This window comes from Medicago sativa, chromosome 3 (assembly GCF_051527215.1).
Source record: "Medicago sativa cultivar Bolivia chromosome 3, Bolivia_mono, whole genome shotgun sequence".
Lineage (NCBI taxonomy): Eukaryota > Viridiplantae > Streptophyta > Magnoliopsida > Fabales > Fabaceae > Medicago > Medicago sativa.
In genome coordinates, this window is record NC_140751.1 from 36,284,401 (window position 1) to 36,428,579 (window position 144,179).

The window sequence follows — 144,179 nt, forward strand, 5'->3', positions numbered from 1 at the left end:
GGATTGATCGCATAATCCAATATACGAGGCAACCCTCGGAATGAATTGTCGATTATATCCCCCCTAAATCCTAAGTTCACTCAGCCCGGATGTAGGGCTTTAATATTCTCACCTCCACACGTTTGCAAGAATTTAAACATTTATTCACATAAGAAAGCAAATAAAAGAATCAAGTAAACACAAAAGCGCAAGCGTGAATATAAAGACTAGGTGTAACTCTCGAATCTCCCCAGTGAAGTCGCCAGCTGTTTTATCTTGGTTTTTCGGGTGTCAAACATTGATTAAGTTTGAACCTTTTTAACCTTTGATATCTCATTTTTTCTTGGGAAGGGAAAAATAAGGAAAAAAAACCCTTGAGAATCGAGGTCCGGGAGTTGTTTTCGTTATGGGAAGGTGTTAGGCACCCATAACGATTATAGTATCCTATAGGAACCGTCTTTACTTCCTACACACGCGCTTTATTTTAAAATGCTATTTGAAAATGTTATTTACACCTAAAGGTTTGCTAGGTTAAGAATTGGAGGGAGAAGAATGTGTTTGAATTTTTGTTTTATTGGACTTGGAGAAGTTTTGACTTCTTGCCTACATACCCTTTTAAGGGATCAAACTCCATGTAGTTCTCTTCCAAAAAATGTTTTTGTTTTTGTTGGTTGATTTTAATTTTGAAAATGGGATTTTTGAAGAATAAGAGAGAGAGGCCTCAAGGGCATAGGATTTTGGAAAATGTGAGGTGTGATTAGTTATTTTGCAAAAGGTCTAAGTATTTAGCAATTGTTTTATCATTTATTAAGAAAATAAAAGGGAAAATTCAATGGGATTTTGATCCCAAGGTTTCTTTGGAAAATTATTTGAGTGAAGTTGTTTATATTTTTTGGGAAAGAGAATTTTTCTAAGTATCGTGGCTCCTAAGCATACATCTAAAGCATACATTCCCTAAACATACATCTAAAGCATCCACGTGATGTGTGTGCATGTGTCGGTGCTTGTGCCGGTGTACATCATTAGAGTCCATTGTCCTTTACATAGGCCCTAGTTTACATACTACTCCTAGCAAGAAATTAAAAGCATAAAGGAAATTACAAAATCCCTAAGTCTTTACATGCTAAGTCTTGGCAAAATTTAAAGTGCAAGAGATAAAAGCTAAGAATATAAGATGGAGGATGAGATGCTTATGGAATGAATGAAACATGGAGTAGAAGATTAGTAGCACAAGGTGTAATATGGTGAAAAATATAAGCAAGTAAACATCACAAAAAAGACTTCAAAATACACCAAAAACAAAGGTAAAATATACCTAAAATTTAGTCACAAAAGCAAAGCCAATACATGACTCCTAATCCTCCCATTTCAACAAACTTTCAAAGGTTTCAAATCAATTTTAACAATGAGGATTAGAGGAAAGTATCAATCTAAACAATTATGATACATTTTGGACCTATTTTTCACTTTAATTCCACATAGAACTATTTACATAACTTGTAAAAGAAGTAAGTCACAAATCAGCTCACAAAACAGTAAAACAACCACAAATTCAGAGGCATACATATCATAAAATCACACATCAAGTAGCACTATCATATATCAAAGTATTAGAATCAAGAACATAGCAAAACTTCACAAAATTTAACAAAACAAGTGAAAATATTAATGAGAAACATCACATATATTTTTTAACAGTTTTTACCATGCAAAAACATCACAAGAAACAAGTCTCAAGTATCAATATCAATCACAAGAACCTTCACACAATTTTTGGGAGTTTTAACAAGATTTTAACAAAATTAAAAGCACTAAACTAAACAAGAGATCAACATTTTCACATATATTTTCCTAACCAGTATTAACATGTAAAAATCACCAAGAACCAACAAAAATATCAAGAAAACCATTAGGAAATTTTCTAGGAGTTTTATCATGCATTTTGAGGCAAACAGGGGTGTAAACAACAACATACAGTGTCAAAATAGCAAAAGTATAGAGCAAAACGAAATTTAACAGCAAGATTAGTGTGAAGAAGATTTCCTTCTTAGACTTGGCTGGGTTTTGATGATAACAAATTCACATCACAAAAGAAGAAGAACTATATGGAGGCTCAAGTTGAAGAATGAAGATAATGGGACTTAAGCTTCATAGTTATATTTTTGTAAGTATGGTTCTTATCTTTGACACTATCATTCTTAACATTTAACAGACTTAGAATGCTCAGAAAATAATTACAAATACTTTTTCTAAGTCTCCATATGAAGCAATGCTAAAACTCATGAAAATAAATCACACACTCACAATCATTTTTATTTTAATGAGATTGTGCCTTAAAAGTTTTTTTGCATGAAAATGTGCATGAAAATGTTTTTGATTAGGAAAATTATAATGATGCTGATTTAGCCCTTAATAGCATTCTTGAAATAAAGCCTCACGCTAGTTCTTTTGAAAATGCATAATTGGATTTGGCTTTGTCTAAATTGATTTTACTCACAATGGCTTTGTTTCAACGGTCCTTTTTTTTTCAAATGTCAATTTTGCTTTGGTGGCCGTTGGAATTAAATCAGCATGATATTGTCAACGTTGCATTGCATTCATGAAAGAAAAATGTTGCCAATTTCATATTTGTGACAACGGTTACTTTTTGTTAACGCACACTGTAACACCCTATTTCTAATAAGCGGTAAAACGCGCGAATATACAACCATATTCTAGAAATAGATGCTACGTCTCCAAATAAACCACAATTGATACATGCATAATGATCATGTCACATCACATAGCAGCGGAACATATACATATAATTAATAGACATATCTGGATCTCCAATAAAATACATATGTATTCTCCAAACTCCAAATAACAAAATAGCTCAACAATTTCAAAACATAAAGTCAAATAACAACATGCAAAGACTATCCTAGATCAGAGCCCTAATCTAGACACTTGCATGAAAAAGAGGAACTCCACTCCTCGGCATCAACAAGCAACACTAAGCATCCTGCACTCCATCTACCCGTCCATACAGAAAGGTAGGTGGTAAACCACTGAGGGTTAGCATTACATCATCATAATCCATATAAGATTAATAAGAACTTTGGAAATGAAAGATATAATCAAGGATAAAGAATGACAATTCCTACATAGTTCCACAATATTCACAACATGTAATAATCCAAGATCATTCAATATCATCATATCAAGTTCATATCCACAAGTGTATCTTACACATATCACAACCTCACCTTGTCAATCAACAATTAACAATTCAATCCGCAAGTACAATTAGCAATAATCAACCATCAAACACATCTTAATGCAATTCAATCCACCAACAGTTTATGCAATGTCTCTAGACTCATCTAGATGCATGTGGTACCAAAACACCTCAAGGTCGTCACCTTTGATGCAACAAAAACATCGTAATCACCTCCATTGGATATATAATCCACCACCATCAGTCATGTATGCATGAACATATGACTCAACTACAAATGCATATGTTCACACAAACAATAATCATCTCACCATCACCAATACTTGTATATATGCAATCATTAACAATTCACCATTACATATCATATATACAATCACCAACCACATCCAAAAATCACACAACATATAGTTGTCACATAATTACAACACCAATCATCTCCCTATAACATATAACAACTTTCCATAAAGGATTCACAGTCAATTGATTCTCAAAAGTCATCTTTAGTCAAGTTCGTCTCTCAAAATCACAACATTAAATTAATTGAACATTTGAGTCAAAACCAAGTAAACAAGCTCAATTGCCTATGCCTTGTATTCTCACAATTCACATATGTGTGCAGTAGAGGGTACATAAGCATTTCATCGGCCAAATGCGACGAATTCACGAAAAGCCCAAGGTTCGTCTCATTTTATCACTTTTCACAAAATTTTCCATTTTCAAAGCAAAACAAGTTCAAACTTGATGGAACCAATCACAACCATTTTTAGAAATCATATAAACAATATACAACTTTAATCCCACCTCAAATTCCGGAGAAAAACGAGTTTTCGGAAAAATCAACGTTTGAACCGTTTTTATAAAAGTTAGACGATTTTCACGAATTCAAGTCCAAACCAAATCAAATCATGTTCCAGTAGGATTAAAGGCATAAACAGAGGTTAATTAAGTCCAAAGAAACATTTTAGAAGTATCGGATTGGTCCCCAAGTGCTCGAAAACAAAAATCAAAATTTGCTGAACTGAGGCTAGGACGCGAAAGCGTCCTCTGCACGCTTAAGCGTCCTAGTTCCAGAACTCCTGGAACAGCACGCTTTTGGGACGCTTCTGGGACGCTGATGGGATGCTTAAGCGTCCTAAGCACGCGAAAGCGTCCTACATCAGATTCCCAGAACTCAGTTACGGGTTCTAACCCAAATTCATCCCAAAATCCCATTTTCAATCCCCCAAATCACCAAAACAAGTTCCAGAAAGTGTTTATAGGTCAAAATAGGTTCAATACACTTAAACACATACAAGTTTTGGAATTAAATCATCAACATAACCAAATTCACCAATTTCTCAATTCATTCTCAACTTTCAACAGCAATATCAAATCTCATCATTAATTCACCAATCTTGATACCCAAAGTACCAATTCAACAACAACATGTTCCAAATCAATAACAACAACTAATGAACACAAATTCATGCATAATTCAACATCACAACATCAATTCTCATCAAACTTGCTCAAGAACACAAAACACCAACAACTATGCATTTGAACATGTTAATTCACATACTAACATGCAATTATCACATAAATCATGTTCTCAAACATAACAACAACAATTATGCACGAATTTGACAACAATTAGGTTCAATTAATCAATTCAACAAAAATGGGTAAAGAGAAAAAAAAGATGAATTATGGTTGAAACCTAACCCCCTTACCTCTAGCACCAAGAATCTCTAACCCAAGCTTCAAATGAGCTCCTAGATGATGAGTCCCCTCTTCAAGCTCTAACCCTTGTTCTTCCCTCTAGCCTCTTTCTCTTCTCTTCTCAAATGAAATGAAAATGTTTGTAAAACCTAGTTTTACCAACAACTAGAGTTTATATACTAGCTCTACTCAATTGGGCTTATTTCTTAAACCTTAATGGGTATAACCCATTTCTATTCTAACACTCAAAATGTCACTACTCACTTACCGGTAAAATATAACACTAACGGTCACTTAACGGTAAATAAAATAATTACTACACCCTCTAGCAATTAGTAAAATAAAATCCTCACTAAGCACTAAAAATAACTTTCTGAAAAATTACAAAATTGCCACTGCCCTCAAAATGACCAAAATGCCCCTAAGCCCAAAATGACTAAAATACCCTTCTAACACCGAACTATACGAATCCCAACCAAAAATACACACAGAGACAATTAATCACATAAGAGCACATAGAACACACATAAATAAATAATAAAATAAATCTAGCGAAAAACGGGCTGTTACACACACAGCACATCATTTTCTTTCACTAAAATACGGTACCTTTTCAAATATGTTTTGGTAACCCTTTTTTGATAAATAGCATTGTTTCATAAACATCTTTTTGGTCTCTATAAATTCAATTGAGAATCAAAGCAATTGATACACAACAACTTTCATTATCTTAATTGACATTTTCAATATCACTTGCTTTCAAACTTTCATTCAAGTTGTTTGGAAAACTTTGCTTACACTTTAACATTTATTAAAAAGTTTTCTGAGCACTAAGTCCATTTGTTAGAGTGATATTGATAAAGATATACAGCCATACATTTTTTATTCTTCAATTACTTTGTTGTAAAGTTTCTTGCCATTGTTGGTGAGAATTATTGTTTAAGATAGTGGGGTGCTATCTTGTGATTGTTGTAAAAGGTTCTTTGATTCGGGGAGATTCAAAGTCCACCAAAAGTGTTTGGTGTTTGTGTTGTAATCAAGAGAGATGGTTTCTTTCTTGTGTTTATGTTAGAAAGATTGTTAGGGGGTCTTGGGGTGAGATTGCTTGTAACAAAGATTCTAACATAGTGAATTCCTTCGCGGGGTGTGAAGGGAGTGGACTGACCCTAAGGTTTAGAGGGGAACCACTATAAATTCTCTTGTGTCTTTTCTTCTTCCCTCGCTCTTTTGTTTTTCCGCATTTATACCTTCATCATTATTTATCGGAAAAATTATCAAGAACGCTAAACTCTGAAAAATTAACCAATATTCCTAGAAATCTAATTCACCCCCCTCTTAGGTTACAATCTGAACTTACAATTGGCATCAGAGCAAGAGTAAAAATAACTTGCTTCTTTGATCCAGAAAATGGCTTCCGCTAAACCATTTCTAGCAGAAGGTCCTAATTCAAATCGACCACCATGTTTCACCGGAGATCATTATGATTTCTGGAAAATTAGGATGACAACGTATCTAGAAGCCCAAGGTGAAGAAATTTGGGATGCTGTCCAAAATGGTCCATATGTTCCCACTACAACTGTGAATGGTGTGACTAGTATCAAACCACAAACATCATGGGATGATGGTGACCGGAAAAAAATGTTATTTGACAAAAAGGCAAAGAACATTCTTCAATCCTCTCTTGGGATGGATGAGTTTTTCAGAATTTCTAACTGCAAAACGGCCAAAGAAATCTGGGACACTTTGGAAACAACACATGAAGGAACGGTAGAAGTAAAACATTCCAGATTGAATACCCTCTCACAAGAGTACGAGATGTTTAGAATGCAACCAGGAGAAAAGATTCTAGACATGCAGAAGAGATTTTCACATCTTATCAATCATCTTGCAGCCCTTGGAAAAACCTTGTCCAACAATGAAATAAACTTGAAGATTCTCAGGTCACTAACAAGGGAATGGCAACCAAAAGTAACAGCCATATCTGAAAAGAAAAGTCTTTCAAACATGTCGTTGGCAGCACTTTTCGGAAAATTACAAGAGCATGAAATTGAACTTGCAAGACTAGAACAACATGAAGAAGGAGTAAAGAAACATAGGAATATTTCATTGAAGGCAGAATCCAGCGTTCTCCAACAAGATGATAGCACCGATGATGATGAAAACATCATTGTTCTTGTGAAGAAATTAGGAAAATTCCTCCAAAAGGATAAAAACTTTAAATTTGGAAATAAAAGAAAATTTCATAAGAAGAATGATGTTTCTACATCAAGTCAAAGTTTCACATGCTTTGAATGTGATAAAGAGGGACATGTGAAGGCAGACTGTCCAACCGTTGCAAAGAAGAATAGCCTTAAGGGAAAGAAAGAATTCAAGCCAAGAAGGGCCTACATTGCATGGGATGACAATGATATAAGTTCATCTTCAGAATCAGAGGATGACGAATATGCAAATTTAACATTAATGGCGTCACACCACTCTGATGATGAACAAGAGGTAAGTGATTCTGAATTAAATTTTAAACCTTCTTATGAAGAATTACAAAATGCATTTGATGAATTGTTTGAAGAATTCATTAATCTTTCTAAAACTTGTGCAAAGCAAAAGAAACAAAATGTATCTCTAGAAAGAAAAGCTTTTGATGCACAAGAAGAATTAGAAAGGGTTAAAAGTTCTTCATGTAATAAATGTAAAGAAAATGAAACAAAAATTGTTGAACTAAATCAAGTGATAAAAAAATTTGAAAAAGGTCACAATGGTTTGGAAGATGTGCTTAGTAAACAAAGATATTCCAACAACAAATCCGGGCTTGGTTTTTCTAAATTTGATAAACCAAACACCAATAAAACGGTTTTTGTTAAAGCAAGCACAAATCCCAACAACATAGAAACTAAGAAAATGCATGTTGTTAATTCTTTCAAGAATGTGAATCAAAGAATTAATTCTAAAAGAAGAAATTATTCTAACAATTCTTTTAAGAAAAATAATTCAAATGTTAAGAATAATTTCTCTAAAGGAAATAATTTTGGATCACATTATGTTCATAATTTCACATGTTTTTATTGTAACATAAAAGGTCATACTCCAAATACTTGATACATAAGAAACTTTGGTGTTCCTTATGGTGAATTTATTTGGGTAAAGAAAGGTACTAACCCACAAGGACCCAAAGAAAAATGGGTACCTATAAAGTTCTATTAATTGTTTGGCAGGTACTTGAAGACCATATGCTAAAATTTTCATATTTAGATTGGTTTCTTCAAGATACAAGATCACATGATATAGTTCGATTTATGATTATTTATTTATGATCATGGTGAAAGGTACATATTTTTATTGTATTATTCTATAATATGGTTATGATATCTGCTGTATATTCATGAGTATCGATTATTGTAAAGTGCTTTGTTTCCAATGAATTGGTTGCATAGTCATTATCATGCGCACTAAAAAAATATGTTTTAATGCATGTATTGGTGAAAGTTTTATTCTGACTATCATGAATTTTGTTTGGTTTATGATATATGAATTATTCCTTATAAGTGGTGCAAGATCTGCATTCATTGATCTAGGACATAATTAATTTTAAAATGTGGATATTATATGAATAGAAGCATTATCTTCATCGTATAATAGATGTCTTTTTTGGTAGAAATTTATTTATTAGACAATGCTACTATTTACTAACTGCTGTGCATGATGGAAATCATATACATATATATGAATAATTTTAACCTGAAACTTATTTGTAGAAATGAATAAAAATATATGATTTGATTTAAAACTAATCATTTTCCAGTTGAATTTCTGTATGTTTTGGTAAAAAAGTGCATGTTATTTTGTGTGAGAAATTTTTGTATTTAAAATTATGATCTCATATCATATGTGCAAAATAATGTGAATGACCAAATTCTCATTGTGAAGAAGATCAATTATTTTTACATAAAATTTATTATTTCCCTATATTTCGACCCTTTGGATTTTACCCTTTTTCTTCTTTTTGATGATGTCAAAAGGGGGAGAAAGTGTATGTTTGTGTTTTGTGTTTAAATTGTTTCAGGTTATCCAATTGCAAAACAAAGGGGAAGATTTACAAGATAGGGGGAGTTTCATTGTGCAAACATTATCAAAAGGATATGGTTTGTCATCATCAAAAAGGCGGAGATTGTGAAGAAGATTTCCTTCTTAGACTTGGCTGGGTTTTGATGATAACAAATTCACATCACAAAAGAAGAAGAACTATATGGAGGCTCAAGTTGAAGAATGAAGATAATGGGACTTAAGCTTCATAGTTATATTTTTGTAAGTATGGTTCTTATCTTTGACACTATCATTCTTAACATTTAACAGACTTAGAATGCTCAGAAAATAATTACAAATACTTTTTCTAAGTCTCCATATGAAGCAATGCTAAAACTCATGAAAATAAATCACACACTCACAATCATTTTTATTTTAATGAGATTGTGCCTTAAAAGTTTTTTTGCATGAAAATGTGCATGAAAATGTTTTTGATTAGGAAAATTATAATGATGCTGATTTAGCCCTTAATAGCATTCTTGAAATAAAGCCTCACGCTAGTTCTTTTGAAAATGCATAATTGGATTTGGCTTTGTCGAAATTGATTTTACTCACAATGGCTTTGTTTCAACGGTCCTTTTTTTTTTCAAATGTCAATTTTGCTTTGGTGGCCGTTGGAATTAAATCAGCATGATATTGTCAACGTTGCATTGCATTCATGAAAGAAAAATGTTGCCAATTTCATATTTGTGACAACGGTTACTTTTTGTTAACGCACACAGCACATCATTTTCTTTCACTAAAATACGGTACCTTTTCAAATATGTTTTGGTAACCCTTTTTTAATAAATAGCATTGTTTCATAAACATCTTTTTAGTCTCTATAAATTCAATTGAGAATCAAAGCAATTGATACACAACAACTTTCATTATCTCAATTGACATTTTCAATATCACTTGCTTTCAAACTTTCATTCAAGTTGTTTGGAAAACTTTGCTTACACTTTAACATTTATTAAAAAGTTTTCTGAGCACTAAGTCCATTTGTTAGAGTGATATTGATAAAGATATACAGCCATACATTTTTTATTCTTCAATTACTTTGTTGTAAAGTTTCTTGCCATTGTTGGTGAGAATTATTGTTTAAGATAGTGGGGTGCTATCTTGTGATTGTTGTAAAAGGTTCTTTGATTCGGGGAGATTCAAAGTCCACCAAAAGTGTTTGGTGTTTGTGTTGTAATCAAGAGAGAGGGTTTCTTTCTTGTGTTTATGTTAGAAAGATTGTTAGGGGGTCTTGGGGTGAGATTGCTTGTAACAAAGATTCTAACATAGTGAATTCCTTCGCGGGGTGTGAAGGGAGTGGACTGACCCTAAGGTTTAGAGGGGAACCACTATAAATTCTCTTGTGTCTTTTCTTCTTCCCTCGCTCTTTTGTTTTTCCGCATTTATACCTTCATCATTATTTATCGGAAAAATTATCAAGAACGCTAAACTCTGAAAAATTAACCAATATTCCTAGAAATCTAATTCACCCCCCTCTTAGGTTACAATCTGAACTTACAATTGGCATCAGAGCAAGAGTAAAGATAACTTGCTTCTTTGATCCAGAAAATGGCTTCCGCTAAACCATTTCTAGCAGAAGGTCCTAATTCAAATCGACCACCATGTTTCACCGGAGATCATTATGATTTCTGGAAAATTAGGATGACAACGTATCTAGAAGCCCAAGGTGAAGAAATTTGGGATGCTGTCCAAAATGGTCCTTATGTTCCCACTACAACTGTGAATGGTGTGACTAGTATCAAACCACAAACATCATGGGATGATGGTGACCGGAAAAAAATGTTATTTGACAAAAAGGCAAAGAACATTCTTCAATCCTCTCTTGGGATGGATGAGTTTTTCAGAATTTCTAACTGCAAAACGGCCAAAGAAATATGGGACACTTTGGAAACAACACATGAAGGAACGGAAGAAGTAAAACGTTCCAGATTGAATACCCTCTCACAAGAGTACGAGATGTTTAGAATGCAACCAGGAGAAAAGATTCTAGACATGCAGAAGAGATTTTCACATCTTATCAATCATCTTGCAGCCCTTGGAAAAACCTTGTCCAACAATGAAATAAACTTGAAGATTCTCAGGTCACTAACAAGGGAATGGCAACCAAAAGTAACAGCCATATCTGAAAAGAAAAGTCTTTCAAACATGTCGTTGGCAGCACTTTTCGGAAAATTACATGTAACACCCATACCAGACGTATCTAGAAAGTCTGGCACGTGCGTTAATATTAGTACTGGATACATTAAAATATACAACAATTAAAACTTCGAATGAATAATATTTACATCAAGTTCCGTTCGTATAAATAATAATACAATACAACTCATCCATACGTAAAAATACATCCTTGAAGTCCATAACATCCTGCAGCTTCACGAACGAACCCTTGAAGTAGTATCCATCCGGCTCCGAACATGCATAAACATCCTGCTTATCTGAAACAAATAAGGATTGGGATGAGACATAATGTCTCAGTGAGTTCCCCTAAATCCTAGGCTATAGGCAACCTCGAGGGGAAACCTACGGTCACCACGTGTCTACATTACAACCTGACGGTTGATTATACGTGTGTGGGGACTTGCATACTTAGACGGTAATGCATACTAGAGCCGTCATAGTTTTATCTTAACTTGTTATAGGCTTCACTTCCTATACGTGTCATGGCGGTTGAGGGGGAGTCTAGGACCGCATTGCCAAGAATACGCTCTACGTATCGAGGCCCTAACATAACATAATCATGGCACGATTCTAAACCGGATGGTCAGGGGAACCTAAGATCGTCATCGGTATCATGATCTTTACTTAATCTATACATAACTTGCTCTTGTCTTAGCATCTGATGCTCTTAACTTGATCACATATGTAATCATTCTTGCATAAACATAACATAATCATATCGTACATAAACGTATCTAAGTTCATTCATTAAGTTAGCGTTGAACAAACAATTATTATCTGAGTTCATTTTACAGAAAGTCCCGGGTGGAGTAACCCCGAGTACAATCCCATACATGACCGATGTACGTACATCGGACTCCCTCGGTGTCGTGCGGGTCCCTTGCGGCTTAAACCGTTCCCCTTAGGTCGAGAACCTCCCGTATCCCCCTGGCGTGGATAACAAGAGACACGAGCACCTACGTCTTGTTTACTCAGTGACATGCGGGTCCCTTACGGCTTAAATCGTTCTCATTATGAGAACCCCTTGTATCCCCCTGATGTGGATAGCAAGAGACATGTCACCTACACATATTAATCATGGTCTTGTCGTGCATATAAGTTAAACATAATCATACATACATGTTTACCTCGGAACCTTGATCGATCCGATTATCGGTAACCTATACTTATTCATACTTAACATGGTGGAGCGAAATAACTTATCAATCCACAACTTATGTACTAGCTAAGTTATTCTAGCTCATGTGCGAAGAGATTACACTTCGCGTCTTAACCTACATAAGGTTCGTGCTTAACTTCTAGTTCTCGACAAGCTATGTCGAGGCTCTACGTTCATTCCCTTTCTTAGTTCATCACTACCCGGACATATTGCATATCATAACATCTCATGTGCTATTCGTCATTGAAATTCTTGATGTTGTTCATGCATTTATTTACCAATATCCTTAGGTGTATTGTGCAATGATAACTTGACTTTGAGGGGTTTTTAAAGTTATAAGAGACTGCAGGGAAAAGCTTGGTCAAAACCACTACATTTCATGAATTTTCTTGTAAAAAGTGCTGTGCTGTCAAATCTCGCTTGAGCGAGATTCATCTCGCTTGAGCGAGATTGCAAGCGAGATTTCTTGCTTGAGCGAGATTCCAAGCGAGATTTTAATTTAGTTCTGCCAAAATCTCGCTTGAGCGAGATTCATCTCGCTTAAGCGAGGTTCTTCAGTACCAGACCTGCAGAATTCGTAATTTTGACCTCTAAACCTCAAAATTGAGTTTCCAATGCACACAAGACACCCAGAATACATAGAAAACAGCTTAGAACATTTACATGACAACAACAACATAATTTCAATGATTAATGGCAAAAGGGGTACTAAAACCCTAACTTACATACTAATACAAATCATGTTTTCTCACAAGAATTGCACAACCCAAAGGTAGGAGAAACTATCTAAGAACTCACCTAACAAGATTCTTGAAGCATCATCATGTCCCAAGCTCAAACAATCCAAAACTCTAGCCCTTGATTCACTTGCTTCCTTTATTCAACCCATCTCAAACTTGCTGTTTTCATGCAATCCAAAGCATCATGATCTTGCTAGCTTATCTCTAATCCAACCCAAGCTTCCTTCAACCAAAACCCTAATCTCATGATTTCTTCCCTTATGAGGATAGAGTGGAAGAACAAGCTCAAATAGAGCTTCTATTTGTTCCTTGATCTTGTAAGTACCATAACATAAGCTTGATCATGAAGAGGAAGAAGTTTTGGAATGGATTGGTGAAGAAAAGAGAGGAAGAGAGCGTGAGAATGGAGAGAGGAGGGAGAGAAAATTGTTTTCCCAAACTTAGAGAGATAAAAGGATAGAAATTGTGAGATATTTTGGTGCCTTTCCAAATACATATCCTTTTCCCGCGCAATTACCAAATTGCCCTTGCCTCAAACATGCTACATCCGTCTCTGATACTTAACTCGTATTAAGCTGACATAGCATAATAAATATTTCCATTAACTTACTTTCCATGAACCTAAGTCCTCTGATACATTTAACAGATAAAGTTCCTTAAGCTGATGAGCGGGATGTTACATTCTACCCCCCTTAAAGAAATTTCGTCCTCGAAATTTTAGAGATCGACTACCAATCATCATGACAGAAACTTACCATCTTTGGTCTGAGCCATACATACTCTATTCAGACTTACTCATAGAGTTCGTCGTATTATGTCCTCATCTTGTTTCTTAACCCATATGCAACTGAACATAACCTTCTTGATTTTAATATTACCCAAACTTAGAGTTTTCTTATCATATCATGATTCAGAACTTACCTTGCTACACACAGACTTATTGTCTCGGACTCGTATCTTACCCACTTAACATAAACCATTCATATAGGTATCTTTTTATAAACATGAACACTCAGGATTTGCCTTTTAACTGGGATCATACGGAAACCAGGTTTGCCCTGCAGTGCTTACTTGTAACTTTAAAACATATTTCATACATACATCTTATCATGAATACATAATCTTACTATACCTTGAGGCACATGGTTCTTACTTGTATTACTCATGTAAATGATTCCATGAATCTCTTATCTCTTTTCAGAGCCTTAGGAAATCTTCTGATTTCATCACAATTCCATTGCATCTTATCACACCCGAATTAATGGGTAACTCATATAGCTTGACATGAAAAAGTGAAATCAACTCACCACTTCATCTGACAATCCATTAACCAATATTATGGTTCACATACTCGTGAAACTTACTAGTAATTCCACTTGCACTTACATCGTACACTCTTAACACAATTCCGTGTATCCCACATGATATTGGCTTCATACGAACATTGTCGTTTCATAACATGTACATACTTTCAAGTGCCATCTCTTGCTAAATGATAACGATACGTGTTCTAGAATCTTTCTTGAAGAAATTTCCTTAAGCTCTGGTATTCAGGTTCTTGGAACGAATATATATATACATGACTAAAATATTTTATCATTCCCAAAACTGAATTTGTAATAGCACCACAGAACCATCGGACGAGTTTCTATATTTGAAAAAGATTTAACAACTCGCCCTAAACTTGTCCACGACAAGTTGGTCCTGAAGTTGGTACGTCTTAAGTGAGTTCACTTACGACGTATCTCATCAGTTTCGAAAATGTATAATTCCACGAGTTTAAAATAAGCATCGTTCCCAAGTTCCATAATACCAATCTTAACTTTTAAAAGTTCTAAAATCATGACTTAACATGTCTTAACAAGTATCGTTTTCACTCAACAAGTATTGCATACGAGAGTATGATTCTCATTGCACAACTCGAGAGTTGCATCTCCTTTCATGATAACATACTTAACTTCGAAGATAAATTCTTCCCTTATTCAACCGTTATACATACTTGCCATACCGCTTACATATCCGTAAACAATCCTTGAACCTCTTAACATAAACTTATTCCTCTTCTTCGGAACACTAACTTGATTCTCCACATTAACTCATTCGGTTATCGCTTGAGCGTTACTACCTTTTCCGAAACCGGTCACCATTCTTGATGCCTTGATTCTTTACTTGAGTCACGAAATGTAACCTTCTGAACCTTACATACTTCCCATTATCATCTTTCGCGCATCCTGACCAATTCATACAAGGCAATTCTTGTCATTTTCATCTTACTTAAGTGATGGCACATACTTAAAACTTTTACCTTGGCCAATGCTATCTATATAAACATTCATACTTACTTATCGCATCAAGAACTCCTCACTTATCTTATGATGCTTCTGCTAAACTTGCATTACCAACCGAACATTCTTCACTAAAATTCATACATACTAAAATTTCCATGTTTCATAATTAACGATTAGCTTCCATGGCGCTACTCTGATTCCCACCGGTTGGTTTAAACCATTACTCTAATCCGTTAGAGAGACTGAGACTTCATATTCCTAATTACCACTTGAATACTAACATCTTGAACTGTTCTCAAGATCTTCCATGTTGTAACCAACATCACAACCTTACACTTGTCTTGTGAATCCAAAACTCATGATGGTTTATCTTATTCTTATAATACTTGACTCGGGGGTAACCTTACTTTCTTGCTGGTTGCACTTACCATACATATCATATCTGAACTTATTTTCGGGCAAACTCAATTTCCATTAACAACCCATCTAGCACTTGAACATAACTTTCTTGAACATTTAATCTTTGTACCTTCGCATTCTCGCGGACTATATTTTGCTTAATCATACCAATGCTTGCTCATTAATTTTTTTTTTTTTTAAAGAAAACTTCGTAAACTAGCGCACAAGTCATTGACGTTGATAATTTTCTACTTTATAAATATATTGAGTTTTGACCCCGATCGTTGCTCTAAATTCATAGAACGAGTTGATAGCACATACGTGTCATCAATTCTAGATTATAATAAGTCCAGCTCGCTCTACGAGTATCATAGCAAACCGGTTCCTAGAAAATCTCGTGAATTTTCAAAATATCAACTTCAACGACCCATACGCGTAAATATTTCTAAATTATTTACTTTATGTTTCAACATCATATCGAGCCTAGCAAGTATATTAAGCAAAACATAGGTTCGAGCGATACGTCATAATTCCACATAATTGATGAATCTTGTGATTTTCTCATAACTCTGCACCGCTTTAATTCTTACATCATACCTCATGCATAAACATTGGTGACTTTCCTTCTAAATGCAGGAACTTCTATACTCTTGATCTTGGCTTGTTCTTGACACATCAACACATTAACTTCCAAAAATACCTTAAACCGTATCGTTTTCGTTGATGGTTGTCCACGTCCTTTTCCTTAGAAATTATAGGAGGTGATATGCATTCATTACTTGATGTCTTAAAAGATTTTCGTCACGTGAAATTTATTGTGAAGACATCTCCCCAATAGTCATTGCAAACCATAGGATCGAACTAGTAGGTTTCACAAAAAACGGAAAAATTTCGTCCCAGGCTTACTATTGGTGAGCTTCTCCAACAGTATTTTTCAGAAAACATTTGTTGCATAAAACTCTTATTCTCAAGTACAAAATGCACATCATTCATTCCTATCGTCGTAAAATATTCTATAACATATGCATGGCAGCATCAACCTTTTTCGATACAATTCTTGGCACGTCGGAAATCAATGTCTTACCCGACATTGTCGGAACGTCCCTTCTTAACATGCCTTACATTCCCAGAGGATTCACACTTGTACCTGATTAGTTCACCGGCCACCTTTTGGCACGATAAAACTTCTTCATCACATACTTCGTTCCTCCTGGGTCCTATTCAGCTCTCAGGCATCCATTCCAATCATCGAATGTTAAATTGAGTTGATCAGGCTCAACTAACATCAACAACTAGAACATTTACCTGGAACCCAATGGTCCCACTTCCTTTGTTGTAATTTAATGACCCAAGGCACAGTCTGAATCGACCTGCTCTGATACCAATTGTAACACCCATACCAGACGTATCTAGAAAGTCTGGCACGTGCGTTAATATTAGTACTGGATACATTAAAATATACAACAATTAAAACTTCGAATGAATAATATTTACATCAAGTTCCGTTCGTATAAATAATAATACAATACAACTCATCCATACGTAAAAATACATCCTTGAAGTCCATAACATCCTGCAGCTTCACGAACGAACCCTTGAAGTAGTATCCATCCGGCTCCGAACATGCATAAACATCCTGCTTATCTGAAACAAATAAGGATTGGGATGAGACATAATGTCTCAGTGAGTTCCCCTAAATCCTAGGCTATAGGCAACCTCGAGGGGAAACCTACGGTCACCACGTGTCTACATTACAACCTGACGGTTGATTATACGTGTGTGGGGACTTGCATACTTAGACGGTAATGCATACTAGAGCCGTCATAGTTTTATCTTAACTTGTTATAGGCTTCACTTCCTATACGTGTCATGGCGGTTGAAGGGGAGTCTAGGACCGCATTGCCAAGAATACGCTCTACGTATCGAGGCCCTAACATAACATAATCATGGCACGATTCTAAACCGGATGGTCAGGGGAACCTAAGATCGTCATCGGTATCATGATCTTTACTTAATCTATACATAACTTGCTCTTGTCTTAGCATCTGATGCTCTTAACTTGATCACATATGTAATCATTCTTGCATAAACATAACATAATCATATCGTACATAAACGTATCTAAGTTCATTCATTAAGTTAGCGTTGAACAAACAATTATTATCTGAGTTCATTTTACAGAAAGTCCCGGGTGGAGTAACCCCGAGTACAATCCCATACATGACCGATGTACGTACATCGGACTCCCTCGGTGTCGTGCGGGTCCCTTGCGGCTTAAACCGTTCCCCTTAGGTCGAGAACCTCCCGTATCCCCCTGGCGTGGATAACAAGAGACACGAGCACCTACGTCTTGTTTACTCAGTGACATGCGGGTCCCTTACGGCTTAAATCGTTCTCATTATGAGAACCCCTTGTATCCCCCTGATGTGGATAGCAAGAGACATGTCACCTACACATATTAATCATGGTCTTGTCGTGCATATAAGTTAAACATAATCATACATACATGTTTACCTCGGAACCTTGATCGATCCGATTATCGGTAACCTATACTTATTCATACTTAACATGGTGGAGCGAAATAACTTATCAATGCACAACTTATGTACTAGCTAAGTTATTCTAGCTCATGTGCGAAGAGATTACACTTCGCGTCTTAACCTACATAAGGTTCGTGCTTAACTTCTAGTTCTCGACAAGCTATGTCGAGGCTCTACGTTCATTCCCTTTCTTAGTTCATCACTACCCGGACATATTGCATATCATAACATCTCATGTGCTATTCGTCATTGAAATTCTTGATGTTGTTCATGCATTTATTTACCAATATCCTTAGGTGTATTGTGCAATGATAACTTGACTTTGAGGGGTTTTTAAAGTTATAAGAGACTGCAGGGAAAAGCTTGGTCAAAACCACTACATTTCATGAATTTTCTTGTAAAAAGTGCTGTGCTGTCAAATCTCGCTTGAGCGAGATTCATCTCGCTTGAGCGAGATTGCAAGCGAGATTTCTTGCTTGAGCGAGATTCCAAGCGAGATTTTAATTTAGTTCTGCCAAAATCTCGCTTGAGCGAGATTCATCTCGCTTAAGCGAGGTTCTTCAGTACCAGACCTGCAGAATTCGTAATTTTGACCTCTAAACCTCAAAATTGAGTTTCCAATGCACACAAGACACCCAGAATACATAGAAAACAGCTTAGAACATTTACATGACAACAACAACATAATTTCAATGATTAATGGCAAAAGGGGTACTAAAACCCTAACTTACATACTAATACAAATCATGTTTTCTCACAAGAATTGCACAACCCAAAGGTAGGAGAAACTATCTAAGAACTCACCTAACAAGATTCTTGAAGCATCATCATGTCCCAAGCTCAAACAATCCAAAACTCTAGCCCTTGATTCACTTGCTTCCTTTATTCAACCCATCTCAAACTTGCTGTTTTCATGCAATCCAAAGCATCATGATCTTGCTAGCTTATCTCTAATCCAACCCAAGCCTCCTTCAACCAAAACCCTAATCTCATGATTTCTTCCCTTATGAGGATAGAGTGGAAGAACAAGCTCAAATAGAGCTTCTATTTGTTCCTTGATCTTGTAAGTACCATAACATAAGCTTGATCATGAAGAGGAAGAAGTTTTGGAATGGATTGGTGAAGAAAAGAGAGGAAGAGAGCGTGAGAATGGAGAGAGGAGGGAGAGAAAATTGTTTTCCCAAACTTAGAGAGATAAAAGGATAGAAATTGTGAGATATTTTGGTGCCTTTCCAAATACATATCCTTTTCCCGCGCAATTACCAAATTGCCCTTGCCTCAAACATGCTACATCCGTCTCTGATACTTAACTCGTATTAAGCTGACATAGCATAATAAATATTTCCATTAACTTACTTTCCATGAACCTAAGTCCTCTGATACATTTAACAGATAAAGTTCCTTAAGCTGATGAGCGGGATGTTACATTACAAGAGCATGAAATTGAACTTGCAAGACTAGAACAACATGAAGAAGGAGTAAAGAAACATAAGAATATTTCATACATGCATAATCATGCATTCTAAGTGCTCATACATTTGATGATATTGTTATACCATACATACATGTTGCATTTTCTATCTCAACTCTCAATTCAATTAAATACCTATGTGTCTTTCAATCTCAATTTTCAATACAATGTCTCTGTTAAATGCCTCTGTTAATGTCTCTGTTAAAGTCTCTGTTTATGTCTATGTGAAAATTCCTGTGAAATTTCTGTGAGCCAACGTTACTTGGCCATGTTTCTACCTGCAAATTTGATGTCTATGTTAAAATCTCTGTGAAAGTTCCTTCTGGGCCAACGATAATGGTCATGTCTATCTTCAAGTCAAGTCAATGTCGATCTACTCTCAATTTGTATCTTGCTAAATCAAGTTTCCCATGTATCTTGCTATATGTTTTATTATTGGTCAAGTGGCTAGTTCGATCCAAAGAACAGCTTGTACCTGCTGATATGCCTGTGCTTCCGGTCAAACGACAAGTTCTATCCAAAGAACAGTTTGTACCCTGCTTATGTTTTGTTATCGGTCAAACAGCAAGTTCGATCCAAAGAACAGTTTGCACCTGCCTGTATGTTGTGTTATTGATCAAGTAGCAAGTTCGATCCAAAGAACAACTTGTATCTGCCTATATGTCTATGTTTCCGGTTAAGTGACAAGTTCGATCCAAAGAACAGCTTGTACCTGTCTTGTACTTCCATCCCCAGTCAAGTAGCAAGTTCGATCCGAAGAACAGCTTGTACCCACCTTTTGTTTGTATTACTTGGTCAAGTGGCTAGTTCGCTCCAAAGAACAGCTTGTACCTACCTGTTGTCCCTTGGTTTGTCTACCCTGTTAATGTCTACCTAGATCCCCAGTGATATGACGTGCTCTGTAGACTCCAGTTGTTTGTCTTGCATTCATAATCAAAATGTTGCATGGCATTCATGTTTTGCAAACGTGTGAGTGTATTTTTATGTCCAAAAACAGTGCAAATGTTAATATTTAAGTATCTTCGTCCCGTCAAATCAAAGACTTTGTCTCTTGACCCTTCGGACAAAGAAACTTAAATAGGGGCAGCTGTCATACCCTAATTTTGGACCTAAAAATACTTGTCCAAAATGTTTTTTCATCTCTGATATGGTCTTTGACCTTTAAAAGATTGCCAATTTGCTATTGTTTTACACTGATATTTGACCCTGCTTTATCTGCCAATTTTGCTTTGAAGATCTTTTCAATTGTGATTTTGTCTATGTTTTATTGCATTTCAAGCCATCCAAAAGGTTTTTCCTGCATATCAAGTCATTTGAAATTGTCTCTGATCAATTGCATATTTCTCTGCATTTTATTTCAATGTTATTTGCAAAAATTCATGAAAAAGGGTATTTTAGTCATTTCCTGCATTCAAACTCATTTTAATCCCTGTAAATGGTCTCTGAGTCTTTTCAATGTGTTTGTATAGATCTTTGTTTTAATTCCATGATAAAATCCATTTCAAAAATTGCATTTGAGTCATTCTGAGTCAATTTAGTCCCTAGGGGCATTTTGGTCATTTCACATAAAAATTTTGACAGCGAGAGGTTACTTTAAAGTACCTCATTTGGTAGTTGGTTCATTTTAGTCCTTTTGTTGATTTTATTTTTAGTTTCACTTTACGTTATTTTCAATTTACCAATTTTAACCAATTTTATTTTAAATTTCAATACAGTCCTTTAAAGTTGTTAAAATTGCATTTTAGTCCCTCAAAGCTTTTTAACTCTGTTTTTAGTTCTGTTGCAAATTGCAGTTTGGTCCTTGTTTTTAAAATAATTGCAGGTCAGTCCCTTAATTTCCAGAAATTGCAAAAAAGGTCCTCAAGCCAAAATCAGTCCAAGTCCGAGCCAATTAGTCCAGGGACACATGTCACAAGCTCATTGGGTCTCAAGTACACATGGCAGCCTATATAAGGCCACATCACTGATTGCACAGTACCAATTCCATTCACAACACGCCAACTCAACAAACAGCTTTCTCATTTCGCTCTCTTCTCCAAAAGATCAAAATCCTAACCGTTTTCAGAAATCATCAAGAACAATGAAGAACATTTCCAAACCCTAGAATTTCCAGAAACCAAAATCAAACCAAATTAAGTTGAATTCTTCATGATTCTCAAAGATTCAAACTTGAATCTTCATCATCGAACCAAATCATTGCAATTCCAGCACAAATTTGTCACCAAAGCGACGAATTCGTACGATCACAGTTGAGAGAGTGAGAAGAGGAAAGATCGAAGCAAAGTTTTGAACCGGTGAAGAAGAAAAAGAAGAATTACCGATTTATTTTCGGTTCAAACCCTTACCAGAAGAATCTGAAGATTTATTGAGGATCTTTTAGTTCGAATCTCCGATTAAAACCAGGTAATCACAAAGAACCTTCTCATTTTCATCGCAAAAGCTCAACGAAGGTTCGTAAGAACAAATAAACGGTGAATCGAAGTGGATAAACGAGTCTCAGAACTTGTTCCTTCAAAAGACTTTGAAAAAGATTAAAAAATGTTAAAACCGAATCTTAAAATGTAGATCTACAACGTTTCACCGTTTATTTTGCAAATCACAGTTCATATTCGTAATCAGGGTGAAAAATAGAGTAGTTTAGGGTTTAGGTTCATGTAGATCGGAGTTCAAGACTCGCCTGAATCTGGAATTCATGGCGGCGTTGATGAAGATTCCGATGAATCTTCATCTTCTCCGGCCGTTTCATTCCAGAAACCAGCAGGGAAGATGAACGAAGAAGAAGAGAGAAGGGAGAGTCTCTCTCTCTAAGTTTAAACTTAGAGAGAGAATGGAAAGAAAGAAATGAAGTGAACCGGTGTCACTCCTGCTTTATAAGCATTTTTGAACCGGTCGGTTCACCCAAACCATACCGGTTCACTTGGTTCATCTCCTTCCTTTCAATCTTGACCGTTCATTTTGCCTGATGGTGACGTGTATGCTTGTGATCTATTGTTTCCATGTACCTGCTGTGCCTTATCATGTGTTCTATGTTTTCAACCACTGGATCTAGGGTTTTGGAGGGATTGGATCAATCCAACGCCTCTGAGGCGTTTGGATGATCCATGTCCAGCATTAACTTTGGGCTTGGGCCTGTGTTTGCTATGGATTTTGTTTTTGCTTATATTTTTGCTATTTTGACACTGGTTCTTGATAATTAAACCACTGTTTGCCTAAAAACTTTGATAAAAATTCCTAAAAAATTTTGTTCAATGTTTTCTTGTTATTTTCAATAAATTTTGATGTGTTTTACATGTTAATCTTGATAAAAAATACATGAAAATAATTTGTTCTTTGTTAATTCAATTCTTTTTCATTTTTTGTTAAAAATTTTGTTAAAAATTTCTAAAAATTTTGTGAACTTTCTTGCAATTATCTTTGACACTTGTAACTTGTTTCTTATGATATTTTGGCATATTGAAAATTGATAAAAGTATATGTGGAATTTTCTTGTGATTTTGTGTTACTTTTTGTTAATTTTTTGTGAAATCTTGCATGTTCTTGACCTTAAATCTTGATACATGATGTTGAAATTTAATGTGTGGATTTGGTGATGAATACGCCTCTGAAATTGTGGTTTTGTTACTGTTTGTGATGTAATTTGTTAATACCTTGTTTTACAAGTTATGTGAGCTTTTGTTTGTGAATAATAAGTGCAAAATATGCTTAAGAATGCACCATAGTTTCTTGGCTTGATACTTTCTTCTAATTCCCATGTTAAGACTGAAATAAAACCTTTGAGAAATTGTCATGATGTGAGGATTAGAGGTCATGTATTTGCCTTATTGTTGTGATGAGTTCTTAGGTATATTTTACCACTTTTTTTAGTCTTGCTACTTCTTTTGTGGTTAATTTTGGTTATTTTGCTATGCAATTTTTACTTGCTTATATTTCATTCCTTATGCCTTATTCTACTAACAATCTCATCTATTTTGTTTCATACATTCCATAAGCATTTCATCCTCCATCTTATATTCTTAGCCTTTATTTCTTGCACTTTAAATTTTGCCAAGACTATGTAAAGACCTAGGGATTTTGTAATGTTCTTTATGCTTTTAATTTCTTGCAAGAAGTAGTATGTAAACTAGGACCCGATGTAAAGGACAATGGACTCTAAAGATGTACACCGACACTCACCGATGCATGCACACACATCACATATATTATGCTTTAGATGTATGTTTAGGGAATGTATGCTTTAGATGTATGCTTAGGAATCATGATACTTAGAAGAATTCTCTTTTCCAAAAATGTGAACAACTTCACTCAAATAATTTTCCAAAGAAACCTTGGGATCAAAATCCCATTGAATTTTCCCTTTTTATTTTCTTAATAAATGATAAAACCATTGCTAAATACTTTGACTAAAATTTTGTAAATAAATTGACCAACCTCACTCTTTTCCAATCTTATGCCCTTGAGGCCTCTCTCTCATTCTTCAACTTCCATTTTTTAACTTAAAATCAACCAACAAAATTAAAAACACCCTTTTTGGAAGAGAACTACATGGATTTTGATCCCTTAAAAGGGTATGTAGGCAAGAAGTCAAAACTTCTCCAATTCCAATAAAACAAAAATTCAAACACATTCTTCTTCCTCCAATTCTTAACCTAGCAAACCCTTAGGTGTAAATAACATTTTCAAATAGCATTTAAAAATAAAGCGCATGTGTAGAAAGTAAAGACGGTTCCTATAGGATACTATAGTCGTTATGGGTGCCTAACACCTTCCCATAACAAAAATAACTCCCGAACCTCGATTCTCAAGGGTTTTTCTTGTTTTTCCCTTCCCAAGAAAAAATGAGATATCAAAGGTTAAAAAGGTTCAAACTTAATCAATGTTTGACACCCGAAAAACCAAGATAAAACAAAAGTAAGATTCAAATGCTCGTACAAGAAAGCAAGTCTCATCGCGCACCATGACCACGTGTCTATGTTAGCCAAATCCCAAATCGCAAGCATCCACAACAGACTAATAGTTTTGCTGTTCTTGCCGGCGAAAAGGGTGCAGCCAAGCAAGAGCAACAAGAACGCCTTGACACAGGCGGGCCTAATACGACGCAACTCATGATCCTCCTCCTCTGATAAATCCTCCACCCCCAGCAAATGGTTACACCTATTCAATAGGTGCTCATAACGCTCTTTGAGGGCCGTGTAAGTGACAGAGGCACCAAAATCACTAACCTGCCCAACCGCTTCCTCCACCGGAAACAATAGGTGAGTCACCAGCAGGTCTACAACATGGTCATGATCTAACTCATCCTCCTGAATGAGCCGTCCAGCGACGGGGATGCCTAGAAACAAGCAACATCATCCAGTGTGATGGTCATCTCCCCAACAGGCAGATGGAAGCTGCTGGTCATCTGATGCCATCTCTCAGCCATAGCACACACTAACCCATGGGAGATGTTGTCGTACCCAGTCAGAAGGAGGGGTCTTAGACCGGATCTATCCACCGGTTCCCAAAACCACGGGTTATCTTCTACCAGCAACGGAAGGGACAAGGCTGAAAGCTTAAGTTTCCTCCCGTGCGAGATGTCAGTCATCTTACGATTCGTTTGCAACTGAAATAAAAAAAAAGTTAAATATATAAAATAAACATGAAATAAACAAAAAATATTCTATGTAAAAAATAAATCAATTATACTTAAATACGAAAAATAAGCATGACATATTCTACGTAGTTATACTTAAATTAAATAAAGATAACATATTATACGTAAACTAAACTTGACATATTATAATAATAAAATATCCTTAAATTAAATAAAGCAAATTATACTTACTCTTTTATCGTTCCAAAGCCTGCATGCCACGTGTTTACCGAAGTCCGGTAAAAGTGAAAACTCGTAAGGCCCACTTGGAAAGCCCCATCCTCGTTCTCCATAACAGGCTCTGCATGCTGCTGCTCAGGATGCTGCTCAAACTGCTGCTGCTGAGGAGGCTCGAAATGCTGCTACTGAGGAGCCTCAACATACTGATGCTGAGGAGGCTGCTCAGGCTAATACCCCTTGTGAAACTGAGCATCATACCCCTGGTGATACTCATACCCCTCCTGATACTGATACTGATAACCCGGCTGAAATTTAGGATGCTCCTGATAATGCTGCTCCTCATACGCCTACTCCTGATAATGCTGCTCAGGCTGGGACTGTGTCGGGTCCATTATCTGGGATGGACCCGTCTGTGACGTCGATCCCCCCGCATCATCAATGGTACCAAGTCTCGTGCCCCCCACTCTCCCTCGACCTCGACCACGACCTTCCGGAGGCTGTAGTGCTTGCTTCTCCCTACGTGCACTACCAGTAGGGGCAGGCCTCCCTAACCTAAGCCTGTCAGGCCTCTCCTGCTCAGACATATCTGCACAAAAATCAAAAAATATTTAACACATTTGCACATAATTTCGACAGCAACACACGTGTCATCTTTAACAACACAACAACAACACTATAATGTCGACAGTGTCATTTGAATCCATAAACTACCACATTGCAGTCAAATTAACTATAATCAACATTAACAAACATAATTCTAACTAATTACATCATTAACAATCAAAAAAAAAAGCATCATTGAGGCATTTTACCAAACACGTAGTGTGCAATTTTCAAACAACTATGTAATCTAGCAATTTCTAAACCCTAAACTACCACATTGTACCCTAAACAACATCTAAACAACAATTCCTAAGTTAATTCGTCGCTAACAATCATAATATATAACATGCAAGCAAAATTTTTAAAAACCTAAAAATGTAAATTTTCTACCAAAATTCTAAAATTTCAACCAAAATAATGCAAAGAAGTAAGATAATCATCACTTACTTGATATTGTGGACGAATTTGGCTTTGAATGGCACAAGATTGATGAAATTCGACTTTGGGGGTGAAATTTTCGTGTTTTGGGAAGTTTAAAAATGAGGAACTGTGTTGCTGTGTTTTGCTCTTAACTGACTTAACCCACGCAGCGTGACTTAACTCGCGCTATGTGACTTAAGTCACGTTCAAGTTATAACTGGCGTGAGTTAACTTGCGTGGGGGTATATCCATCATTTACTTTGGGAATGAGCAACTCCATTTGGGTAAAGAGCAGGATTCGACAACCTCCGTGTATGTTCCTTTTTTATAATGACAAAGCTCAACTAAAGATAAGGACAAACAAGTTTATCACGCTAGTTTTAAGTAGGTATCTTTAGTACTTCTAAGAGCATCTTCAATGGGAGAACTTATCTTGGTAGCTTGAGTTACTTTTTGTGGGCCCAAATTGCCACATTGCATCTAAGCAATCTCTAGGCAATCTCAATCAATTTTAATTCAATTATTTTATTAATAGGTAAAAATCGTAAATATTAAAAATAAGGAAATTAAATAAATGATCATACATAAAAAATTACAATAAATTTATTGTAAATTAATTTTTTATAACAAGCAAAAACGATGAGCAATACATATAAACGAGAAATACATAACGACGAGAAATACATAAAGACAAGAAATATATAATGAGATTAAATACATAACAATGAGAAATATATAAATTAATTTGAGTTGTTCTCGTGTCTGAAACGTTCCCAATTATGCTCCACCAAATCGGCTTGAAGTTGACGATGAATTTGTTTTTCTTGAATATGTGCTCTCCGTTGCATGTATGTTCCTAAAAAGTGAGGATGAGGGCCATTAGATACTTCAGCTGATGGAATGCCATTATCGACATGATCGTAATCAAAGTTACCATCATACGTGTCACGTTCATCTTCGACAATCATGTTATGCATTATGATGCATGCATACATAATATGTTTCATTGTATTCATGTGCCAAGAACATGATGGACCGCGTACAATTGCGAATCGAGATTGAAGCACTCCAAATGCTCGTTCCACATCTTTTCTTACCGATTCTTGTCGTTTGGCAAATAATTGTCTCTTTTCTCCTTGGGGCATTGGGATGGTTTTGACAAATGTAGCCCATTCGGGATAAATGCCATCAGCTAGATAATACCCCATATTATAAGTAGTAGTATTCACGGTGTACTGTACATTGGGTGCCTCTCCTTCTAAAATGTTGAAAAACACATTGGATGTGTTTAAAACATTAATGTCATTGTTTGTGCCCGGCGTACCAAAAAAAGCATGTCAAATCCATAAATCATAGGATGCAACCGCCTCAAGCATAATTGTTGGTTTCCCATGATCTCCTCGACAAAATTTTCCTTTCCAAGCCACGGGACAATTTTTCCATTCCCAATGCTTACAATCAATGGAACCTAACATACTTGGAAATCCACATGCCTCCCTATTTTTAGAAGGCGTTCAGTGTCTTCATTGTTAGGCCTTCTCAGGTACTGAGTCCCAAATATTGTGTGCACTCCCGTTACAAACCTCTCTAAACACTCCATTGCAGTACTTTCACCAATTCGAACATAGTCGTCCAAATTATCAGCAGGAACTCCATATGCCAACAAACAAAGAGCGGCAGTGCACTTCTGCAACGGCGAAAGGCTTACTCTATGAACTACATCAATCCTTGTTTGGAAGTAATCGTCATGATTTCCAAGGGCTTCAACAATTCGAAGAAACACATGCCTTCGCATTCTAAACCTTCTGCGAAATTGATCGTCTGTGTATACCAGATTTGCAGAGAAGTAGTCGTTGAATAATCGAGTATGTCCTTCTTCACGACTCTGATTTATCACCCTTCTTTTTTGTTTGCGCGTAGTGTTATTTTCAACTTGTTGCCCTTTACGTATTAATCGTATCACTTCTTCTGCAGGGTTGTCCTCAAAGCATTCATCTATCATTTGGTTCCATATTGTATCAGAGTCGGTGTTTGGATCCATTATGTGGATGATATATGAAAATAAGAGAATTGTTGAAGATGAGAGAATTGGAAATGAGAGAAGATTGAAACAGAAGATTATAGAATGAGAGAAGATTGAACAAATGAGAGAATTGGAAATGTTCTCTTAAATTAGTTATATATAGTTTTATTTTCATAACGGCTAGTTTTGTAACGGCTAGTTTTTATAACGGTTAATTTTTTAACGGCTAGTTTTTTACAGGCTAGTTTATAACAACTAGTTTTTTACCGGCTAGTTTATAACGGCTAGTTTTTTAACGGTTAGTTTTTTACCGACTAGTTTTTTTAAAAGGCTAGTTTTTAAATGACTAATTTATTAACTGCTAATAAAAATTCAAAACTAAACTTGAATGAACACAGTAAACATGAATCAACGTGAAACAAAAAAGCATATAATGTATAATGCGTGTCGTTAATTATTGGATGAGTGAGTGGTGTTAATACATCATCGTTTTCGACTGTCACACTTACAATTCTAGTTTGTTTAGTGAGAGAAACTCCAACTTCTCTCTAAACTTTCTTTCTCTTTCGTTCATCGAGGACGGGTGGTTTTAGGTCATTTTTTGACCTGGAATCACCCCTCTACATCTTTTTCTCCTTTCCTTTCAATCTAAATAAGTGATTTTCACATATATCAATTTTTTCCTTTTGTGTTTTTTGTGATTTCGTCGTCTAAGTGCGGCGTTGTGTGTTCGTTGTCTTGTGCGGCGTTTGATTTCTCGTCTTGTCGCGGTGTTCGTTTAATTCCTATTGAAAGATCTACATCAATCAATTACAAATTCAACCAATGATTTGGACTTCAACGTTGCAGATCCGGAAGCATGGGTATTTCGGTGATTTAGGTTTTATCATATTGTTTGTAGGCATTTTGCCGTTGTATGCTATTAACATGGGTGCTGTGAGTTTGTTCGCAGATTCACCCTTTACGTTTTTAGCGATGTTTGTATCTGATGTACTCTATCGATTTGAATGAATGAATATCCTTTTGTTTTTGTCAAAAAAAAAAAAAAACGTGAAAGAATAAGCATAGTAGTTGTATCCTTCAACGTGAAACAATAAGCATACTTAAGTGAACATTTAACTTAAATGAAATTCAATTAAATTCAAGATTACAACAATAAGCATTAAACTTAAATGAAAATAAATAAAATTACAATATTAGTTAATTCATTCCTAACTTCTGCCTAATCCGACTGCAACAAAATTCATGATCTTGAAGTTGTCTTTCATTCATAGTAGTTGTATCCTTGATGAGGATTTCATACCACTTTGTCTCATTCTCACTCTCCCTTGCTTTGGCCTCTCTTTCTCTTGCTTCAGCCTCCTTTTCCCTTGCTTCAGCCATCCTTAACATGATAACATTTCTATCTGCTGCAACTTTTTCCATGACAGATAAATCAACATTAGTAGAAGACATTGCTGCTTTTCCTTTGCTCTTCCTTTTTGCTACTTTTTGTCCCATTGGACGGACCACAGGTGATGGTTGTTCATAGTCTGAACATTCAATAGGTGTTCCTGGATTTGATCATGTTGTGTACCCCCCACTACTAGAAACCTTTGTTCTTTTTGAAAAGTTTTCAATTGCATCTCCCTGCCATTTGGGTTCATCTTTCAATAACATCCAAGCATGCACATGAAGAAAATTTTTTTTTAGTGTCTTGTGCGTAAATCCTATGTGCCTCAGCCAAGACATCATTCTCAGAGCGTCCACTTTTGTTTTGATTAAGGGCGGACTTGTAGCAGCCAACAAACTTCTTAATACGACCATTCAAACGATGATATCGAGCTTTTATTTGACCTGTTTCCTTTTTGGTAGTTGATCGCGGTAGATGTTGTAGTTGTCTCTGACTCTATTCCAAAAACCATCTGATTTTTGGTCGACTCCAACAATTGAGTCCTTCGAAATGTTGAGCCATGATTGAAATAGAAGTGTGTCTTCTTCTTGCGAAAAACTCGCACGAGTTTTAGTTTTTTTCTTGGTAGAACTTTGTCCTTCATCAAACTTAATATTTTCCAAACCAATTTGAGTAGAGAATTGCGACATGTCGTTACTGGAATCCACACCACCGCTAGAACCCATTGGAGGCCTACACCACATATTGGAATTTGTTGGTTGAGGTGGATAAAAATAATATTGGGGATTTTGAGAAGTGTCACTGATATGTTGTGGTGGTTGGTTTTGCAAAAGATTCATGTAAGATTGATAACTATATTGAGAGTGAGAGGGATCCATTGCAAAATGAGATGAGCTAAAACACTATTTGGTATTTTTATAGAAGTAAAAAATGATGCAGTTGGACACACATCCAACTCTTTTTACAGCAGTGGAAAAATTCAACTCAAATTATATTACCGTTGGACTCAATGCAGTTCTCTTCACAGCAGTTGAAAAAATTCAACTCAAATTTTACCGTTGGACCCTATTTCATTTAATAATGAATCTGAATTCCATTGTTATAGGTAATCTGTTTTATTCCCTCCTGATATGTGACTTTCTGTTGAGATATCAGCTACTCCCTCCATTCCTTTTTAAGTGTTGTTTTAGGGTGAATTTTTTCGTTCCTATTTAACCGTCGTTTCGGTATTTTTAAGAGTATGATTTGTCAATTATACCATTTGTTAATTATTCTTATATTTTTCAATGAAACTAATTAGTGCTATATATTTGGAAAACTAATGTTTGTTTTTTTAAACAAAGTTTGTTTGTTTTGTTTTAAAACAAAATTTGTTTATTGTCATCTTCAAATTAAAACAAAATTTTGTTACATATGATAATAGTTCCATAAAGAGTTAAAATTCTATAAATAACATGAGTGGTACTTGTTAAAAATTTCAAGAGATATGCACAATATTTAGAAAATTGGAAATTGTTTGTTATGAGAGCAAGATAAAGCGCACAAAAAAATCAAAATTTGTTGGAGAAAGAGAGTAGTAACTAACAATTGTTTGTTACATATTAAATTTATTGGAAAGATAAAGTGTGTGCAAAAAAATAGGAAATTATTAGTGGATTAAAATGACGGTATAACAGGAAAAAAGTGTGCAAAAATACACTTCGCTATTTTTGTGTTAAAATTCTAAAACGACACTTAAAAAGGAACGGATGGATTATAGCAATTCACTTTTTGCTTTGCTTAAATAAGCAACTGACAGCAAAAATTAAGCAATCAAGCTGCCAAGTGTATTTGCTCCAATGCTGAAACCCTTAAGAGATGGAACCTATCCAATAAGCAACCAGCACTGGAGTTGCTCTATGTAACACCCCGTTTTTTAAGCACAAAAAATTGTGTCTGTTTTTTTTTTTTTAAGGAAGGACAAAAGAATGATGTTAAACCTTTTTAAACACAAGTTATAGACTTTTATTCACAAAATAAACTAAAGGTTACTTTTTAAAATGAACGTCAGAGTTATATAGAGCTTTGTAATACAACTGAATAATTTACAAGACATAAGTACATCCCTACGCAGAGGGAGAATTTCCTTTCAAAAGTTTTGCCTAAAATTAAAGGAACTACTAAACTGATCTTAATCTAAGATAAAGAAATTGAGTATTCATTACCCATGGTAGTATTAATTACAACAGTACTATTATGATGTGGAAAATTAGAGCATGTACAACTCTATAAAAAGTCTAAGCTGATTCTTAACTCTAATCACTTGGTTTGAGACCTACGATGACCTCAAGCTTGACTTCCCAAACTGCTACTCCTTCAAAGTCTTTGTCACTCCCGCTTAACGACTCCCTATTTGGATGTGGGGCAAAGCCCGATCCACGAATTAATGTAGAGGGTCACGATCTAAAAACAACATAATTACAGAAATACAACATGCATTGCATGTAGGCATGGTAAATGACTTTAAAATAGACATTCAACATATAAACTATAACAATGCACATTTAGCCTAAAAATGAAGACTCTACATGAGTGTGAAGCCTATCACAGGACATCACATGCAAATGATTCCGGAAATTATCACCGCTCCGCAGAGGGTCGTGGCAACGCCACTAAGGATCCAAAACGCACCCCGTGCCACCTCTCCGGTGTGCACCTCGTGACTCCTCTCTGGTGGCCACGTAACTATGAAATTCATGAGCATGCGATTCCCCTTATATGCTAGTGCAACAACTTACATATCTCAAAAGCATATGTAATATCAATAAAATGATTGTTCATACATATATTATTAATCATCATGTATAATAGCATAAATTCATCAAGCATTTCAATTATTTTGAAAGCAAGTACATCAACACATCATAGTCAAATTGATAGCATATCATCCCCAATAGGGAAAACATACTTAAAATGTTTATTCACAAACAACATAAATATAAGCACATAAACCAACCACGCATTTAAGTAATTATAGTGTTTCGAGAGAGTGCCCTTACCTGAGCAATGCATTCCCTTTTATTTCTTTTAGTCATAAAATTCCCTCCAAGAATCCAATACCCTCTCCCATTAAATACTTTTATGTCTCTTCTTACTCACTTCTCCAAACTTTCACTCAAACTCTCACAATCTCAATTTTTCTCAAAGTTCATGACACCAACACTCAAGGAAAGGGAAAAGAACACGGAGCAAATAGAGAGATGATCAGATATGAGAGAGGGAGCAATAAATTACTACTCAGACTTGAGAGAGAGCAAGAAAATACGACTTAACAATTTTCTACCCAAGAAGACCACGATGTTGAAGATCGAGAATAAGGCCAGGATTTATTACATTTATTTTTTTCTTAAGGTACAAGTTAAAATTTTTAGAAGTTATCCTTTTGTTAAATAAATTAACATTTCAAAATAACGTCTAATTAATAAAAGTTTCCTATCTTTAACATGTCATGAACTATACAAATTCTTAACGTATTTGTTGTTAAACTCCTAGGAAAATTCAATGGAGTCTACTTTATTTTTTTACATCATTTCCCGAATTTTGTTAAGTACGTTAACACTTTACGCGCGGTCCAAATTTATTAACAACGTCAAAAACATTATTTTTTTAAAAGCAGTTGAGATCATAAATCAACCTTTTTTTCTTCCTTAAAGTGCTAAAGACATAATACCCCAATATCGTTTTCTACAACTTTGTTATGAGAAAAGCTCATAACATCCAAATTTAAGTTTTTATTCTAAAAATAATAGTGTCTTTAATTTATAACTTTTAACACGTATTGTCAAAACATAACTATCATTATTCGGTATGCATATTTCATAGAATCTCTTTATTTCAATTCAAATCCTTATAACTAACCATGAGCTCTCAAACAATTTATATATGATAACAAAACACGTGTATGTGTCCTAACCATTGTTGTCTTCAAAATTTGCAATAAATCAAAACTTATACTCCAAATAATACAATTGTAGTCTCCAAATCAAAAGTCTCTTTGACACCTAATAATTTATTTATACTTATCTAGAATAGATCAAAAGGTTATTCATGTTTGTAACTATAATTTTGCCTTGGTGATAAAGACTAGTCTAAAAGCTCTACAAAAATGAACTAAGACTCTTCTTCTAAGAGGACAATAAGATTGTACATATACTAGCTCTGTTATATTAAATCGAGCCACCCATCTTAAACAGCAACATACTTTTTTTTTTATTTCTTTAAAATTACCAAAAATAGTAAAAAAAATTAATTATATTACGTAATATATTTTCACACAAAAAAAATAAGTTTCTTTTCCAAAGTTCATAACAAAACTCATGAATTACTATATTAATTTAGCATTTTTGTTTTACACAACATATGTTAAACTTTGTTTGTGATGGGTTTGGAGAAAAATCTAAGACCAATATATCCGTATAGTTAATGGTATTTTCTTATGACCCTTGATGAAGGAAAGATTTTGCCAATTTCCTTCCATTAGCGTGTTGGATTTTGGTAGATTACTCCACTCCACAATTGGCCACCGATTGCTTATATCAATTGCTCAGCTAGGTTCCAATTGATTCATTCCACTCACATATTTTTTAAGGTGGGCTGCTAGTTTTATCTCACGCTACCGGTTCTGCTACTTTCTTTTGCTAGCGATCTCAGCTGCCATGTTTGACTGGCAGGCTGAGATGGCCATCCTTGCAGCTGCACCAAAAGTTGCTAGGGTTGCCACACCAACGCCACTGCCCACACAACAAGTGGTCTCGTTTGCGCAGGCTTTGACAGGATCATCTAGGGTTGCATCCAATGACAATTTACCGCAACCAACAATACAGGGGAGAAACACTTAGTGTAACACCCATACTAGACGTATCAAGAAAGTCTAGCATGTGCATTAGTTTAGTACTGGATACATTAAAATTTTACAACAATAACACTTCAAAGGAATATAATATACAACAAAGGCGTTCGTACAATAATATTACAACTCAGCTTTTCTAAAGAATAATAAATGCATCCCTTAAAATCCACATCATCCAGCAGCGGGTACGAACGAACACTTGTCGCATCATCCATTCGGCCACTAGCTTGCTAATCCATCCTGATATCTGAAACAAATAAGGATTGGGATGAGACATAATGTCTCAGTGAGTTCCACCTAACCCTAGGCTATAGGCAACCTCGAGGGAAACCTACGGTCACCACGTGTCTACAATACAACCTGACGGTTGATTATACGTGTGTGGGGACTTGTTTTCTTAGACGGCGGTGCTTGCTAGGGCCGTCTTAAAATTCTGAACTTGTTATAGGCTTCTCTGCTATACTTGTCATGGCGGCGAAGGGGGAACTAAAACCGCATTGCCAAGAGTACACTCTAAGCATCAAGGCTCTCTTATATCTCTATCATGACACGATTCTAAACTGGACGATTAGGGGTAACCTAAGATCGTCGTCGGCATATCTTTCTCTACTTGCTTCTACTTGCTTAATATGTTGTATCTACAACATATCATCTCTTATCACAAAAGTGATTTCTTGCTAAAATACTACTTCTTGACGATCTACGCCAAGTCTCTACTTATTCTTGACGATCTACGTCAAGACTCTATGACATAACATATAAATGTATGAACAACATGCATAGTTAGCTTCATTGATTATGTTAGCGTGTAACAAACAATTATCTTGAATTCATTTTTATGGATTAGTCCCGAGTGGAGTAACCCCGGAAGATAATCCCTTAATACCGGTGAAATGCTTAGCTAGAGCGCACCGGACTCCCTTAGTGAACGTTCGGGTCCCTTACGGCTTACCCCATTCCCCCTTGGAGAACCTTTTGTACCCAACCTTGGAAGGAATACAAAAGACACGCCACCTTAACTTAGTGAAATGCGGCTCCCTTGCGGCTTAACCATTCCCCTTGGGGAACCCCTTGAATCCAACCTTGGAAGGATTACAAGAGACATAACACTCTTTCTTTCTTATAAGTCTTAGTCTTATGCATGTATGAAGATTAAATCTATACATACTATCTCTTATACCTCGAATCCTTAACGATCCCACTAGAGGTAAACTTATATGCTTGCTTTACTTAACTTGTGAATGAATATGGAATCGATTCATGTCTTGCCATACTCGTATGGAACTTGCTTCTATGCAAAGATAATTCTCACATTACCTCGTGTCTTATCAAGCATATTACTAATGCATAGCATTCTATTCTTTCAACTATTCTAGTTCTCGATGACTATACCGAGGCTCTAGTTCTTCCCTTTGCTTAAAGTTTGTCTTTCTACCCGAATCAAACATCATACTCTCGCTTACCATGCTTTACCATACTTGCCAAATACTTGTTTCATTTATAAGAAAGTCTCCTTTTAAAATTTAACAATTAGGATCTTGGTTTGAGGGGTTTATATCTCTTAAAAAGACTGCACAAGAAAAACCGCTCGCGAAACGCCGAAACGACCTGAGGCGAACAAAACAATGGGTTTCCCCACTGTGTTGCTCGCCTAGGCGAGTAGATTTACTGGGGAGGCGAGCTCTTACTCGTCATGGCGAGTTGGGGGCGAGCAGAACCCCCTGTTCGGCCCTCTATCTCGCCTCGCGAGCCATTTGCTCGCCGTGGCGAGCTGTGACAGTCCTGCAACCTCAAAACTAATATTTTTGACTTAAAAACCTCAAACCAAGCATCTCCAAGTGCTATGCCTTAGGATCATTAGAAACCTGTAAAAACAGTCTTGGAACAAGTGTGCACAAGTATAGCAAGCATGGTAAGAAATGGGGCAACTAACTTATACTTTAAAAACCCTAAAATACATATTAACTTTGCAAGATAAATACACAATCCCAAAGGGTAAGAAACTAACTAAGGAACTCACCTAATCAATTCTTGAAGCATCACCAAGTTCCTAGCTCAAACATGCCAAAACCCTAGCTCATGGTCTCTTACTTCCTTTGCCCAAACCACTCAAACTTGTTGTTCTTTCTTGCAATCTAAGTACCATGATCCTTGTTTGTTCTTCTATATTCCAACCCAAAGCTTCTTTCATCAAAACTCTAATTCTCCATGAACTTCTCTTGAGGAGTAAAAGTAATGAAAACAATCCATTTAATACCTTCTTATCACTTCTTTGATCAAGATGACACCATGACATGTTCTTGCTCAAGCTTCTAACATCATCTTCACTCAAACCATCCAAACCCTAGTTTCTTGAATCCATTCTTGAGAGGAGAGAAAGTGATATCAAACAAAACCCAAACTTCTTTAAGCTTAATAGATCATGAAGGAACAAAGTCTAGAAGCTTACCTTGGAGGGAAGAAGATTTTGCAAGATTTGGTGGAGAGGAGAGGAAGGGCGATGGGAGAAGAAGAAAAAGAGAGAAGGAAGACTTGGTCAACTTTTGGAAAGAGAAAGGGAAAATATTATGAGATATTTGTGACCACAACCCAAATAAATATCCTCCCACGCACAATTACCAAATTGCCCTTGTCTTAAACGTGTTAAAACCAACACTGATACTTAATCCGTAATAAGTTGACATCTCAAAAATATTTCCCATTACGCTTATTTTTCTTAAACCTTAACCCTGTGGCACGATCGATTGGTAATATACCGATACCGACAAGCGGGATGTTACACTTGGCGTTAAAATCACCCAGGAAATTTATGACAGAGGAACGAATTTTTGTAAGACAAATTTGAGAGGACGACTTGTGTTGAGCAAGGGAGACAAGACATATGCTACAAAGGAAATTGAATCGCGATTACAGAAGCTATGGAAGACTGTAGGTGCTTGGCGCATGATGTCTTTAGGAAGAGGGTTTTATGAATTTTTCTTTGCTTCCGAATTGGATATGTGTACTGTCTGGGCAGCTGGCACTGTAAATTTGAAGCCGGGCGTCCTTCACCTTTTTGAGTGGTCCAAGGACTTCAATATGCACACCCAACGTAATTCACATGCTCAGGTATGGATCCGTTTGCTAGAATTACCTCAGGAGTACTGGATGGAACAGACTCTTAGAGAGATTGCAGGTGCTGTGGGGACACCTCTTTTAACAGACAACGCGACTACGAAGCGTTTGTTTGGTCACTATGCACGCATTCTAGTTGATATGGATTTTTCACGTAAGTTATTTCATGAAATTGTTGTGGAAAGGGAAGGGGCCTCCTTAACGGTTGCGGTGGCCTATGAATGGTTGCCTGATTTTTGTTCACATTGCCAGAATATAGGTCATGATGTCACGGCATGCAGAAGACTGTACCCCAGACAGGTAATTTCTGCTCCTATGGAACGTATTGATAAGGGAAAGAAACAAGTTCCGGTACCGAAGGCTACTTGGGTACCAACAACTTCTAATCCATCAGGAATTGGTTCTTCACTAGCTTTTGGTGGCACTACAACTCCAGAACAGGTTACGGCTGAAAAGGGATTTGAAACCGAACCGTCAGCTGCTCATGGGACAAAAGAGACAGAGCCAGCTCAGGTTGCTCTTCAGCTTGACACAACGCTTCAGAACCAAGGGAACGAAATTGCTGATAACACAGATGCAACACAAGTTGAAACACATGAAGATGAAATCCCAATACCTGTGAACCAAGGGGAAGCAATTCCGATCCAAGAGGAAACACATGATGCGCAGAAGGAAGTAGTTACTATCAGATCAGAGGTTGTGCCGGCAGTTTTACCGACTCCTATGGTAATTCCCACTTCTCATATTCCTGTACTTCAAAAGAAAAATTTTAGTATGCCTCTTGAGAATGTTTCCGATGAGCTAATTGATAATAATCTGGAAGGAAATTATATGCCTGTTTTATCTCCCATAAAAAATACACATCTTGATATCAGTAGCATTGTGGCCCCGGATAATGCTAAGATTGATCCGGTGCTACAGAAAGAATTAAACTTTATGCAGACTTGGTTGGCAAAGGTAGCAGAGACCGAAACACCATTTATAGAGGTTGTTTCCAAGTCACGGAAAAAAAAAGAACTTACAGACTTTACAGAGAACTTCACTCAGAACCCGCTCTCGTCCACCATTTAAATGAATTGTTGTTTCATGAAACGGTGTGGTTCTGGAGGTTTCATGACACGATGTGGTTCACTTCGTTGCCCTCATCTTTGGGGGAGGATTTTGCTAGGACAGGAATGTGATGCCGAGCTTTTGATTTCCTTAATTAATTCTGTTCCTAGTTTTCTGCTTTTATTTCTTTTTCTTTCGAGGGTATTGGCTTAGTCCCCCCTCTTTGTAAATTTTTTTTTTCCTTTTTTAATAATATTTACGTATGGGAAAGGTGGTAGAGGATGGGGGAATCTGTTGGGTTCCAACTAAGTAGGGATGCTTCAGATTCTCCCAGATACCCAATCTTTCTCTTGGCCTTATCAAAAAAAAAAAAAAAAGATGAAGGAAAATAAATATCGTAGCAACTATAGGTATATCCTTAACTTATTTCTTAAAACTCATAAACTTTGAAAACTAAATACTTGGTTTATGGAATCTTATTTTTATTCCCAACAATTATTTTAATTTATTTTTCCTTCCTTGATTAAAACAACTCATGCGTGAATTTAGACGAAAGAAATGGTTAAAGACTTCTCTCAATGTTTTACTTCCAAAAAGTAAAATGAAATTAAAATCCTTTTTCAATTCCTAGTTCAACTCTTTCTTTGAAGATCATGGAACATGACCATAAATAAACAAGGAAATAAAGGAAAGAAATTGGAAGAGAGGTCCTTACAAATCCTTAAGGTGGCAGCCAAGGGAGGAGAAAGAGTAAATCCGTCAAACAAACTTTTTTATATCTCTCTAAATCTATTTTTCTTCAACACTTTTCCAGTCCAAGTTCTCTTAGATTTGTATTCCTTAGGATGCCATGTAACAGATTTTGGAAGACAAATTTATCTTTAAGAGATCAAAGCTTCGGCTAATGGGAGAAGATAATTTTTTTATTTTTATTTTATTTTAAAGTGAACGAAAATTTTCTTAGTGTTCTTATGAGAAAATTTTCGATGGGAAAAATATTTTTATTGCATAAATCTATCATAAATAATTTTATGAGTCTATACAAAAAATTTCGTACAAAACGGAGTTTGTTTTAAAAATTAAGCGCAATCAAATTTCCGTTTTGTTTGAGGAAACTGAAAATTAAATTCTCGAGAAATTTTCCGAAAAATTTATCATGAGTCGCTATCGCGACAAAAACCACAAAATATTCGAGTAGCGATAAAAATTCATCGTCGAAGGTATTATTTATTTTTTCTTATACAACAATTAAAATAAATATGGAAACATATTATTATATTTTTAATATTTATTTATTTTTTTAAAATTACGGGTCTTACAATACTACCCCCCTAAAAAGAGTTTCGTCCTCGAAACTTGGAGATACGAATACTTCTATTAGTCCTAAACGACAACAAAAACGCTAAGTACAACTCAAAATTTCTCTTCGAGTTATTTCTCTCACCACCACATTCTCCAAAATACATATGCATAATACCCAAAATTTGACTTTACGGGTCTATTTTTAGCAATTTTACGCTTTAACTAAACAACATTCACTTCATTTGGGAAATATTTCCACTAATTACTAGACCCCTCGGCGCCTAGATCCAAACATTATAGTTTTTAACTCTATCCTTAAATTAACACGAAGATATGTTTATGTAAGTCCACATAAAGTGATGATCGCATACCCTTATAACTTAAGGTATTGACATCTATACACACTATAATCGTAGATAAGAAAACATGTTCTATTCAACATGATGACTTAATGAAATGACATCCAATCAATTTCGAGAATAATCTCGATAGATTGTAGGGGTAAACAAATTATATTTACTAGAAATTCCATCTCTTAAACAATTACTCTACATGGTAAGCGTGAATTATTTTAGACTGTAGAGCCTTAGTCTTTTTAGATAATACTTGGTCAAAAGGAAGTTGGTTACTAACATCTCGAGACAATCTAAGAAATTCATAGATATGTGTGAACAACTTTCCCTACACAATTGTTCCATCTATGGAACATTCTTTACCTTTCTGACCCACTAAGTTCCTATAAGACCCAAAACCTAGTGATACCTTAACACATACGTGGTACAAGTACTTGTTTGAGTGAAGAAATGATTGACTAAATCAAGCAAAACTTGCTTCACAAAAGGGAAAAAGTTCAGAGTACAACAAGACTCCAAACAAATTTCTCCCACTAAACTCGACTATTGATCAGCTTAACACAAACGACTCAAAGACCTAAAGAAAAGTCATCCAAAGCTCTGATACCACCATGTAACGCCCCGTTTTTTAAGCACCAAAAATTGTGTCTTTTTTTTTTTTAAAGAAAGGACAAAAGAATAATGTTAAACCTTTTTAAACACAAGTTATAGACTTTTATTCACAAAATAAACTAAAGGTTACTTTTTAAAATGAACGTCAGAGTTATATAGAGCTTTGTAAGACAACTGAATAATTTACAAGACACAAGTACATCCCTACGCAGAGGGAGAATTTCCTTTCAAAAGTTTTGCCTAAAATTAAAGGAACTACTAAACTGATCTTAATCTAAGATAAAGAAATTGAGTATTCATTACCCATGGTAGTATTATTTACAACGGTACTATTATCATGTAGAAAATTAGAGCATGTACAACTCTATAAAAATTCTAAGCTGATTCTTAACTCTAAAATGTAATGACTTGGTTTGAGACCTACGATGACCTCAAGCTTGACTTCCCAAACTGCTACTCCTCCAAAGTCTTTGTCACTCCCGCTTAACGACTCCCTATTTGGATGTGGGGCAAAGCCCGATCCACGAATTAATGTAGAGGGTCACGATCTAAAAACAACATAATTACAGAAATACAACATGCATTGCATGTAGGCATGGTAAATGACTTTAAAATAGACATTCAGCATATAAACTATAACAATGCACATTTAGCCTAAAAATGCAGACTCTACATGAGTGTGAAGCCTATCACAGGACATCACATGCAAATGATTCCGGAAATAATCACCGCTCCGCAGAGGGTTGTGGCAACGCCACTAAGGAGATGAGTATCTACTCATGTATCAGACTCAATGATCCACTACGGGATAAGGTGGTTTCAAAACGCACCCCGTGCCACCTTTCCGGTGTGCACCTCGTGACTTCTCTCTGGTGGCCACATAACTATGAAATGCATGAGCATGCGATTCCCCTTATATGCTAATGCAACAACTTACATATCTCAAAAGCATATGTAATATCAATAAAATGCTTGTTCAGACATATATTATTAATCATCATGTGTAATAGCATAAATTCATCAAGCATTTCAATTATTTTGAAAGCAAGTACATCAACATATCTGTAACACCCATACTAAACATATCTAGAAAGTTTAGCACGTGCGTTATTTTTAGTATTGGATACATTAAAATTACAACATAAAAACTTCGAATGAATATTATGCATCAATACACGTTCGTATAAAACGATACATCACCTTTTGTCTAAAATAATAACAAATGCATCCTTGAAATCCACATCCATTCCTGAACGTGTACGAACGAGCACTTGATGAGATATCCATTCGGCAACTAACTTGACGTCCGACTTGCTAATCTGAAACAAAATAGGATTGGGATGAGACATAATGTCTCAGTGAGTTCCACCTAATCCTAGGCTATAGGCAACCACGGGGGAAAACCTACGGTCACCACGTGTCTATTTTACAACCTGGCGGTTGATTATACGTGTGTGGGGACTTGCATACTTAGACGGTTGTGCATACTAGGGCCGTCATAATTCATCTTACTTGTATAGGCTTACTATCATACGTGTCATGGCGGTCAAGGGAACCTAAGACCACTATGCCAAGATACGGTAAACGCATCGAGGTTTTCATGTAACATGTTCATGACACCATCCTAAGTCGGACGATTAGGGAAACCTAAGAACGTCATCGGCATCACATTCTTTACTTGATCTATTCCATATCTTATACTTGTCTAATAGCATCTCGTGCTATTGCCCCTAAACATAATCAAACTTAAATTCATTCTTGCAACATAACATATATAAAGTCAGGGTCATACTTGGTTAGCGTTGAACAAACATTATTATCTTGGTTTATTTTACGGTTAGTCCTGGGTGGAGTAACCCCGAGAACAATCCCATACATGACCGATGTACGTACATCGGACTCCCTCGGTGTCGTGCAGGTCCCTTGCGGCTTAAACCGTTCCCTTTAGGTCGAGAACCTCTCGTATCCCCCTGATGTGGATAACAAGAGACACGAGCACCTACGTCTTACTTACTCAGTGACATGCCGGTCCCTTACGGCTTGAATCGTTCTCATCATGAGAACCCCTTGAATCCATACCTTCATGGATTGCAAGAGACATGTCACCTACATATTCATTTTTTAATCATAATCTTAAACATATCATGAAAGGATAAACCTATTCATGCTTACTTACTTGATCATGCACTTTCTTAATCTTAGTGGAGAGATATAATTATCAAACCACGACTTATCATACTTGCATGAGCTTCTTAATCATATGCGAAGAGTTTAACTTCGCGTCTTATTAAGCATATGACTAATGCATAGCATCTTATTTCCTTCTAACTATTCTAGTTCTCGATAACTATACCGAGGCTCTAGTTTCTTCCCTTTTCTTAAAGATTAACTTACTACCCGATCATGAACGAATACTCCTCTTGTATGTCATGTTCTCCAATACAAATAAATACTTGTTTTGCTTTCGATAAGACATTTTAAGACTTATGCCTTGAAGTCTTGTTTTGAGGGGTTTATATTTATAAAAGCATACATGAGTGAAAGCCGAACCGACACACGACAACTAGGCAAGACGAGCAAACCACATGCTACCATGCAGTCACTCGCCGTTGCAAGTTGGATAGCTCGCCGTTGCGAGTTGCCTTACTCGCCATGGCGAGTTGGGGGCAAGCCAGCACCCCTCCTTGCTGCTCCTGCTCGCAGTGGCGAGCTCTTTGCTCGCAGTTGCGAGTACTGACAGTCCAGCACCTGCATAATTGATGTTTTTGACCCAAAATCCTCAACACAAGCTTCCCAAGGCATATCATAACTCTATGGAACATAAAGGACTTGCAAAACAGGCTTAGAACAAGTATTTACATGTATTGTGGACATGACATAAAAAGGGGTAATAAATTCTATGTATAAACCCTAAACATATATGTTTTCATGCAAGCATAAACACACAATCCCAAAGGGTGGGAAACTAACTAAGGAACTCACATAATATGTTGCACTTGATCCCCAAAGCTCTCAAGCATCTTCATCACTTTATGCCTCAAAACCCTAGCTCTTGATCCATTAGCTTCCTTTGATCAAGCCAACTTAATCTTGTTGTTTCCTTACAATTCCAAACATCATGATCTCTAGTTGATTACCTTAATTCCAACCCAAAGCTTTCTAACCAAAAACCTAATCTTGAACATCTTCTAAAGAGGAGAGGAAATGAAAACAAGCTTAATCCAAGCTATACAATCTCTTAAAGGGTGATGGAGGAACCAACCTTGATAAAGAATCCATGAGGAAAGAGATTTGATAAGTTAGTGAGGTGAGGGGAGAAGAGAGGGCCGATGGAGAGGAAGGGAAGGAGAAGAAAATCCTTCCAAAGACTAGGAGAGAGAAAGAACATGAGAAATGAGATATTTTTGGGGTTATTTCAAATAAATATCCCTTTCATGGAAATTACCAAATTGCCCTTGCCTTAAGCGTGTTATATTCATCTCTGATACTTACTCCGTAATAAGTTGATATTACGTAATAAATATTCTCCATTGACTTTCTTTCAAAATAAGTTCTCTAGGACGATCAACTGAAACAGTTCAGACACTGACAGGCGGGATGTTACATTCTACCCCCCTTAAAAAAATTTCGTCCTCGAAATTTAGAAACCATCTATCCATCTCTGAGATTAAACTCGTCTTCCTCAGTTTTTAGTTAACAAAATCCGTTTATACTCACTCCAACGAGTTCAAAGCATACTTCCTTCATCAAAACGTGTAATTCATCCTCTTTCTTAATCCGCATAACGAACATAACCTCTTTAATGTTAGTACCTTGTTTCAAATCACAGAACTATCTTAGAACATCATGATTAATTCTTACCTTTCTTCTTATGGATTAATTGTTTTGAGTCCACATCTTAACTACTTAGCCTAACCATCAAATAAGTAACTTATAATTAGCTGAAACACTCATAATTTGCCTTGTAGTGCTTCCGTGCATCTAACTCATGTTATCTTGCATGCATCTTATCTTGCATACATAATCTTTCTTATCGCTCTTGGCGACTTATTCTTCTTACTTACCTTGGTGGTTCCACACATTTCTTTCAAACTCTTCAGAACTTTTCTATCTTTCCACAATTTTCTCACACCCGAAACCAAGGGTAGCTCGTCTATCTTGACATGGAGAAGTGAAATCAATTACTCCGCTTCTCTTGACAATTAATAACCAAATCTATGGTTTGCTCACTTAAAAAAAATTTCCTACCAAATCCATTTGCTCTTGCAATTGAATACTCTTAGCAAAAATCCGTGCATCCCATATGATATTAATATCACACGAACATTGTTAACTCCTCTAAATACTTTATCTCCATAAAACTGGCATACTTCCGAATACCGCTTCTTGTTAGTCAATAACGATACCCATCTAGTACTTTAGTTCAAGAAATTTCTAAACTCTGATACTTAGGTTCTTGGAACGAACTTTTACTTGAAATAAGAAAATCTCGTTTTGAAACCAAGTTTGCAATGGTACCTCAGAATCACAGGACGAGTCTTTAAATTTATCAAAAAGGTTTTACAACTCGCCACAAACTTGTCTATATCAAGTTGGTCCTGAAGTCGGTACGTCTTAAGTGAACTTGCTCACTTATGGCGTGCCTCATTGGTTTCATCAATGTTTAATATTATACTTTTAAAACAATTTCGTTCCCGAGTTCCTTAATACCAACCTTAACTTTAAGAAAATTACTATCATATCTTGTCACTATTCTAGCAAGTATCGTTATCATTTAACAAGTTTGGTATAGGAGGGTATGTACTTCATCATGTAATTCTCATGAACCTTATTCCATTATTATAACATATGCTCTTCAACATATTCAACAATATCAATTAGACAACCCGACTACTTCCTCTGTGGCAACTCTAGTCTTCTTTGTCTTACTTAAGTGAAGGTACATTTCTTATTCTTTTACCTTAATCATCACTGACCACATAAGCATTAATACTTGTTACCTCGAGAATTCCTTGTTCGGCTCATAGTACTTCTTATTAAAACTTATATTATTTTTTCCAAAAATTCTTCGTAAGGATTCTTACAATCAAAGTTCCATGTTCCATGGTCACCATTCACAACTTTACCAATTAATTTCCGCGCCGCTACTCTGATTCCCACTGGTTGGCTTTGACTAGTTCTCTAACCCGTTGAGACAAGTGATCTTCACACTCCTTCTATCATTTGAATAATATCTTCGTGAACTCTTCTCAAGATGACCCTTTTTCTTTTGACATACACACGCCTCAATCATCTTATTCTCGGGTAATCTGAATTCATAGTATACATCTTTGATATTACATACTTACTATTTCCATAATTCATCCTTCCGACTTCCCAGGGTAGACTCATCTTACACCCTTACGTTTCTTCCTTATGCACTTAACATTACAACTTGACATTCTCTCACGCTATGTTTTGCTCAATCTTACCATTGCTTGCTCGTTAGTTTTTCTTTTTAAAGAAAATTTCATAAACTAGCACACGAGCCATTGACGTTGATGATTTCCCATTGGTTGTATATAAAAACTATACTGAACCTAGGCCCCAGTCGTTACTCTAAATTCACAGAACGGATTGACAACACAACCGTGCTATCAAATCTTAGTTCTAGTGAATTTAGTCTACTCCACATGAGTCGTAACAACCGGTACCTACAAAATTTCTCTTTGAATTTCCAAAAGTATCAACTTCAATCACCTATATGCATATGTCTTTCTAAAATCTTGTAAACTTATAATTCAACATCCTAACGAGCTTTAGCAAGTCAATTAAGCAAAACATAGATTCGAGGAATACATCATAATTCCACAAAACCAAGAACCTTGTGATTTCTTATAGCTCCGCACCATTTTAATTTGTACTTCATGTCTCCAATTCCGTGACATCCATTCTAAATACCAGAACCTCTAAACTCTTGATATGTACTCCTTCTCGACCCTTGACACATTAACTTCCAAAGTTACCTTGAATCGAATCAATTCCGTTGATAGTTGCTCATGCCTTCTTCCTTTGAAAATCTTAGGGTGTGATATGCATTCGTCACTTGTTGTCATAAAGTTTTTCATTACTTAAAATATTATTGCGAAAATAACTCTCCAATAGTTACTGCAAACCTTTGAGACGAACTGACCGTTTTTGGAAAAACAGAAACCTCGCCCCAGGTTCGCTATTGGTGAGCTTCTTCAGTTCAACCTTCTTTTAAAAAACTACTTTACATAAAATCCTTATTTCTCAAGTAACCCAATGCATATCATTCATTCCCATCATCGTAAAATGTTCTTTAATATGTGCACAGCAACCATCAACCTATATCGATACAATTCTCGGCACGTCGGAAATTAACGCCTTAGCTTTGACAATCATAAACTTTCGCTTAAATCCTTATCTTCATCTACTACGAGTAACTTTCCTAGTTACGTCGCCGCTTATTGCACTTTCCGTATACTAGAACCTTGTCCACCCTAATCTTACAAATCCATCAGCTCATTTACATAACGCTATCCCTGCGAGCTTACTAATTCCGTCAACAACGTCGACTTCTTCCTAACTGGTAGCCTTATGCTTACGTTCAAGAATACAACTCCTTCCTGTACAATAAATCTGTTCAACAACAGCCCTTACTGAAACTTCAGATCATACATAGACATTTCCAAACTCTTACTTACGGGTATGCGAAGTATCTTCCATATCTTACCCAACACTTTCGGAACGTTCCTTCTTAACTTTACCTTACATTCCCAGAGGATCTATACTTCCACAACCTAGTTCACCGTCCACTTTCTCGCACGACACTCTTACTAATACTCATCCCGAGTTCTTACCTTTCGGTGCAACTTCATCTCTTACTTCATTCCTCCTGGGTCCTATTCAGCTCTCAGGCGTCCATCCTAATCGTCGAATGTTAAATTGAGTTGATCAGGCTCAACTAACAATGACAACTAGAACTTTTACCCGGAACCCAATGGTCCCACCTCCTTTGTTGTAACTTAATGACCCAAGGCACGGTCTGAATTGCCTGCTCTGATACCAAATGTAACACCCATACTAAACGTATCTAGAAAGTTTAGCACGTGCGTTATTTTTAGTATTGGATACATTAAAATTACAACATAAAAACTTCGAATGAATATTATACATCAATACACATTCGTATAAAACGATACATCACCTTTTGTCTAAAATAATAACAAATGAATCCTTGAAATCCACATCCATTCCTGAACGTGTACGAACGAGCACTTGATGAGATATCCATCCGGCAACTAACTTGACGTCCGACCTGCTAATCTGAAACAAAATAGGATTGGGATGAGACATAATGTCTCAGTGAGTTCCACCTAATCCTAGGCTATAGGCAACCACGGGGGAAAACCTACGGTCACCACATGTCTATTTTACAACCTGGCGGTTGATTATACGTGTGTGGGGACTTGCATACTTAGACGGTTGTGCATACTAGGGCCGTCATAATTCATCTTACTTGTTATAGGCTTACTATCATACGTGTCATGGCGGTCAAGGGAACCTAAGACCACTATGCCAAGATACGGTAAACGCATTGAGGTTTTCATGTAACATGTTCATGACACCATCCTAAGCCGGACGATTAGGGAAACCTAAGAACGTCATCGGCATCACATTCTTTACTTGATCTATTCCATATCTTATACTTGTCTAATAGCATCTCGTGCTATTGCCCCTAAACATAATCTTACTTAAATTCATTCTTGCAACATAACATATATAAAGTCAGGGTCATACTTGGTTAGCGTTGAACAAACATTATTATCTTGGTTCATTTTACGGTTAGTCCCGGGTGGAGTAACCCCGAGAACAATCCCATACATGACCGATGTACGTACATCAGACTCCCTCGGTGTCGTGCGGGTCCCTTGCGGCTTAAACCGTTCCCCTTAGGTCGAGAACCTCTCGTATCCCCCTGATGTGGATAATAAGAGACACGAGCACCTACGTCTTACTTACTCAGTGACATGCGGGTCCCTTACGGCTTGAATCGTTCTCATCATGAGAACCCCTTGAATCCATACCTTCATGGATTGCAAGAGACATGTCACCTACATATTCATTTTTTAATCATAATCTTAAACATATCATGAAAGGATAAACCTATTCATGCTTACTTACTTGATCATGCACTTTCTTAATCTTAGTGGAGAGATATAATTATCAAACCACGACTTATCATACTTGCATGAGCTTCTTAATCATATGCGAAGAGTTTAACTTCACGTCTTATTAAGCATATGACTAATGCATATCATCTTATTTCCTTCTAACTATTCTAGTTCTCGATAACTATACCGAGGCTCTAGTTTCTTCCCTTTTCTTAAAGATTAACTTACTACCCGATCATGAACGAATACTCCTCTCGTATGTCATGTTCTCCAATACAAATAAATACTTGTTTTGCTTTCGATAAGACATTTTAAAACTTATGCCTTGAAGTCTTGTTTTGAGGGGTTTATATTTATAAAAGCATACATGAGTGAAAGCCGAACCGACACACGACAACTAGGCAGGACGAGCAAACCACATGCTGCCATGCAGTCACTCGCCGTTGCGAGTTGCCTTACTCGCCATGGCGAGTTGGGGGCGAGCCAGCACCCCTCCCTGCTGCTCCTGCTAGCAGTGGCGAGCTCTTTGCTTGCAGTTGCGAGTACTGACAGTCCAGCACCTGCATAATTGATGTTTTTGACCCAAAATCCTCAACACAAGCTTCCCAAGGCATATCATAACTCTATGGAACATAAAGGACTTGCAAAACAGGCTTAGAACAAGTATTTACATGTATTGTGGACATGACATAAAAAGGGGTAATAAATTCTATGTATAAACCCTAAACATATATGTTTTCATGCAAGCATAAACACACAATCCCAAAGGGTGGGAAACTAACTAAGGAACTCACATAATATGTTGCACCTGATCCCCAAAGCTCTCAAGCATCTTCATCACTTTATGCCTCAAAACCCTAGCTCTTGATCCATTAGCTTCCTTTGATCAAGCCAACTTAATCTTGTTGTTTCCTTACAATTCCAAACATCATGATCTCTAGTTGATTACCTTAATTCCAACCCAAAGCTTTCTAACCAAAACCCTAATCTTGAACATCTTCTAAAGAGGAGAGGAAATGAAAACAAGCTTAATCCAAGCTATACAATCTCTTAAAGGGTGATGGAGGAACCAACCTTGATAAAGAATCCATGAGGAAAGAGATTTGATAAGTTAGTGAGGTGAGGGGAGAAGAGAGGGTCGATGGAGAGGAGGGAAGGAAAAGAAAATCCTTCCAAAGACTAGGAGAGAGAAAGAACATGAAAAATGAGATATTTTTGGGGTTATTTCAAATATATATCCCTTTCATGGAAATTACTAAATTGCCCTTGCCTTAAGCGTGTTATATTCATCTCTAATACTTACTCCGTAATAAGTTGATACTACGTAATAAATATTCTCCATTGACTTTCTTTCAAAATAAGTTCTCTGGGACGATCGACTGAAACAGTTCAGACACTGACAGGCGGGATGTTACAATATCATAGTCAAATTGATAGCATATCATCCCCAATTGGGCAAACATACTTACTTAAAATGTTTATTCACAAACAACATAAATATAAGAACATAAACCAACCACACATTTAAGTAATTATAGTGTTTCGAGAGAGTGCCCTTACCTGAGCAATGCATTCCCTTTTATTTCTTTTAGTCATGAAAGTCCATCCAAGAATCCAATACCCTCTCCCATTAAATACTTTTATGTCTCTTCTTACTCACTTCTCCAAAATTTCACTCGAACTCTCACAATCTCAATTTTTCTCAAAGTTCATGACACCAACACTCAAGGAAAGGGAAAAGAACATGGAGCAAATAGAGAGATGATCAGATATGAGAGAGGGAGCAATAAATTACTACTCAGACTTGAGAGAGAGCAAGAAAATACGACTTAACAATTTTCTACCCAAGAAGACCACGATGTTGAAGATCGAGAATAAGGCCAGGATTTATTACATTTATTTTTTTCTTAAGGTACAAGTTAAAATTTTTAGAAGTTATCCTTTTCTAGAATAAATTATCATTTCAAAATAACGTCTAATTAATAAAAGTTTCCTATCTTTAACATGTCATGAACTATACTAATTCTTAACGTATTTGTTGTTAAACTCCTAGGAAAATTCGATGGAGTCTAATTTATTTTTTTACATCATTTCCCGAATTTTGTTAAGTACGTTAACACTTTACGCGCGGTCCAAATTTATTAACAACGTCAAAAACATTATTTTTATAAAAGCAGTTGAGATCAGGAATCAACCTTTTTTTTTCTTCTTAAAGTGCTAAAGACATAATACCTCAATATCGTTTTCTACAACTTTGTTATGAGAAAAGCTCATAACATCCAAATTTAAGTTTTTATTCTAAAAATAATAGTGTCTTTAATTTCTAACTTTTAACACGTATAGTCAAAACATAACTATCATTATTCGGCATGCATATTTCATAGAATCTCTTTATTTCAATTCAAATCCTTATAACTAACCATGAGCTTTCAAACAATTTATATATGATAACAAAACACGTGTATGTGTCCTAACCATTGTTGTCTTCAAAATTTGCAATAAATCAAAACTTATACTCCATATAATACAATTGTAATCTCCAAATCAAAAGTCTCTTTGACACATAATAATTTATTTATACTTATCTAGAATAGATCAAAAGGTTATTCATGTTTGTAACTATAATTTTGCCTTGGTGATAAAGACTAGTCTAAAAGCTCTACAAAAATCAACTAAGACTCTTCTTCTAAGAGGACAATAAGATTGTACATATACAATCTCTGTTATATTAAATCGAGCCACCCATCTTAAACAGCAACATACTTTTTTTTTATTTCTTTAAAATTACCAAAAATAGTAAAAAAAATTAATTATATTACGTAATATATTTTCACACAAAAAAATAAGTTTCTTTTCCAAAGTTCATAACAAAACTCATGAATTACTATATTAATTTAGCATTTTTGTTTTACACAACATATGTTAAACTTTGTTTGTGATGGGTTTGGAGAAAAATCTAAGACCAATATATCCGTATAGTTAATGGTAATTTCTTATGACTCTTGATGAAGGAAAATAAATATCGTAGCAACTATAGGTATATCCTAACTTATTTCTTAAAACTCATAAACTTTGAAAACTAAATACTTGGTTTATGGAATCTTATTTTTATTCCCAACAATTATTTTAATTTATTTTTCCTTCCTTGATTAAAACAACTCATGCGTGAATTTAGACGAAAGAAATGGTTAAGGACTTCTCTTAATGTTTTACTTCCAAAAAGTAAAATGAAATTAAAATCCTTTTTCAATTCTTAGTTCAACTCTTTCTTTGAAGATCATGGAACATGACCATAAATAAACAAGGAAATAAAGGAAAGAAATTGGAAGAGAGGTCCTTACAAATCCTTAAGGTGGCAGCCAAGGGAGGAGAAAGAGTAAATCCATCAAACAAACTTTTCTATATCTCTCTAAATCTATTTTTCTTCAACACTTTTCCAGTCCAAGTTCTCTTAGATTTGTATTCCTTAGGATGCCATGTAACAGATTTTGGAAGACAAATTTATCTTTAAGAGATCAAAGCTTCGGCTAATGGGAGAAGATAATTTTTTTATTTTTATTTTATTTTAAAGTGAACGAAAATTTTCTTAGTGTTCTTATGAGAAAATTTTCGATGGGAAAAATATTTTTATTGCATAAATCTATCATAAATAATTTTATGAGTCTATACAAAAAATTTCGTACAAAACGGAGTTTGTTTTAAAAATTAAGAGCGATCAAATTTCCGTTTTGTTTGAGGAAACTGAAAATTAAATTCTCGAGAAATTTTCCGAAAAATTTATCATGAGTCGCTATCGCGACAAAAATCACAAAATATTCGAGTAGCGATAAAAATTCATCGTCGAAGGTATTATTTATTTTTACTTAAACAACAATTAAAATAAATATGGAAATATATTATTATATTATTAATATTTATTTATTTTTTTAAAATTACGGGTCGTACACTCTAAGGCTCTTCTACAATCTACTAGTATCAATAGTATCAATATAGTGTGTGTATATATATATATATATATATATATATATACACACACACACACACACACACACATACATATATGTGTATATATATACACACACACACACACACACACACACATACATATATGTATATGTATGTATATATATATATATATATATATATATATATATATATATATATATATATATATATATATATATATATATATATATATCAATAGTATATATATAAAGTAAGATTTTTTATGTCACGTGTCACTTCCACGTTTATTCGCAATATTTTTATTATTTTTCTATTTTTTAAAACCTATATTTAATTTGGCATAAATATCTCAACAAACTTTTGATCTTATCTATTAAATATTTTACTTAACCTTTTTATTGAATTCCTAATATTTTATATAACAGAAATATCTCTACAAATTAAATACGACATCCTTCAACTATAAATAATCAATCAATCAATCAATAGTATATATATAAACTAAGGTTTTTGATGCCACGTGTCACTTCCACATTTATTCGCAATATTTTTATTATTTTTCTATTTTTTAAAACCAATATTTAATTTGGCATAAATATCTCAACAAACTTTTGATCTTATCAATTATACGCAGAGGAGGGGAGAAACTCACGTGCACACTATCGGAAAATATGCAAATGAACTTATTGACTTTATGTCTGAAAATCCAGATGCACCCGTTATGTTAATATTGCAATTGGCTAAGTTTAAATTATAGGAAGTTTTTTTCGCTCTCCTAGGGTTCCATGGCTTAGGGTTTCTAGCGCCACCCTTTCTTGGGTTGTTGCCGCACCTTTTGGGCTGGATCATCCTTGTGAGAAGTTGTTTCTTGATCTGATCCATGATCTAGATGCTTCTATTTCTGCATATATATTATTCTCAAGCACAGACTGTTATTCCATCAAACCCTAATCTTGCAAATCTGTCTACAAGTCTAAACCGAGTCTCCCTGTGTTGCCTTGCTTTCCCGTTTGTGTTTCCCACTTGTTCTCTGGTGTTAACCGATCACATGGATCCCACAAACCTCAACCTTGATGGTCTTACTCTGTCCGACGAAGGTCTCATCCTTAACCTAGAGAACGGAACCGAAACCGCAGCTGTCTTAGAACATTGTTTGATTGGTCGTGTGCTAGCTGATCATGAAATCCAACTCGCCTATTTCAGCGAGCGTATGTCTCGCGCTTGGAAGCCAGGCAAGAGGGTTACGATCTCCAAATCTGTGGCTGATCGCTACCTTTTCCAATTTCACCATAAGGTGGATGCTACTCGTGTCCTTGAGGAAGGTCCATGGCTTTATGTTAACTTTCATATCGTTATGGATCGTATCTCCCCCGGTGCTGTCCCAAACCTTGTTCCGCTGAATCACATCGAGTTTTGGGTCCAAGTTCATGGTTTACCCTTTGGGTTCATTCAACCAAAAGTAGGTCAAGGTATAGGGAGTTTTTTAGGCACTCTTAAGGCTTACGATGTCCGTAACACAATCCACAGTTCCTATATGCGTCTCAAGGTGGCCATAGATGTCACTGCTCCTTTGAAAAAAGACTGGCGCGTCCGTGCTAGCAATGGGGCTTTTGTTACTGTTGATTTTAAATATGAAAAACTTGGTGTGTTTTGTCACAGGTGTGGAGTTCTTGGTCACACAGACAAGGTTTGTCCTGACTTGTTCGAGCTAGATTCGGATGATGGAGTTCGTAACTGGGGACCGTATCTCAAACCGGTGTCTCAAAGGGTTGGAACTGCTGCCACCAACCGTTGGTTACAAGATCCCATTCCTGCTGCCATGCCAACACATGCTCACGGTGTTGCTGCTGTTCCTGCTGGCCGTGACTCAACTGCTGAAGGTACAGGCACTGTGACGAGCTTTCAGAACCGTATTGCTGCATTTCAGTCACAACACTCTGCTATGCGACATGATGTTCTTGCTGCCCAGAATGCGATGTTAGCAAAAAAAGGTAACGGTGTCAATTCTGCCTGCAAAGTACACTTGCTGCCCTCTTCTTCTTCAGGCACTGCAGCTTCGAATATACTCCAGGACCGTCCAGTGGTACTTGGTTTACGTGCTGCCCCATTTTCTAGTGCATCTGCTGATGATGCAAATGAGGAGAATGGCTCGGAATTGAAGAAAAGAAAACGTATGCTGGCCCTTCAGAATGGAGAATCATTTGCTGCTGATGGGGAATTGGGAAACTTTGTAATAGGACCAAATGTTAGTAATGGGGGGGATGTTGAAATGAATGTAATTTCTAATCCGCTTTTTGCTGAAAATGTTGATGTAACGGCAGGCCATGCTGATGAGGCCTGCCTAGGTAAATGAGTCTAGTGGCGTGGAATTGTCGGGGTGTAGGTAGCCCGAGTGCAATTCCCGACCTTAAGTACCTAGTTCGGCACTTCAATCCGAACATCCTTTTCTTAAGTGAGACTCTAGCTCACCGTAATAAAATTGAAGAACTACGTTATTTGCTTGGTTACGATTCTTGTGTTCATGTAGACCGCACCGGCAGAGGCGGGGGTCTTGCTTTATTTTGGCGCAACTCTTTTAATTGTCAACTTATTGATTTTTCAAATAATCATATAACTGTTGAAATCATTGAAACTATTCTTGGTCCTTGGAGAGCTACTGGGTATTATGGTTATCCGAATGGTGGCCGTCGAATTGCTGCTTGGAATTTTCTTCGTCAACTTTCTAATAGTTTTGCAGGTCCTTGGTGCATTTTTGGGGACTTTAACGATATTTTAGATGCAAGTGAGAAGCGAGGGCCCACCACCAGGCCTCCCTGGCTCATCAACGGCTTTCGTCATGCAGTACTTGACTTCGGTTTGTCAGATGTACCTTTCGAAGGGTATCCGTTCACATGGTTCAAGAGTCTTGGCACACCACGTGCGGTGGAAGAAAGGTTAGATCGCGCTCTAGCAAATAACACATGGTTTAATATGTTTCCAAATGCTTCTGTAGAAACTCTTGTTGCTCCCGCATCTGATCATTATCCTATTTTGTTGCAATGCTCTCCTAAGCTTTGGCCTACTCACTATAAAAGACATTTTCGTTATGAAAATGCTTGGCACTTGGAACCGGGTTTTACGGATTTCGTGTTTGATTCTTGGCAGGTACATTCTAATAACACTCTTATTCCAAAGTTGTCGTCCTGTGTGGAGGACATGACTATCTGGAAAAAAACTCATTGTCATAAGTTAAAGCATGACATCGAGGATTGTCGTAGACATATGCAAGAAATACGGCTGCAAGGTTCTGGTGAAGAACAAGGTCGCATGTTTGAACTTCGGAAACGTATGCAACGGTTATTGTCCCAAGACGATGCATATTGGCGTCAGCGCGCAAAAACTCATTGGTATAAGGATGGCGATAGAAATACGAAGTTTTTTCATGCATCGGCAACGGCAAGGAAAAAGGTAAATCGTATAATCTCTCTAGATGATGATGCAGGTAACAAAGTTACTAGTGAACAAGGTTTGCAAGATGTATCACAACAATACTTTATGAATATCTTTCAACAACAGGATAGTGACTTCTCTTCTATCATTGATATTATTAATCCGACTATCTCTGTTAATGACAATGATATGCTTACGGCACCTTTCACTAAGGCCGAGTTTCGAGCTGCTATTTTCTCTATGCACCTGGACAAATGTTCAGGTCCAGACGGTTACAATCCGGGTTTTTACCAGCATTTTTGGAATTTATGTAGTGATGACATTTTTAAGGAGTGTTGTGGTTGGTTAGACACAGGACAATTTCCTCCTGATTTAAATATCACAAACATTGCCCTTATTCCAAAAGGCTCTTCGCAGGTTAGCATGAAAGATTGGCGGCCAATAGCACTTTGTAATGTGCTATATAAAATTATTTCTAAAGTTTTAGCGAACAGGATGAAACATGTTTTGCCGCAGTGCATATCCGACAACCAGTCCGCTTTTGTTCCCAGCCGCTCCATTCTCGACAATGCTATGGTGGCCATCGAGGTAATTCATTTCATGAAAGCTAAGACACGTGGGACGGATAGGTATGTTGCTCTTAAACTTGATATTAGTAAAGCCTACGACCGTATGGATTGGAATTATTTAATGGCTGTTTTACAAAAAATGGGCTTCCATCATCGTTGGATTCACTGGATGCGCATGTGTGTTGAGTCTGTAGATTATTCTGTGCTTGTTAATGGTGAACAGGTTGGCCCCATTATTCCAGGGCAGGGACTCCGTCAAGGGGATCCTCTTTCTCCCTATTTATTTATTATTTGTGCCGAGGGTTTATCTTCATTAATTAGAGATGCAGAATTAAGAGGTGTTCTCACGGGAACAAAGGTTTGTCGACAAGCACCTTCTGTTTCCCATCTTTTGTTTGCGGATGATTGTTTTCTTTTTTTCAAAGCTCACGAGGAACAAGCAATTGTTATGAAGAATATTTTATCCACTTATGAGTTAGCTTCGGGTCAAGCGATTAGTTTGCCAAAATCAGAGATCTATTGTAGTCGTAATGTGCCTGATGATCTTAAAACAACTATTACTAATATTCTCGGCGTACAAGTTGTTTTGGGTACAGGTAAATATCTGGGTCTACCTTCTATGATAGGTCGAGATCGCAAGGCTACATTTGCGTACATCAAGGACCGTGTTTGGCAGAAAATCAATTCCTGGAGTGGTAAGTGCCTTTCTAAGGCAGGTCGTGAGGTAATGATAAAATCTGTTTTGCAGGCTATTCCCACTTATATGATGAGCATTTTTCAGCTGCCCAACACTTTGATTGATTCCATAGAAAAGATGATGAACTCCTTCTGGTGGGGACATGGTAAAACAACTCAACGAGGAATACATTGGATGAACTGGAAGAAGTTGTCGGCACCAAAAGTACATGGAGGTATGGGTTTCAAGGACCTCTCTGCTTTTAATCTAGCTATGTTAGGGAAGCAGGGATGGAAATTTATCACAGAACCGGATGCTCTAGTTTCTAGAATTTTCAAAGCCCGGTATTTCCCATCTGGTTCCTACCTCACGGCTAATGTGGGACACAATCCGAGCTATGTCTGGCGCAGCATCATGCGTGCTAGATTCATAGTACGTGGGGGAGCGCGCTGGAGTATAGGCTCGTGTGCTACTATTCCTATTCTCAACGAACCTTGGTTGCCTAATGGAGAGTGTATTAGAAGTGATATTCCAGGTGCTCATTTTGTTCATAATTTTACTATTAATAGTCTTATGAATTTATATGACAAAAGCTGGAATGAACAGGTGGTTAGACAGGTTTTTAGTGCGGACATTTCACATAAAATACTTCACACGCCACTAATTTCTCAGGTTGATGATGATAAACTAATTTGGAAAGCGGAACGACATGGACGATATTCTGTTCATAGCGCATACAGGTTGTGTGTTACGGAATTAATTGATTCCTCTTATTTATGGCGTCCGGGGTACTGGTCTGGTATTTGGAACCTTAAGGTTCCACCAAAGGTTAAGAATTTACTTTGGCGCATGTGTCGTGGCTGTTTACCGACCCGGGTCCGTCTGCTAGATAAAGGTGTTGTTTGTCCTACTAACTGTGCTAGTTGTGACTCTAATCAAGAGGACCTTTTGCATGTTTTTTTCGATTGCTCTTTTGCTATTCAGGTGTGGAACAGGACCGTCCTTTGGGGTTCGATACAACACGCCCTCTCTAATACCGCTTCCGTGACGGATGCTATTTTCTCTCTATTAGAGAGCTTGTCTGCTGAGTTATCTCAACGCCTGTCTACAGTTATTTGGAGTCTTTGGAAACACCGTAACCTTAGAGTTTGGGACAATGTCACAGAAACAAGTGTCGTAGTTGTCGAGCGTGCTAGGAACATGGTCACAGATTGGCAATTAGCAAACAATCCGGCTGTCCTTGCATCTGATACGCCTCCTCAACATGCACCGGATGCGAATTTGGGGATACCCATTTCACACTCACGTGACAATATCTCATGGCAGCCCCCTAGGTCCGGTAGATTTAAATGTAATATTGACGCAGCGTTTTCTTCTCATCATAATCGTACAGGTGTTGGTGTCTGTATTCGAGACTCGACAGGTACTTTTGTTCTGGCTAAAACGTTTATATATCCGTATACTGTTTCAGTGGATGTGGGTGAAGCCTTAGGGCTACACGCTGCGTTGCAATGGCTGAGTGACATGCAATTTGATAATGTGGATTTTGCAACAGATTCTAAATTAACAGTTGATGCTTTCCTTTCTACTAGAAACGATCTGTCTGAGTTTGGGTGCATCATTTCTTCCTGTCGCTCTTTGTTTCGCAATTTATTTTCTAACTCTAGGGTGGAGTTTGTTAGGCGACAAGCCAACGCGGTGGCTCATACTCTTGCACGAGAGGCCACGTGTTCAGCTAGTCCCGCCGTTTATTATGAAATACCCAATTGTATTGAGACTATTATTATCAATGAAATGCTATAAGCAAGTTTCCTTAAAAAAAAAAAATAGAGGTATTTTTCTTAAGAAATTCTTATGTGTTTCAAATTAAAGTTTACTTTTAGAAAAAAAAATGGGAGTATCAAACACACCCTATAATAATTCGAAACTAATAATTAACGATGCTGTTCCTGAAGTTCAATAACTCTAAATCAGGTATTCACAAATTACTAATGAAACAAAAATCTCTAATTAGGAGATCCAATTATATATTATTTCATGTAACACAACAATTGTATAATTTTTCCTTCAAAATAAAAATGTATAATTTTATTAATTTAATAACGAATATGGATTTATGTGAGTCCGAAAACTTAAAAAAAGTTAATTTTAATCTATATGTGTTAATATTTTTACTAAATCCCGTTAATTTTATCTGTATGTGCATCTATAAATTTACGAGTATTTATAATATAGTTTATTTTATTATATTCGTGTGCATTTATTAAGATATTCGTCACATACCAATCCGTGATAAATTTTATTTGCGGATATCATACATAATTTTTTTTAATTGTAACGCCTAATTTGAAAGTGTCTAGAATATTCAAAAGAGTGTTATATCTGATATTGGATACATTAATATTTACAATACTGAACCAACATTATGTCGAGTATTTAGATACAAAACATCGAAGCCTTATGTTACATAATACTTTTAAACTTCCAAAAGAAACTTATATACAATAAGTCAACGTAACATGTCTTATAATTATACATATGCGTCCTTAAGTCCAACTTCAAGAAAGTTTCCACGAACACACGGTCGATCCAAAGCTTTTTCCTTACCTTTGCCACGAGAAACCTGTGAACCTGAACAAATAATGAGTGGGATGAGACATAATATGTAACGCCCAATTTGAAAGTGTCTAGAATATTCAAATGTGGGCTAAAACTGATATTGGATACATTAATTATACAATACAGAAAACGACTTTAAGTCGAAAGTTTAGATACAACAACATCCCAAAGTCATTATATTACATTATTACACCAAAGTTTGCCAGACGAAATACAAAGTTCATAAGAACACATCTCATAATATAACATATGCATCTCTAATCCACATCAAGATGACTTCATGAAACACGATCAATCCAAGACTTTTTCTTTACCTTTTCCTCGAGAACCCTGTGAACCTGAACAAATAAGGAGTTGGATGAGACATAATGCCTCAGTGAGTTCTTTCTAGCCCTAGGCTAGTGATAGCCTCGGGGATACCTATGGTCATCATGTGTCTACAATACAACCTGGCGGTTGATTATACGTGTGTGGTCATGTTCCCTTGACGGTCGTGCAAGCTAGACCCGTCTTAGGTTCTTCCTAACTTGTTATAAGCCTGCTAACATCCTACGTGCCATGGAGGTCAAGGGTTCCTAGAACCGCTTTGCTAAGATACGTTAAACGCATCAAAGCCTAAACATGAAACAATCATGGCACGAACCTATACCGGACGAATAGGGTAACCTAAGGTCGTCTTCGGCATAATATTCTTTCCTTGTTCTATTCCAATACTTGTTCATATCTAGCATCATAACATAAGCATAATCATGCATGGATATATTCATTAGTCATTATGTTAGCGTGGATCATCAATTATTATCTTGGTTTATTTTATGGAGAGCCTCGGGTGGAGTAACCCCGAGAACTATCCCATACATGACCGATGAAACCTAATTAGGGCACATCGGACTCCCTCAGTGTCGTGCGGGTCCCTTGCGGTTTGAACTGTTCCCCTCGGAGAACTTCTCGTATCCCCCTGGCGTGGATAACAAGAAACACGAACACCTACATCTTGTAATAGTCTTGTTCTTATACATACATGAAAGGTTAAACTATTCGAGATAATTCCTTATCTCGGGATCCCTGCTCGATCCCTTGTTGGTGAACTACATACTAGTTCATTCTGGTTCATGAGCGTAGAAAATATTCCTAGCATCTTAACTTACATAAATATTCATGATCATCATTCTAATTCTCGACAACTATGTCGAGGCTCTAGTTTCATTCCCCCTCTTAATACATCACTAACCGGATATATTGCATAGCCTATCATAACATCTCATGTGCCATTCGTCGTTGAAATTCATGATGTTGTTAATGCATTTCTTTACCAATATCCTTAGGTGAAATGTGCAATGATAACTTGCCTTTGAGGAGTTTCTAAAGTTATAAGAGACTGCAGAGAAAAGCTTGGTCGAAACCACTACATTTCATGAATTTTCTTGTAAAAAGTGTTGTGCTGTGAAATATCGCTTGAGCGAGATTCATCATGCTTGAGCGAGATTCCAAGCGAGATTTCTCGCTTGAGCGAGATTCCAAGCGAGATTTTAACTCGGTTCTGCCTTAATCTTGCTTAAGCGAGATTCTTCTCGCTTAAGCAAGGTTCTTCAGTACCAGACCTGCAGAATTCGTAATTTTGACCTCTAAACCTCAAAATTAAGTTTCCATTAACCACTTAGAATACATAGAAAACAGCTTAGAACAAATACATAACAACAAAGAACAAAATTTCAATGACTAATGATAAAAGGGGTACTCAAACCCTATCTTACACACTAATACAAATCATGTTTTCTCACAAGAATTGCACAACCCCAAGGTAGGAGAAACTATCTAAGAACTCACCTTAAGAGAGCCTGAAGTTGTTTCCAAGCTTCCATACAATCAAAACCCTAACAAGAAAACTAGTTGGAGAAGTTGCTTCAAGTTTCTATGTTTCTTCCACCAAAACTTCCTACCTTTACTTAATTGCTTGCTTGAAGGAGAAAGATCAAAGTGAGGATGGATTCAACAAGGGATGGGGATTGATTTTCTAGAGATGGAAGAGAGCAATAATATGTTGTAAAACCTAGAGAGAGAAAGTCTTAGTCTCAATGAATATTTTGGGGTCTAAATCCCTAAAATACTCCTCTTGAACAAATACCCAAACTGCCCTTAACTTAAACGTACGCAAACTATCGTTAACAGGTATTATCTCATAACTTAAGTAAGCGAGATATTACATAATGCCTCAGTGAGTTCTATCTAGCCCTAGGCCAGTGATAACCTCGGGGAAAAACCTATGGTTATCACGTGACTAAAATACAACCTGCTGGTTGATTATACGTGTGTGGTTTTGCTTGTCTAGACGGTAGTGCATACTAGATCCGTCATAACTTTCTTCTTAACTTGTTATAGGTTTAACTTCCTATACGTGCCATGGCAATTAAGGGAAAACTAAACCGCTACGCCAAGACTCGCTCTACGCATCAAGGCCTAAACAATACATGATCACGATATGAATCTAAGCCGAACGATTAGGGAAAACCTAAGGTCGTTGTCGGCATAACTTATTGTTCTTGCATTGCTTCTGAACTTGTACATAATAAACATCACATTACATACATAAGCATATTATAAGTGTTCAAGCATTAAGTTAGAGGTTAGCGTTGAACAATCAAGAATATCTGAATTCATTTTATGGATTAGTCTCGGGTGGAGTAACTCTGGAAGTTAATCCCTTACTACCGGTAAAATGCCTAGCAAGGGCGTACCGGACTCCCTTAGTGACGTGCGGGTCCCTTACGGCTTACCCCATTCCCCTTAGAGAACCTTATATATCCATCCTTGGAAGGAATACAAAAGACACGACACCTTTACTTTCTTAATGGTCTTGACCATAAATGATTCTTATCTTAGCTTTCTTGCTTAAACCTCTTGTGATAATGATATAAAATCGTCACATCTTAGCATAAACAATTCTATGTAAAACTATCTAGCTTCTCGACTAACTATGTCGAGTCTCTATGTTCATTCCCATTCTTAATATATAATTCGCTACCCGATTATGAATCTATAACTTCTCTCGTATGCCTTGCCATTTTATACCAAATAAATACTTGCTTCTCATTTAAGAAATCATTTTAAAACCTAAGCCTTGGAGTCTTGATTTGAGGGGTTATTGTTAAAAGATCATTTAAAGAAATCCGCTCGCGAAACGCCCGAACCACCCATGACGAGCAAAACAATGAGGTTCCCCCACTGTCTGCTCGCCATGGGGAGTAAAGTTGTGTGGGAGAGTTGGGGGCGAGTAAACTCCCAGTTCTTGAGGTCTAGCTCACCTCGCGAGCTCTCTCCTCGTTGTGGCAAGTTATGACAGTCCAGGACTGTCAAAAATGGTGTTTTTCACTCAAAAACCTCAAATCCAAGCTTGCGGAGCTTATCCCGTTCTCATGACACTTACGTCTTACATACTCGTTTACCATGAATCCTTATGCGATCCTATGTGTGGTAAGCTACACATACATCATAGTCTTAATAATACATACATAAAGGTTAAACCTATTCATACTTGCTCGTTTACCACTGGTCTGTGATCTACCCGTTTAGCGATAAACTACCTACATGGTCATACTCATTCATAATGAAGGGATTAACTTATCTATTCACGGCTTAACATGCTTGCATGGTCATTCTATTTCATATGCGAAGAGAATATACTAAACACTTCGCGTCTTACATATATAGGACACATGCATAGCACTGTAGTTCTCGACAAGCTATGTCAAGGCTCTAAATTCTTTCCCTTTCTTAGTTCATCACTACCCGAATAACTCGGCTTAAACACTCTTGTGCCATCCTTGCCATACATGCTAAGATTGCCATGATTTTCAATTCAAAGATCATTTAATGTTATGTGCATTGTCTAGATGTTGTTTTGGGGTTATAAAGTTGTAAAGCGGTGAAAGAAAAGCTTCGAAATGCACCACCGGCCCACAAATGGGCCAACAAGCCAAAAGCATGTTGGCTGGACCAAAGAGTTTCGCCATTGGCGACTATCTTCTGGGAAAGGTACTGAAAATTTCGCTATTAGCAAAAAAAATTCGCTAATAGCGAGTTTCTTCGGGTCTGTGGTGCAGATTTTGCAATTTTGACCCAAAACTCGTCCAATTCAATCCTGCAATGCACCATAAACATCCAGCAACTTATAGAGACATTAATAAACATATTTCATGGAAATTTTAACATATAATCAACAAGAATTGCTTTGGGGTACTAAAGTCCTCTTCATAATTAAACTAACACAAATCATGTTTTCTTGCTAAAATTGCACAACCCAAATGAAGGTTAATCTATCTAAGAACTCACCTAACATGTTTCTTGCAATTCTTCAAGCTTCAAGCTCAAAACCCAGCTTCTTGAGTCTCTTAAACCACATGCTCCAATGATTTTACCATTCCAATCTTGTTGTTTCTTGCAATTAAGACACCATAATCCATGCTTGGCTACCCCTTGTTGATCTTGAAAGAGTTTGATGGATTGGGAGAAGGAAGGGTGGCGCCATACTTAGAGAGAAGGAGGAGAGAAATTATTTCTCTCAAACCTAGAGAGAGAAAGGAGAAGAAATTATGAAGATTTGGCCCCCAAAATCACTTATATACTCCCTTGTGCGAAAGTACTTAAATGCCCTTCGTCTCAAACGTGTTTATACCAACTCTAATACATAAACCATACTTAACTGATATTCGTTGATAAATATTCTCCGTCATACTTACATTCCATGAACATTGTCCATCTGACACGTTTGACTGATAATGTCCCAATTCCGACGAGCGGGATGTTACAATAAAATTGTTTGCATGGAAATTAGGGTAACCGAGTTCGCATGGAAATTAGAGTATTCTGTTTGTAAACGTATTAAATAAGTGTACAACAACTTGTCAAAAAAAAAGTCTATAGAAACAATAGATATATACAAACGATGACACAACAAGATAGGGATGAAAAGCTCATCAGTGAGGAGAAATATTAGGGATTTCCGCATTTTAGAGGGAATTTGTTAGGTTAAATTGGTGCGCTGCATTTTAGATGGAATTTGTTAGGTTAAATTGCTGCTAACCTAATGCAGCATTTTAGAGGTAAATTATTAGGTTAAGTTGTTGCAGACCTAATAAAATTAATATATATATATATATATATATATATATATATATATATATATATATATCAACCAACCACTTTCTAATGCTACTTTTTAATATAATATGTTTTCATCTTTTTGTTATTTTTATATTTTGATTTTTGAAGACAACTTTTCATACAACTTAAAAATTTCTAATGATATTTATACACACACTTACAATACCTTCATTCAATTTTCATTCATAAATAACCAAATCTTAAATTTCATCATTCTTTTTTTTTCTCTCCAGAAATTATGGCTACAAAATCTGACCTCATTGATAGCTTAACCTTCAATAATAAATATAAAGCATGGAGATTCAAGATTAAGATCATTAAAATGTTAAGAATGCCCAACTTCAAAGATTGAGACTAAATTGATTTAACTGATATGGCTAGTATTATGAAAGGCACATACTTTGAATCACAACGGTCCTATCGTGGATGTCAATCAAAGAATTGTTTCGCTGGGGTTAGAGAGAAAGATGATTTATATCACTGTTGGAGATGTGAGGATGACTATGCGTCATTTGTCTTTAGGTACTTAGGACTTCCTTTTTTTTATCTTTTTATCTTTTTGGAAAAGCAGACTTCTTTCAACTTATGCTAATTTTAATTATAGAGTTCAACTTTCACATATATAGATTTAAGAATTCATCTCACTTTGAACACGGGATGTAGTAGCCTGTTATAATTTATAATCATATATAAAAATAAAAAATTGATTTCGTAAAAAAGACAATACTAAAACGATTTTAAGATAACCGACATTTGTTGTATTGGTCAAGTGGTTATTGTTAGCAGACAATTTAGAACATTCAGTTTGCAATGACCCCTACAATAATGAGAAATGATCATAAGTAATTTTTGTTCAAAAGCACCCTACATTAAAATAAACAACAAAAAATCAAGAAACATAATTGATGTTAAAAATATAATTAATTATTGACAAAAAAAATTCGTCACTTTAATCTGATCTGTTCCAATTTGTAAATCCCAATAGCGTTGCTTATCAATGAATCATCAAAACACAGTTTTGATGTTGTGCACCATTTCTACTTCATATTGTTGAAGAAATATTTTTTCACCCGAACTTTGATAAAAAATTTGTGTTCTCTGAAAGAGTATATTTGTCGAAGATATAACTCATCAATTTCACCATGATTGTAATAGTAAATTTTAGTAATGAATTAACAATAACATTATAAATCAATAAATGAAATTTAAAATAAAAGTATAAATTTAATATTTTACCCTTGCAACATAAGACTTTTGAAGGTCAGTACGTCAAAATCTCATAATCGTCCTCTTTAAAACTAGAGCTTACCCGGCCCTCGTCGGGCTGGCCCATGTCGGGCCCGGGCTTTTTCGGGCCGGGCTAAAATGGCCCAGATGATAAACAGGCCCCAAAATTAATGTCCAAGCCCGGCCCTTTTCGGGCAACGGGCTTATCGGCGATCGGCTTACTTTTTTTAGTTAAAACAATAACATTTTTTTTAAAAAAAAAATTCGAGTACTTTATAATGTTGCTTCATAACTTTTAGTGGACTATATACTCTTCTAAACTTTCAAAATGATTATTATTTGTTGTAAAATAATGCAGCTTGTGCTAAAAATATCAAGGACTAATGCTTTTCTAATAACCTTGTTGCAACCGGGGACTAAATTCTAATGTGCTTTATGAATGAAATTGAAAGAGCAGTAAACAAACCAAACAAAATGAAGATGAATTAATACTACAAAACTAATTGTAATAAATTTTAATAAATATTATATTAAGGCGGGCTACCCGGAGCCCGGTCGGGCTAGCCCGCCATGGGCTCGGGCTCATACGGGCTCGGGCTAAAAAGGCCCGGTTTTAAATGGGCCTAGTTTTTTATGTTCAAGCCCGGCATTTTTCGGGCTTTTACGGCCCGACCCGGCAGTCCCGGCCCGTTTTGACAGCTCTATTTAAAACTCATGATCTCCTTAATTTTATGTACATTATGGTCATTTTGCAAAATTTAATTTAATTGTTTTTAGTTTTGTTTTAAATTAATTATGGATAATGATCATCACAATTGTAACAAATAATTTAACTGTTTTTATTTTTAAAAAAATTAATTATGGATAATGATCATCGGAACTGTAAAAAAAAAATCACGGATAACTATGAAATTAACTATGAAAATTAGTTGCCACACTATAAAAAAAACTCAATAAAAAAACCAAAGTCTACTAACAATATATAACAATATGTGTAAGTTGAAGTACGTAAAAATCTCATAATCGTCCTCTTTAAAACTCATGATCTCCTTAATTTTATATACATTATGGTCTTTTCGCAAAATTTAATTTAATTATTTTTATTTTTGTTTTAAATTAATCATGGATAATGAATCATAACTGTAACAAACTACCAAATCAACATCTCCCATCAACCGACTTCCTTTTTCTCCCTTGCCAATCCAAACCTTCTCTTTTGTGATGTAGATCCAACACAGGTGGTGGTGTTTCCGGCCTTCACGACGGCATCACCGTCACGTTTTCTATAAAGGATGGGTTTTGATGAGAAGTGGATAACTTGGATGATGATGTGTGTAAGTTCAGTAACTTACTCTGTTTTAATGAATTTTGATAGAGTAGGTCCTATTATTCCTGGACGGGGTCTTCGTCAAGGCGATCCTCTGTCACCCTACTTGTTTATTTTGGTGGCGGAGGGTTTATCGGCTCTTATCCATCAGGCAGTAGGAAGAGGAGATATGCATGGTATTAAAGTATGTTGCGGTGCACCGGTGGTTTCACACCTTCTTTTTACAGATCACAACTTCCTTTTTTTTAGGGCAACTGTTAACGAGGTTAATCAGCTGATGAAAATTCTACGGACTTACGCGGATGCCTCCGGTCAAGAAATTAATTTAGCTAAGTCTGAGGTGTTCTTTAGCCGCAATATGAGTCGGGCTGCTCAAGAGGATATGTCTCGTATCCTTGGTGTCCAGTTAGTTTTAGGAACTAGAAAGTATTTGGGTCTCCCTTCGATGATTGGTAGGAGTAAAATGGCTACTTTCTCTTTCATCAAAGACCGTATTTGGAAGAAGATTAATTCTTGGAAAGGTCGTGCGCTATCCAAGGCTGGTAAGGAAATTATGATCAAATCTGTTTTACAATCTATTCCCTCCTACATTATGAGTATCTATGTGCTTCCTAAGGTGATGGTTAATGATATAGAGAAGATGTTGAATTCCTTTTGGTGGGGGGAGGTGGAGGAACTGGCGGTATGGCGTGGGATAGACTTACTTGCCCGAAGACAGTATGGAGTATGGGTTTCCGTAATTTTGGGGCATTCAATTTGGCTATGGTTGCGAAGCAAGGTTGGAACTTTCTTACGAATCCAACATCGCTGGTTTCTTAAATATTCAAAGCAAGGTATTTTCCTAGAACATCTTTTCTTGATGCTAAACTTGGCTATAATCCTAGTTTTGCTTGGAGGAGCATTTGGATGTCGCGTCAGGTTCTGTTACGTGGTTGTAGGTGGAGGATAGGTGATGGGACTCAAATCTGCGTAATGCAGGACCCTTGGCTTCAAAATGAACATGGAGGTTGGCTAGCATCTCCGCAAAACCAAGGCGTGTATGATTTATTCTTGGCTGATTTGATGATTGAAGGGGGTAAGGAGTGGGATGTTGACAAGGTTTTTGATTTGCTGTCTGTTGAAAGTGCAAACTCTGTTTTGAAGACTCCATTGTTCCCCTCGGTCGAAGATGATCAAGTGATTTGGAAGGAGGAGCAGAATGGGGTTTACTTCGTTAAGACGGGGTATCGAATTGCTGCGCGTGATGTTGTTCCGACATCTCAATACCAAGTTCAAGGAGACTGGAACAAATTGTGGAAAGTGCGTTCCCCTCCCAAGACTCGTAACCTATTATGGAGGATTTGTCGGGGTTGTATCCCTACGCTTGTAAAGTTGGTCCAACGTCAGGTGCCATGTACATATCTCTGTCCCTGGTGTGGTCTGGAAGCTGAAACGGATTGGCATGCTTTTATTGGGTGTACAATTGCTAAGGAAAGTTGGTCGTTTGCGGGACTTTCAGAGTTGCTGTTGTCTAGGCAACATCATTTTAATACTTTGCATGAGTTAGTATTTGATATTTGCAGCCGTGAGAGTGCAGATGCAGCAGGCCGGGTTGCAGTTCTGTTATGGCAGATTTGGTCAGCCAGAAATGATGTTGTGTGGAATGATACTCGTGAGACTTCAATTACAATTGGTGGATTGGCAGTGATTGGTTGGCAGCAATGGAATCAGGTGCAAACTATGCGGGAGTCGAGCCATCCTACAACTGTGCCTTTGCAATCTAACAACAGTTGGGAGCCGCCAGATTACGGATGGCTGAAATGTAACGTTGACACGGCAGTACACCAGACTGGAGGTGCTTATTCCATAGGGTGTTGTTTCAGGAATTCTGAGGGGCGGTTTGTTCATGCTCAATCAGTGTGGAAGGTTGCGAAATTGACAGTTCTCGAAGGGGAAGCTTGGGCTTTGCAGCATGCTATTCAGGTAACCATTGACAAAGATTGGCATAGAGTAATTTTTGAATCAGATTCAAAAACATTTGTGGATTGTATCTCTTCCCCAACATGTGGCAGATCCGAGTTTCATGCCTTAGATTATCTTATCAAGTCTATTTTAGTTTTACATCCTAACATTGAGGTAAAGTTTGTTAGGCAACAAGCGAACATGGCTGCTCACACTCTTGCTAGGGCGGCCTGTTCTTGGGCTAGTCACCGTATCTTTGAGATTTGTCCTCCTTGTATTGACTCTATTTTAAGTAATGATATGAATTAAGTTTGCTTTGGTCAAAAAAAAAAGGTTTAGTAATTACTTAATTTTAATAGTTCTTTACTCTCTGCAAAAAAATATGCACTCGGTATTAGTCTCTGCTCAATTCAAATTTGTTTAATTTATGTTTAAAGTCTAAAGTTTTTAAACAATTTTTTGTAGACGTGTTAAGAACATTACTAAAAGTTCATCCGGAAAAAAATTATCGCAAAATATGATTTTCACGTCCAAATTTTATTACTTTTATCTTTAACTTTTGTCTTTTTAAAAAAATTCGTATTTAATTCGTTTCATATTAAAAAATTCTAAATTTTAGTATATGAACATTTCATAGTGTTCTAAACTTGTCTGAAATAAATCGTTCAAAAATTTAAGAATTTAAGGATAATTAAACAAACTTTGTTTTAGCAGGGACTAAAATTTGAAGTAATTTTTTTTTTTTGTGGGGACTAAAAAAGATATTAAAATTAAGTAAGGACTAAACTTAGAAGTTCCCAATTTTATAGGGGTCAAAAACATATTTAACCCTAAAAACTATAACAAAACTTGTAGGCTCTGTTCGTTACGGATTAGAATAAAATATATTTTGACATTCAATAATTTAGAGATTCTTTTTAGAGATTTTATAAATAAATCAGATATTGTATTTTTGCTAAAAAAAAATATTAGGATAAAATTGTATTTTTGCTAGTTATTAACTTTCATATACGGTGCAATATTCTATTAACCTGGATGTTGTAAATAAGTTTGTAAATTCATGTATTTTGGTTTTACTGATTTTGTTTGTGCAACCGTTCAATTCACAGGAAAAAGAGACATTGATAATTTGAATTCGACCGAGAGATAAGTAAAATCTGACCAATGATTGAGCTCGGTTTTAATGATTTTGAATTTGTGTAGTTAGATGTATTCGATGGAATGATGTTTTTATAGTTTTTTTTTTTTTTGACAAGGTTTTTGTTTTAGTTAAAAAGGTAAAAATAATGTCATTATTCACAAGCATTGTCTTTTCAGTTATAAGACACGAGCCTTGCCTTTTTGGTTATAAGACGAAAACACGCCGAAAAGAGATTATATATAAAGCAATTTTAATTGTACAGGAAGTGAATATTTATTTTTGATGAAAGGGAATGAAACAATTTTAATTTCATGAGGGAGCTATAGTGTCAGTTAGTGTATGGACCCCTCTTTAAATTGTTAAATATAGCTATTTCACTTTTCCTAACAATTAACGTAGGGAGCTATCTTGCCAGCTAGTATATGCACCTTTCTATAAATTGTTGCATGTAACAATGAACTAATGCAACACTAAGCTAAGTTCATAACAAATAATTAATTTTAGCTTATTCTTTCTTTTGATCAAACAATGACTTATGTTAAGCTTGCTACTTTGGCTGTCTTCATGCTCACCATATTCTGTATGTATAAATTTTTAACATTGTGTTCATCTTTCTCACCGATATATTTATATGTTAGGAACTCGAAAATTACTCTTAATCAATGAAAAATTATTATACTACATGCTCAATTTAATGCCAAACTTTCCTAAATATATACGTTAATTATATGCATAGATGTGTTGGCTACAACTTTAACTTCCTTTGCCATTTGCAGTAATCTTTCAAACGAAGAACGTTGATTCGAAACCAGGGGAATGTCCATCCGAAGGTAGGAGATGTTCAGCGTCGAATCCATGCGGCGACATCAAAGACTCTGTTTGTATCTTTCGGTGGTATGGTGGAGATATATGCAGGTCATACTTGGATTAGGATTTCCTGCTGTTACAGCAGGATGCTGTAACAGATCAGGGCCATTAGATTTAGATCAACGGCTCAGATTATTTTACTGTGTTAAGCTGATGTCTAATCTAAACCGTCCATTCTGATATCAACGGCTGTGATTTATTACAGCACCAAACTGTGTGCTTGTTTACAGCACCAAATCCTGGTCCGTCATACTTTTGAAAAAGAATACTTGAGGACGGCTTTGGAAATTGCCACTTAAGAATGATATGTCTCCAAAAAAAAAAAAACAAAAAAAAAACCAGCATGTTATCATGCATCTACTTTAAATAAAGCAACCTTTGTTTCAAATTGATCAATTGTATTTCTTCGATATCCGTCTAGATTACTCGTTCTTTTAATTTTGCATGTTATGATATGTTTGCTGTTTTAATTCTTTCAATGTTTAAATTTTATTTTTATATGGAACGAAACATAAAAACCATTTGTTTAACAAATCATGATAGAGGTCGGCCGTATAAGGGTAAATACTATTGATATAAAATTTTAAGAGAAAAAGAAGAACGAACAATTAGTGTCAACTCATATTCCCTTTGTCTTAACATATAAGCAAAAATAAGACAATATAAGATGATGGATTTGATACAAATTTTTAACTAAATATATTAACTTTTGTTGATCAATTTTTGCTTATATTTTAAGACGGAGAGAGTAGTTTACAAAATCTTTTGGAATATAATATAAATTCTAAAAAACCCTTTTCAAAACAATATATATGGGGATGTATCAAATAAGAGGACTTTTAAAATGAGAGGATGAGAGGAGACAATATTGACCTTTGGATCAAAATAATAAATCAAGATTAAACTTTGCAATTAAAAGATCACGTGATCCCTTCTCAGTTCTCACACACTTCTCTCTCCTCCTCAAAGACCTTCACCGTCATCGTCTCTCTCTCGTATGAATCAGCGTTCAGATTCAGGTTTAAGAAAATTGCTTTTCTGACATAGAATACTTGCTATTGACACAAGTAAATGACGTTTTTACCCTCAGCGGCAGTTAACAACCGTTAGCCCAAACTTCGGTAGTTAACAACCGCTGACTACCAGCGGTAGTTAACTACCGCTGAAAATTGCTTTTCTGCATATTCCCACTTATTCTGCTACACTTCCAATTTTTTAATACCCTTTCTTCTTCTTCCTTTTCGTAAATTTTTTTATTCTGCTCAAGAGTGTTTTTCTGTGTGTTGTTTTGGATTTATCAATTCATGTTGGGTTTTCATAATTCTGAATAGACAAAATCTAACTTTTCTTCATTCATCTTCTTCTTCTTCATACCAAAAAAATAATCCAAATTTAACAGAAACACATAGAAAAAACTCAGTTCAACAACAAGTCCAACAATCATGAGTATTCATAAATTGCAAAAACTCTCCATAAATTGCAACAAAAAAAGATACCAAAGCGATTACGATAGAAAACGATTACGATTGCGATAAAGTTTATTGCTTTTGAAGTCTAAAAACGATTGCGATTAATGATTAAAAGGTCAGAAAAGCGATTACGATAGCAAAGGTCAGAAACGCGATTGCTACAACACAAACGCGTTAAGCGATTCTCACTTCTGCGATGCTTTCTTCTTCCAAGTGCAAACGATTTGGATTCTGTGATAACTTGTGTTTGCGATTTCTAATTGAATAACAGACTTGCGATTGCCTTTCTTGTAGCAATCCGCGATTCTGTTTTATAGCTTCTGCGGTTCTGTTTTTTCTGGCACTGATAAAGTTTTGTTAGGGCTTTGTCCTTTCTGATTGTCTTCTCTCCTATCACTGGCAATCTGTGGCAGTTCAACTTCCTTGTCTGTTCCGATTTCCTTTGTTGTGAGAATTGTGGTTTTCTTCTTCGTGTGAGAAGCTAGGGTTTTACGTGACATCGAGGAGAAGTGTGATGATTCCCACCATGATCCTAACTTGTGTCTTGTGGGTAGATTCTTGACGGACAGGCCGATACGCATTGACAATATGAGGATTCGTATGTCTGAAATATGGAGGCCGGTGAAGGGTGTTGCTATCAAAGAGGCGCAACCGGGTTTGTTTTTGTTTCAGTTTGGACACAAAATGGATATGGACGAGGTCATTAAGAAAAGTCCTTGGAATTATGAGAACCATATGCTATTGCTGGAAAAGTTAAGGATTGGTGTTCCACTGAGCGATATCCAATTGTTTCATACTAATTTATGGGTTCGTGTTTACAACCTCCCGATTGGAATGATGAAAGAAGTTGTGGGACATGGCCTAGCTAATTATGTTGGCGAATTTCTTGAGTATGATATCAATAACAAGACAAGCTTTTGGCGGGAGTATATGCGATTGAAGGTTAGGTTTGATGTAAGGAAACCACTGAAGATTGAGAAGAGGATTAATGTGAATGGGGGAGAATGGTGCACTTTCCAATTCAAATACGAAAAGTTGGGTACCTTCTGCTTTGTTTGTGGTGTTATTGGGCACTTAGAGAACAAATGTGAGGTGCGGTTTGCGAGAACAATAGATGATGGTCATAGAGGATGGTCCAATGCTCTCAAAGCTGAACAAAGGCGGCCAGGGTTGAAAGGTGATTCGAGGTGGCTAAGGAGTGATGGCCCTAGTAGGGATGATGTGGATGGGAACAGAAGTGACACTCATCAGGAGGAGCCTATGCAACTACAGGGGTCTGGTGGGGCACCTACGGGCCCATCCTCATCTAACCAGATTGTAACCGCAGTAATCCAACAACAACAGGCTACAATTGCTCAATCAAAGACACTTACAACCAATCATGCAACTGTTTCGATGCAGCATTCAATGCCAATGCTTGAATTTAAGGCCAATAACGCACAAAGTCGGCAAGTCAAGATAACAGGTCCTAAGCTAGGACTGATTCATAGCTCTATTCCCAATAATGTGCCAGTCGTAGCAGATAGATTAAAGCATGTGAATGAGGAGGATGGTTCTACGAATATTGATGCGATGGATGTTCAGTTGGAGAAAAAAAGAAGGCGTGAGGAGAAGCAGCCTAAACCTATATCTAATAATCATGATGACCAGCATTTTTTATCGGCACGTCCTGGCAGCCAGGACTGCCGGGACCAATGATTATACTAAGTTGGAACTGTCGGGGATTGGGCAGCCTGAGAGCAGTTCCAAATCTTTGAACCCTATCCCGGGGGCACAAACCAGATATTTTATTTCTCTCTGAGACACTGTCGTCTAGCCGTACCATGGAACGTGTTAGAGTTATGCTTGGTTACGACTCTTGTTTATCGATAGATGTGGAGGGTCGAAGTGGAGGTCTGGCTGTGTTATGGAAGAATGATAGTAAGTGTAAAGTTTTAAATTATTCCAGGAATTTCATTAATTTAATCGTGGAGGATGAAAATGTAGGGGAATGGAGACTTACTTGTTACTATGGGTATCCTGAACGCGCTCGTCGGCGGGAGGCCTGGGAGTTACTTAGAACATTACGGGATATGTCGTCCCTACCTTGGTGTATTATAGGTGATTTCAATGACCTTCTCTCTCAAGCTGACAAACAAGGGACCCATCCACACCCTAATTGGCTCTGTAGTGGTTTTAGGGAAGCTGTTAACAATTGCGACTTGTCTGATATTAAGCTTGATGGTCACCCTTTTACTTGGATCAAGAGTCGAGGGACCACTAGAGTTATTGAAGAAAGGCTTGATAGAGCTATGGGGAATTCAGTGTGGCTTCATCTTTATCCTTGAGTTACGTTGTCCAACTTGGTATCCTCTCACTCTGACCATAATCCTTTGTTACTTGATTGTGCGCCTACTATTCGAGAAAATCAGAGCTTCTCCTTCAAATTTGAAAATAGCTGGCTTGACATAGAGGAAGCTGTGACCGAGGGGTGGAATGAGGGAGCGAGGGAAGGAGTGCTTGACCGGATTACAAACTGTTCCAATAAGTTACGACGATGGGGCAAAAAGAAGCGTGTTCACTTCCAACAGGAAATTCAACAATGTACAAGGATTCTTGAGGCAATTCGAAATACTCCTAATGGCATCAAATCGTCTCGCTTTCGGGATGAAAGTGATCGCCATGCTCGACTACTCATTCAAGAGGAGGCATTTTGGAAACAGAGAGCTAAAATGCACTGGTTACGAGAAGGAGATATGAACATCAAATTTTTCCACCTATCAGCGGTAGCACGAAGTAAGGTTAAGAAGGTGACTAAGCTTCATAAGGATCAAGGGGGTACGGTTACTACACAGACAGGCCTATGTGAGTTGGCAAAAGGGTACTTTGATGTTTTATTTGCACTTAAGGCAGGACTTCATGAACCAGTACTTAACCTAGTTCCGGCGTGTATTACAGAGGAGGACAATAACTACCTTACTGCACCTATTACAAAGGAGGAACTTAGGATGGCTTTGTTTCAAATGAATCTAGATAAATCACCTGGACCTGACGGCTTCAATCCGGCATTTATTCAGAAGTTTTGGCACTTATGCGGAGATGATATTTTTGAGGCAGCTAAGCAATGGTTGGAGAGGGGATTCTTCCCCACATCATTGAATGAGACAAATATTTGTCTTATCCCTGAGTGCCATAATCCAGAGTCCATGAAAGATTTACGACCTATTTCTTTATGTACTGTTTTATACAAAATGGTGTCAAAGTTGCTTGCTAACAGATTGCAGAGTTGTTTGGATAAACGTGTTTCTATGGAACAATCAGCTTTTATTCAAGGAAGGTCAATTCTAGATAATGCCCTCATTGCAACCGAGATTATTCACTCGATAAAGAGAAAGACAAAGGGGTGGAGGGGTGAGCTTGCTCTTAAAATTGATATCAGCAAGGCTTATGATAGGGTGGACTGGAGTTTCCTTCGTGGAATTCTTATGTTTTTCTGTTTCGCTCATGGTTTGCTTCTCAGATCTAGCCCGCTAGCTATAGGGTGCTGAGGTGTTTTGGTTTGTTGCCGGTGGTTCAGTTCCTGTGTCGTCGTTTTTGCGATGGGTCGTTCGCTAGGTGCGTCTCCTCCAGCGGTTTGGTTTTGTTTCTATTATGTCATTTTCTCATGTTTTTACTATTTGTTCGTGATCAGAGATAGATTGGGTGGTTTTAGACTGTGGTCGTGGGTCTGGTTGGTTTTGTTTCAAAAACCCGTAAGGGTATGGTCTGTTAACCCGAAAGGGTTTGGTTACTAATAAAGTATTGGACTCTTCTAAGGTCTTATGCGTCTGTTGGAAGTGTTTGGTGATCTGACCTCTTCGATTCGCTGATGTTCCAGATCTGTTGAGATTTGCAGGTTTCAAGGCGTCATGTTTGCCTCCACTTCGGGTATCGCGTGGTAATCCGTTGTCAGTCCTTGACTGTTCTCGGAATGTTTATGCTCGAAAGAGCTTGTATGCTTACTATTTTGTGTAGCGAGCTGTTGGCACTTGGATTCTGGTACCGTGATGGCGGTCAATCCATTCGCCATTCTCAAAACCTAAATGTTCTTTGCAGGTGTTCACTCAACATTTTTTTTGTAACTTGGTTTCGTGCCCGTATGCGGGTTTGCTAGGTTACGCACGTGATGGGTGAACTTTTGTTTGGATAGTTTACAGGTGTTCCACTTGGTCATCACTATTCCTGGGTCAGGCCTAATGTCCCCCCAATCTCTGTATCACTCTCTTTTTTATTTAATAAATTTTTCCATGTGGTATCAAAGCCTACTATTATATGATTTAGAACCCTAATTTTCTATTTTAAAGTTCCTGGTTAACTTTTCCCAAATTAATCTGTACTTGGGATTTTATGGATCGTTGGTTTTTATTTATTGATAAGTTGGTTCACTTTATCGGATTGCAAATCGTAACATGTAATATCTCTCTTAACAACACTGTCATTTGTCATTTATCTGTGTCAGCTATTTTTCAAATTATCTATGAGATTTTAAGCAAGGGCAAAATGGGTATTTGCCAACCAAGAGATTGTTTAATAGGAAAATTCTAAAATTTTCCACACAATTCCATCCATTTCTCTCTCTAAAACATTTCCATAATTTCTTCCCCTTCTCTCTCTAAAACCCATCGACCATCATCTTCTTCAACCCTCTCTATCACAAATTTTTCATTTCTTCATGAAATCATCAAAATTATGCAACAAATAGGTTCCTTGTGGTGCTATTACAAGTGTTTAGCAAGCAAAATTCATCCTTCCCTCTCCTTGAAGCAAAAACAGCCCCTTCTCCCATTACCATTCATAATCTTCATTTTGGCCCCAATCTCATAGAAATCATCAAATAAGCTAGCTTTTGGAGTACCCATGATGGAATGAACATTAAGTAAGTGTCAAGCTCTTTCTTCTCTTCCTTTTCCATGAAAATCAATCTATCCACCTCACCTCTAATGCTACTTTTGTTAAAATTGTTTAACTCAATGTCTAGGAATGCAATATATGTTGTGGTGGTGGTGGTGGTGAGTTGTTTGATGCATAAGGAGCTTATGAATGACATTCATGGTGAGTTTACTAGTAAGTTGAATTTTTGGAGAAATGGATTGAAAGTAGAAGCATGGAACTTAACAGAATTATTATGGAAAAGTGATTTAACAACCTTGATGAGTTGTTATTGATGTATTTTGAGTTGAGTATTAGTATCAGGATTATATCAGTCTTTTAGACAACGATCCTAGTTATCCCCCGATCACTCAGTTATGCATGATAAAACTGCATAAACCCAAAATGGTTGAGTTTAGAGACAAATGGCGATCCTAGGTTCCCTGAGATTGCCTACAGCCTAGGATAGGTGGAACTCACTGAGACATCATGTCTCACCCCAATCCCTTTTATTTTCAGAGACACAGGTGGATCGCAAGCAGGGCAGTTCGTGATGAAGTAGAAGAAGAAGCTGGACAATTATATTTACTTGTCATTGCATGTATGTTGTACACGTTAGTGGTACTATTTTAAATGTATAGACAAGTAGTTTTATGATATGTTCAGAAGAAATTTTATTATTGTAATTTTAATGTATCCAATGCCAAGTTTAACGAGCATACTAGATATCCTAGGTAATTTCTAGTATGGGTGTTACAATTTGGTATCAGAGCAGGTCGATTCAGATCGTGCCTTGGGTCATTAGAATTCAATAAAATGCAGTGGGACCATTGGGTTCCGGATTTTTATTCTAAATGTCATATCTACCTGAGCCTGATCAACTCAATCTAGTATATGACAGTTAGAACGAATGTCTGAGAGCTGAATAGGACCTAGGAGGAATGAAGCATAAGAAGAAGGAATGTCAGGGTGTCAGGTTTATAGGGAATTTTGCTAAGGAAGTATTCGAAGCCAGATGGTGGCTGATAAACTGTGAAGCTGAAGATTCTTCAAGCACATAAGGGAAATGTTAAGATTAAGACGGAGTACTATGTATTGTTGAACGACACTTTTTATGTGGATACCGTAGAAGTAAGATATTCAGGGTGACTAAGGGATAATTGCAACTTTGACAGGAGCCGCAATATAAGAGGCATAAGTAAGGTATAGAAGAAATGAGTATTTCTAAAGGCGTAACTAGAACTGCGGGATCAGAAGATGAACTTGATATGAGAAAATTATCTGATGAACAATGGAATTCATAAACTCTCGGTGGGTGTAGATTATGTAAGAAGTGAAAGACTTGAATGCCGAAACGAGTTGGATTTTGATGCTTGAACTGTTAAGTGAACTAATTAAGGAATAAGTAAATTATTTTGGAGCAGACAAGGAAACCCTCGATGTGAGCAATGAATGGACGACGTAAGTTAAATAAACTATGTCGGATTAGTCAAACCTCCCGAATCTAAAGTGCTAGATTTATGAATTAGAAAGTGAAGATGCTATGCAGCATAAGAGTCAAGAAGGATGAATAAATAGTAGTGGAAAGATCCTTACGGATTAGAACACGAATTGGATGCATTTTTTAGCAAGGAATTGCAGAAAAGTTAAACTAATAAGGAATGTACGCTAAGGAAATTGAATAAGACCTCTTGCATTTATCATGATATTAAGTTGTTCTTCGAACTAAGAAATACAAGTATAACTGTAATATCCCGCCTTTCAGTATCGGTAAATTACCAGTCGATCGTGTCAGAGGATTTAAAATCATGGAAAGTAAGTTAATGGAAAAAATTTATGAGTTGTCAGCTTATTACGGATAAAGTATCAGTGACGTATTAAATACGCCTAAGGCAAGGGCATTTCCGTAATTTCACAAAAAGGAATATTTATATGTTTTGTGTGGGAAAATATCTCATTTCCCTTATCCTTTTCTCTCTCTTGGTTGGGAAAATATTTTCTTCTCCTTCTCTCTTCTCTTCTCCCACGCCATCTTTCTTTCCTCTCTCAACCAGACTTTTCCAAATCTTCTCCCATCCTTGGCAAGCTTCTAAACTATGTATCCTCATGATCTTTTGAACTAAGAGAAGCTTGTGTTGTGTTTGATTTCTCTACTTCTTTCCCTCAATAAGTGAATCAAGACTTTAGGGTTTTGGTTATGTTGGAAGTGGGAGCTTGATCTAGTGCAAGATGTGGTTCCTCCATGAACATAGAAGATGAATAGAAGTTGGAATCAAGGGCTAGGTTTCAAGAAAGGCAAGAAGCAAGAGTTAGGGTTGTTGGTTAGTAAGTTCAAAGATGATTCAAGTATGGTTTCTTCATGATCAATCAAGGATCATGATGTCTTAGATTGCAAGAAAGACATCAAAATAGTGATGGTTTGAGCAAAGGAAGCAAGAGGGACAAAGCTAGGGTTTTGGCATGTTTGGGCTTGGCACATATTGATGCTTCAAGAACTTGTTTTAGGTGAGTTCCATAGATAGCTTTCCCCACCCTTTGGGATTATGATTATGCCATGTATGTTTAATATGAATAACAAGAAATTCTAGGGTTTATGTATTAGTCTAGTTGCCCCTTTTCTTGCCATGCTTACTAAACATGTTTGTACTTGCCAAATGAATGTTTTTCAAGTTTCCTATGATCAAATATGTACCAATATGCTTAGAGACACTTGGTTTGAGGTTTTTGGGTCAAAAATACCATTTTTAAGTGTTCTGGACTGTCCTAACTCGCCACGACGAGCTATTACTCGCCACGGCGAGCTAGAACTCCGAATGGGGGGTCCTACTCGCCCCCAACTCGCAGCTGCGAGCTGCTGCTCGCCTCCCCAGCAAATCTACTCGCCTAGGCGAGTAAGACAGTGAGAAATCTCATTGTTTTGCTCGCTTCAGGCAGGCATGGGGATTCGCGATGCGGTTTTCTCCGTGGCGTCTTTTTACGAATGTAAACCCCTCAAACCAAGGTCCCGAATGATGATCAAGGAAAGCAAGATTCTTATGTTAAAGAGGCAATTATTATGCATGTTAGTAAGGCATGGTATACGAGAGAATCATGTCAGGAATCGGGTAGTAAGTTACTCATTAAGCAAGGGAAAACTAGAGCCTCGACATAGTCGTCGAGAACTAGCTAGTTAGCAAGAATTCTTAGGTGATAAGACGTGAAGCTTGTTATCTTCGCACATGATTAAGAATAAGATTATAAGCATGATAAGTGTGGTTTGACTAGTTAATCCCTCCAACATGATTAGGAATGAACAAGTATAAGTTTACCGCTAATCGGATCGACTCAAGGGTCCGAGGTAATAAGTAAGCAAGTATGAATATGTTTAAGTATATGTACGACAAGACCATGACAAGTATAAGTAGGTGGCATGTCTCTTGCTATCCACATCAGGGGGATACAAGGGGTTCTCATTTTGAGAACGATTCAAGCCGTAAGGGACCCGCATGTCACCGAAACCGCAAGACTAAGTTTATAACCGCATGGCGGTGCTCATGTCTCTTGTTATCCACGTCAGGGGGATACGAGAGGTTCTCGACCTAAGGGGAACGGTTTAAGCCGCAAGGGACCCGCACGACACCGAGGAAGTCCGATGTACGTACATCGGTCATGTATGGGATTGTTCTCGGGGTTACTCCACCCGGGGCTCTTCGTAAAATGAATCAAGATAATAACTGTTTGTTCAACGCTAACATAATGAATGAACTTAGATACGTTTATGTATGATTATGATTATGATTATTTTCACGAATGGAAGCACGTATGATTAAGTTAAGTACAAGAGCCTGAGATGCTATAAGACAAGTACAAGTTATGTATAGAACAAGTAAAGTATGTTATGCCGATGACGATCTTAGGTTTCACCTAATCGTCCGGTTTAGAATCGTGCCATGATATGTTATGTTTAGGCCTCGATACATAGAGCGTATTCTTGGCAATGCGGTCCTAGGTTCCCTCGGCCGCCATGACACGTATAGGAAGTGAAGCATATAACAAGTGAGATATGCCTATGACGGGACTAGCATGCACTACCGTCTAGGAAACATGACCACACACGTATAATCAACCGTCAGGTTGTAATGTAGACACGTGGTGACCATAGGATTCCCCTGAGGTTACCTATAGCTTAGGATTTAGGGGAACTCACTGAGACATTATGTCTCATCCCAATCCTTATTTGTTTCAGATAAACAGGTTGGATGGCAAGCTAGTAGTCGAATGGATGTTGCAACAAGTGATCGTTCGTGCCGCAACAGGATGACATGTATTTCAAGGATGTATATGTTATACTATAGAAAGGATGAGTTGTATATCTTGTACGAACGCATGTTGTTGTAATTAATATTCATTCGAAAATTTTATTGTTGTATATACTTAATGTATCCAGTACTAAATTAAACGCACGTGCCAGATTTTCTAGATACGTCTGGTATGGGTGTTACATTTGGTATCAGAGTAGGTCGATTCAGACCGTGCCTTGGGTCATTAATGTTACAACTAAGGTAGTGGGACCATTGGGTTCCGGGTAAATGTTCTAGTTGTTGTTGTTAGTTGAGCCTGATCAACTCAATTTAACATTCGACGATTAGGATGGATGCCTGAGAGCTGAATAGGACCCAGGAGGAACGAAGTATGTGATGAAGTAGTTTGATCGTGCTGAAAGGTGGCCGATGAACTAATCAAGTAGAAGTGTGAATCCTCCAGGATGTAAGGCATGTTAAGAAGGAACGTTCCGACAATGTCGGTAAGATGATAGTGAGAAGTCGACATATGATGAGGGAGTCAGCAGGTTCTCAGGAATAGCAATATGTGAATGAAGTTAAGGATTCAAGAGAAAGTTATATGTTATCAGGATTAAGGCATTGATTTATGACGTGCCAAGAATTGTATCGAAAAGGTTGAAGTTGCCATGCATACGTTATAGAATATTTTACGATGATAGGAATGAATGATGTGCATTGTATACTTGAGAATAAGAATTTATGCAATAAATATTTTCTGAAAATAGAGTTGGAGAAGCTCACCAATAGCAAGCCTGGGACGAAACTTTCCGTTTTTATGAAATCTTCCATTTCGTCCCTATGGTTTGCAATGACTATTGGGGAGATGTCTTCACCATAATCTTTTATGTGACGAAAAATCTTTTATGACATCAAGTAATGAATGCATATCATATCCTAAGATTTCCAAGGAAAAGACATGGGCAACCATCAATGAAATCGATACGGTTTAAGGTAGCTCTGGAAGTTAATGTGTTAAGAATCAAGAACGAGCCAAGATCAAGAGTATAGAAGTTCCGATATCTAGAAGGAAAGTCACAAATGTTTATGCAAGAGGTATGAAGTAAGAAGTTAAAGCAGTACGAAGTTATGAGGAATCACAAGGTTCGCGGATTATGTGGAATTATGACGTATCTCCCGAACCTATGTTTTGCTTAATTGACTTGCTAAGGCTCATTATGAAGTTGAACTATCAAGTTTAAAGGATTTTAAAAAGAATTACACGTATGGGTGATTGAGGTTGATATTTTGAAAATTTACGAGATTTTTCTAGGAACCGGTTTACTTCTACACTCGTAGAGCGGGCTAGACTTATAAGAGTCTAGGTTTGATGGAACGTATGTGTTATCAACTCTTTCTATGATTTTAGAGCAACGGCCGGGGCCTAAACTCAATATATATATATATATATATATATATATATATATATATATATATATATATATATATATATATATAGTAGAAAAATTATCAACGTCAATGACCCGTGCGTTAGTTTACGAAGTTTTCTTTAAAAGAAAAATCAACGAGCAAGCATTGGAATGATTAAGCAAGATATAGTATGCGAGAATGCGAAGGTACAAGGTTAGATGTTCAAGAAAGATATGTTTAAGTGCTATATGAGTTTGTCAAAAGGAATTTAAGTTTGATCGGAAACAAGTTTAAGTATCATATGTATACCTCAGCAGGTAAATCCAACCAGCAAGAATGTAAGGTTTACCCCCAAGTTAAGTATTATGAGCTTAAGATAAGTTATCATGAGTTTTGTTCTTACAAGGCAATGGTAAAGACAAGTGTAAGGTTGTGACGTTGGTTACAACAAGGAAATCTTGAGAATAGTTCAAGAAGTAAGTATTCAAGTGATAAGCATGAAATGAAGTCTCAATGGCTCTAACGGATTAGAGTATTAGTTTAAGCCAACCGGTGGAGATCAGAGTAGCGCCATGGAAGCTAATCGTTAGTCACGAAACATGGAATTTTAGTATGTATGAATTTTTGTGAAGAAGGTTCGGTTGGCAACACAAGTTTAACAAGAAGCTATTTTATCTTAGTTTTTCGGGTGTCAAACATTGATTAAGTTTGAACCTTTTTAACCTTTGATATCTCATTTTTTTCTTGGGAAGGGAAAAATAAGAAAAAACCCTTGAGAATCGAGGTCCGGGAGTTGTTTTCGTTACGGGAAGGTGTTAGGCACCCATAACGACTATAGTATCCTATAGGAACCGTCTTTATTTTCTACGCGCTCGCTTTATTTTTAAATGCTATTTGAAAGTGTTACTTACACCTAAGAGTTTACTGAGTTAAGAATGGGAGGGAGAAGAAGGTGTTTGAATTTTTATTTTATTGGACTTGGAGAAGTTTTGACTTCTTGCCTACATACCCTTTTAAGGGATCAAACTCCATGTAGTTCTCTTCCAAAAAAGTTTTTTGTTTTTGTTGGTTGATTTTAATTTTGAAAATGGAATTTTGAAGAATAAGAGAGAGAGGCCTCAAGGGCATAAGATTTGGAAAATGTGAGGTGGAATTAGTTATTTTGCAAAAAGGTCTAAGTATTATTAGAATTCATTAAAGTTTTTGTTTAAGAAAATAAAGGGAAAATTCAATGGGATTTTGATCCCAAGGTTTCTTTGGAAAATTATTTGAGTGAAGTTGTTCATGTTTTTTGGAAAAGAGAATTTTTCTAAGTATCGTGATTCCTAAGCATACATCTAAAGCATACATTCCCTAAGCATACATCTAAAGTATCCATGTGATGTGTGTGCATGTGTCGGTGCTTGTGTCGGTGTACATCATTAGAGTCCATTGTCCTTTACATTGGCCCTAGTTTACATGCTATAGTCTTGCAAGAATTTAAAAGCATAAGGAAAATTAAAAAATCCCTAGGTTTTTTACATGCTAAGTCTTGGCATGAAAATTGAAGTGCAAGAAATAAAACTAAAGCTAAAGAATGAAATATGCTTATGGAATGTATGAAACATGAAATGAAAGGGTTAGTAGCACAAAATATAATAGGGTAAAGAAATAAGGCAAGAAAGTGTTAGACAAAAGTGGTAAAATCAAAAAGAATAAAGTGTCAAAATACACTAAAAATTTACCATAACTTCTCAATGTTCACATGACCTATAATTCTTTCATCATAGCAATTTTCAAAAGACTTTATTGCAGCCACAATGTGGAAATTATAGGAACATATTCAAACCAAGAGTTATGACACACTTTTAGACACATTTGACACTTTATTTTCACACACAATTATTTGCATGACTTGTAAAGCAAGAAACTAATACCATACATCACAAACAGTACCAAGTACACTAAACTGAAGACAAACATATCACAAAATTTATTCATCAAGTATCAATCATCATGAGACAAAATGTTGGAATCAAAACATACAAAAAAAACTTCACAAATATAGACAAAAGGCCCCCAAAACAATCACAAGCAAATTCACATATATTTTTATCTATTTTTAACATGCCAAAATATTATAAGAAACAAGTCCTAAGTATCCAAATCCATCACAAGAGTTGTTCACAAAATTTTAGAAGTTTTTTAGCAAGATTTTTAACAAAATTAACAAAAGTAATGAATTACCAAAGAACAAATTAGTTTCATGTATTTTTTATCAAGATTAATATGTAAAACACATCAAAATTTATTGGAAATAACAAGAAAACATTGAATAAAATATTTTAGGAATTTTTATCAAAGTTTTTAGGCAAACAGTGGTTTAATTATCAAAAAACAGTGTTAAAATAGCAAAAAAATATAACAAACGGACGAGATCCAGCACAAAAAGGCCCAAGCCCAAAATTATTGATGGATCTGGATCATCCAAACGCCTCAGAGGCGTTGGATTGATCCAACTCCTTCAAAACCCTAGATCCAGTGGTTGAGAACGCAGGACACATGATAAGGCATAGCAGGTACATAGAAACAATAAATCACAGGCATACATGTCATCACAGAGTTGATCTAACGATGGAAAAGGGATAAGAAACCTGTTTGGAGGTGAACCAGACTGGTCCAGACGAACCGGTTCGGTTCATACTCCTATAAAAGCATGAGGACCGGTTTTTTATTCATTTTCATTCCTCTTTCACTTTCTTCCTCTCATGTTCTCTCGTTCTTTCTTCTCTCCAACCTAGAAACCCTAACGGCGTCGGAAACATGAGGAAATGACGAGGAACACACCGTCGCTTTCAAGAACGACGGAATCATCGTCTTCTCCGGTGAGAAAAATGGATTCCGTCCGTTCTTGTTCTTATCTTCTTCGAAACTGAGGCTTAACGTGTGTTCTTCGTCGCTTCTTGTTACTCACCTTAGATATACTCAAAACGCACCAAAACGAAAGCAAAATGTAGGAGAAAACACAGACGAAGGTAAGATTGAAGGGAAAAAGTTTACCTGAAATTCAATCGGAGGCAAAAATGAACGAAAATCGACGGAAAACTTCGCACAAGCTCCGAATTCCTCTGGTAAGTGTTCGTTGTTGTTGAAAACCGAAAATAAATCGGTTGAAACCTTCTTCTTATTCTCTGGTGTGAAACGAGAGCTTCGTGATCGTGCTTGAGCTTGTTACTGTTCATAACAAGCTCGCACTTGGATTCCGAGGATTTTGCTGACTTTTGGTGGTTTTACGGTTCTGTGATGTGAATTTGGAAACAAATTTCTGAGAACTGACCCTAATTCATGTTGAATCCGTGAAATTGATGATGAATTTGTTAATTTGTGTTTGTTTTGGTCAATCTGGAAAACGGTTAGGGTTTAGAAAGGGGATGAATGTTCTTGAATGTTCATCTTCGTTTCTGGAATTGGTTGGGTTTGATTCTTGATGATTCTGGAAAGAGAAAGGAAAGGTGTTTGTGTGAGTTGGCGTGTATTGATTGGGATTGACACTGTGCACTTATTTATAGCTGACATGTGTAGCTTCTGGACCAATGGCAGCATGCCACGTGTTCCCTAAGCTTGGACTTGGACTTAAAATGCCTTAAGGACTTTTCTGCAAAATAACAAACTAGAAGGACCATTCTGCAATTACGTGAAAGGACTAAAAAATGAAAACTTGCAAGACTTGAGGACCGAAATGAAAAAGGGACTAAAATAAAAATAAAATAAAATTTGGTTAAAATTTGGTAATTTGAAATTAACGTAAAGTGAAACAAAAAATAAAATCAACAAAAGGACTAAAATGAACCAACTACATAAATGAGGTACTAAAAAGTAACCTCTCTCTGTCAAAATTTTGTGTGAAATGACCAAAATGCCCCTGGGGACTAAAATGACTCAAAACGACTCAAATGCAATTTTAAAATGGTTTTTTAACAGGGAATTAAAGCAAGAGTTTATACAAGCAAATTGAAAAGACTCAGAGACATTTTTTAGGGATTAAAAAGAGTTTTAACATAGGAAATGACTAAAATACCCTTAGGGACTGAATTGGCCCAAAATGACTCAGATGCAATCTTTGAAATGGATTTTAATATGGAATCGAAACAAGGATTTATACAAACAAATTGAAAAAACTCAGAGACAATTTTCAAGGGCTAGGATGAGTTTGGATGCAGGAAATGACTAAAATACCCTTTTTCATGAATTTTACAAATAACATTGAAATAAAATGCAAAAAAATATGCAATTGATCAGAGACAATCTTCAAGTAACTTGGAATGCAAGAAAGACCCTTTGGATGGTTTAAAATGCAAGAAAAACATAGACAAAGTCAAAATTGAAAATACTTTCAAAACAAAGACAGTAAAACATGCAGATAAAGCATAGTAAAATATCAGGGTAAACAATATCAAATTGGCAATCTCTCAAGAGTAATAGACACATATCAGGGATGGAAAAATATTTTGAGCAAGTATTTTTAGGTCCAAAATTAGGGTATAACAGCTGCCCCTATTTAAGTTTCTTTGTCCGGAGGGTCAAGAGACGAAGTCTTTGATTTGACGGGACGAAGATACTTAAATATTAACATTTGCACTGTTTTTCGACATAAAAATACGCTCTCCCATTTTAAAAAACTTGAATGACATGCAACATTTCGATTATGAATGCAAGACAAACAACTGGAGTCTACAAAGCATGTCATATCACTGGGGATCTTGGTAGACATTGACAGGGTAGACAAACCAGGGGACAAAAGGTAGGTACAAGCTGTTCTTTGGATCGAACTAGCCACTTGACCATGTGATACAAATAGAAGGTGAGTACAAGCTGTTCTTCGGATCGAACTTGCTACTTGACCGGGGATAGAAGTACAAGACAGGTACAAGCTGTTCTTTGGATCGAACTTGTCACTTGACCGGAAACATAGACATATAGGTAGATACAAGCTGTTCTTTGGATCGAACTAGCGACTTGACCATGTGATACAAACAGAAGGTGAGTACAAGCTGTTCTTCAGATCGAACTTGCTACTTGACCGGGGATAGAAGTACAAGACAGGTACAAGCTGTTCTTTGGATCGAACTTGTCACTTGACCGGAAACATAGACATATAGGTAGATACAAGCTGTTCTTTGGATCGAACTTGCTACTTGATCGAAAACACAAACAGATAGGCAGGTACAAACTGTTCTTTGGATCGAACTTGCTGTTTGGCCTGGAGACATAGACAAAAGGCTGATACAAGCTGTTCTTTAGATCGAACTTGCTGCTTGATCACTATCACAACATATAGGCAGGTGCAAACTGTTCTTTGGATCAAACTTGTCGTTTGACTGGTAATAAAACATAAGCCGGGTACAAACTGTTCTTTGGATCGAACTTGTCGTTTGACCGGAAACACAGGCATATAGGCAGGTACAAGCTGTTCTTTGGATCGAACCAGCCCCTTGACCAATAACAAGACATATAGCAAAATACATTGGAGTTTTGATTTAACAAGATACGAATTGAGGGTAGACTGACATTGACTTAATTTGAAGATAGACATGACCATTATTGTTGGCCCAAAAGCAAATTGAGAGTGGATTAGCATTGATTTGAATTGAATTGAAAGTTGACATTGAAAGAGACATTGAAAGTTGAAAATAATCAGAGAGACAAAAATAGACATAGACATGGTATTGAACTGAGAGTTTAACAGAGACATAGCCGTAGACATAGGCATAGACATAGACATTGGATTGAGAGTTGAAATTGAATTGAATTGGAAGTTGAGATTGAGTTGAATTGAAATTGAGATTGGAAATGCAACATGTATGTATGGTATAACAATATTATCAAATGTATGAGCACATGAAATGCATGATTATGCATGTATGAATGCTTGGAAATGCATGATTGGTTTACAATTAGGCAGAGAAGTTTCGCAGAGACAGACAAAACATTGGTAGATTGGGCACGTGGTGGCTCGTGCTATAACATATACACACAGGAATCCTCTTTGGAGAGACCGTCATTGAGAGACGTATCGAAAACATGGCTGAGGGCAATATATTATATCACATACACAAAGCCTGCAGAAGAGGGAACCTTGGGAGATTCTTTGATACAGGTCGCCATTGCTAAGCGTGTCAGTGCTGGGTAAACATCGGATGTTCGCATCTGTGGTCAATGCTTTTCATTCTTTCATTCTTTCATTCTTCATTCTTCAATCCCACTTTTACCTGAACCGCCCTTTCGGGTTTTCGATTCACCGGGAATAAATTCTTTTCATTGCCCCATTTTTGCCTGAATTGACTTCATAGGTTGTCAATCAGCGGGGTGCTCATTTTTGCCTAAGCCGCCCTTTCGGGTTTTCAAATTAGCGAGCTTTTCATTTGCATTTTTTCAAATTTTTCTTTCATTTTCATTCTGTTTTTTCATTCTTGCCATTGACCACAGATCATCCTGGGGAACAACCTGCTTGTAACATGTATTGAAATAGACATTGACACTCATTGATTCATGCATGTTTCACTGGAATGCACCCTATTGCTCATGTTTGCTTTCAAAATAGACGGAAAATATTTTTCAATTTTCAAAAATGTTTCTTTCAGACGTTGACATTATCAAATAGAAAGAAAATACTTTGTATATAGTATTGAAAATAGAAAGAAAATAGAATTTCAAACAAAAGCACAGGCTCAAATTGATGTAGAAGAGTGAGAGTCAGCCAAAGGCATAACTCCACGGATTTACAAAGCTTGGAAAATGGTAATTTTATTAGTTGGTGGTACATTGAACACGATAACCGCTACATTTCATAGAAATTTTGAATTCACAGGTATAGAAGCTTCTGATGAAGACGATCATTGACAGTTGCAGATGCCCCAAGGGGTGATGGTGATTTGCCAGATATAGTTAGTTGTCTTTCATTATCAATCTCATTTTAGCATGAACCGCCCTTTCGGGTTTTCGGCTCATCGAGACGCTCATTTTTGCCTGAGTTGCGTACAATCTCAGCGAGCTTTTTCATATTCACTTTTTTTGTCCCTAACTTTTGCCTGGATCGCCCTTTCGGGTTTTCGATCCACCGGGAAGCGCATTTTTGCCTAGGCCGCCCTTTCAGGTTTTCGACCTACCACACTGTTCTTTTCATATTTTTAGATAAAGTATTTCTTGACTATATCGGCATTTACAGGATTCGGAAGTTCAACACCATCCATGTGTGTAAGGATCAAAGCACCACCAGAGAAAGCCTTCTTGACAACATAAGGACCTTCATAGTTAGGTGTCCACCTGCCCCTTGGGTCAGGTTGTTGGTTTATCCTTCTTTTCAATACAAGTACACTAAACTGAAGACAAACATATCACAAAATTTATTCATCAAGTATCAATCATCATGAGACAAAATGTTGGAATCAAAACATACAAAAAAAACTTCACAAATATAGACAAAAGGCCCCCAAAACAATCACAAGCAAATTCACATATATTTTTATCCATTTTTAACATGCCAAAATATTATAAGAAACAAGTCCTAAGTATCCAAATCCATCACAAGAGTTGTTCACAAAATTTTAGAAGTTTTTTAGCAAGATTTTTAACAAAATTAACAAAAGTAATGAATTACCAAAGAACAAATTAGTTTCATGTATTTTTTATCAAGATTAATATGTAAAACACATCAAAATTTATTGGAAATAACAAGAAAACATTGAATAAAATATTTTAGGAATTTTTATCAAAGTTTTTAGGCAAACAGTGGTTTAATTATCAAAAAACAGTGTTAAAATAGCAAAAAAATATAACAAAAGGACGAGATCCAGCACAAAAAGGCCCAAGCCCAAAATTATTGATGGATCTGGATCATCCAAACGCCTCAGAGGCGTTGGATTGATCCCACTCCTTCAAAACCCTAGATCCAGTGGTTGAGAACGCAGGACACATGATAAGGCATAGCAGGTACATAGAAACAATAAATCACAGGCATACATGTCATCACAGAGTTGATCTAACGATGGAAAAGGGATAAGAAACCTGTTTGGAGGTGAACCAGACTGGTCCAGACGAACCGGTTCGGTTCATACTCCTATAAAAGCATGAGGACCGGTTTTTTATTCATTTTCATTCCTCTTTCACTTTCTTCCTCTCATGTTCTCTCGTTCTTTCTTCTCTCCAACCTAGAAACCCTAACGGCGTCGGAAACATGAGGAAATGACGAGGAACACACCGTCGCTTTCAAGAACGACGGAATCATCGTCTTCTCCGGTGAGAAAAATGGATTCCGTCCGTTCTTGTTCTTATCTTCTTCGAAACTGAGGCTTAACGTGTGTTCTTCGTCGCTTCTTGTTACTCACCTTAGATATACTCAAAACGCACCAAAACGAAAGCAAAATGTAGGAGAAAACACAGACGAAGGTAAGATTGAAGGGAAAAAGTTTACCTGAAATTCAATCGGAGGCAAAAATGAACGAAAATCGACGGAAAACTTCGCACAAGCTCCGAATTCCTCTGGTAAGTGTTCGTTGTTGTTGAAAACCGAAAATAAATCGGTTGAAACCTTCTTCTTATTCTCTGGTGTGAAACAAGAGCTTCGTGATCGTGCTTGAGCTTGTTACTGTTCATAACAAGCTCGCACTTGGATTCCGAGGATTTTGCTGACTTTTGGTGGTTTTACGGTTCTGTGATGTGAATTTGGAAACAAATTTCTGAGAACTGACCCTAATTCATGTTGAATCCGTGAAATTGATGATGAATTTGTTAATTTGTGTTTGTTTTGGTCAATCTGGAAAACGGTTAGGGTTTAGAAAGGGGATGAATGTTCTTGAATGTTCATCTTCGTTTCTGGAATTGGTTGGGTTTGATTCTTGATGATTCTGGAAAGAGAAAGGAAAGGTGTTTGTGTGAGTTGGCGTGTATTGATTGGGATTGACACTGTGCACTTATTTATAGCTGACATGTGTAGCTTCTGGACCAATGGCAGCATGCCACGTGTTCCCTAAGCTTGGACTTGGACTTAAAATGCCTTAAGGACTTTTCTGCAAAATAACAAACTAGAAGGACCATTCTGCAATTACGTGAAAGGACTAAAAAATGAAAACTTGCAAGACTTGAGGACCGAAATGAAAAAGGGACTAAAATAAAAATAAAATAAAATTTGGTTAAAATTTGGTAATTTGAAATTAACGTAAAGTGAAACAAAAAATAAAATCAACAAAAGGACTAAAATGAACCAACTACATAAATGAGGTACTAAAAAGTAACCTCTCTCTGTCAAAATTTTGTGTGAAATGACCAAAATGCCCCTGGGGACTAAAATGACTCAAAACGACTCAAATGCAATTTTAAAATGGTTTTTTAACAGGGAATTAAAGCAAGAGTTTATACAAGCAAATTGAAAAGACTCAGAGACATTTTTTAGGGATTAAAAAGAGTTTTAACATAGGAAATGACTAAAATACCCTTAGGGACTGAATTGGCCCAAAATGACTCAGATGCAATCTTTGAAATGGATTTTAATATGGAATCGAAACAAGGATTTATACAAACAAATTGAAAAAACTCAGAGACAATTTTCAAGGGCTAGGATGAGTTTGAATGCAGGAAATGACTAAAATACCCTTTTTCATGAATTTTACAAATAACATTGAAATAAAATGCAAAAAAATATGCAATTGATCAGAGACAATCTTCAAGTAACTTGGAATGCAAGAAAGACCCTTTGGATGGTTTAAAATGCAAGAAAAACATAGACAAAGTCAAAATTGAAAATACTTTCAAAACAAAGACAGTAAAACATGCAGATAAAGCTTAGTAAAATATCAGGGTAAACAATATCAAATTGGCAATCTCTCAAGAGTAATAGACACATATCAGGGATGGTAAAATATTTTGAGCAAGTATTTTTAGGTCCAAAATTAGGGTATAACAGCTGCCCCTATTTAAGTTTCTTTGTCCGGAGGGTCAAGAGACGAAGTCTTTGATTTGACGGGACGAAGATACTTAAATATTAACATTTGCACTGTTTTTCGACATAAAAATACGCTCTCCCATTTTAAAAAACTTGAATGCCATGCAACATTTCGATTATGAATGCAAGACAAACAACTGGAGTCTACAAAGCATGTCATATCACTGGGGATCTTGGTAGACATTGACAGGGTAGACAATCCAGGGGACAAAAGGTAGGTACAAGCTGTTCTTTGGATCGAACTAGCCACTTGACCATGTGATACAAATAGAAGGTGAGTACAAGCTGTTCTTCGGATCGAACTTGCTACTTGACCGGGGATAGAAGTACAAGACAGGTACAAGCTGTTCTTTGGATCGAACTTGTCACTTGACCGGAAACATAGACATATAGGTAGATACAAGCTGTTCTTTGGATCGAACTAGCCACTTGACCATGTGATACAAACAGAAGGTGAGTACAAGCTGTTCTTCAGATCGAACTTGCTACTTGACCGGGGATAGAAGTACAAGACAGGTACAAGCTGTTCTTTGGATCGAACTTGTCACTTGACCGGAAACATAGACATATAGGTAGATACAAGCTGTTCTTTGGATCGAACTTGCTACTTGATCGAAAACACAAACAGATAGGCAGGTACAAACTGTTCTTTGGATCGAACTTGCTGTTTGGCCTGGAGACATAGACAAAAGGCTGATACAAGCTGTTCTTTAGATCGAACTTGCTGCTTGATCACTATCACAACATATAGGCAGGTGCAAACTGTTCTTTGGATCAAACTTGTCGTTTGACTGGTAATAAAACATAAGCCGGGTACAAACTGTTCTTTGGATCGAACTTGTCGTTTGACCGGAAACACAGGCATATAGGCAGGTACAAGCTGTTCTTTGGATCGAACCAGCCACTTGACCAATAACAAGACATATAGCAAAATACATTGGAGTTTTGATTTAACAAGATACGAATTGAGGGTAGACTGACATTGACTTAATTTGAAGATAGACATGACCATTATTGTTGGCCCAAAAGCAAATTGAGAGTGGATTAGCATTGATTTGAATTGAATTGAAAGTTGACATTGAAAGAGACATTGAAAGTTGAAAATAATCAGAGAGACAAAAATAGACATAGACATGGTATTGAACTGAGAGTTTAACAGAGACATAGCCGTAGACATAGGCATAGACATAGACATTGGATTGAGAGTTGAAATTGAATTGAATTGGAAGTTGAGATTGAGTTGAATTGAAATTGAGATTGGAAATGCAACATGTATGTATGGTATAACAATATTATCAAATGTATGAGCACATGAAATGCATGATTATGCATGTATGAATGCTTGGAAATGCATGATTGGTTTACAATTAGGCAGAGCAGTTTCGCAGAGACAGACAAAACATTGGAAGATTGGGCACGTGGTGGCTCGTGCTATAACATATACACACAGGAATCCTCTTTGGAGAGACCGTCATTGAGAGACGTATCGAAAACATGGCTGAGGGCAATATATTATATCACATACACAAAGCCTGCAGAAGAGGGAACCTTGGGAGATTCTTTGATACAGGTCGCCATTGCTAAGCATGTCAGTGCTGGGTAAACATCAGATGTTCGCATCTGTGGTCAATGCTTTTCATTCTTTCATTCTTTCATTCTTCATTCTTCAATCCCACTTTTACCTGAACCGCCCTTTCGGGTTTTCGATTCACCGGGAATAAATTCTTTTCATTGCCCCATTTTTGCCTGAATTGACTTCATAGGTTGTCAATCAGCGGGGTGCTCATTTTTGCCTAAGCCGCCCTTTCGGGTTTTCAAATTAGCGAGCTTTTCATTTGCATTTTTTCAAATTTTTCTTTCATTTTCATTCTGTTTTTTCATTCTTGCCATTGACCACAGATCATCCTGGGGAACAACCTGCTTGTAACATGTATTGAAATAGACATTGACACTCATTGATTCATGCATGTTTCACTGGAATGCACCCTATTGCTCATGTTTGCTTTCAAAATAGACGGAAAATATTTTTCAATTTTCAAAAATGTTTCTTTCAGACGTTGACATTATCAAATAGAAAGAAAATACTTTGTATATAGTATTGAAAATAGAAAGAAAATAGAATTTCAAACAAAAGCACAGGCTCAAATTGATGTAGAAGAGTGAGAGTCAGCCAAAGGCATAACTCCACGGATTTACAAAGCTTGGAAAATGGTAATTTTATTGGTTGGTGGTACATTGAACACGATAACCGCTACATTTCATAGAAATTTTGAATTCACAGGTATAGAAGCTTCTGATGAAGACGATCATTGACAGTTGCAGATGCCCCAAGGGGTGATGGTGATTTGCCAGATATAGTTAGTTGTCTTTCATTATCAATCTCATTTTAGCATGAACCGCCCTTTCGGGTTTTCGGCTCATCGAGACGCTCATTTTTGCCTGAGTTGCGTACAATCTCAGCGAGCTTTTTCATATTCACTTTTTTTGTCCCTAACTTTTGCCTGGATCGCCCTTTCGGGTTTTCGATCCACCGGGAAGCGCATTTTTGCCTAGGCCGCCCTTTCGGGTTTTCGACCTACCACACTGTTCTTTTCATATTTTTAGATAAAGTATTTCTTGACTATATCGGCATTTACAGGATTCGGAAGTTCAACACCATCCATGTGTGTAAGGATCAAAGCACCACCAGAGAAAGCCTTCTTGACAACATAAGGACCTTCATAGTTAGGTGTCCACCTGCCCCTTGGGTCAGGTTGTTGGTTTATCCTTCTTTTCAATACAAGTTCGCCTTCCTTGAATTCTCGAGGTCGGACTTTCTTGTCAAAAGCATTCTTCATTCGTTATTGATACAACTGTCCATGAGCCATAGCATCCATGCGTTTCTCTTCAATCAAATTCAACTGATCATACCGACTTTGACACCATTCAGCCTCAGTTAATTTTGCTTCCATGATCACTCGAAGAGACGGAATCTCCACTTTCAGAGGGAGGACTGCTTCCATGCCATACACCAGAGAGAAAGGTGTTGCCCCGGTTGAACTGCGCACTGTAGTACGGTAACCATGCAATGCGAAAGGTAGCATCTCATGCCAGTCTTTGTAAGTAATGACCATCTTCTGAACAATCTTCTTGATGTTCTTGTTAGCGGCCTCAACTGCACCATTCATCTGAGGCCTATAAGGAGAAGAGTTGTGATGTTCAATCTTGAATTCTTCACATAAAGCTTGCATAATGTTATTGTTCAGATTGGAACCATTGTCAGTGATGATCTTGTTGGGAACACCATATCGACAGATGATGTTATTCTTGATAAACTTCACTACCACTTGCTTGGTCACATTTGCATAGGAAGCAGCTTCAACCCACTTGGTGAAATAGTCAATCGCCACTAGAATGAAACGATGTCCATTGGAAGATTTTGGCTCAATTCTTCCGATCATGTCAATGCCCCACATGGAGAAAGGCCATGGGGAAGAGATAACATTGAGGGCATGCGGAGGCACGTGGATCATGTCAGCATAGATTTGACATTTGTGGCATCTCTTGGCATGTCTGTCGCAGTCACGCTCCATAGTCATCCAGTAATAACCGGCTCTTAATAATTTTCTTGACATGGTGTGACCCGTAGCATGGGTCCCAAACGTGCCGTCATGTACATCGGGCATCAATTTCTCAGCTTCCTGTTCATCAACACATCTCAACAAGACCATGTCGTAGTTCCTATTGTATAGGATTTCTCCGTCCAGAAGGAATCTGCTAGCCCATCTCCTCAGGGTCTTTTTACCCATTCATGATTTTGCAAGAACTGTTTGATATTATAATACCAAGGTTTTCCATTATCCATATCTTCATCAGCCTGATCTGGCATATTTTCAAAAGTAAACACATGAGCGGGTCTATCAAGACGATGTACCTTGATTACGGGCACGTCATTCCAGTGATTCACACGAAACATGGAAGACAGAGTAGCAAGGGCATCAACCATCTGGTTTTCATCCCGAGGGATATGGTGCAACTCAACCTTGGTAAAGTATGTCAACAGACGTCTTGCATAGTCACGGTAAGGGACCAGTTTCTCATGATGAGTCTCCCATTCACCTTTTATCTGATTAATGACGAGTGCAGAATCTCCATAGATGTCAAGGTTTTTAATTCTCATATCAATGGCTTCTTCAATGCCCAAGATGCATGCTTCATATTCAGCCACGTTGTTCGTGCATTCAAAAGTTATTCGTGCAGTGAAAGGAATGTGGTGCCCCTGCGGAGTTACAATAATGGCCCAAATCCTTTACCATAAGCATTGACAGCACCATCGAAGACTAATCCCCACTTGCTATTGGGATCTGGCCCTTCATTGATCAGTGGTTCTTCACAGTCTTTGGCTTTCAGATACATAATCTCTTCATCAGGGAAATCAAACTTAATCGGCTGGTAATCATCAAGAGGTTGACAAGCAAGATGCTCAGCAAGGATACTTCCTTTGATTGCTTTCTGAGCTTTGTACATAATATCATATTCAGACAACAACATTTGCCAACATGCAATCTTTCCAGTAACAGTAGGCTTCTCAAAGATGTACTTGATTGGATCCATTTGGGATATCAACCAAGTTGTATGATTCACCATATAATGACGTAGGCGTTTGGTGGCCCAAGCTAACGCACAACAAGTCTTTTCAAGCATTGTATACCGAGTCTCACAGTCGGTGAACTTCTTGCTTAGATAATAGATAGCATGTTCTTTCTTTCCAGTCTCGTCTTGTTGACCGAGAACACAACCCACGGAATCATCTAACACTGACAGGTATATAATCAAAGGCCTTCCTTCCACTGGTGGGACAAGGATAGGTGGTTCCAACAAGTATTCTTTAATGCTATCAAAAGCTTCCTAACACTCATCTTTCCATACAACAGGCTGATTCTTTCTAAGCAATTTGAAAATTGGTCCGCAGGTAGTAGTCATGTGAGATATAAATCTTGAAATATAATTCAGGCGTCCGAGGAAACCTCTGACTTGCTTTTCAGTTTGAGGGGCCGACATCTCTCTGATGGCTCGGACTTTGTCAGGATCAACTTCAATGCCTCTTTGACTGACAATGAAGCCTAGCAACTTTCCAGATCTTACACCAAATGTGCACTTGTTAGGATTCAACCGCAGCTTGTACTTTCTCAATCTTTCAAACATATTTTTCAAATACGCAACATGCTGCTCTTCATCCCTTGATTTCACAATCATGTCATCAACATACACTTCAATTTCTTTGTGAATCATATCATGAAACAAAGTAGTCATACCCCTTTGATAGGTAGCACCAGCATTTATCAAGCCAAACGGCATCACTTTATAACAGAACGTTCCCCACGGAGTGTTGAAGAACGTCTTTTCTCTATCTTCAGGTGACATCCATATCTGGTTATAGCCAGAGAAACCATCCATAAAAGAGAACACTTTAGACTGAGCAGTACTGTCAACAAGCACATCAATATGAGGCAATGGGAAATTATCTTTTGGACTGGCTTTATTTAGATCTCTGTAATCAACACACATCCGAACTTTCCCATCTTTCTTTGGTACTGGTACAATGTTGGCAATCCACTCAGGATATTCAGCTGTCATGAGGAAGCCCGCATCAATTTGCTTTTGCACCTCAGCCTTGATCTTAAGAGTCATGTCTGGACGAGACCTTCTCAATTTTTGTTTGACAGGAGGACATTCAGGTCTTATCGGTATCCGATGTTCCACAATCTTGGGATCTAGACCCGGCATATCTTCATATGACCATGCAAAGACGTCTGGATAATCATGGAGAAGCTGAGTAATCTTCTTTTTCATTTCTGGCTCAAGTGCAGCACCAATCTTGATCTCTCGCTTGTTCTCTTCAGTACCCAGATTAATGAGCTCAATCTCTTCCTGGTGAGGCCGAATGGCTCTTCTTTCTTGCTCAAGCAGTCGAGTGATCTCATACGGTATCTCTTCGTCGTCCTCCTCATCTTCAGCTTCATATACAGGGAATTCAATGTTTGGAGGAACCATAGGGTCACTGTGTTCAACAGGTTTATTATGGTTCAATCTGCATAATATGATTGGGATGATTTTAGAAAAATGTTTTTCATGCAGATTTTTGAAATTAATAAGAAAATACAGATGTTTTGGTTTTTTCTGGCATTACCATTATTTCCAAGAAAAAGGCACTAAAAAGTACAAAAACAAAGAGTCGCGGGAAAGACGACAACTTTTATTGATAATGGCAATGCCGAAACAAACATGCCCTTACAAGGATATCACTTTCGCCTTGGGCAGAGCGAAAGGATTGTTATTTTGAAAACAAAGAAAAGCATGAGCAACAAGACACATTACATGGAAGCATGCATGACTAAAGGAACATCAATGGCCTCCCAATTTCTCACAGTGCCTCCTGGTACAACAAACGTAGGCACATAACTACTTTTAGCAACATCTTCAGCAATAGCATTAATAAACCCAGCACTATAGAAAGTTCCTGTTGAAACGCCTGAGGTCGGGGAGAACCCAAGGCCCTCTTTACGCTTGTTCTCCAAAATCTGTATCACTTTGCCCCAGCCAGCAGCTTGCCCTTCTTGAACAGCTTTCTGGGCGTCTTTCAATGAAGCCATACTAGCACTAGCTCTCCGGGGCTCTGCACCTTCAACAGTCAAGCCTTGAAATGACGTCCCTTCAGCGGACCCTGCTTCAACACAAGAGAAAGATGACACTTGGCTAACCAGATACGCTTCTTCACCATGTACAGTGACAAGCTTACCATTCCTCACAAACTTGAGCTTTTGATGCAGAGTGGAAGTTACTGCCCCAGCATTGTGAATCCACGGTCTTCCGAGGAGGCAACTGTAAGAAGCATTGATGTCCATGACCTGGAAAGTGATCTGGAACGTCTCAGGACCAATGGTAATTGGCAGATCTGCCTCTCAAAGAACATCCTTACGAGATTCGTCAAAAGCCTTAACCAAGTAACTACTTCCCCTTAGAGAAATTCCATGATGACTCAGCTGTCTCAGTGTAGACTCAGGCATTACATTTAAGGACGATCCAGTGTCCACCAACACATTGGATATCAAGTCAGCCTTACAGTGCACTGAGATATGCAAAGCTAAGTTGTGGTATTTCCCTACTTCGGGGAGCTCATCGTCACCAAACCCCAAGTTATTGCAAGCAGTAATGTTACCCACTATTCCATCGAACTGATCCACGGAGACTTCATGATCAACATAGGCCTGTTCCAGTACCTTCATTAACGCTTTCCTATGATCTTCTGAGCTCAGGAGCAGAGACAAGATGGATATTTTTGACGGAGTTTGCAGCAGCTGGTCTACAATCTTATAATCACTCTTTTTAATAAGCCTCAGAATTTCGTCCAGATTAGACTCTTCAATAGACTGGCCTGATGGGCCGGCGTTTTTGTCAGCAGGAGGAGCAACTGGTGGAGTTACCGTGGCAACAGGTGTAACCACCTTCTTTTGGAACAAGGGTGGACGGACCTTTCCGCTTCTTAGAGTTGTAATTTCTCCAGCAACGTTATCAACCGTAGCTGGGGATACCAGAGGCACTTCTACCCCATTCTCAATCATAGTTGCATCATACTTGTAAGGGATTGCCTTAGTAGAGGCATAAGATACCGGGCCAGGTAACCTGATTACAAAGGGTTCAACATTCCTTGCCTGGGGCCCACTTCCAGTAGGAGAATCATGAAACACTGGCACAATCACACAAACATCACTGGCAATCAAGTGTTTGCTATCCGTTAGGCTTTGTATATCACCTTGCACCACACAACAACCTTTAGGATTTTGAAGACATTCTGTACAAGAAGCATGATCGTGATTAAACAAAGAAGCTTGGCAAAGTTTGACATGTAGCGGCACCAAAGGAGTAGCAACATTACGGACATCATACTTGTAAGGGATTGCCTTAGTAGAGGCATAAGATACCGGGCCAGGTAACCTGATTACAAAGGGTTCAACATTCCTTGCCTGGGTCCCACTTCCAGTAGGAGAATCATGAAACACTGGCACAATCACACAAACATCACTGGCAATCAAGTGTTTGCTATCCGTTAGGCTTTGTATATCACCTTGCACCACACAACAACCCTTAGGATTTTGAAGACATTCTGTACAAGAAGCATGATCGTGATTAAACAAAGAAGCTTGGCAAAGTTTGACATGTAGCGGCACCAAAGGAGTAGCAACATTACGGACATCTAAAGTGGGAGCCTCTCGAGGAACACGAACTCCTTCGAAAGCCTCAATCATATTAACAGCAGCATGGTTTGGAAGTGGATTGTCAAGAACGTGAGGAACACTATTTTCAAAAGTCAACCGTCCTCTGTCTATCAGATCCTTTACAACGTACTTCAGAGCACAGCAACCCTCCACATCGTGGCCTTGAGCGCCCTGATGGAATTCACATGTGAGATCCTGTCGGAACCTGGGAGGCAATGGCGTAGGCGGAGGCTTGCCTGGTCTGGTGACGCAGTGGCCTTTAGCGAGTAGAGTTGGGAGCAGATCAGCATACCGCATTGGTATTGGCGGAAAATAAGTCTTGGGCCGAGGACCCTATTGTTGCTGCTGTTGTTGTTGAGCAGGAGGATGCTGTTGTACCTGCTGAGCAATGGCATTAACGGGCACTGGTGGTTGACCCGGTGGCAGAGGATATTGCTGGTAGAATGGTGGGAAGAAAGGATGTTGAGAGTACTGCATATATTGGTAGGGCAGAGGTAACTGAGCAACAGCTGTAGAATGGTTACCAGATACCATCCCAACTTCGGATTCTTTCTTCTTATGGTGGCCATTACCATACTTCTTTGGTGCGCTAGCTGAGGGCTCGCCTTTTTCAAGAACAATGATACCTTCTCTGACAACCTCCTCTAGACGAGTTCCCATAGTAACCATGTCGGAGAAATTACTTGGAACAGAGACTATAATTCTTTCAACATATTCCTTCTTTAAAGTTTTCAGGAATGTTTGTGTCAGTTCTTCCTCGTCGAGCCGAGGAGAAACACGGGCAGCTGCCCCTCTCCATCTCTGAGCATATTCACGGAAGGTCTCATCTGACTTCTGAGACAAAGACTTAAGGGAATCCCTATTCGGCTTCAAGCGGGTGTTAAACTCATAATGATTTTCAAATGCAGCGGCGAGTTCCTCAAAAGTATGAATATTGTCTTTGCTCAAACCAGTGTACCAGTCTGCCGCATCTTCCATCAAGCTATCCTGGAAGCAGTGGATCATCAGCGCATCATTATCTACGTAGTTGGCCATCTTTCGGACGTACCGAATGACATGGCTATGTGGACAAGAAGATCCATTATATTTGTCAAAATCTGGCACTTTGAACTTCTTAGGAACCTCAAATGGGGATACCAGGCATAGATCACGAGCCTTAGCAGAAACACCGTTCCCACGGCTAGCTTTAACCTCGCGGAGTTCTCCAGCTAGCTCTCTTAACTGTTCTCTCATAGCCTCCATTATAGGGACTTGTCCACGCGGAGTGTCAACATCGATCACCTGTTGCACAGTATGTACAACAGGATCGGTAACAACAGTAGTCACTTGAGGCATAGAGGTAGATGTAGAAGCAAAAGTTGTTGCAGGAATATGTCCTTGATGGGCAATACCAGAAATACCGGCTGCAGTATTGGGAGCATAGAAAGCTGAGAGTCCATAAGGGCGGCCATTGGGCATAACAAACCGAGCATCAGAAGCCACAGTAGATAATGGGATGGATGGAATCATTTCAGTAGAAGCTGGAACAGATGTGGCTGGTTGTTCTTGTGCAGCCATCAGAGTAGACATAGCGTCGTGAGCCTTAGCCAAGTCTTCTTTCATAGCAGCCAATTCGGCACGGAGCTGAGCATTCTCTTCTTCAAAGTTAGCCATGTTTCTTCTCTTGTATAATCTTGTTTGATGAACTCTATCTGGTTGGTGAATCTTGCGTGCACGAGCCACTTTTTAGACTGCGGCAGAAAAACCAGGAGGCAATGAGCACGAGGGAAGTCTTTTGTGACCAACGAATGCATATGATGCATGAGATGTGTGAATGCATATGCAAAAAAGACTCTTTTTGTGTTATCGAAGGGTTTTAGACAAATTAGAAATTTGTAAACATTACTAAACAAACTGAAACATTCAAACATCACAAGGTCTTACAAGGTAACTCCCTTTGAAATACTAAGCCAAGGGATAGACTTTGAAATGTAAAACAACAATAACAACTGGAAATAACAACAGGAAACAAAAATCCTCAAGCATAGGAAGTGGAAGTGTCATCCTCAGACTCAGACTCAGACTCATAGCTGCAGTATCGGGCATAGAAGTTACGGGCACCCCTAGCCCTCTTGGAATCTCTCATAAGCAACTTATCCTTTTCTTCAATTTCTCTCCTAGCTTTAGCCAACTCCTTCTTCAATGTCAAAACCTCATGAGTCTTCTGTTCATCTTTTCCATCCAAAGTCATGATCAAATTCTTAGCCTCATAGTATCTAGCCTTCCATTGATGCTTCTCTCGGCTCTCCATAGCTAGATGCTCCTGATACATCTCCTGAGTAGGCACAGGTAAAGGCAAAGGTATGGATGGAGTAGATGCGGACACATATCTCATGGCGGGGTAAGGCAAGCCAATCTTCTCGGCCTGGTTTATCACCCACTGAGTATAGGCCTCATGAGCAATACCAGACCTCACACCCATATGCTTCACCTCTTTCTTCCGAAGCTTGGACCAAGCCTCTATGAAATCTTCTCTTATTCCCATGGGAGCATTAGAGTAATGGAAGAAGTAAGGAGATGTAGCAAGATAGATAGGCTTCTCTTTCATCGGGAAACCAAATTGTCGCAAGGCGAGCTCCGGGTTATAGTTGATTCCACCCTGGGTACCAAGAAGAGGTACATTAAGAAACTTTCCACCACCGAAGATAATTTCTTTGACTCTAGCAGAGGGGGTGAGCCAAACCACTTCATTAGGGGTGAGAGCCATGATCTGCTGTGAATTAGTCCAATTCTCTGGATTATCATGGAAAGACTTCGGAAGGTGCGAAATAAATCACCTATAGAGGAGAGGTACACAGCAAAGAATGTATCCACGACCCTTGCCATATCAATCGTGAATAGCATGGTATGTGTCAGCTAGCAAAGTAGGAACCGGATTCTTGGAGTCGAAGATCATAATGGCATTCATATCCACGAAGTCATCAAGATTTGGAAAGAGAATAAGCCCATAGATGAGTAGTGCAAGAATAGCCTCAAGAGTGTCCTGACAAGTAGTTTTGAAGTTGGCTTTCTCAAGTAAATACTCCAAAGTGAATCCTCGGATGTGAGCCTTAGTGACAAGATTCTTGGAAACATCGGAAGTCTTGAAATAGAGATCACGGGCAATAACCAAAGGAGTAGGGGGATGCTCAAGACCCGTGAAAGGTACCCCCTTAGCAATAGATAGATCCATCAAGCAAGAATAAGCCTCGAGTGTGGGCACCAACCGAAAGTCGGGAAAAGTGAAGCACCGATAGTCCCGATCATAAAACTGCACTAGAGTGTGTACAAGCTTCTCATCCACATTAGTCCGGAGAAGAGTAAGTAAGTCCCCGTAACGATGTCGGAAACCGGTCGGATCCTTGATCTTGAGTGCCAAATCTCTCAAACTAGCCAAATCCACTTCCTTGAACTTGTAGGACTTAGTCTTCCCCATTCCTACAATGTTTACAAATTCAATTTGTCTAAGCCCTTCGATAAATGCATGGGAAAAGTTTATGCATGTATGCATGTATGCATGATCACATTCAAGTATGGAGAAAACATGGTGGGTTGAAATTCAAAGTCGAGGAGTCGTGGGTGGACACGGTGTCCGGTGAATTTAGGGCTTTGGATAATGGTAACCGGGTTCTAAAAAGTTCCCAAGTTGCAACCTCTCTGACGTATATCATGGGGTCACGAGACAACACTCGCTCCATGATTATCCGTAAGAAGGTCTAACTTGAGTGTAGTATCGTGTGATGACTAAAATTTAAGACAACACTCGGTTTAGCCTCCGCACTACATCCTAGAAAATGGCCATGGATGGGTTCGGTTATCTACGGTTCATAGCGTCATAGAACAATTAGAAGTAAAGTGCCTAAACGCGACAACACGCGCCGACAACATCACCCCCAAAATGCCTCAGCTATGTGGGATTGATCGCATAATCCAATACACGAGGCAACCCTCGGAATGAATTGTCGATTATATCCCCCCTAATTCCTAAGTTCACTCAGCCCGGGTGTAGGACTTTTGATATTCTCACCCCCACACGTTTGCAAGAATTTAAACATTTATTCACATGAGAAAGCAAGTAAAAAGGAAGCAAGTAAAAACAAAGCGCAAGCGTGGAAATAAAGACTAGGTGTAACTCTCGAACTCCCAAGTGAAGTCGCCAGCTGTTTTATCTTGGTTTTTCGGGTGTCAAACATTGATTAAGTTTGAACCTTTTTAACCTTTGATATCTCATTTTTTCTTGGGAAGGGAAAAATAAGAAAAAACCCTTGAGAATCGAGGTCCGGGAGTTGTTTTCGTTACGGGAAGGTGTTAGGCACCCATAACGACTATAGTATCCTATATGAACCGTCTTTATTTTCTACGCGCGCGCTTTATTTTTAAATGCTATTTGAAAGTGTTACTTACACCTAAGAGTTTACTGAGTTCAGAATGGGAGGAAGAAGAAGGTGTTTGAATTTTTATTTTATTGGACTTGGAGAAGTTTTGACTTCTTGCCTACATACCCTTTTAAGGGATCAAACTCCATGTAGTTCTCTTCCAAAAAAAGTTTTTTGTTTTTGTTGGTTGATTTTAATTTTGAAAATGGAATTTTGAAGAATAAGAGAAAGAGGCCTCAAGGGCATAAGATTTGGAAAATGTGAGGTGGAATTAGTTATTTTGCAAAAAGGTCTAAGTATTATTAGAATTCATTAAAGTTTTTGTTTAAGAAAATAAAGGGAAAATTCAATGGGATTTTGATCCCAAGGTTTCTTTGGAAAATTATTTGAGTGAAGTTGTTCATGTTTTTTGGAAAAGAGAATTTTTCAAAGTATCGTGATTCCTAAGCATACATCTAAAGCATACATTCCCTAAGCATACATCTAAAGTATCCATGTGATGTGTGTGCATGTGTCGGTGCTTGTGTCGGTGTACATCATTAGAGTCCATTGTCCTTTACATTGGCCCTAGTTTACATGCTATAGTCTTGCAAGAATTTAAAAGCATAAGGAAAATTACAAAATCCCTAGGTTTTTTACATGCTAAGTCTTGGCATGAAAATTGAAGTGCAAGAAATAAAACTAAAGCTAAAGAATGAAATATGCTTATGGAATGTATGAAACATGAAATGAAAGGGTTAGTAGCACAAAATATAATAGGGTAAAGAAATAAGGCAAGAAAGTGTTAGACAAAAGTGGTAAAATCAAAAAGAATAAAGTGTCAAAATACACTAAAAATTTACCATAACTTCTCAATGTGCACATGACCTATAATTCTTTCATCATAGCAATTTTCAAAAGACTTTATTGCAGCCACAATGTGGAAATTATAGGAACATATTCAAGCCAAGAGTTATGACACACTTTTAGACACATTTGACACTTTATTTTCACACACAATTATTTGCATGACTTGTAAAGCAAGAAACTAACACCATACATCACAAACAGTACCAAGTACACTAAACTAAAGACAAACATATCACAAAATTTATTCATCAAGTATCAATCATCATGAGACAAAATGTTGGAATCAAAACATACAAAAAAAACTTCACAAATATAGACAAAAGGCCCCCAAAACAATCACAAGCAAATTCACATATATTTTTATCCATTTTTAACATGCCAAAATATTATAAGAAACAAGTCCTAAGTATCCAAATCCATCACAAGAGTTGTTCACAAAATTTTAGAAGTTTTTAGCAAGATTTTTAACAAAATTAACAAAAGTATTGAATTACCAAAGAACAAATTAGTTTCATGTATTTTTTATCAAGATTAATATGTAAAACACATCAAAATTTATTGGAAATAACAAGAAAACATTGAATAAAATTTTTTAGGAATTTTTATCAAAGTTTTTAGGCAAACAGTGGTTTAATTATCAAGAAACAGTGTTAAAATAGCAAAAAAAATATAACAAAAGGACGAGATCCAGCACAAAAAGGCCCAAGCCCAAAATTATTGATGGATCTGAATCATCCAAACGCCTCAGAGGCGTTGGATTGATCCAACTCCTTCAAAACCCTAGATCCAGTGGTTGAGAACGCAGGACACATGATAAGGCATAGTAGGTACATAGAAACAATAAATCACAGGCATACACGTCATCACAGAGTTGATCTAACGGTGGAAAAGGGATAAGAAACCGGTTTGGAGGTGAACCAGACTGGTCCAGACGAACCGGTTCGGTTCATACTCCTATAAAAGCATGAGGACCGGTTTTTTATTCATTTTCATTCCTCTTTCACTTTCTTCCTCTCATGTTCTCTCGTTCTTTCTTCTCTCCAACCTAGAAACCCTAACGGCGTCGGAAACATGAGGAAATGACGAGGAACACACCGTCGCTTTCAAGAACGACGGAATCATCGTCTTCCCCGGTGAGAAAAACGGATTCCGTCCGTTCTTGTTCTTATCTTCTTCGAAACTGAGGCTTAACATGTGTTCTTCGTCGCTTCTTGTTACTCACCTTAGATCTACTCAAAACGCACCAAAACGAAAGCAAAATGTAGGAGAAAACACACACGAAGGTAAGATTGAAGGGAAAAAGTTTACCTAAAATTCAATCGGAGGCAAAAATGAACAAAAATTGACGGAAAACTTCGCGCAAGCTCCGAATTCCTCTGGTAAGTGTTCGTTGTTGTTGAAAACCGAAAATAAATCGGTTGAAACCTTCTTCTTCTTCTCTGGTGTGAAACGAGAGCTTCGTGATCGTGCTTGAGCTTGTTACAGTTCGTAACGAGCTCGCACTTGGATTGCGAGGATTTTGCTGACTTTTGGTGGTTTTAAGGTTCTGTGATGCGAATTTGGAAACAAATTTCTGAGAACTGACCCTAATTCATGTTGAATCCGTGAAATTGATGATGAATTTGTTAATTTGTGTTTGTTTTGGTCAATCTGGAAAACGGTTAGGGTTTAGAAAGGGGATGAATGTTCTTGAATGTTCATCTTCGTTTCTGGAATTGGTTCGGTTTGATTCTTGTTGATTCTGAAAAGAGAAAGGAAAGGTGTTTGTGTGAGTTGGCGTGTATTGATTGGGATTGACATTGTGCACTTATTTATAGCTGACATGTGTAGCTTCTGGACCAATGGCAGCATGCCACGTGTTCCCTAAGCTTGGACTTGGACTTAAAATGCCTTAAGGACTTTTCTGCAAAATAACAAACTAGATGGACCATTCTGCAATTAAGTGAAAGGAATAAAAAATGAAAACTTGCAAGACTTGAGGACCGAAATGAAAAAGGGACTAAAATAAAAATAAAATAAATTTGGTTAAAATTTGGTAATTTGAAATTAACGTAAAGTGAAACAAAAAATAAAATCAACAAAAGGACTAAAATGAACCAACTACATAAATGAGGTACTTCAAAGTAACCTCTCTCTGTCAAAATTTTGTGTGAAATGACCAAAATACCCCTGGGGACTAAAATGACTCAAAACGACTCAAATGCAATTTTAAAATGGTTTTTTAACAGGGAATTAAAGCAAGAGTTTATACAAGCAAATTGAAAAGACTCAGAGACATTTTTTAGGGATTAAAAAGAGTTTTAACATAGGAAATGACTAAAATGCCCTTAGGGACTGAATTGGCCCAAAATGACTCAGATGCAATCTTTGAAATGGATTTTAACATGGAATCGAAACAAGGATTTATACAAACAAATTGAAAAAACTCAGAGACAATTTTCAAGGGCTAGGATGAGTTTGAATGCAGGAAATGACTAAAATACCCTTTTTCATGAATTTTACAAATAACATTGAAATAAAATGCAAAAAAATATGCAATTGATCAGAGACAATCTTCAAGTAACTTGGAATGCAAGAAAGACCCTTTGGATGGTTTAAAATGCAAGAAAAACATAGACAAAGTCAAAATTGAAAATACTTTCAAAACAAAGACACTAAAACATGCAGATAAAGCATAGTAAAATATCAGGGTAAACAATATCAAATTGGCAATCTCTCAAGAGTAATAGACACATATCAGGGATGGAAAAATATTTTGAGCAAGTATTTTTAGGTCCAAAATTAGGGTATAACAGAAGCATCATAAGCCAAGCGAGGATTTCTCGATGTGATAAGTAGGTATGGATGTTTATATAGTCAGCATTGGCTATGGTAAAAGTTTAAAGTATGTATCTTTACCTAGGTAAGATGAGAAAGACAAGTGTCGCCATATATGAATGGGCTAGGATGCATGAATGATGGTAATGGGAAATAGGTAAGGTTCAGAAGGTTACCTTTCGTGACTCAAGTAAAGAATCAAAGCATCAAGAATGATGACCGATTTCTGGAAAAGGTATTAACGCTCAAGCGATAACCGAATGAGATGATGTGGAGAATCAAGTTTAGTGTTCCAAAGAAGAGGAACAAGTTAAAGTCAAGAGGTCCAAGGATTTCCTATGGATATGTAAGTGGTATTACGAGTATGTATATCGGTTAAAAGGGAAGAATCCATCTTTGAAGATTAAGCAAGTTAACATTAGAAAGAGAAGCAACTTTTGAGTGATGTGTAATGAGATACATATTTTGTATACAATACTTGTTGAGTGAAAACGATACTTGTTAAGATATGTCAAAGCATGGTTTTATATAATTTTTAAAGCTAAGATTGGTATTATGGAACTTGGGAACGATTCTTATTTTCAAACTCATGGAATTTTACATTTTCGAAACTGATGAGATACGTTTTAAGTAGACTCACTTAAGATGAACAAACTTCAGGACCAATTTGTCGTGGACAAGTTTGGGCGAGTTGTTAAATCTTTTTCAAAGAATAGAAACTCGTCTGGTGGTTCTGTGGTACCATTACAAATTCAGTTTTGGAAATGATAAAATCTTTTTAGTCATATATATATTCGTTCCAAGAACCAGAATACCAAAGCTTAAGAAAATTTTTACAAGAAAGATTCTAGAACACGTATCGTTATCATTTAACAAGAGGCGGCACCTGAAAGTATGTACATGTTATGGAGACGACAATGTTCGTATGAAGTCAATGACATACAGGATATACGGTAAAGTGTTAAGAATGTTTGATGTATGTGCAAGTGAATCTGCTAGAAAGTTTCAAGTGCATGTGAACCACAATGTTGGTTATTAGATTGTTAGATGAAGTGGCAAGTTGATTTCATTCTTTCATGTCAAGCTATGTGAGTAACTCATTAGTTCGGGTGCAATAAGACTGCAATGAGATAGGAAGATTTCTTAAGACTCGGAAAGAGATAAGTGATTCGTGGAATCGTCTATATGAGTAATGCAGGTAAGAGACATGCGTCTCAAGGTACAATAAGATTATGTATTCAGGATAAGATGTATGTATGAAAAATGTCTTAATGTTACAAGTAAGCACTGCAGGGCAAACCTGGTCTCCAGTAGGATTCCAGTTAAAAGGCAAATCCTGAGTGTTCATGTTTATGATAAGATACCTTTGTGAGAGGTTTATGTTAAGCGGGTAAGATACGAGTCCGAGACAATACGTCTAGGTGTAGCAAAGTAAGTTCCAAATCATGGTGTACTAAGATGACTTCAAAGTTTAAGTGATATTAAGATCAAGAAAGCTATGTGTTTATGTATGTGAATCAAGAAATGAGACGAAACACAAGCAACAATGAACTTTTTAAGAGTCTGTGTTTCAAATAAATGGCTCAGACCATGAATGGTGAGTTTTTGTCATAATGATTGGTAGTCGATCACTAAATTTTGAGGATGAAATTTTTTTAAGGGGGGTAGAATGTAATATCCCGCCTGTCAGTATCGGTAAATTACCAGTCGATCGTATCAGAGGATTTAAAATTATGGAAAGTAAGTTAATGGAAAATTTTTATGAGATGTCAGCTTATTACGGATAAAGTATCAGTGGCGTATTAAATACGCCTAAGGCAAGGGCATTTTCGTAATTTCACGAAAAGGAATATTTATATGTTTTGTGTGGGAAAATATCTCATTTCCCTTATCCTTTTCTCTCTCTTGGTTGGGAAAATATTTTCTTCTCCTTCTCCCTTCTCTTCTCCCACGCCATCTTTCTTTCCTCTCTCAACCAAACTTTTCCAAATCTTCTCCCATCCTTGGCAAGCTTCTAAACTATGTATCCTCATGATCTTTTGAACTAAGAGAAGCTTGTGTTGTGTTTGATTTCTCTACTTATTTCCCTCAATAAGTGAATCAAGAATTTAGGGTTTTGGTTATGTTGGAAGTGGGAGCTTGATCTAGTGCAAGATGTGGTTCCTCCATGAACATAGAAGATGAATAGAAGTTGGAATCAAGGGCTAGGTTTCAAGAAAGGCAAGAAGCAAGAGTTAGGGTTGTTGGTTAGTAAGTTTAAAGATGATTCAAGTATGGTTTCTTCATGATCAATCAAGGATCATGATGTCTTAGATTGCAAGAAAGACATCAAGATAGTGATGGTTTGAGCAAAGGAAGCAAGAGGGACAAAGCTAGGGTTTTGGCATGTTTGGGCTTGGCACATATTGATGCTTCAAGAACTTGTTTTAGGTGAGTTCCATAGATAGCTTTCCCCACCCTTTGGGATTATGATTATGACATGTATGTTTAATATGAATAACAAGAAATTCTAGGGTTTATGTATTAGTCTAGTTGCCCCTTTTCTTGCCATGCTTACTAAACATGTTTGTACTTGCCAAATGAATGTTTTACAAGTTTCCTACGATCAAATATGTACAAATATGCTTAGAGACACTTGGTTTGAGGTTTTTGGGTCAAAAATACCATTTTTAAGTGTTCTGGACTGTCCTAACTCGCCACGGCGAGCTATTACTCGCCACGGCGAGCTAGAACTCCGAATGGGGGGTCCTGCTCGCCCCCAACTCGCAGCTGCGAGCTGCTGCTTACCTCCCCAGCAAATCTACTCGCCTAGGCGAGTAAGACAGTGAGAAATCTCATTGTTTTGCTCGCTTCAGGCAGGCATGGGGATTCGCGATGCGGTTTTCTCCTTGGTGTCTTTTTACGAATGTAAACCCCTCAAACCAAGGTCCCAAATGATGATCGAGGAAAGCAAGATTATTATGTTAAAGAGGCAAGTATTATGCATGTTAGTAAGGCATGGTATACGAGAGAATCATGTCAGGAATCGGGTAGTAAGTTACTCATTAAGCAAGGGAAAACTAGAGCCTCGGCATAGTCGTCGAGAACTAGCTAGTTAGCAAGAATTCCTAGGTGATAAGACGCGAAGCATGTTATCATCGCACATGATTAAGAATAAGATTACAGGCATGATAAGTGTGGTTTGACTAGTTAATCCCTCCACCATGATTAGGAATGAACAAGTATAAGTTTACCGCTAATCGGATCGACTCAAAGGTCCGAGGTAATAAGTAAGCAAGTATGAATATGTTTAAGTATACGTACGACAAGACCATGACAAGTATAAGTAGGTGGCATGTCTCTTGCTATCCACATCAGGGGGATACAAGGGGTTCTCATTTTGAGAACGATTCAAGCCGTAAGGGACCCGCATGTCACCGAAACCGCAAGACTAAGTTTATAACCGCATGGCGGTGCTCGTGTCTCTTGTTATCCACGTCAGGGGGATACGGGAGGTTCTTGACCTAAGGGGAACGGTTTAATCCGCAAGGGACCCGCACGACACCGAGGGAGTCTGATGTACGTACATCGGTCATGTATAGGATTGTTCTCGGGGTTACTCCACCCGGGGCTCTCCGTAAAATGAATCAAGATAATAACTGTTTGTTCAACGCTAACATAATGAATGAAATTAGATACGTTTATGTATCATTATGATTATTTTCACGAATGGAAGCACGTATGATTAAGTTAAGTACAAGAGCCTGAGATGCTATAAGACAAGTACAAGTTATGTATAGAACAAGTAAAGTATGTTATGCCGATGACGATCTTAGGTTTCCCCTAATCGTCCGGTTTAGAATCGTGCCATGATATGTTATGTTTAGGCCTCAATACGTAGAGCGTATTCTTGGCAATGCGGTCCTAGGTTCCCTCGGCCGCCATGACACGTATAGGAAGTGAAGCCTATAACAAGTGAGATATGCCTATGACGGGACTAGCATGCACTACCGTCTAGGAAACATGACCACATACGTATAATCAACCGTCAGGTTGTAATGTAGACATGTGGTGACCGTAGGATTCCCCTGAGGTTACCTATAGCCTAGGATTTAGGGGAACTCACTGAGACATTATGTCTCATCCCAATCCTTATTTGTTTCAGATAAACAGGTTGGATGGCAAGCTAGTAGTCGAATGGATGTTGCAACAAGTGATCGTTCGTGCCGCAGCAGGATGACATGGATTTCAAGGATGTATATGTTATACTATAGAAAGGATGAGTTGTATATCTTGTACGAACGCATGTTGTTGTAATTAATATTCATTCGAAAATTTTATTGTTGTATATACTTAATGTATCCAGTACTAAATTAAACGCACGTGCCAGATTTTCTAGATACGTCTGGTATGGGTGTTACAATAACAGTAAGTGGAAAGAGATCCCATTAATGGTCAGAGACAAGATGTAAATTTTCGATCGGAACGGAAAATAAAGATTTAATAATAATAAGTTGCGGAAGTTCGGTGAACTAATGGACGAATGATGTCAAGCTCTTTCAACGGAATGTTGAGGACAAGAATGTATTAACACATGAATACAATAGGTTGATGTGTTAAAGATTAAATCAAGATTTTTGAATTTGAAAATTATTTTAAGGTTCTGCTACAGGAAAAATTGTCGCTAGTGTAAAAGAGTTAAGAATGAAGTAAAGTATTGAGCAATTAAACATTTTTATCTGATGATTTTTCTGATGCAAATGTCTTGAAAACCAAAAGAATGATTTTGTTAACTAAATCGAATTTTGGGAGTCGAAGTTATTACAGAGGAGATCGTAATTGCAACTGTCAATACAGACAAGAACAAACTCAATGGAAATAAGCCTCGAATATTCAAGTATGCTTTAGTTCATAAATAATGTGAATGTGAGAATCATTCAAGGAACACTTTGAGAAAACAAGTATGTAGTGCATGTTTAAAGAAAAAATTACAGTATTTGAAAATGACTCGTCAGTGATTATAAGTCGGTGCTCGAAATAGCAAGAAGTGTAAAGTTAGCCCCATGTTCATAACATGTAGTAATGAGATGGAGAAATTTACAGTATGGTTGGAGCAGTATGCCTAAGCAAAGTGAACTAATAAATCAGAGTAGTGCAGCGAGATATTAATCAGCAAGAAGTAACATAATGTGCAAAAGTTTAAGACTTTGAATGAGATATTCATGGGAAACTTTAAGAGACGAATTAAACAATTTTCCAAACCGCATGATTCACAGATATAAAAAGTTCAAGTAGTAAGAGTAGGATGAAGGTGTTCCTACCTTATTAAATATAAGAAATTGGAATCACCTATATTATGTAACCCGGTTAATCGACGCCATGATTTCGAAGAATGACTTAGAAGTATCAGATTAGTTAAAAGGAGTCATGTATGAGGCAAAGATATAAATGTTGTATCTTGAAGATTTTATTTTTATTTTGGTTTGAAATACTATCATGGAATATCAGGTATATTAACATGTATCTGAGGGAACAGATACTACTCAGAATATGAATGCAAATGCTTGAATGCAATTTTAGTCGTGAAGTTCAGGAATCTAAACTCCATATTTTTTTGAGATAAAGAAAAGATTGATATCACACAAGTTAGAAAAATTATGTGAGCTATGGTATGGGACTACGCATGTTCAGGTTATGAGTATGGAATTAACAAAAAGATGATAAGACATTTCCTAGAGTAACAACTATAACAATATTGTTCAAGAATGAAATGTATATTTTAAACATATAAGTTCAAGAGAAGATCTATGATGATACTTTTTACTCATCCTAATATGATCAATGTGTATCGTGATTGATTTAAATTCTGGTATAGAAGAAGCAAAGTTGAATGACTACAAATATATGTTATGTGTTAAGCTATCAGTTGTACTACCTCGTGTATTGTGTACTCGCCAGTCAGTGCACCATTCTCATATAAGATTTATATATTTAATGTACTCGCCAGTTAGTACACTATGTATTTAAATCTGATTTATGGATTGTACTCGTCAGTTAGTACTTCCAACAGATGTTAGAGGTAGCACAATGTTGAGTTTATTCATATAAAACATAAAAGACATCAGAAGTAACATTTACCTATTTATGTATTGATTAACGGAGAAAGTTGGAACAATTCTTACTTTCGATGAAATAAACCTGATGTCAGATATTGCTCAGAGTAGGGACGATCTTATACAGAGTATGATATGATTATCATTATAAGACCTCGTTATTTGGGGCATAGTACAGAAATAAAATTTTATTGGGACCAGATATAGCATGAAAGATCACTCAAAGGTCATATCCGTCCAAGACAAAATAAAAGTTGACGAAGTCGATAGAAGTGTTACTTTAGTAAACGTATGAGATTTTTCAAGAATTCAGTAAAGGTAAACAAGTAGGAGTAACCTAAGACAATTTATAAAGAGTATGTGGAACAAGGAATTTACTCGAAAGATATCAGATGCATCGGTTAGCTTTACAATCCACTATGTTCGGAATGTGTATAATGTATTCCACAAATCACAGATAAGAAGGTCATTATCGAATCTTTTCGACATATAAGATTGGAAAACATGTCAAGGAATCGGTTTAACATATTAATTCAAGTCAGTTGTATCTATGGCTAGGTAGTCGGAAGACTTTATGTAACATGGGAAACCGATAATTTAGTTGAATAAAGAGAATCGGTTGGTAACAGACGTATGTGGAAGTCTAAGATCGAAAGTATCGAGGAATTATTTGTACTTATTATCAGGTAAAATCTAAATTTCGAGGACGAAATTTTCTTAAGGGGGGTAGAGTGTAATATCTCGCTTAACAACACTGTCATTTGTCATTTATCTGTGTCAGCTATTTTTCAAATTATCTATGAGATTTTAAGCAAGGGCAAAATGGGTATTTGCCAACCAAGAGATTGTTTAATAGGAAAATTCTAAAATTTTCCACACAATTCCATCCATTTCTCTCTCTAAAACATTTCCATAATTTCTTCCCCTTCTCTCTCTAAAACCCATCGGCCATCATCTTCTTCAACCCTCTCTATCACAAATTTTTCATTTCTTCATGAAATCATCAAAATTAAGCAACAAATAGGTTCCGTGTGGTGCTATTACAAGTGTTTAGCAAGAAAAATTCATCCTTCCCTCTCCTTGAAGCAAAAACAGCCCCTTCTCCCATTACCATTCATAATCTTCATTTTGGCCCCAATCTCATGGAAATCATCAAATAAGCTAGCTTTTGGAGTACCCATGATGGAATGAACATTAAGTAAGTGTCAAGCTCTTTCTTCTCTTCCTTTTCCATGAAAATCAATCTATCCACCTCATCTCTAATGCTACTTTTGTTAAAATTGTTTAATTCAATGTCTAGGAATGCAATATATGTTGTGGTGGTGGTGGTGGTGAGTTGTTTGATGCATAAGGAGCTTATGAATGACATTCATGGTGAGTTTCCTAGTAAGTTGAATTTTTGGAGAAATGGATTGAAAGTAGAAGCATGGAACTTAAGAGAATTATTATGGAAAAGTGATTTAACAACCTTGATAAGTTGTTATTGATGTATTTTGAGTTGAGTATTAGTATCAGGATTATATCAGTCTTTTAGACAGCGATCCTAGTTATCCCCCGATCGCTCAGTTATGCATGATAAAACTGCATAAACCCAAAATGGTTGAGTTTAGAGACAAATGGCGATCCTAGGTTCCCTGAGATTGCCTACAGCCTAGGATAGGTGGAACTCACTGAGACATCCCGTCTCACCCCAATCCCTTTTATTTTATTTCAGAGACACAGGTGGATCGCAAGCAGGGCAGTTCGTGATGAAGTAGAAGAAGAAGCTGGACAATTATATTTACTTGTCATTGCATGTATGTTGTACACGTCAGTGGTACTATTTTAAATGTATAGACAAGTAGTTTTATGATATGTTCAGAAGGAATTTTATTATTGTAATTTTAATGTATCCAATGCCAAGTTTAACGAGCATACTAGATATCCTAGGTAATTTCTAGTATGGGTGTTACATAACATCTATACTTACTCGTTTGCAAATTAATTTGTGTTGGCATGGCTATCATAATTAATCATTGTTTCATCAGCATGCGATTATAAGATTTTAACATCGGATATCTTTTTCATGGCTTTTCAATTTTGATTATAACTTGATATGTGCTTTTGTGCGGTGGCTGTGTTAAAAATTAATTACACTTTTGATTGACATCAGTATTATGTTACTGCCGTCACTTAATTCTGCACTATTTAGAATCAATATGATTTATAACAAAAACATACTCATAATGATTTTATTATTTTTAATTTTATTGCGGTTTACAAAAATATATCAATGGGTTGATGGTAGCCAATTATATTTTGATCATCGAGAAACTAATTATCCTTCGGTTCTTGATTTTGATTATAACTTGTCATGAGTTTGATAATATGTGTTTTGCATCCTATGTGAGTTTTGATGGTAAATAGCCTCTTTAGTTGCTATATTTTGGCTGCATGTTATTTGTTCTTTGAGATTTTGCAAAGCAAAGTCGGTATAATTTTGTTGTGCGGCTTCCGATATTTCTTAAGAAAATTATTGTATGCTTGGGAGCATGAATACTCCTTTTCGGTTGATATATTTATAAAGGGTTAAGGGCATTGGTTGTGCTACTTGATTTCGTCACTAACTCATGAAGGTAGTTAAACAATGTGTATATATTTATGTGTACTGATTGAGGCTTTTTATGCTTTTACACGAATCAAGTTTTATGGTATTTATGTGAACTACTAAGAGATATTGATTTTCAATTTTATGCTATGATTTTTATGTTTTAATTTGGACATAATTTATATTCATATTTTGGCATGAATTGATTGAATCCATGTATTACTAAAGTGACATTTTTTGGATGTTAATATGGATCAGAAAAGGATGTTTCTCACCATGCAATTGAATTCAAGTTTCTAAAGTGGATATGGATATCGATTAATTTTGAGTGATATGTTTCTAAAAATTTAGAATTAAATCTTTTCACTTTGCTCATTTTTTAATATCGTTGCCATATCTTGGAATTTGATATTCTTTTCACCTTGGTATTTTTTGGGCTGGTATATTTATATATATGGTCTGTACTTCATGGTGAATTTGCATATTATTTAAAAGGTTCAATTTTGTTTCCAAGATTTGTTCTTATTTTAAGCATACATTTTGAAGTTTTGAATTAAAATATTTTTTTTCTTTTAATATTTAACTTAAATTATTGAAATTGTTTCAATTTTCAAAATCATATGGTTGATAGGAAAATTAAATATTTCCTATTCTTATTCTTATGTGTTTGGTTTTGCTTATTTGGCAAACAATTTTCAATCAAAATGAAGTTACTTGAACAAGAGTTTTGATTGTTTTCTTCATTTTGGTAAATTTCCTTAATCTATATGAAAGATGATTTGGGTTTAATAATTGTTTGCTCAATTATTATTAATTTTATATGTGCCATAGATGAATTAATACATGTGAAAATGGTACATTGATCCAATTTTTGTGTGTCTCCTTCATTTATGTTTATGGTTACTTTCTTTATATATGGCCATTGTTTCTACTCTTTTATTTGAGTGGATTTGAGATTTGGTTCATTCTTAGATTGAATTTGCTTTAAGAATATGTTTATCATAATTGAATTACAAAGGATCCAGTGATAATTTTGAGTAGTCATGTGCAAATTAAAATCTATGTATTTTTGTGCTCCTCCTTTTGATGTTGTGTTTGTCACTGAAAATTGATTTTACATTTGTTTCTATTGCCAAAAGGTTTGCGGTTTTTGAAACAATTTTCACATGTTGTGATTCAATATGTATGTGCATCTAGTGTGTATAAACATTGACATGATTACTATATGAATATTCCATCAAGCATAATTTTATTTTATCTCAAATCTAGAAGGAAACATCATGATTAATATTTGATGGATCAAACTTTGCATATTCAAGAGGATTTGATTTGATTTTGATGGATTGATTTGTTTTGAAATTTAAGTAATTTGATTGGGATTAATTTCCAAACATATATTTTTTATTTATGGGAATAAATTTTATTTTGTGAAATGTGTAAATATTTGGTGTCAATTAAATATGAGAATCTATCTATATATCTTTGTAAAGGAAACTTGAGTTGTTCTCATGCAAGCTTTATGATGATGTAGCACTCTAGAAAAGCTTCTCATTCTCTAATACTAAATTGTCATTCTTAGAAAATCTTCTCACTTCACTTATAACTTTTCACCCTTTGATATATCTCATTAATCCTCCTCTAAATAATAATGTGTGAATTAAAACTATTCACTCTTTCTTATTCTATTATTACTAGGTACGCACGGGTTTGATTAAAATGTTTTAGATAGTTTTTTTATTGAAAATAACAGTTTTGTTTACCATGTTGAATTATTTTCTGATTTTAAAAAATGACTTTGAAAATAATTTAATTTTTTTCCTCGTCGAGTGAATACTGAATATAAAGAGTTGGATAAAAAAATTGTTCTTGACATAGATAATGTGTCACCCACATGTATATAGAAATCAATGGAATTGTAATTAAACAGCCTTGTTCTTGAACACCCTTTGATGTACGTGATATTGTATATGAGATAATCTTCATCTAAAAAAAGAGAAATGATAAAATTATTCTTTTTAAAGATAATAAAAAGTAATGTTATAGAAAATAACAAAGAGCGGCTTAAAAGAGATATTATATATCATAGTCTTCCAATGAAGGAATGTTATTTCCAGAGATAAACAAATTGACCTCCTTCATTCTTCTTCAAATATTCCTAACCCAAATATAGTGAACAATCATATTTTTTAGATCATGGTAAGTATGTTCATATCAATTTATATCTTCAATATTTTAGAAGAAGGATATTTTTATAATTAAAAATAATAATGAGAATTAATATAGTTTTTTGTGGTTCTTAAAATATTTCATATGATTCGTGATACATCATTTTGTTTTTAATAAAAAAGAAGATATGTCATATTTCATCATAGGCACATTTATCCCATCATCCTAGTTTAAAACGGTTCTAAACGGTAGAATAAAATTAACGAAATTTAATAGTAAAATGAAACAAAGATTGCAGTGAAATTGATGGCATTGGACCCATGTAGAATGCATTATTTTGTGTTTTTTTGTGTGTGGCTATTGAATGCATAAATTCATCCCTCCAACGTAAGGGAACATTGTATTGACAAACATCGGTTGGCGATAACAAAGCCACTTAAATTTTATATGAGAGATAATGTAGAGATTCTTGGATAACTTAATTCAAAGGAAGGATCTACTTAGAAGAAGACCACCGAGTAGTAACTAAAGCTAATCTTTGTATCATAAGATTAAAACAGAATTGAGGGCTGAACTCAAGAGTAACTTATATATATATGGTCGATTGTTTCACATATATGATAACCAATAACTAATAGAGAAAAATAAAAACGGCATATAAATGCAGAAAACTGTGTATAATATTGAGTGCATAGCCATTGATCAAATGGCTAGTTATCTTGTATTCACTATATATGACAACGATTTGCTAATTCAATTTTTTTTTTGATTAAAACCCATACTCTAACAAAAATTAAACCTGATTCAAAATTCATTTTTGTACTGAGAATTATAATATGATTAAAAAAACCTGAAAAGTTAAAAGTAATGAAATTTATAGTTGTGCAAATTTGCTAAAATATAAGATGAGGATGAAAAAAATAACATGACCGACTCTTTTACATTAGTGCTTGCTTGTATTTGAGATTGATGAATAAAGTTATTGATTTTTTTTGTTGACAAAAACTTGAAATAAATTTGATGAACCTTGATAGGTAATACGAAATTCCACATTTTTCTCTTCTGATCCCCGTTGAAAGCTTTAAGAAGGAAAATCAACTAATCTTCATATGGTCAACAAAATATAAAAGACTCGAATAAAAAATTCGAAAATTACATACCTTTTATGTTCTTATGGATATATAATGTAAAAAGTCTACTGAAATAATATATGTCAAACCCTGCAAACAAATCATACTAAAAAAATTGAACATGTGATTTATCGTTGTCAGAGAGACAATATATAACAAAATCCAAAGCTATAATTTTTATTAGACTTTATAAAGGTGAATTGTGTAACATCCCAGACTGCTTACAGGATTGCCGACTAACCCCACAAACCAACACGAGTCTTTTCAGCATGCTTTGTCCTCACTCACATGCTTACCGGGAAACTTCCCGGTAGGTCACCCATCCTAGTACTACTCCAAGCCAAGCACGCTTAACTGTGGAGTTCCTATGGATTGAGCTCCCGAAAAGAAGATGCATCTTGTTGATATGGGTAGTACCTAACAATTCTTATAAGCCTTCCTTCAACCATGTAGTCTCATACCTACACGGCCTCCGGATCCCTCTCATTCCGATGTGTTTCGGTTCCTACTATTGTTGTGGGGGTCCCTTGCGGCTTAAACCGTTCCCCTTAGGTCGGGAACCTTTCGTATCCACCTAGCGGGATATCGAAAGCCACGACGTGGGTGTTACATGCCCACCAGCTTCCGCCTGGTTCGTCCCCGAACCACACCGTACTGGGAGAGGTCTGCTCTGATACCAAGTGTAACATCCCAGACTGCTTACAGGATTGCCGACTAACCCCACAAACCAACACGAGTCTTTTCAGCATGCTTTGTCCTCACTCACATGCTTACCGGGAAACTTCCCGGTAGGTCACCCATCCTAGTACTACTCCAAGCCAAGCACGCTTAACTGTGGAGTTCCTATGGATTGAGCTCCCGAAAAGAAGATGCATCTTGTTGATATGGGTAGTACCTAACAATTCTTATAAGCCTTCCTTCAACCATGTAGTCTCATACCTACACGGCCTCCGGATCCCTCTCATTCCGATGTGTTTCGGTTCCTACTATTGTCGTGGGGGTCCCTTGCGGCTTAAACCGTTCCCCTTAGGTCGGGAACCTTTCGTATCCACCTAGCGGGATATCGAAAGCCACGACGTGGGTGTTACAAATTGCATATTTCTTCAATCATATGAACACATATAAATTGGAATAATTAGATAGAATAAGAGAGGTAGATTTTTTTTAGATACTATAATATGCAAGAGATGTAAGTTATGTTGTGACCACCACAAAAATGACCTTATTATTCTTGAAAATAATCTTGTCTTACTTATAACACGAAACTAACAATACAAAGGACTTCATGATTGGGACGAAGGACTTCATGATTGCTTACCTCTGCAATTGAAAAGAATGTTGTCCAACCTATGTTGGGTTGGTATGTCTATGCTTGATTACCTCTAGATTTCTACAAAGACACCATAACATGTTAAGAAGGTAGGGTAGATGGTTGAAACAAATAGAACACTATATTAAAGAATTACAACATTTGGTTTTCAATTAGTGAAATAAATATGTGAACTAAAAGGTTGGTGTTTAATTAAAATCTAATATGCAAATGAAAGGTTTCATAGAAAATATAAATAGTGAACGTAGTCTCCATTTTCATAATAAAAAACTGCATTCAAGTGAAAGAAAAAAACTGTAACATTTATTAACGTTATTTGTGACTCCAATTGTCATTGAACCTTCATCATGTTTGGTTACTAACTTTTTTATTTATTTTTTTTTATAATATTGGTTACCAACTTCTAATATAGCCTTTTTGTTTAATTTTTTTTTGTTGCAGAATTGACACTATATGAAGATCAGTTGATTTAAGACATGAATGGTTAGCTTTGATATCATTATACGTCAGTTTTGTGTTTTTTTTCAAGGTAAAATATTATATTAATGACTAACTTATTTTCTCCAAATTAAACAAAAGTTAAATAATAAATTGAAGTAAATAAATTTGTAATTGGTAGATGAAAAAATAGATAGTGGGAAGTTACAAAGCTCAATTGGCAAGTTACATAATAAATATAAGAATGAATATATGTAAGTATTTAGTAAATGGATGAAAAAAGGTAAAAAAGAGAAGAGAGAGCCACATGGTGAATGCTTATGAAAAATAAGTTAGAAAGGGGGCATTGTTGAGGTGACACATAAGCAAAATGTAGTTTAGAATACATGTATATAGAGATTAGAGCCTTAGAAAGTTGTCATGACTTAACATTAATCTTGCACTATCATCCAAGTGAAAGGTCAGTGCCATGCTTAATTTTTTTTTTCTTTTGATGAGCTTTTATAAAGTTGAAGACCAAAAGATGCATTGCAAACTCTAATGTACGTAAAAATTAGATGTCTTTTTTCTACTAAAAAACATGAGATACCTAAACATGTAAAAGTTGAAGGATAAAATTGATCAATAAATATTAGTCCAAAATAGAACAAATAAAAATACATAGTATAAAAACAAAAAAGTGTAATTGATCAAATTTATTAAAATATGAAATATAATCACGTACATATTTTTTTTATAGAAGCCTATCGATACAAATGTAACTTATAAAAATGAGAATAATATTTCTTCCATTTCTTTATTAAAAAAATAAAAAAATTCTTCCACTTCTTTTTTATTTTGGCTTCAATTATATTGTTACAAAATGTCATTGGTTGATCTTAATATTCTGTTCCAACTTGATCACTCCTACAAAATAGATTATTTATGAAAAATATATTTTATCACCTCTATTTTTGAACTAATGTTTTTTTTTTTTCATATTCCTTAACTCATAATTTTTAACTATGATCATTCATTTGTCAAAAAATTTAAATTATGACTATTCAATCACTCCTTTTGTTAATGCAAAATTTAACTAATAAATTACTCAGTTACAACTTTTATTGAGTGTTATTGTTCTTCTCAAGATAATTGTGTGTATAAATATGTGATTTTGTGCATTGAGGTTAATAGGTTGAAGTATAAATTTTGGTATTGGGTCATCATCCCTTTCTCCAAGCAACTTTAAGTGATATTTTTTAATTTTTCATTGTAGTTTTTGTCTCTCTCTTTCTTACTTTTCATATAAGTGTAACTTTCGTTAGCCTACTTTTCTATCTTTCTCTATTAAATATTTTCTTTTATTGTTTGATGTGGATATATATGACAAATTTTTTTCATGTGAATGAGGATAAGAGGATGGCCGAGGCTTCTATTGTTGTGTTTCTTGCATTCTTGCTATTTGGGTATAAAAATGGCAACTCATGTAAGTATATGTCTTTAACTATGATAGTTGCATCATTAAATTTGAAATTTGTTGAATTTGTATTGTAATTGTTTTATATTTGTAAATGATATAGAAAAAAAATTAATAAAACTTTGTAGAGATAAAATTTAAATTAATTGTTTTAAATTTTGAATAAACTTTATATTAGTGAAATGCTAATTGCTATCATTTGATGTGTTTGTTGTGATTGTAACATAAAAAACGATATTATTGTAACTTGACTTAGAGAATGTCCATTCAGATTATCTTCATATTTGTATCTGTCTATCTATCTTTGAATTCTAAATGAAAAAAGGATGTGATGATGTGGCATGTCTATTTTCTTGTGAATTTGGAGACGAGAATAAAAAAAATGGAAGGAAGGAGAAGAGGATAAATGAGACTTCTATTTATGAATTAAGTATAATATATCAAAAAATGAAAACTACAATATATTTAAGTAGTCTAAACTTAGAGTCTTTATGTAAATATCAATAATATAGAACATGAAGTAAAAGTTCAATTCATTTTTATTCAAATATTTTCAATTGAATATGGAAGATTGTATCTTACATAAAAAACATTATTTTAGTTTAAATTTATAAAGGTGAAGACTAAAAGTGTCTACCATTTTTTGTATAAAAAGAATAACAAAGATATTATAATATAATTAAGACATGGGTAGAGAGAAGGTTAAAGGATATGATCCAAGTTCCACATTTGTATCATTTGCTTATGAAAAACACTAGATCAATTTATACAATAAAATTTTAAATTTATTGCACATAAAGTTAAATTCATTCACAAAAAAAAAGTAAAAACAATTCATTGAGAAAAAGGATTCAACAAAAATAAATTTAAACTATTAACTACAATTGACTTGAAAAATTTATATATGAAGGTGGTTAAAGGAAAAATAGGGGTCTCATTTGCACGTATTATAGTCTCGGCTAATGGAGAGATTGTGCTAAAATCATATCATATGTTTTTTAAATTCAACTTTTTTATTTTAATAAAAAATTTGTTTTGTATTTAGCACCAAAATTCTAAATATAACATGCATCTTTCGTATTTGCTGAAATTAAATGATGAAACTATAATTATTCAAATTAAATTTTAATAAATAAATTATTTGTAAAAGGGAGGATGAGAAGATGAATAATTATTTTTTTTTATCTAAAAACTATGTTGTCATGTAGTGTTTGAATGGTAAATATGAAAATGAGTCATTTAATTTATTTATTTATTAAAATTGAGTTATTTCCTTCTATTTTCTTTAAATAAAATAATTTCATTGACTCAAATTAGAATATAAATTTGATAATATATTATTATAATTCATAATTTTTTCTTTCTAAATCCACAAATGTATTAAAATAAATGTAAACAAAAATAGAAGATATAAACTAAACCAAGAAAATATATTAAAAGAAATTTTTATTAATTTCTATTGATTTCTAATAGAGGTGAATGACACACTATTTATGTCAAAAATAATTTTTATCTACTCTATAGTCTATATTCATACAAGAGAATAACAAGTTTAAAATATTTTAATAGCTATTTTATTTTTAATTAAAAAATAATTCAATAGAGATCCACCAAATTTATTATTATCAATAACTTTAAAAAATATATATTATAATCAAACCCGTGCAACGCACGGGTTGAATACCTAGTCTTATAGAATTTGAACTCATATATTTTCAAGGATGTGAGTCTAAAATATTATATGTGAAAATCTCTTTTATAGAAGTGAATTATTATATTAAAGTGTTGTAATTGTGAAATTACTTTAGACTCAGTTTTGTCAATATCACCAAATACCAATGTATATGAATTTATTTTGTATAAATTCTATATTGCCTTGTTCTTATTGGTATGCTCACTTGTGGAATATCATAAAAGTTAATTTTTGAGCAATTCTGAAGGCAATTGAAAACTATTATCCTTGTATTGTATTGATATATTATTGGAGTCTTTCTTTCGTTATACTGGTTTGTTGTTGAATTATGAACCAATTGAGATGACAATATGCCAAATTGTGCGAAAAGGTTCACAATGCATGCTCATTATGAACCCTAAACCTAAACCTAATCCTGCCTTTTTTGAGAGGTTTAAAAAATCTTTTTGAAAAAAGTCTTTGCAAGGAGTTGAATTTGCAACCCATAGCCTCCATCCAAGCACTTTAACCACTTGACCAGTAGCTGTTTTAGTGTTATAATATTGCTTCCACTAATACATTATGATTGAAATGAATGAATAGCATATCATGAACAAACCAACAATGAATTAAAAAGAATATACACAAGGTCAAGTAATACAAGACACAATTAACTTTTAATTTGACGTTATGCTTTTTGTTTCATTTTACGTTATACCTCCTTCACACATTCTTTACATGTTTATTATGGATTATGGATGGATGGATTCATTTCTATCACAACCTTTGAACTGCTTTTTGTTTTTTATTCCGTAACTCATTTTTTAATTATGACCATACACTCACTCGTTATATATACAACCACTAATATGATCTCAATATTTTTAGTTTCTACATTGAAAACATTGTGTATAAATATGTGATTTTGTGCATCATATTTTGGGTTTTGTTCATCATCACTTTCAAGTAACAATTGGATAGTTTATCTTCAATTTTGTATTGTTGTTTTTCCACTCACTTTTACTCTTCATCTTTTGATTATCAAAGTCTAAAACAAGAGTGTTCTATTTATGGATTGGAGTTTGCAATAGGACAAGATTTAGGTGGCTACATGAGGAGACATAGAGCTTCAAATATGAAAGGAAATAACAATATTCACAATTCTAATAATACTATGTGGTGGTAGTAGTCTTGATTCGCTGCAAAAGATGAAAGCTAGAAACCAGTGAGTTTTGGTGTTGGATTTGGATTTGAATCCATTTTTCAATATTTCTTGGTATTAATTATATGACGATTTATTCATTAATGTAGGTACAATTTTTCTCTTATCTCTTGATTATTAACTGGTTTCTATGATATTATAATTGATAGGGAGTCAAGTTACTCTTAGATTGGTCAAATAGTTAAGCTTCAAATGTTTATTAGTCTATTTTTCGAACTTTCTTTTATATAATTTTTTTATTCCTTAATGTGTATGTGGATTTTTGATTTTTTTTTGTGAATTAGGATAAATGGTGCTTCTATTTTTTATTTTGTTGCATCATTGATGGTGAGGAAGAAGCTTATTAAAAATGGTTGTTTATCGTCACTTTCTCCATGAAACTATTGGATAATTCCTCTTCAATTTGGTGTTATAGTTTTCCTTCTCTTTTTTATTCTTTATTTTTTGGCTATTAATTAATACAAATTGGTAATATAAATAAGGGGTATATTTATAAATAATAATGTTTTTTTTATAAAGGTGAAGACAAGTGTCTATCATTTTTTCGTATAAAAATAATAATAAACATATTACTCCAAGTATAATGATAGAGATAAACATTGTGTATGTGTAATTAAGATAAAGATAGATAAAATTGAGATGAATAAAGAATAGCGCCTCTAAAAACAATATATAGAGAAGGTTAAAGGATATGATCCAAGTTATACATCTATCTCTCTATCTTCTATATAATTATATATCTTTGAATTTGTACATCTAAAAAAAAATTACACTCTTAATTAACAACTTGACTTTCCAATTATCTTTGAAGAATTAAAGAATTAATTAATTATCAAATTGAATAGTTTCCTCCACTATTGAAAAAAAAGGAACTTCCCATTCTGCATGTCACACAAAATGAAAGGAGAAAACAAAGAATTACTTGACAGTTAGTACTATATACCTCAAAGAAAAATATGTATGCTACAATTATTAAATAATTAAATCCATATGTTCACATAAAATAAATAAAAAAACGTATACACTAATCAAATTGTCAGAAAATTTAGGAAAAGTCAGTCCTAACATGATAAGAAGATTAAAATGATTATGATATCCAAAAAAAGTTCCATTCATTAGATTGAAAACTCTAAAAATGAACGTTTTAATTTTTTCAATAAAATCTTGCCCCAACTTATCTTATATATGCATGATTGCCCAACTCTACTACCATGATCATTTATGCTTTTCTGCTTTGTTAAGGTGATGTGGTTCTCCTTTTACTTTCCTTTCCTTATTTTTTGTGTTTGGGTATACATTTTCGGTCCATAAATTGGTTTTTTTTTAAGGAAGGTCCGTAAATTGGTTGATATGTTTTCTCAAAAAGAAGTTCATATATCCCACACATATAGCATATAAGATTATACATAGAGAACACATTATTTTCTTAGACTAATACAGTTTTATTTTCATATTTTATCCATAACAACAGAGAGAGGTGTGATCACTAAGATGTACTTTCAAGGTTTGATACTTACTATTAAAATTTGCTTTTAGGATTTACACATATGCAATTTGTATGACCCGTGCGGCAGCACGGGTGCAAGGACTAGTTTTAAATATTTTAAAAATCTTGGATTGATAATCCAACTATCATTCTCTATCAAGTGGGAGAATCTTACATGTCAATTATCTATAAATGAGAAACAAATATCATTTGTTGATGAATAATCTTTTGATTATTATGGAGACTTACATTGAGGATATTATAGTTTTTTGTTAAATATTTTTTATGACTATTTTGTCTTTTATCCTCAATGGTGGTGAATTTCAAGTCTCGTGTATTTCCGTTGCGTAGTTAATTGATTTAAATCATTACTTGTTATTGTGATTATGATAGCGGTAATAGTACTCTTCCAAATGATAGCACATAATTATATGTTGATTTTATTTTTATTTTCTTTTATGTGCTTTTAACGTATTATTCTACCGCATTGTATCAAACAAAATTATGATGAATGTAAATTGAAACTATATTGACCAGTTTAGATGCATTTAAATGATGCATATTTTTTCTGTGTCATATTTTGACAAGAGTAATTGATTCCTATGCAAAAAGAATTTCATGCGTTGATATAGGCCGTTACCATCAAAGTGGGACCGCCTCTATTGATTGATTAATGAAATTTCTTTTTGTAGCTTGAGGAATGTTTTTAATCGTAACATGTAGTTTCCTGCCCAAAGGTGGTTATTGCATTTTACAATTAAAAATTAATTTGGGATAAAGTTATTAGAGAATGTTTTGAACTAAGGAACTTGCTTGCCCAAAGGTGACAATTTCCCGAATTCAATACATGATCATTGATTAACTTATCTGAGGTTTTGACTTAGGCTTTGCCTTAGTTTTGTGCATTTTGTCCAAAGGTGATTGTACAATTATATTGGCCTCATTGTGATAGCTTATTTATTTTGAGCTATGATAGGGCCAAACCGCAAGTGCACGGCCTATCGAAGTAATAGTAGTAAGTAGAGTATCGTTCCACTAGGGAGTTGTTCAATCTAATTAACTTTTAGAAAATGATTAGAGGAGAAAGAAATAAGAAGTTTGAGAGTGCAGTTGTTTGAAAGTAAATAACAATAATAATAAAGAGCCTTGGGATCATTGGTTCATCATAATAACGAATCTTTTCACAAGCAAGCCTTAAACTTTATAATTCTATGTTAATCTTAATTTCTAAGGACAAGTTTCTCTTTAGCATATCACAGCTTCTCTCGAAGTCAGTGAGTGTATCCCTCCAACAACCACACCTATTCTCATGGGTGATTGCCTTTGGGACCCTTGAAGATCGAAACTTTATGTGTCCCAAGGTTTGCTAGACTATTCTCATGTTTCGCAAACCTTGTCTAAATTCACTTATTCGGATATCAAAGCTCCGCGTTCGCTTTATGAATTGATATCTGTGATGATGAATTAACCATTATCAAACCCTCCGCGTTCGCTTCCACAGTTTGATAATAATTAATTCATGTTAAAACGGTGAATTTAGATTAGGAATTAAGGTAACATATAATTAGGGTTTAAGGCTTGACTTGATCTGGATTACGTCATTAGACTTATCCAACAATCCCAAGACAAAGAAGTCTACTCACTCATGTTCATCGTAGACATGGGGGAAGAAGAGAGAATGCGATAAAGTAAATTGCGAGAAAAGAAAGTAAAAGGAAATAAAGACTTTATTGAAATAATACTTGCAATATTCAAAGTAAAGGTGAATGTTTATGGTGGAGAGCTACTCTATTTATAGCTTTACAATTGACTTAGAAACTAAGCAACTAAAAGGGCAAAACAGTAAAGCTGCAACAGGGTAACTTGGGCTTGAAGAAAAAGCAGCAAAAGTGGCTTCTAGAGGTGGCACGGCCGTGCCACATGTTGGCACTGGCCGTGCCAAGCTTCTGACTTGGTGGGAACATATTTTTGTTTCGTATCTTCGTATTTTCGCACTGTATTTGCTTCAGTCCTCTTTCTTTTGCTCCAAGACACCTTCCACCATATATTCGTTCCTAAAATATAATAAAAAGCAATTTAAAGTAAAATATTCCAAAAGGAAATAAATATGCAATAAATAAAATCAAATCTTTATAAAACTAAACTAAATAATGCATTAAATTAGACTAATTATTGACTCATCAAACTCCCCCACACTTGAATCTTTGCTTGTCCTCAAGCAAAAGACAATAGACATAGCAGCAACTAAAAGGATTAATTATGGCAATGCAATTGAAAACACAAGTCTCTTTGAAGGTTTTGTTTCAAGTACACTAATTACAATTTCAAACATTCCTCATGAACCTATTCAACCCAACATCAAGTCCCAAGTGAGTGTGTGTGTGCAGTCCAACCCTTTTCTTGCTCCTGTATAAGACAAATATTATGAGGAACAGGTTCTATCCTTAATGCTAAAGTAACCGAGAAAAGTCCTTTCTTCATTTCATATAAGAGTGATGGGAATTTAAGTTAAAATTAAATTAGATTAGATTAACAATTAAACACAAGGGGCTGCAGATGCTTAGGGGCTATCTATCCTCATAGGAAGTCTTCTCAGATGCAATTGTCCTTTCCCCCTAGATTCAAAATCACCCTAAGCAGTGCTGCAAAATTTTCTTTTATTTCATCTCCGCGTAGGAAGTCTTTTTGGATGTAATTGTCCTTTCCCCCTAGCATTGATGAATTTATTTTCTTTAAGTTCAAATTAGGGAGTCACCACCACAATTAGGAAGTTAGGGATTGTCCTTTCCCCCATATGTTGGTGCCATTCTCCCGTCCCATTTAGCTTTTAACAATTAAGAATATAACATTGAAGCACAATTGATTAATTTCCCGCACAAACTTATACTACTTTTACTCTAAAGACTTTAAAGGGTCTAAGTTAACACTAAAGATAGAACGTGCTCCTTAAAATACCTATTCATACATTTGCTCAAAGATTGCAACCGGGTGCTTTTCTCATTGGAGAATTTTCACAATAAAACAAGATATGGGTATAGCAAGAACACAAGGAACACAAGAAACTACTTTCATGTACAAGAAACAACCTTTAAAGAAGAGACAAAACAAAAAAAATTATGCCAAATTTTACATTGAAAACAAGCTACTTAATCATGCCTTTCGCTGTAAAAACAAAACAAAAGAATAAAGTTCAAGGGGAGTTTGGACACTACGACTCTAGACACTTTATTAGCCCCCCCCCCCCCCCCCCCCCCACACACACACTTAGGGGAAGCATTGTCCTCAATGATTCAAAGAAATTAAAAGAGAAGAAGGAGTTGAAGAAGAAGAAGGAAGGGATGCGGAAAGCTCACAATGTGCCAAAAGGGCAAAAAAAATTGATTTTTTTTAGTCTGTAGGGTGGCATGGTCGTGCCAACATCAGCACGGGCCGTGCCATCATTCTGCCAATTTCAGCTTTTTTTGAGTTCTCAAGCTGGCACGGTCGTGCCAACTTTAGCACGGGCCGTGCCATCCTTCTGGACACCGGTCTTCAGTTTTGCTTCATTTTTCGAATCATAGTTGAACAATTACCTACAAAACAACTTAAAACAAACAAAAGCAATTAAATGCGTGGGTTGCCTCCCACGAAGCGCTCTTTTAATGTCATTAGCTTGACAAAAGATGTAAGAGTAGTTCCTCATGGAGGATCTGAGAGGGCTAGGATTGTTTCTTCTTCAGCAGCTTCACCTGCATTGTAAATCTTTAGTCTTTGGCCATTAAATTTGAAAGGTCCAGTCTTTTCAGAAAAAATTTCAATTGCCCCATAGGGGTAGACAGTACGAACAGTGAACGGACCAGACCACCTTGATCTTAACTTACCTAGAAAAAGCCTTAACCTAGAGTTAAAGAGCAGCACAAGATCACCGCTCTTGAAGTTCCTTTTGAGGATATGCTTGTCATGCCAATTTTTAGTTCGTTCTTTGTAAATATGGGCATTCTCATAAGCATCTATCCTAAGTTCCTCTAACTCACTTAATTGAAGTTTTCTCTTATGACCGGCTAACTTTGGGTCCAAGTTGAGGCTTCTTATTGCCCAATAAGCTTTGTGCTCAAGTTCAACCGGAAGGTGACAAGATTTTCCATAAATTAGTTTAAAAGGTGTCATTCCAATTGGAGTTTTGTAAGTTGTTCTATAAGCCCAAAGAGCATCGTCGAGCTTACTTGACCAATCCTTCCTAGAGTTTGAAATTGTTTTTTCAAGAATAGCTTTTATTTGTCTATTGGAGACCTCAACTTGTCCACTAGTTTGTGGGTGATAGGGTGTAGCAATTTTGTGTTTCACTCCATACTTTTGTAAAAGTTTTTCGAAAAGTTTAGAGATGAAGTGAGACCCGCCATCGCTTATTACAACCCTTGGCACTCCAAACCTTGGAAAGATAATCTTTTTGAAAAACTTTATAACAACATGTGCATCATTAGTGGGAGAGGCAACAACCTCAACCCATTTGGACACATAGTCAACCGCCACCAGTATGTATTGATTTCCAAAAGAAGAGGGGAAAGGCCCCATGAAATCAACACCCCATACATCGAAAATTTCGACTTCAAGAATGTTGTTTAAGGGCATTTCATTCCTCTTAGTGATGTTACCGGTACGTTGACATCTGTCACACTTAGAAACGAATTGATGCACATCTTTGAAAAGTGATGGCCACCAGAAACCAGATTGAAGAATTTTGAAAGAAGTCTTTTGAGTACTGGCGTGGCCACCATAAGAAGAGGAGTGGCAGTGGTTTAGAATACTACTTACCTCATTTTCAGGAATGCATCTTCTGAAGATCCCATCCGAGCCTCTTTTGAAAAGGTAAGGTTCATCCCAATAGTAATGTTTGAGGTCATGAAAGAACTTCTTCTTTTGTTGGTAGCTCAATCCGGGTGGTAGTACTCCAGCTGCAAGAAAGTTAACAAAATATGCATACCAAGGTGCATTAGTTTGTGCCAATAAGAAGAGTTGGTCATCCGGGAATGAATCATCCAGGGGCAACTCATTCTCATTGGTTTCCCTAAGGCGGGACAAGTGATCAGCTACAACATTTTCGGTACCCTTTTTATCTTTTATTTCAAGGTCAAATTCTTGAAGGAGCAAAATCTACCGGATCAACCTCGGCTTGGCATCTTTCTTGTTTAACAAATATTTTATTGTCGAGTGATCTGTGTAAATGATGATTTTTGATCCTACCAAGTATGGCCGAAATTTGTCAATGGCATAGACTACCGCTAACAATTCCTTTTCTGTTGTGGCATAGTTTACCTGTGCCCCATCAAGGGTCTTACTTGCATAATAAATGGCATGCATCTTCTTGTCTTTTCTTTGTCCCAACATAGCCCCTACCGCATAGTCACTAGCTTTACACATTATTTCGAAAGGTAAGTTCCAATCCGGTGGTTGTATGATTGAAGCAGTGACCAAAGCTTCTTTCAACCTGCAAAATGCCTTTAGGCATGCATCATCAAACACAAAATCTACATCCTTAAGGAGCAAGCTTGTTAGTGGTTTAGTTATTAAAGAAAAATCTTTTATGAAACGACGGTAAAATCCTGCATGCCCTAGGAAACTTCTTACTTCCTTTACCGAGGTAGGAGGAGACATTTTTTCAATAATTTCAATTTTTGCTTTGTCCACCTCTATACCCCGTTCAGAAACTAAGTGTCCTAGGACAATTCCTTCTCTTACCATGAAGTGACACTTCTCCCAATTCAACACTAAGTTCACCTGTTCACATCTTTCCAAAACTTTTTCCAGGTTAGTCAAACAATTATCAAAACTAGATCCATGCACAGAGAAATCATCCATGAAGACTTCCATTATATTTTCAACAAAATCATAAAAAATAGACATCATGCATCTTTGAAAAGTAGCGGGGGCATTGCAAAGACCAAAAAGCATTCTCCTATAGGCAAAGGTACCAAAGGGGCATGTGAAAGTGGTTTTTTCTTGGTCATTAGGGTGAATAGGTATTTGGAAGAATCCGGAATACCCATCTAAGTAACAAAAGTGTGAATGCTTAGCTAACCTTTCTAACATTTGGTCTATAAAGAGGAGTGGGAAGTGATCTTTACGGGTTGCTTTGTTAAGCTTCCTATAGTCAATACACATTCTCCAACCGGTGACGGTTCTAGTTGCAATGGATTCATTTTTATCATTCTTAATAACTGTGAGACCACCCTTTTTAGGTACTACTTGAACCGGGCTAACCCATTTAGAATCAGAAATTGGGTAGATAACACCTGCATCTAGGAGTTTTAAGACCTCTTTTTTCACAACTTCTTTCATGTTAGGGTTCAACCTTCTTTGGTGTTCAACGGAGGGCTTATAGTCCTCCTCAAGTAATATCCTATGTGTGCATAATGAGGGGTTTATTCCTTTAATGTCGTCGATGGTATAACCTATAGCTTTACGATACTTCTTGAGGACATAAAGCAATTTTTCAGTTTCAACCTCATTTAGATTTGCTCACAATAACAGGGTAAGTTGAATTAGGGCCTAAGAATTCGTACCTCAAGCTTGGTGGGAGTGGTTTAAGCTCCATCTTTGGTGCCTCTTTTGGTGGAGGGACTGGTTCTTCTCCCATTAGTTCCTCCACGCCCATATCTTCCATAGGAGGAGTTTCATTCAACAACTTCTCATACTCTTTGGCATCTCCATCTAGCTTTGTACCTGCATCACTAACCAAGCATACCTCCAAACCATCATGTGTAGTTGATGCTAATGAGCATTCTTTCACACAATGGTCAATTATATCTAGCATGCAACAAGAGTCTTTGATGGAAGGATTTTTCATTAGTTTAGCAAGTTCAAATTCAACGGTTTCCTTACCAACATTAAATTCCAACTTACCATGCTTAACATCAAATATGGCTCCTGCGGTAGCAAGGAAGGGCCTTCCCAAAAGTATCGGTACTTGGTTGTCCTCCTCTATTTCCATCACAACAAAATCTGCAGGGATATATATTTCTCCTACTTTGACAAGGACATCCTCTATAATTCCAGCTGGGTACTTAATGGAATGGTCTGCTAATTGTAGTGTCATTCTTGTTGACTTAAGTTCCCCCAATCCCAACCTTTCGTAAAGAGAATAAGGCATTAAACTGACACTTGCTCCTAAGTCACACATTGCCTTTTTTACTATTTCAGGGCCTATGACACAAGGTATGAAGAAACTTCCTGGGTCTTTAAGCTTTGGTGGCAATTTATTTTGGATGATGGCACTACACTCTTCCGTTAGGTTCACCGTTTCACTCTCCTCAATTTTCTCTTTTTTGAAAGAATTTCTTTTAAAAATTTAGCATAGGTAGGCATTTGAGTTAGGACATTGGTGAAGGGAACATCAATGTAGATTTTATTCATCATTTCAATGAACTTTTTAAATTGCTCATCAAGCTTAGACTTTGCAAATCTCTGAGGGAAAGGAATTTTTGGTTTGAAGGGAGGTGGTGTAACTTCTTCACTTTGTGGTTTCTCACTCTCTTCTTTAGTCATCTCACCTTGTGGTTTACTAGTCTTTTCCTCAACCTCACTAGGCTTGACTCTTAAGGGGTCCTCTAATTGCTTACCACTCCTAAGCGTAACGACGTTCATTCTAGGTCGGCAAAATTCTTGAACAACTAGAGAGAGCTGAGTCTCTAAGATTTTGTTGTGAGAGGAAATAGAGTCTACTTTTGATGTAAGTGTAACAAAAGAGTCATTCAAAAGTCTAGTTTGATTCGCGAGCTCCTTGAGCTGTTCGGATTGGTTAAAAAGAAAATTTTCCATTAAAAGTTCAAGATTAGACTTTTGAATAACCTTTTGATCAATTGCATAACTTGGTGGTGTTGTTTCTTGAACCAAGGGATTGGGGATTTGGTTAAAACTTACCCCTTGGTTGTTTTGAATAAAGTTTATTTGCTCAACACTACCTAGTTCGCATTCACTACATGTTTTACAAGAGGGAGGTGTAGAAGTAGAAGTACTAGCACTAACATTAAGTTTTTCAAATTTGTGGGTTAGTGCATCAATCCTAGAAGCAAGGTGGTCATAGTTAGAGACTTCGTACATACCTGCTCTCTTTTTGGAGGGTGAAGACCTTGTAGTGAATTCTCCATCGGCCCATAGAAAGAGATTTAGAGCCATGTCTTCAATCAAGGCATAAGCTGTTTCGAAGTCCTTGTTCATTAGAGCACCACCTGCAGCTGTATCAACAAAGATTTTAGTAGCATGAGATAAACCATTGTAAAAAGTGTGGATGATTAACCATTCCTCTAGTCCATGGAGGGGGCAAAGTTTTAGCATTTCCTTAAAACGTCCCCATGAGTCATGAAGAGATTCCCCCTCTTTTTGAGTGAATTGAAAGAGCCTTGCCCTTAGTTGGCCGATTTTTGACGGAGGAAGGAAACGGATGAGAAATTCTTGCTTTAATTGGTCCCATGAGGTGATAGAACCAACTCTTAGGGAATGGAACCAATTAAGAGCCTTGTTTTTTTAGAGAAAAAGGGAAGAGATGCAGTCTTAAAGTTTCTTGGTTTTTTTTATATGTTACAGTGAGCCGCCAAAAAGTTGAGATATGGAGATTGGGATCCTCATCGGGGGATCCCAAAAAATAATTTTGCTGCACCATCTTAAGTTGGGCAGGCTTAGATTTCAAAGTCTTCACCCTCAACCGTTGGATACACAATAATAGCATATGGCTCTTCCGTTGAAGGAGTCACGTATTCTTTAAGAGCACGTTTTTCAGCCATGTTGGTGTTATTTTTGTGCTTCCCAAGAAGTTAATGGTGAAGGAAAACTAAAAATAAAAAGAGAAAGAAGAGAGAAAGAAGAAGAGAGAATTCTAATCACTAAGAAAAAGTTAATCAAATTAGTTAACTCCCCGGCAACGGCGCCAAAAACTTGATAGGGCCAAACCGCAAGTGCACGGCCTATCGAAGTAATAGTAGAAAGTAGAGTATCGTTCCGCTAGGGAGTTGTTCAATCTAATTAACTTTTAGAAAATGATTAGAGGAGAAAGAAATAAGAAGTTTGAGAGTGCAGTTGTTTGAAAGTAAATAACAATAATAATAAAGAGCCTTGGGATCATTGGTTCATCATAATAACGAATCTTTTCACAAGCAAGTCTTAAACTTTATAATTCTATGTTAATCTTAATTTCTAAGGACAAGTTTCTCTTTAGCATATCACAGCTTCTCTCGAAGTCAGTGAATGTATCCCTCCAACAACCACACCTATTCTCATGGGTGATTGCCTTTGGGACCCTTGAAGATCGAAACTTTATGTGTCCCAAGGTTTGCTAGACTATTCTCATGTTTCGCAAACCTTGCCTAAATTCACTTGTTCGGATATCAAAGCTCCACGTTCTCTTTATGAATTGATATATGTGATGATGAATTAACCATTATCAAACCCTCCGCGTTCGCTTCCACAGTTTGATAATAATTAATTCATGTTAAAACGGTGAATTTAGATTAGGAATTAAGGTAACATATAATTAGGGTTTAAGGCTTGACTTGATCCGGATTACGTCATTAGACTTATCCAACAATCCCAAGACAAAGAAGTCTACTCACTCATGTTCATCGTGGACATGGGGGAAGAAGAGAGAATGTGATAAAGTAAATTGCGAGAAAAGAAAGTAAAAGGAAATAAAGACTTTATTGAAATAATACTTGCAATATTCAAAGTAAAGGTGAATGTTTATGGTGGAAAGCTACTCTATTTATATCTTTACAATTGACTTAGAAACTAAGCAACTAAAAAGGGCAAAACAGTAAAGCTGCAACAGGGTAACTTGGGCTTGAAGAAAAAGCAGCAAAAGTGGCTTCTGGAGGTGGCACGGCCGTGCCACATGTTGGCACTGGCCGTGCCACATGTTGGCACTGGCCGTGCCACATGTTGGCACTGGCCGTGCCAAGCTTCTGACTTGGTGGGAACATATTTTTGTTCCGTATCTTCGTATTTTTGCACTGTATTTGCTCCAGTCCTCTTTCTTTTGCTCCAAGACACCTTCCACCATATATTCGTTCCTAAAATATAATAAAAAGCAATTTAAAGTAAAATATTCAAAAAGGAAATAAATATGCAATAAAATAAAATCAAATCTTTATAAAACTAAACTAAATAATGCATTAAATTAGACTAATTATTGACTCATCAAGCTATAACTTGTCAATCGATATATTTTAATGCATTCATGTTTTGTCTCATATATTTCCTCAATGGATAATTGTTATGCTTTTATTATGCATGCTTATTGATTAACTTATATGAGATGGAGTTATTGGAGTATATGTTGAACCAAAGAATTTGTCTGCCTAAAGGTGACAATTTCCCAAGTTCAATGTATCCTCATTGATTAACTCATTTGAGGTTTTGACTTAGGTTTTGACCTTAGTTTGTGCATTCTGCCCAAAGGTGATTGTACAATTATATTGGCCTCGTTATAATAGCTTATTCATTTTCAGCTAAATCTTGTCTTATGACATATTTTAATGAATTCATGTTTTGTACCAATGAATTTCTCTGTGAATAATTGTTCTGCTTCCATCGAGATATTAAACAAGTCAAACTGTAAGAAATGGAAGTAAGATTTGGAGTTGCCTCTAGGAGAACATTCATGAACTGAAATAAACTTTTGGTAAGTGGGAGATGACTCGCAAGTTAAAGTACCTTACCATATTGGTCTCCATGTGTATAATGAAAAAGTTATTGGACGTGAAAATATGAAAATGTTGTAATTTAGGAGTAAATGTGAAGTCAGTGGGAGATGTCACCATAATTTAACATTCTAGTTTTGAACTTGTTTTTGAAAAATATTTTTCACGTACCTTCATTTAGGATGAATCTTGTTTATGTTTCTTTGTTGGAGCAACTTTGTTTTAACTTTACTCTTGGAGGTAGAAAACTAAGTTTGAGATTAAACTCACATAACCTTGCTTCATCCTTTGTTCATATATATAAATTGTCTCTAGTAGATGGTTCATGTCTCCCTAGATCATTTGTTGATGGTTTATATAAGTTGTCTTTGACTTCACATAACCTTGCTTTGTCTTTCGTTGTCAAAACTTTTGTTGCTATAAGGTCTTATGTTGAGGAAGACATCCTTTACCTTATGACATAAGCACTTGGATCATATTTATTGGGGAAAGGGCTGAGAAATTAATAAAAAAGTAAGTATTCTACCTTTCTTAAAGTTTGATGATCCAGGTACTTGTGTGGATTGCATTAGAAGCAAATTTACTAAAACCAAAGGTTACAACTAGCATTTCTGAACCCTTAGAAATTGTCGAAATTGAAATTAGTGGCTCCAAACTCCTATAATTTATGGTAATAAATTATTTATTGGCTCCCTAACTTTGACGTTAATTGTTATTTTAACTAAATGACTTAGATTCATTGTTTTCAAGAGTCACTTTGAATAACATGAATACTGTGAATTCTTTTGATGCATTTGGTTTGTGGGAGTTTGAATTTTATATTATTAATTTTTTGATGATGAATTTTTCTTTCACTTATTTTCTTTGATATATTGATGTGAATTTCCATTCAATTTAATTATTGATGATGAGATGAATTCTTGTATATATCAAATATCAAATGTGAAAAATTATAGCTCAGTGTTGAAGGGATCACTATGCCGGTGTTCGACACTATTTTGGAGCTGAGGCATTACATGTGAAAAATTTGAGCTCAATGTTGACAAAATCTTTATGCCGGCTATTAACATTATTTTGGAGCTGATGTATTATGTGTGAAAATTAGAGCTCAGTGCCATTGTGATCACTATGCCGGTGATTGACACTATTTTGGAGCTGAGGCAATGTGGTTTTCCATGTACCACATAATTTCTCTGGCTTTAAGGCATTTGAGAGAAATCACATAATTTCTTTGACTTTAAGGCATTTGAGAGAAATCACATAATTTCTCTGGCTTTAAGCATTTGAAGGAAATCACATAATTTCTCTGGCTTCAAGGCATTGAGAGAAATTGAGGACCGACAATGAAAATGATAGTATGGTCGATGATCACGTTGACATATCATTTCTTGCTACACTCTACACAGATGACCAGTCGACGGAATTGGTGATATTTGTAACCATGGAAGGTGTTGTATCAATTAAGGATATAACTACCACCATGATTCGATATCATTCCGTTCTTAGTTGGACAGAGTCTTTATTAAGTGTTGCATCATGGGATCATGTAGTGGCCATGTTAGGAAGTTTGTTATCAGTCCAAGAGTCGATTTCAAAAATTATTTTTAAATTTTTATTTTTATTTTATTTTTAAAATACACAATTGATTTTACCCAAGTGGGAGAATGTTAGAATTTCTTCTAATATTTTGTAGGCTACAATCAATTGTTGGTTTTGGTTTTAATAAAAACGGACTGATGTTGTGATCCATTTGATAATGCTTAGGCCCTAATAAAAGTGATCAATAAATATTGGGCTTTTGGGCACTTAATCTGATTTGTGTAGAAACATAGTGTATGCCCAAACACTAGGCCCATGATGGGTGGTGCCTAGGGTTGCACAGTTATAAATAGAGAGGCTAGGTCCTGTTTTATCTTGGTTTTCGGGTGTCAAACATTGATTACGTTTGAACCTTTTTAACCGGTGATATCTTATTTTTTTCTTGGGAAGGGAAAAAGTAAGCAAAACCCTTGAGAATCGAGGTCCGGGAGTTGTTTTCGCTACGGGAAGGTGTTAGGCACCCATAACGACTATAGTATCCTATAGGAACCGTCTTTAATTTCTACTCGCGCGCTTTATTTTTAAATGCTATTTGAAAATTGATATTTACACCTAAAGGTATTCTAAGTGAAGAATTGGAGGGAGAAGAATATTTGAATTTTTATTTTATTTGAATTGAAGGAATTTTGTTCCTTGCCTACGTACCCGTTTAAGGGATCAAATCCACCGTAGTTCTCTTCCAAAAATGTTTTTTGTTTTTGTTGGTTGATTTTAAGTTTGAAAATTGGATTTTGAAGAATGAGAGAGAGGCCTCAAGGGCATGAGAATTTAAGAAAAGGTGAGGTTTGATTAGTGATTTTGCAAAAGAAGTCAAGTATGATTAAAGTTCATTGAAATTTGGTTAAGAAAATGAAAAAGGAAAATACAATGGGATTTTGATCCCAAGGTTTATTTTGAAAATGGTTTGAGTGAAGTTTGTTCATTTTTTTTGGAAAATGATTTTTCTAGGTATAAAGCCTAAACATTCATCTAAACATACAATCCTAAACATACATCTAAACATGCATATCCTAAGCATATATCTAAAGTGATGTGTGTGCATGTGTCGGTGCTTGTGTCGGTGTACATTATTGGAGTCCATTGTCCTTATTACATCATTGGCCTAAATACATTCTATGGTTGTAACACCCATACTAGACGTATCTAGAAAGTCTAGCACGTGCGTTATTTTAGTATTGGATACATTAAAATATACAACATAAAAACTTCGAATGAATATTATTTACAACAACAAAGCGTTCGTACAAAGATATACAACTCATCTTTTCCTAAAGTATAATAAATACATCCTTGGAACCCTTGTCATCCTGCTGCGGTACGAACGATCCCTTGTTGAAACATCCATCCGGCTTCAAGCTTGCATACCAACTTGCTTATCTGAAACAAATAAGGATTGGGATGAGACATAATGTCTCAGTGAGTTCCCCTAAATCCTAGGCTATAGGTAACCTCAGGGGAAACCTACGGTTACCACGTGTCTACATTACAACCTGACGGTTGATTATACGTGTGTGGGGACTTACTTCCTTAGACGGTTGTGCATACTAGGGCCGTCATAAAATCTTAACTTGTTATA

General features: G+C 36.3%; 6 protein-coding genes, 3 long non-coding RNA genes and 1 pseudogene across 9 annotated transcripts; 6 read left to right on the forward strand and 4 right to left on the reverse strand.

Annotated features, from left to right (window-relative positions):
* Positions 1–6,307: 6,307 nt before the first annotated feature.
* Positions 6,308–8,098, forward strand: LOC146937397 (uncharacterized; annotated as a pseudogene).
* Positions 8,099–10,528: 2,430 nt separating this feature from the next.
* On the forward strand, positions 10,529–11,162 carry LOC146937398 (uncharacterized). Its single transcript, XM_085749412.1, has 2 exons — positions 10,529–11,089; positions 11,139–11,162. The coding sequence occupies exons 1-2, from the start codon at positions 10,529–10,531 to the stop codon at positions 11,160–11,162; spliced, it is 585 nt and encodes a 194-aa protein (XP_085605538.1).
* A 68-nt stretch (positions 11,163–11,230) lies between these two features.
* Positions 11,231–13,480, reverse strand: LOC146937399 (uncharacterized). Its single transcript, XR_015033274.1, has 2 exons — positions 13,116–13,480; positions 11,231–11,415 (listed from the first exon to the last, which is right to left on the reverse strand). It is a non-coding gene; the product is annotated as an uncharacterized LOC146937399 (long non-coding RNA).
* A 3,723-nt stretch (positions 13,481–17,203) lies between these two features.
* On the reverse strand, positions 17,204–19,342 carry LOC146937400 (uncharacterized). The gene is made up of 2 exons (XR_015033275.1): positions 19,089–19,342; positions 17,204–17,388 (listed from the first exon to the last, which is right to left on the reverse strand). It is a non-coding gene; the product is annotated as an uncharacterized LOC146937400 (long non-coding RNA).
* Positions 19,343–27,327: 7,985 nt separating this feature from the next.
* Positions 27,328–28,756, reverse strand: LOC146937401 (uncharacterized). The gene is made up of 2 exons (XM_085757779.1): positions 28,068–28,756; positions 27,328–27,906 (listed from the first exon to the last, which is right to left on the reverse strand). The coding sequence occupies exons 1-2, from the start codon at positions 28,626–28,628 to the stop codon at positions 27,328–27,330; spliced, it is 1,140 nt and encodes a 379-aa protein (XP_085613905.1). The 5' UTR covers positions 28,629–28,756.
* A 5,941-nt stretch (positions 28,757–34,697) lies between these two features.
* Positions 34,698–39,076, forward strand: LOC146937402 (uncharacterized). Its single transcript, XM_085749413.1, has 3 exons — positions 34,698–34,795; positions 37,708–38,232; positions 38,290–39,076. The coding sequence occupies exons 1-3, from the start codon at positions 34,698–34,700 to the stop codon at positions 39,074–39,076; spliced, it is 1,410 nt and encodes a 469-aa protein (XP_085605539.1).
* A 15,437-nt stretch (positions 39,077–54,513) lies between these two features.
* LOC146937403 (uncharacterized) lies at positions 54,514–59,942 on the forward strand. Its single transcript, XM_085749414.1, has 2 exons — positions 54,514–55,810; positions 55,993–59,942. The coding sequence occupies exons 1-2, from the start codon at positions 54,514–54,516 to the stop codon at positions 59,940–59,942; spliced, it is 5,247 nt and encodes a 1,748-aa protein (XP_085605540.1).
* Positions 59,943–72,008: 12,066 nt separating this feature from the next.
* LOC146937404 (uncharacterized) lies at positions 72,009–72,891 on the forward strand. Its single transcript, XR_015033276.1, has 2 exons — positions 72,009–72,134; positions 72,331–72,891. It is a non-coding gene; the product is annotated as an uncharacterized LOC146937404 (long non-coding RNA).
* A 601-nt stretch (positions 72,892–73,492) lies between these two features.
* On the forward strand, positions 73,493–75,588 carry LOC146937405 (uncharacterized). The gene is made up of 2 exons (XM_085749415.1): positions 73,493–73,526; positions 74,372–75,588. Exons 1-2 carry the CDS (start codon positions 73,493–73,495, stop codon positions 75,586–75,588), a joined length of 1,251 nt encoding a protein of 416 aa, XP_085605541.1.
* Positions 75,589–133,724: 58,136 nt separating this feature from the next.
* Positions 133,725–139,093, reverse strand: LOC146937406 (uncharacterized). The gene is made up of 5 exons (XM_085749416.1): positions 139,009–139,093; positions 138,442–138,541; positions 137,667–138,333; positions 137,127–137,622; positions 133,725–133,864 (listed from the first exon to the last, which is right to left on the reverse strand). The coding sequence occupies exons 1-5, from the start codon at positions 139,091–139,093 to the stop codon at positions 133,725–133,727; spliced, it is 1,488 nt and encodes a 495-aa protein (XP_085605542.1).
* Positions 139,094–144,179: the final 5,086 nt, after the last annotated feature.

Bases quoted from the DNA above. Each gene is read 5' to 3' on its own strand.
- LOC146937405 (XM_085749415.1), top strand. From the start codon at position 73,493: ATGACGTTTTTACCCTCAGCGGCAGTTAACAACC. The intron at 73,527-74,371 runs GTTAGCCCAAAC...TCGTGTGAGAAG, and splicing joins CTCAGCGGCAGTTAACAACC to CTAGGGTTTTACGTGACATC.
- LOC146937406 (XM_085749416.1), bottom strand. From the start codon at position 139,093: ATGGCTGAAAAACGTGCTCTTAAAGAATACGTGACTCCTTCAACGGAA. The intron at 138,542-139,008 runs GTGAAGACTTTG...ATACAGCTGCAG, and splicing joins TGTGTATCCAACGGTTGAGG to GTGGTGCTCTAATGAACAAG. The intron at 133,865-137,126 runs TGCTAGATATAA...AAAACTGAAGAC, and splicing joins CATCAAAGACTCTTGTTGCA to CGGTGTCCAGAAGGATGGCA.
- LOC146937398 (XM_085749412.1), top strand. From the start codon at position 10,529: ATGGCTTCCGCTAAACCATTTCTAGCAGAAGGTCCTAATTCAAATCGA. The intron at 11,090-11,138 runs GTAACAGCCATA...TGTCGTTGGCAG, and splicing joins CAAGGGAATGGCAACCAAAA to CACTTTTCGGAAAATTACAT.
- LOC146937402 (XM_085749413.1), top strand. From the start codon at position 34,698: ATGTTTGACTGGCAGGCTGAGATGGCCATCCTTGCAGCTGCACCAAAA. The intron at 34,796-37,707 runs GTTTGCGCAGGC...AATTTATGACAG, and splicing joins CCCACACAACAAGTGGTCTC to AGGAACGAATTTTTGTAAGA. The intron at 38,233-38,289 runs GCCTGATTTTTG...GGCATGCAGAAG, and splicing joins GCGGTGGCCTATGAATGGTT to ACTGTACCCCAGACAGGTAA.
- LOC146937403 (XM_085749414.1), top strand. From the start codon at position 54,514: ATGGATCCCACAAACCTCAACCTTGATGGTCTTACTCTGTCCGACGAA. The intron at 55,811-55,992 runs GTAAATGAGTCT...GTGTTCATGTAG, and splicing joins TGCTGATGAGGCCTGCCTAG to ACCGCACCGGCAGAGGCGGG.
- LOC146937401 (XM_085757779.1), bottom strand. From the start codon at position 28,628: ATGGATCCAAACACCGACTCTGATACAATATGGAACCAAATGATAGAT. The intron at 27,907-28,067 runs CAAGTATGTTAG...TTTTTTGGTACG, and splicing joins TAGGGAGGCATGTGGATTTC to CCGGGCACAAACAATGACAT.